This window comes from Mesocricetus auratus, unplaced genomic scaffold, assembly GCF_017639785.1.
Source record: "Mesocricetus auratus isolate SY011 unplaced genomic scaffold, BCM_Maur_2.0 Super-Scaffold_6730, whole genome shotgun sequence".
Classification (NCBI taxonomy): Eukaryota; Metazoa; Chordata; class Mammalia; order Rodentia; family Cricetidae; genus Mesocricetus; species Mesocricetus auratus.
Window position 1 is genome coordinate 75,988,345 of NW_024429184.1, and position 144,179 is coordinate 76,132,523.

The 144,179-nt window shown below is 40.9% G+C and overlaps 2 protein-coding genes across 5 annotated transcripts in view; both read left to right on the forward strand.

Annotated features, from left to right (window-relative positions):
• The first annotated feature begins 8,679 nt into the window (after positions 1–8,679).
• Pcmtd1 (protein-L-isoaspartate (D-aspartate) O-methyltransferase domain containing 1) lies at positions 8,680–83,945 on the forward strand. 4 transcript variants are annotated; one of them, XM_040741553.1, is made up of 6 exons: positions 8,680–8,791; positions 34,698–35,119; positions 59,613–59,715; positions 71,075–71,246; positions 73,695–73,818; positions 80,846–83,945. In XM_040741553.1, the coding sequence occupies exons 2-6, from the start codon at positions 34,813–34,815 to the stop codon at positions 81,208–81,210; spliced, it is 1,071 nt and encodes a 356-aa protein (XP_040597487.1). In that variant the 5' UTR covers positions 8,680–8,791; positions 34,698–34,812; the 3' UTR covers positions 81,211–83,945. The 4 variants fall into 4 exon arrangements, with proteins under 4 accessions (XP_040597487.1, XP_040597486.1, XP_040597489.1 ...); XM_040741552.1 differs by lacking the exon at positions 8,680–8,791 and adding an exon at positions 9,129–9,344; XM_040741554.1 differs by lacking the exons at positions 8,680–8,791; positions 34,698–35,119 and adding an exon at positions 65,551–65,741.
• A 57,498-nt stretch (positions 83,946–141,443) lies between these two features.
• Positions 141,444–144,179, forward strand: part of LOC121139019 (granulocyte-macrophage colony-stimulating factor receptor subunit alpha-like) — a 7,102-nt gene continuing 4,366 nt past the window's right edge. Inside the window, 4 exon segments of the mRNA XM_040742000.1 lie at positions 141,444–141,530; positions 142,012–142,163; positions 142,536–142,653; positions 142,816–142,945. Of these exon segments, the coding sequence (XP_040597934.1) occupies positions 142,158–142,163; positions 142,536–142,653; positions 142,816–142,945 (254 nt within the window). The 5' untranslated portion in view covers positions 141,444–141,530; positions 142,012–142,157.

Sequence of the window (144,179 nt, forward strand, 5' to 3'; positions counted from 1 at the left end):
CATTGGTATGGATTTTTGTATATTAATACATATTATGTAAGGTTATTTTTATTATACTGTACTCTTATTTAAGGTGTTGTACCTATGCAGTCCATTTAAAATTAAAAATGTAATATAAAATTTTAGTCCTCAAAAGCTATTTGGGATAATAAAGGAATACAGGTTAATAGTCATCTATAACAATCAAACTTATACTCATGTTAGGTATGTGCTCAATGTCATGCAGGGATATATTTTACATAGGTAGGTGAATTTCAAACACTTCAAAGACCTAGAGAACGTAGAATTTAAAATGTTATAATAATATAAGGATTTTCATTACATTGACACATATCTGCTCCTGGCCACACGAATTTACTTCAAAAAAGGATGATGGTCATCAAAGAACCTCCATAAGGAATTTGCTTTCTTTGTGGCAAAAGCTAAGCATTTGAATAATTAACTGCCCTTTGCTTGACTGCTGACAGTATGCTGTCCAAACAGAACACAAACGAAAGTAACAGCTAAACTTTTCCAAGAGAGTATGACAGTCCTTCTAATATTTCTCCTTCACAGAAAAGTCTGTCAGATATCCTAAGCCTGCAGGCTGAAGTTAGATGTCTCAGTGTTACAGAGGAACTTTGGGTGACTGGCTAGGCAGTCAGATGTCTCCATCATTTCTTAGTTTTGGAAGTTGCTTGCTCTGCACTTCCTCTTCACTCAGGTCCTGGGTCCATGAGCCTTCACTTCAGACCTTCTGTGATTCATTTTAACTTGGGGTGTGAACAAAAGTGGTAAGCTAGAAATGCAAATCTAAAAATCCTGTCTCACCGCACCCACCATGCTTTCAAACTCCCACCTCCCTAGACCAGTTATGCCCTCAGACTCCTGCCTAGCCATCCCACCACTTCAGAGGCCTTATCATCTGCGTGGGAGCAGTGCTTGGTGACAGGTTTTGCTGTTTGTTCTGAGATCCTTTACTCCAGTCTTTGAATATGTTAGGGGGAAGTAGAGTTATTATACAAAGTTTCCCTTCTTCCTTGATTAAAGTTTCATCACTTTATTAAGGCAAGGGAAATGACACCAAAAATATAGCTAAAATAGATTAAGGGAACAGTATGGAATGAAAATATAGACCAATGTTTCAGTTATAACCCATTATTCAGCCTTTAATTAGGTATCAAAGGAAACCAAGAAAAACAAACAAACAACAACAACAACAAAAAACCCTCATGCCTTAGTGTCTTAGTTAGGGTTTCTATTGCTGAGGCAAATCACCATGACTAAAAAGTAAGTTGGGGAGGAGAGGGTTTATTTGGCTTACACTTCAACATTGCTGTTCATCAATGAAGAAAGTCAGGACAAGAAGTCAAACAGGGCAGGATCCTGGAGGCAGGAGCTAAGACAGAGATCATGGAGGCATGCTGCCTACTGGCTTGCTCCCCCTGCCTTTCTCAGCTTGCTTCCTTATAGAACCCAGGACCACTAACTAGGTCAGGGGTGGCACCACTCACGATGGGCTCTCCCTCATCAGTCACTAATTAAGAAAATATTTTACAGGTTGACCCACAGCTTGATGCTATGGAGGCAGTTTCTCAGCTGAGGCTCTCTACCTTTAGATAACTCTAGTTTGTATGTCAATTTGACATAAGACTAGCCTGCCTACTAGGACAATTATGAGACTTTAAAGCCCAGACAGTCAGTTATATTACCTCTCAACATCATTATTGAAGACTTTTACATTTGTGGTTTAGAATTATAGATTTAAAAACTGAAACAAAACAAAGTAAGTGTATATATGTATTCACAGTCACATGTATGTGCGTGTTATAGTCATTTATTAAACATTGTGGTGGTGATGCTTGTTTTTTTTTTTTGTTTGGTTTTTGGTTTTGGTTTTGGTTTTTTTGAGACAGGGTTTCTCCATGTAGGCAAATGGATGGAACTAGAAGAAACCATCCCAGTGAAGTAACCCAGTTACAAAAAGGCAAACATGGTATGTACTCACTCATATATGGATTTTAGACATACAGCAAAGGATTATAATCCTACAATCCACACCATCAGAGAAGCAAGAAGCAAGGAGGACCCTAAGAGAGATATGCATGGTCCCCCAGAGAAGGAGAAAGGGACAAGATCTGAGCAAATGAAGAGTATGAGGGGAGGGAGAGGGAGCTTGGAGAAAGAGAAGGGGAGAAAAGGACATGAGGGAGCAGGAAGGTTGAGTCGGGGGAAGAATAGAGGAGAGCAAGAAAAGAGATACCATAATAGAGGGAGCCATTATAGGTTTAAAGATAAATCTGGCACTAGGAAAATGTCCAGAGATCTACAATGATATCACCAACTAACAATCTAAGCAATAGTGGAGAGGCTACCTTAAATGCCTTTCCCTGATAATGAGATTGATGACAACCTTATATGCTGTCCTAGAGCCTTCATCCAGTAATTGATGGAAGCAGAGGCAGAGGCAGATACCCACAGCTAAACACTGAACTGAACTCCTGGAATCTAGTTGCAGAGAGGGAAGAGTGATGAGCAAAGGGGTCAAGACCAGGTTGGTGAAAACCACAGAAACAGCTGTCCTGAGCAAGGGGGATCTCATGGACCCCAGACTGATAGCTGGGAAACCAGCATAGGCCTGTTCCAGACCCCCTGAAAGTGGGTGTCAGTGAGGAGGCCTGGGCAATCTATGATGCCTCTGATAGTAGATCAGTATTTATCCCTAGAATACAAATGGACTTTGGGAGCCCATTCCACATAGACGGATACTATCTCAGCCTAGACACATGGGGGTGGGTCTAGGTCTGGCTCCAAATGATATGACAGACTTTGAAGATCTCCCATGGAAGGCCTCACCCTCCCTGGGGAACAGAAAGGGGATGGAATAGGGAGTAGTGTGGGGCAGGAGAGGAGGGGAGGAAGAGGGAACTGGGATTAACAGGTAAAACAAGCTTGTTTCTAATGTAAATTAAAAATAAAAAATAGATGATGAGAGATAATCAAAATGAATGCTGAAATTAATGAAGAAGGAAAATTAAACACAGAAAATCAATGAAAAAAAAGAAAAGAAATTGCTCAACATCTTTAGTCACCAGGGAAATGAATCAAAACTCTGAGATACCATCTTACACTGGCCAGAGTGGCTAAAATAAAAAATACCAATGACAGTCTATGCTGCAGAGGATGTGGAGAAAGGGGAACACTCCTCCATTGCTGGTGGGAGTACAAACAATTAATTCTTGAAATTTTCAGGGAAATGGATGTAACTGGAAGAAACCATCCTGAGTGAGGTAACCCAGTCACAGAAAGACAAGCATGGTAAGTACTCACTCATATATGGATATTAGATAGAGCAAAGGGTTACCAAACTACAATCCACACCTCCAAAGAAGCTAGGAAACAAGGAGGACCCTAAGAGAGACATACGTGGTCCCCTGGAGAAGGGGAAAGGGATAGGAGCTCCTGAGCAAATTGGGAGCATGGTGGGGGGTGTAGGTAGAAAACAGAGAAGAGAGAAGAGAAGGGGGGAAGAGAACATGAGGGATCAGGAAGACTGAGTCAGGGGAAGAATAGAGGAGAGCAAGAAAAGAGATACCTTAATAGAGGGAGCCAGTATAGTTTTAAAGAGAAATCTGGCACCAGGAAAATTTCCAGAGATCCACAAGGATGACCCCAACTAAGAATATAAGCAATAGTGGAGAAGCTTCCTTAAATGCTCATCCCCATAATGAGATTGATGCCATCCTTGACCCTTCATCCAGTAGTAATTGATGGCAGCAGAAACAGAGATCCACAGCTAAGCACTGAGCTAAACTCCTGGAATCCAGTTGTAGAGGGGGAAGAGTGATGAGCAAAGGGGTCAAGATCATACTGGAGAGCCCACAGAGACGGCTGACCTGACCAAGTGAGAGCACATGGACACCAGTCATAAAGGTGGGGAACTACCTTTGGACCGACCCAAGCCCTCTGGATGCAGGTGCCAGCAGGAGGCCTTGGCAGTCTATGGGAAACCAGTGTTTATGCCTAGTGCACAAATGGACTCTGGGAGCCTGAATCCCAAGGAGAGATACTCTTTCCACCCAGATACACAGAGAAGGGCCTAGGCCCTCCCACAAATGATGTGGTAGACTTTGATGATTCCCCCATGGAAGGCCTCACCCTCTTTGGGGATTGAATGTGGGGTGGGATGGGGGGTTGATGAGGAAAGGGAGGATGGGAGTCAAAGGGAACTGAGATTGATATGTAAAATATGATTGCTTCTAAACTAAATTTTAAAAAGTTAAAAACCAAGGGTTATGGAGGTGCATGTCTTTAATCCCAGCCCATAGAGGGCAGATCTCTATGTATTTGAAGCCAGCCTGGTCTACACTGCAAGTTCCATGACAGCCAGGGCTACATAAATCCCAGTCACAATCAAAACCAAACCAAAACCATTACAAGTTAAATTTCTTGTATTTTTGGTAACAAAAATTGGTAGTTCCCAGAGAAACATGCATATTTATATTGCTGTGTGGTGTCTTTCTTTCCTTAAATTTTTTCAAGATACTGACTCATTCATGCCTGAAATCTCAGCATTTGAGAGGTGGAGACTTTTGTATCCTCGCTGTTCTAGAATTCACTCTGTTGATGAGACTGGCCTCTAACTCAGATCTCTCTGCCTCTGCCTCCTGAGTGCTAGAATTAAAGGCATGAGCCACCACCTGTCTCCCAGGTCTACTTCTACTGTAGAAAATGTTCTGGGTTCAAAGTGTGAGCTCCCCAGAACTCACATGAAACTTAATATCCAGTGTCAAGTTGTGTATGTGAAGGTGGATCCATGGAAGCTAGATCAAGAAAAAGTTGGTATGCCCTGTGTAAGGGCACAGTAAGTAACCGCCCATGTGAACCAGAAGATGAGCCCTCAGCAGACTCTGAAGCTCCTCATGTTATGATCTTGGACTCCCAACTTTAGCATGGTCAAAAGTGAGTTTCACATTTATAGGGTATAGTAGTAGCATCTTTTCCGATGTTCTCTGGAACCCAAGTGAGCTTGAGCCAGGCTCTCCTCTACTTTAACAGGTCACATCTGCACCTGAAATCATGCCCAAAGGGTGTGGCTATTACTACAAGTTCACTGCAAAGGCAAGATGCCATTACAGGGTATGTTTATGGTACTTTATTATAGTAGCCCTACTGGACTAAGACAACTATTATCTTCCCAACACACTAAACTTACACTTTTTAAAATCAGTAAGAAAATGCTTTTTATCAAACACTGAAAAATAAAACAGATCAAAGATAGTTCTTCAAAAGGGAAGTGTTTTTCATTGGTTTGGAGTTGGTTTGAAAGGGAAGGCCTAAAATAGTTCAAGGAAATAAAATTACAGAGCAAAGTCATTCTGTATTTAGTAGGATTGTAGTTTGGGGTTTTCCCCAGATATTGGCTGTGAAATGATATATATGAGCTGTTGGAGCCTGCTCCAACAAGTCAGCTAGACTCCAAATGGAAATAGAGTCAAACATGGGCTGTCACATCAAGCCAATTTGCCAGACCTCAGACTAGATTGGGCTCCATAAATCATTGCCTATGGCTATTGTGTGACAGTGGTGTTGGGATAAACTGGGCAACACAAGGGAGCCTCCAAATCTGAGTGTTAGTGTTCAGGCATCTGTACTGGTCTGTCCTTGGGGTTCTGACAGGATACACCCTCAGCTGCAGCCACTAAGAACACCACCTGTACACATTCACTATGTTCTCTTCTAAAAAGGCCCTGCCCACCTCCTATCTTCCTCTTTCTCTGCTTCTCTGCCTGTTTCTCCTCTCTTCCTCTCTCTTCTCTTCTGCTCCTATCCCAAAAGGGTGGTTCCCCCTCTCCCCTCCCCTCTTTTCCCATTCACTTTCCTCCAATAGAAAACAAACAAACAAACAAAAACCCCAAAAACAAAAGCCCTCCACCCAAGCTCTGCCGAATGACATCTTTCTCTTGAGCTCTGCTTTTGTTTAATTACATCACTGAGGCTGGAGAAAATACATGGTAATGTCAAGGTCATGCCTGTGTCAAATATGAGCCACCAGGAATGTGAGAATAGGTTGTGCTTTGGATGTAATAAATTTTGTTGAATGCCTTATCAATTAAATGACAACACTTCCTCTTTTTTGTTTTCTTTTTTGGGGGGGATAGGATGGAGTGCTTTAGGCTGAGTCTCAAGGAGCCCATGCTGGTTTTGAATTCACTATATACGGATGGCCTTGCACTCTTTCCAAAGGTTTTATTGCATTTTTGAGTGTTTACCTGAATGCATGTCTGTGAACCACATCCATTCTGTGCCTGTGGAGGTCAGAAGAGGCCGTGGAACTTCCCTGGGGCTGGGGTGACAGATGGTTGTGATTGGTCATGCGGGTGCTGGGAATTGAACCCAGGTCACACGGAAGAGCAGCCAGTGCTCTAAACCACCAAGTTGAGTCATCTCTCCATCTCCTGGCCTTGAGACAGGGTTTCTCTGTGTAGCGCTGGCCGTCCTGGAACTCGCTGTGTAGAGAAGGCTGCTCTTGAACTCTTAGAGGGCCACTTACCAATGCTTTCACACTGGTCCTGTGGCTTTCTCCTCTGTAGTGCTAGAATTAGAGGCCTTCAGCACCATGCCAAGCTGTACATTTGTGAAATGACAAGTTTCTGCCTACATGCTTTTGTGAACAGAGTGCAATGCCATATACTAGATTGTGGTGTTTTCTGCTTAGTAATAAAGTTGAAGCCAGCTGGTATGAAAAATGAAGTTATTACAGCAAGTGTTATTATTTCCAGACTAGGCTTACTCCAAGAATTGATCAAGAATGTGAAGAACAAATTGTCTGTAGGCTATGTAAAGTCTAAAATCTTTAAATAAATCTAGATGATGAAATCAAAGTTTGACCAATATCACAAATAATCAAGATTTGAAAGCAACTTGGCACCCACGGGACCCAACCTTCCTGGATTATAAATGGGAAGACACTTGCACACTTAAGAACTTATGGGCAAAAACGCAAGACATGGGCAGGTGGTGGGTATCATGAGGTGTAGACACAGAAAGTTACTGCATGATTACCTGCAGCTCAACACAGCCCCCCCACCCCGTCCTGTTATTATCAAAGCACTTATTAATCCTCCTATTAAACATGACCACTGGTGCACACCTGTAATCTCAGCACTTGGAAGGCAGAGAGAAGAAAAATAAAATAGGTGTGTCCAACTAAAATTCATTAGAAAAGGCCTACTTAAAAAAATGCCCACAGGGACTGAGATGAATAGAGAAAAAAGGAAGCCAAATGTGTTCTAGCTAGGGAAAAGGGGCCAGTCAAAGAAACACACCCTGAGCAGAGCCAAAGAAACACACTTTGGCCCTGCAACTAGAACTAAAGAAACGTACCCTGACCCTGAAACCAGTGCCAAAAGAACACACTTTGTCCCTGGAATCAGAGTCAGTGAAAGAAATGCACCCTGACCCTAAAATTGGAGCCAAAAGGCTAAAAAGGACCAGAGAAAGAAACACACTTTGGCTCTGAAACCAGAGCCAAATCTGACCCTAATCTGAGTTTAGCACTAAAATCTGACCAATCTCCACCCTAGAAGCCCTAAATAAACCCTGTGTCTGTCCAGCTTGAGTCTGTTCGTGCTACCCGGCTGTCCTCTGCCACTCTGGTAGTCACTCTCTTGGATCCTTCCCTCCCAATAAACCCGTGGATGAGCTTTGGGTGAAGATTTTCTTTTGCGGTGGCGACAGAGCAGAGGCGGCCCTGGGCAGAGCAGAGCAAACATAACACTTGCCCGGGAAACCTTACCTTGGCAGAGCAGAGTTGTTACACTCCACTCCCGCTCTCCCGGAGGAGCAGAGTTGAACTGTATCAACTTTGCCCGAGAAACCTCCTGCTGAGCAAAACTGCTATATTAGGCGAACATCCCCAGCTGGAAGACCCTTTCCTGCCTGAGCTGAGCCCATACACCGGGGAAGCCTTTCTCTGAGGCAAGGCTGTAAGCTGCTAAGCTTACTGCAACCTGTGGTGGTCCTTGGCTCCTGAGCTCCAAGGATACCTTTCCATCTGAGCTGTGTAACACTCAGTATCCTGTGGCTCCCTAGTGCCAGAATACCTGACCCACTCCTGTCCCATCCCGGTCCGCCCGAAATGCCTACAGCTATTGTTATTTTAAAACAGGTGGAGTGGAACACATTTGTAATTTCTCCCAAGGCTGAGGCTTGAGAAGCAGATTTCAAATTTGAGGTCAACCTGGGGTCTCTATTAAAAGAACCCTTTCCTAATTTGTAGTATCCTGACTTCGGATTCCTGACCTGCTAAAATTCCTGCCTGGAGGAGTATCAGAAGACTGTGAGCCCATCAGGACATGGAGTGCTTTAATGTCAGGCAAGAGATGCAATAATTGGACTAGAATATGTTCCAGGCAAGAGATGCAAAGATGGGACTGGAATGTGCCAGCCTCAGACAGAGTTCGGGGCCATAGCCCAGAGAACACAGCGCTCAGCCGCAGCTTCACTAATCCGCTCCTTCTAAAGACTGCACAAGATTCCACGTGAGGACAGTGACCGCGGCGACAGGACTGCAGTTTTCGGTAGGGACCTGAAGTCTGCATGTCGTGCGGACACCGGGCTCCCAGGGGCGTCCTCACTTTCCCTAGGAAACGTAAGAGCTCTGAATCCTCGCGACGGTTCGGAGGGAAACACGTGATGGAAAAGAACCACCGAGTCTCAAAGCACGAAGAGCCCGGTCCACGGCGGAGTTCCCTCCTCAGCCCGCCAAGCGTGCCCCACCGCCACCGAGCACCCCCGTTCCATCCAGACGGTAGGTCACCCGACGCGGCGGGGGACGCCAGGCCCTTGGCCATCCAGACCGCACGGCCGGCGGGGACGCAAACGCCAGGTCGCCAGACCCACCGGTCGGCATCTACACCGCAGGCGGAACGCCAACACAGTCAACCGAGCCAGAGCTCTCGCGGGATTTGCGAGGGCGGCCGGCAGGCTGCCTGCTCGTCAAGTCTCGCGTTGTTTGGTCAAGGGGGCGGGGAGGGGCGGGGAGGGGCGGGGGAGCTATCCGCGAGGGGGCGGGGTCCGGCGGGCGGAGGGTGGGGGGCGTGTCCGGGAGTGTTGACTCTGGCGTCTGTCTTCCGGGGTCGCCCGGCGCATGCGCGGCTCCCCGGCGGTGGTGGAAGCCGGGGCGGTGCAACCACCCGGGTCGGTGGGTGGCGGGGTCGGCCCGCCCTCCCGCGGGCGCTGGCGGTTGTGGTTGCTCGCCCTGCCGGCTGTCTGTGCGGCGGCCGCTTCGGGCTGCAGGGCTCCCCCTTCCGCAGTTGGTGACGCTGGCTGGCCCCGCGAACCGAGCGTCCGCTGCTTCTGCGGTAAGTGCGGTGCGCTGCCCGGCGGTGTGGACACGGCAGGGAGGATCCGGGAGAAGCAGGGCGAGCTGCTCTGCAGAGCCGAGGTGTTTGTTCTGCGTGTCTTTCTTCTTTTTAATCGTGAAAACACAGCTGTGCTTGTACAATCCTAAAACATTTGGGCACGGACCTGCTGGAATACCCTCGGCCTGCTCAGTAAGAAAAACAAGAGTTGTCAAACAATGAAAGCCCAATTCCCCCAGGCTTCTGGTCCCCAACCCCAATGTTTACTCCACCATTAAGGATTTTGCCCTTAGGTGTATGTGAGTGTGTTTATTGACAAAAATTGGAATCGTATATAGAATATCGATGTTTTTTTGGTCAACAGTATACGGATCCCTCTACTTTTTTATTCAGACTTTATTTTTTAAATGTCACCATTGAACATGGGCTTTATGCTTTCAATAGCAACTCACTTAAAAGCTGATTGTGTATTTTATAATTTGAGACATTGTCCTGTAGCTCAGGCTGACCTAGAACCTCCTGTGTAGGGGAAGCTGACCTTGAACTTCTGGCTTCTCCTACCTCCTAGGTGCTGGGGTCAAACATGAGCTTGCCGTGCCTGGCCTACAAGCCAGTATTTTGCAATTTAATATGTTGACACTTTCACAACATCTACGGCTTTCATAAGAAGCAGGTCGAATAGCGTTTACATAGAGCCCAGTCAGAGTGGACATGAGAGGGAATGACTTTCTAAAGAATATGGCACAGGTTATACTTTCTCTTTATTGCATGTATTAAAGCTGTAATACCATATGGAAGTATTTAATTCTTAAAAATCCAGGAGGTTACTTTTGATGAAGACATATGGTAGAAAGTCAGTGCCTGGGAATTTGTACTCCAATAAGAAAAAAAAAATCAGGAGTTAAATATTTTGCTAGGTGAACCCTAAGGAGAAGTGAGAAAGTGGAAGGATATTGGTACTCTAAAACTTGCTAGAGAATAAGACTGAAAGGTAGCAGTTACCTACAGCAACTAACTTTATTTATTAAAGATTTACTACTGCACTGGTGTTGATGGCAACCATCTTTTTCCAAACAGATCCCTCCCTAAGTCACAGATTTAATTGTGAGCATTTTATGAAGGAAATGGGCTTAAAAGACATGAAGAGAGCTGTGGTGTCTTAGTTGGTTCTGGCAACAGTATGCTGGTACTGTTTTCATAAGGCCTCAGTATTGTCTTCCTGCTTCTGTGGTTGGTCAGTGGAAGCCCCAAGCTCCTGTCTGGCCTCTCTGGATTGAGTGCGCTGAGTATTTTAACTGCATTTTTGTCACTGCCTTGTGCTCCTGCATGAAAACCACCTTATCAAAAAAGATGTAAGAAGCTATCATGGTGTTGTTCTAGATAAGGGTTCTGGTGGTTTGATATTAAAATAGAGGAACCTCTGTACGTTGAAAAGAATACAGAGTAGAAGTTAAGATTAAAATTTGCTTCTTTCATGAATGTTAAAAATCTGTAAGTGGAGTTTGTGTCTTATGGTACATTAACCTTTTCATTTATGTCAGGTGCGACAACTGTAATTTAAGGAAATATGAGCAATTGTAATATGTAAATAAAGTATGGCCATTATGTATTTAGGAGAAACCCTTGTGTAGTCAAAGATTAGAGCTGTTCTCGTCTGTTAAGGCTAACAAGTTAGTGAAGTAGTTGCCATCCATTATCTCTTTAGTCGAATAAGGTATGTCTCCTACTTGTGGAGCACAACATTATTTCAACCTAGGAAAGCATTTTAAGTAGAATATAATATTCATTCACTTTCAGTTATTGAAGCAGGGAGGGTCAGGGAATGTACTGAGTGTGTATGTTCAGAAATTAAGAGCAATGTCGGGAGTTGGAGCTGAGTAGTTTGCCTGAGACCCTCCATAATTCCTAGTACCAAAAACACAGCCATCCTATGATTGGTGGGAAAGCTTGCTTTCTAGTTTAACCTGAAAATTCTTTTGGGGATATTCAAACAAGTAGTCTGAAATAAATCAACTCTGGTTTGGTTCTTGTGTTTTTCTTTCTTTTTCTTGTTTTTGTTTTGTTGTTTTCCAGACAGGGTTTCTCTGGAACTTTGGCGGCTGTCCTGGGACTTGCTCTGTATACCAGGCTGGCCTCGAACTCACAAGAGATCTGCCTACTTCTGCCTCCTGAATGCCAGCATTTCCCAGCATCTTTTTTTTTTTTTTAATAAAAAGTACAAGGGTTTATATCGCCAATTTAAATTATTATTAATCTTCTTCTTTGTGTGTTTTGTTTGTTTCGTTTTGGTCAGGGTAAAGAACACAAAATTTGTTATATACGAAAAGCATGAGAGTGCTAAGATCCCACTTAGGGAGTTTAAGAACAGTCATTTCAGATTTCATCAGGAACTCTTCCAGAGTTGGGATTTAAGGAAGAAGTCAGGGTGGGGGGAGGGGGTGTGAAATTGAGAATTGACTATCAGTAAACAAAGGGAGAAAAAACGATTTTTTAGAAGACTCCTTAGAATCAGATGTGTGGATGCAGAAGGATAAGAAGTTACAATTCTTTTAGTTTTGAGATAGTGAATAATAGCTAATTATAATCATTCTTTATTGTGTTCTGCTGGGAACTGAATTAGAATAATTAGTAACTTTCAGCACTTTGCAAGTTTTGTTATACTTCGTATAGCAGTCCCATGTCTGTTAGTTCCTAATTGGAGGTTACACTGCATTTGAAGAGCTGTCCCATGAGAAGTGCTATAAAGGACTGTAACCTGCACCAGCTCTGGCCAGCACCCCAAATGCTCCTGCTTGCCTGCATCAGCACCCCAAATGCTCCTGCCTGCCTTGAGTTTCCTTGATTTTGGTTCTCACTTTTCCAGCTGTGCCTGCCCCCCTCCCCATCTCGGATCTTTCATGGACAGCTCATTTTCCTTAACTTTGGCATTGCTGCTGCTCTTCTCTGATCAGTTCTTACCGGCTGCCATTCTATTACTTTGGATTGCTATACCTCTCTCATTTCTTTATTTTAATAACTGTAATATTGTCTCAGTCCTGTGGTCTCCAAATCAACCCTAGACTTTTTGCTGTTATTCTCAGTAGTATTTTCTGTCACCATGCCTTTTTATTTTGTTCTAGCAGCCATGCACACAGTAAAATACCTCTAATCTAGGTTTTGCTTTTCATCCTGCTTACTGATACTCATTGACCTAAAAAGCCCTACTTGTGTTCTTTGCCAGGTGACAAATAAAAACCCAAAACATTGTGTGTGTGTGTGTGTGTGTGTGTGTGTCTGCCACCAGTGAGTGCTTTATTCTCATTTGGTCCTTACAATGCATGTTAGGAGTGGCTATTACGTGGAGGGGCTGGGATTCATGCTGCAGGCATCATTCTTCTGCATTGTCTCTATTAAAGGACCCCAGTGCTTTTGAAAAACTTAGTTTGTATAGTAACAGACGTTAGCATTTGCCCCCAAAACAGTGTAAACTTAAGTTTTACCACCCTTTTCCTTTTTTTCTTCTCATTCATTGCACATTTCTTGGAGTCTTTTTTAACTTTATGTTTAAAAATAAGTCCTGTGTAAAGATGGGCTCTGACCCTCTTCTGGGTATGGTGGTGGGTTCTGCCTGTTCAGATCTGGATGATGTGATGTGGTTTCCTCCCCACCCGCTAGCCACTGGGATTGGATTGTGAAGGTCTTGGAGGGAGCAGCAGTGGGAAAAGCCCTGCTTCACGGATAAGAGGTATTTCCTTTTAGCTGCCACGTTTCTGTTTCTGTTTCAGTTCTGTTACTTTATTTCCCGGACACATACACACCACACACATTACAGCATTACTAGAGTTTTATGTGTTAGACAACTCAATTTTCTTGTTCTAGCTATGTAGATTGTGTGAATTCTTTATTCAGATTATTAGGAAAAGTTAAATGGCTTATATACAAATCAGCTTATTTATGTAATTGGTTTCTTGGTGTATCTAAGTATCCTAATGAGCTTCAGTATTCTCACAACAGCTTCTTAGACTCTGTTTCTGGTCTGTCAGGTAATGCCAAGAATTTAAGGTTTCCCAAGCTATGTGTTTGTATATATTTATTCATGCATAATTTTATACATAGTAGTTTGATTTCTTGAATAGGGATTATGGGATAGTTTCTATTTTTTTATAAGTAGGAATTTTAAAGTTTTTCTGGTAGTTATTAAAGGTTAGCTTTTTAACTTTTTTGTTAAGATTTTTTGTTTTAGAGATTTAATTATCATGTATACTGTTTTGTCTACATGTATGCCTACAGGCCATAAGGGGGCACCAGATCTCATTATGGGTAGTTGTGAGCCATCATGTGGCTTCTGGGAATTGAACTCAGGACCTCTGGAAGAACAGCCAGTGCTCTTAACCTTTGATCCATTTCTCCAGCCCTAACTCTTTCTTTCTTTCTTTTTCTCTTTCTTTCTTTTTCTGTCTGTCTTTCTTTCTTCCTTTCTTCCTTCCTTCCCTCCCTCCTTCCTTCCTTCCTTCCTTCCTTCCTTCCTTCCTTCCTTCCTTCCTCTTCCTCTCTCTCTCTCTTTCTTTCTTTCTTTTTTGAGACAAGGTAGCTGATATCTCAGGCTGGCCTCAAACTCCCCGTGTAGTAGAGAATGACCTTGAACTGGTGATCTTCCCTCTCCCGCCTGCTTCCTGGTGTGTTGGGTTGCAGGTATGCCCCTCCAGCACTTATGTAGTTTTAGTGTTGGGGACTGGACTCAGGGCGTCATTCATGGTACTTCAGTACTTTACCAGCTGATCTGTCTCCCAGCTCATAACACTTAGTTTGTAAAAGTTTGCTAATTATGCCATTTGTTTTAGAGTGCTGTGTATCTTGTCTAGATTTTGTCCGTATGGTTTATGGCTTAGTTTGTTTAAGATGTTTTCATTTGTGCGGATGCCCTGTGAGCTCCCATTGTTTCACTTCCTTTTTTGATACGCACTGAAGTTCTTGCTGGTCTGGAACTCCCTGTGTAGATCACGTTGGCTTCAGCTTCACAGACATCACCTGCCAAGGTCTCTCTTGTTGGGGTCAAAGGCAGGTGCCACTCGGCCTGGCGTCTTCGATTTTCTTATAACCACTTATTCCGTGTTAGAGTGACTAGCACAGCAAGTCCAAGGGCGTTTGTTTGGCTTTGCTTCAGCATAGTGTGTTGGTTGATAGTCTTTGAAGGATCATTAGAAAGTGTAAAGAAGGCACCATGACTGGAGCAGGGTCACTGGTGCAGCAAGCATATCAGGTCACTGTGAGGGACCTCAGCTTGACATTCAGCTACCATCTGAGGCAGACGGATGTGGATAGAACTATGGAAAGCGAGCACCCGGGTTTTCTTTGACGTGGAACTCTATGCATGAAGAAATGGTACTCTCAGAGGCCAGGCTGTGCTGAGGCCCTCAACTGGTATCGGGAATTTCTGCACATGCATCGCCAGCCACTTGGTGGCTTCGGTGTCACTAATGGAGCCACAGGTAGATGGATCACTCAGTGCTCTGCTGTCATTGCCAGTAGGTACCTGCACCATAAGTTTAGTAGAAGGAAATATTTAGCAATTCCTTAGCTCCAACAACTGGTTTATGATATTTGGGAGGACAGCTAATTTTATTCCTGTGACTCCTGGTACTTTTGGTTTTCATTAGTATATTCTGTATCTGAGAGAGTGTGTGTGTGCTTGCACACACAGAGACTTGTTCTGTAGTCTAGGCTTGCAACCCAACACTCAAACTGACTGTTCTTACGGTCTGAGTGCTGAGACTGCAGGTGTGCCACCATACTCATCATTGTCTCTTGGTGACTAGATTGCATGTGTGTCTGCACGCATGCACGCTTTGGGTTTTTGAGGCAGTCTCATGTAGCCCGGGCTGGCTTTGACAGACTGTGAAGCTGAGCATAATTTCACCTTCTTACCTCATGGCTTCCTCTTTAGTGCTGTGGTTGCTAGCATGTTTTATGTGACAAAAGGATTTCCCTACGCTTTCAGGCCAGCTAGGAGAGCGATCCCATCAGCTGACTGCATCCCCAACCCCTAGAGTCAATTTAAAAATCTTTGTTAGTTTTTGTATTCGGACATAAGAGCAAACTTTAGAAGACAAAAATAGTCAGTAGGATTTTAGTATGAAAAGCATGCAGTATATTCCGAAGGTTTAACATCCTTTGTAAATCCTATCCTAAAAGAGCTAACTTTAAGTACTTCTAAACCATTTTAATGGGATTGGTTTTTCTCTTTTGTAAATAGTGATTCGATGTCATTCTTTTGTGAGCCAGAGAAATTAAAAGTGTAGAAACATTTCCATAGTGGTTTACATGTCTATCTGTGTATCATAACTTGTTATGAAATTGTCTTGGCTCTTAAAAAGGGACAGTGAAGTCGCTGTGCTTCTGTAGCTGAAATGCCTCATTACTTAAAATGAGAAAGAAGCTTGCTTTTTTTTTCTGTTAATAACTTGTGTTACCGGTATTTAGTAATCATTGGTTTTATTATATCACAGAAGCACCCAACAAAGTAAATGTAGTTGGCACTAATTAAATGTGTGTGCGCACGCACACACACACACACACACACACACACACACACACTGCACACTGCACACAGATTACAACGGAAATAGCCTCACTGCTGTGCTTCAGGAAAAAAAAATGACAGTTTCTATGTGAGTGGCAGTTCTCGGAGTTAAGGCCCTGATTCTTTTGGTATTGTTTCCCTGGTGACACTCTGATCTTACTCTAGGGAGACTAGTGCCAAGATTTGTGACTGCAACAACTACAACATGGTGTTTAAGCCATTAAGTTCTTGGTAGTTAATTAAGGCAGTGATAGAAAACTATTGTTAATAAGTATATTAAAAACATTTCATTCCTTAGGAAATTGAATGGTCCCGGATGCTTTAAAATGGGAGAACTATAAGATTATCTTTAAAATTGTTTCAGTCATAACCTAGCAAGAATTGTTATGGGTAGTGATGGAGACTTTTATCAAAGCCAGTGGGAATAATTGCAGAGAATAGATGAGATCCACCTTCCCCGTGAATTAATCTAGAAATTTACTATCTGCATTGTAATATTTGTCCAAGTAGCAAGCCAGAAGTAGTTACTCTGCCCTGAGACCTTCCAGACTAGCAGTTCTCACCCTCCCTAACTCTGAGACCCTTTAACACAGTGGTCCTCACTCTTCCTATCTCTGAGACTCTTTAACACAGTGGTTCTCAGCCTCCTTAACTCTGAAACCTTTATCACAGTGGTCCTCACTCTTCCTATCTCTGAGACTCTTTAACACAGTGGTTCTCAGCCTCCTTAACTCTGAAACCTTTATCACAGTGGTCCTCACTCTTCCTATCTCTGAGACTCTTTAACACAGTGGTTCTCAGCCTCCCTAACTCTGAAACCTTTATTACAGTGGTTCTCAGCCTTCCTAATGCTGCCACTCTACAATAAAGCTTCTTGTGTTGTTGTGAGTCCCAACCATAAAATTATTTTGTTGCTACTTCATAACTATAACTTTGGTACTGTTCTGAATCATAATGTAAATGTTTTTGGAGATAGAGGTTTGCCAAAGGGGTGGAGCCTCACAGGCCTTGAGAATCATTATCCCAGACTGTGTTGGAGGTTGAAAACAACAACAACAAACCCCAACCAAACAAAAAAACAACAACAAAAAACCTACAGCTGCTTAAATTGCCTTTCTTGCAGATAGAAGTCACAGTTCTTGTGAATTTCCTTTAAGGTGTCGTCCGAATTTGGAGGAAAAAGTTTGTCCTGGAAGAAATTGCACATATTCACTGTTCTTAGAGAAAAAAAAATCTATCTTGTGAGCTGTAGGCATGTACCAGTACATTTCTACCCTGGACCACTGAGCTGTTAAGATAACTAGTTTGTAGCAATGATGTTGAGTATCACAAGTTACTAAAAGGTATCCTTTTCTTTTTAAGTTGCTGTCTTTAAGCATGTTGTTTAGTCAGGGCTGGTGGTTTCTGCCTGTAAACTCGGCAATTGGAGAGCAAAGAAGAAGTTTGAAAGTTGGAGGTTAGCCTGCTCTACACAGTACTTTTAGGGAGCTAGGACTCTAAAGCAAGAGCTTGCTTCAGAAAGAAAAACAAAAAGAACACCTCCAACTATGTATTTTTGGTTCCTCTAAAGCACATAGTGCTTTCTCACTGAGAGCACTGTGTGATCTAGACTTTCTGGCACTTAGCACACCTCGGTTGAGTTGTTTGTTTTTGTCTGTCAGCTTGGAATGTCACAAAAAACTTCTCATGTAGATGTTACTGTTGTTTGTGATTGGCATTGTGTCAGGAATTTAAGATTGCTAAAATCCCTGTTCCTTTGCTCCTTTGAGATTTCTATCTTGGTTCTGCCTGTTGTTAATTGTTCTATTTGCCATAATGCATTTGTGTTCATGTTTATGGAGATCTGTAGAGGAGACAAAGGCTGCAGAAAAATCGTGTACTTCAGTCGGCACTGTTGAAGCAGACTGCCACTTGATGAGAGCCCTAAGGTATCTTTTCTGGAATCTGTCAGAGTGCTTTCTGAATTAGAGCTTCCTGACCCAGTGGCTGGCTGCTGCTGTAGCAGTGCCCTTAGTAGCTCTGGGTGTCTACCAAGATCAGAATGGACAGACAGGTCTTTTAAGACGAAAGCTGGCAACAGGTGTTTAGAACTCTGCCAGCATTTAGGACAAACCCTAAGTACTTACCTTTAACAAGACAAAGGGAGTGTTAGTGTGTAAAGCCCAAATACTGTCCCTATAATTATCATTCTAGTTTTCAGATTCTGTTTCACTGGCTCCAGAGAAAGAGGAGAAATCATAGTTTGATCAAAGACTATTTGGAGAATTTCCTGTTTTAAGGGATTGTCTAATATGGAGTGCCTAGGGGTGGGGGCACCCACTTGAGGTGGAGACAGGAGCATAAGGCAATCCTTGTCAGTGTAGAGTTGGAGCTGTCCTAGATAATGTGGAACTCAGTCCAGGTGGGGGGAAAGAAAGGAGTATAACCACTCCTTGCCTTTCCTTTTTTTTTTTGACATATGCTATGTAGCCCAGGCAGGCCTCATATGCCTGTTGATCCTCTGAATAACACGCAGGCACAAATCTACCACAAGTTGAGGACTGTGGTACAGCTCCAAGCTAGAAGTTAATGAAGGACTGAGCTCCAGTCCTTGGAGACTTTGATTTTGGCTGTTTGGGTGAGCTGTGGGTAGAATTTGTCAGGAATTTACCGGTGGTAGTAGCAGAAACAGTTGTTCGCAGCGATATTTTGCTGAGTACTTCCTCTACATACTTCACAGGGGAGGGTGCAGGGGGAGTTTGTGGGCTCTGGTGCATTGTGGGAGCCTGGTGTTTGAAACACCTGCCAAGTCTGCTGCCCTAACCAGGAAGCAAAGCCTTTTGCCTCCCACAGTGTTTTCAGTGCTGTCTGCTAAACAGTAACTACTAGTTACCTTTAATGTGGGCAATAGTGTATTTTTCCTTTGTCTCATCCTTTAATAGAGTTCCTCAGGTCTTGGTGACCCTCAACTGTAAAATTATTTCATTACTTTGTAACTGAGATTTTGGTACTGTTACGAATTGTAATGTGAATATTTTTGGAGATAGAGTTTTGTCAAAGAGGTCAAGACCACAGGTTGAGAACCATGACTCTAACCTCCAATTACCTAGATTGAGGTAGCATGCTCCTGCTCTGGGCTCTTCTTGAGACATAGCTTTTGTACCTTTTGCTTCTTGGTAGAATTATGCTAGACTCCTTTTGATTTAAAGGCCATCTTCTCCTTTGCATTAGGTTGTTCCCTTTCTTATCTCCTGTTTGCCTTCTGTATACCCACACACACATCTGTAAAAATAGTCATAGTGTTAGGATATGACTTGTTTTAAAGATTTATTATGTGTACAGTGTTCTGCCTGCATATATCCCCGCAGGCCAGAAGAGGGCACCAGGTCTCATTACAGATGGTTGTGAGCCACCATGTGGTTGCTGGGAATTGAACTCAGGACCTCAGGAAGAGCAACCAGTGCTCTTAACCTCTGAGCTATCGATATCTTCCACTACATCAAGATACTACACCCATCACTGAGTTATTTTTAACAAAAAACAAAAATACCTCTCCATACCACTTTTTGTGGCTTTTGTTTGACAGTGAATTGAAAAGAAAACCAAGATACTGTAGCCATTTGGTGCTGTCAGTATGACCTTGAAAGGGTAGTTTTACCCAAAGAGAGAGAAAACTATTACAGTTGAAACTTTTTTTTAAAATTGTGTTTGGGTGTTTGCCTGTCTGTGCACCATGAGTGTGCTTGGCGCCTGCAGAGGCCAGAATAGGCTGTCAGATCTCCTAGAACTGGAGTTAGAGATGGTCGTGAGCCATCATGTAGGTGCTGGGAATCAAACCTGGGTCCTTTGGAAGACCTGCTTTTCAGAAGTGTCACAGTGCTCTATTTTGGCTCATACACACAGAGAAGTAAATGGGTCATGGCTTTTCCTTTGTGCTGCAGCTGATTTCAGAGCTCAGGAGAGCAGTTTCAAAATGTCAATAATAACTTTTTGACAGTCTCATTTTATTGCTGTTGTCACCATACTTCAACAACAAAGAATTCATGTGCCATGAAAAGCTCTTGTGACTTAAGACAGGTAGGTAGAAGGACACATTCAGGAAGTAGAGACTGCAAGGACTCAGGCATTATGCTGGCCTGCCCCTGTCACCTGGCAGAATGCAGTCAGGCAGTGCCCTGGTCAGCCCAGGGTTCCACGATTGCTGAAGTCTTCAAGCAGGTGCAAAGGACCCCTTTAAAAGAAAGACCCCGCCCACTTACGCTCTCTTTTCCAGCTCTTTCCCTGCTCTTCTCTCATTCTCTTTCCCGCTGTTCCCCTGGGGCAGACAGGACTTTTCCTGTCTCCCTCTTCTCTTCTGTCCTCCCTATCTCTGTGTCTCTTTACCTCTCTTCTCTTTCCTTCCCTCTCTTCCCTTTCTAATAAAAATTCTCACTAAGCTCTGTCTGCCTGGCATGTTTGTCCCCCGCCTCTGTCACCCTCGCCTGCCATAGAATTTGCCAAGGTTCCTCTTGTGCTTTACCATAACAGAGACCACACCTGTCTTTATTGTTTTCTTAACATGTTCTAAATCTGTGCACTTTCCCGTAAGTTTTGTGTATTCTTTATGCTTAGAGTAATTTACGGAACTCCAGTATTGTTGTTCTGTGAAATCTTCTGACATTCTTTTCTCTGTATTTATATGTATCTCTGTGTGTACCTTTTGCTGCAAATAATGATCAACATGTGAGCTAGAGGACACAGAACTGCTAACTCTTCTGCCTGTATTGGGCTTCTTGCATCTCCACAGCAGTCTTTCATTGCTCACATATAAACCCTGGAAATTGCTTGCAACTTTAATTGTGTTGACATAAACACTGCTTTTGCCTCCAAGGAACAATAGGGAGTTTATTCTGAGACAAATAATGAGTGACGTTATCCCATAAATGTGGATTTGAACATTGTACTCCACTGTAGTAGAATGGCTTTATAATTTTGTGTTAACTACATGTATTGGTGAGGGGAATTGGGCTTAGTAGGTTGGAAGAATCTTACAACATCCTTAGACTTTTGGTGGAAGCTGGTAGACTGGTAAGTTTAACAGTTCATTCAAAGTTTTCCATAGTGTAGAAGAATGTTAAGTCAGACACAGAGCTTAGAGTTTCTTCTGCTGTGATGAAACACCATAGCCAAAAACAACTTGGGGGCGGGAGGGTTTATTTTACTTTATCTTTCATGTAACAGTTTATCATCAAACGCAGGAACTCAAGTAGGATAAGAACTGGGAGGCTGAGTCTGATGCAGAGACCATGGAGGGAGGGGAGCTGCTTACTGGCTTGTCCTTGTGGCTTAGCCTACTTTCTGAGCCCAGGACCACCAGCCCAAGGATGGCACCACCCATAATGGCCTGGGTCCTCCCCTAACAATCACCAATTAAGAAAATGCCCCAGAGCCTTGCTTGCAGATAGTCTGAGAGGGGCATCTATCTTCTCAGTTAAGGTTTCCTCTTCCCAGGGCCTCTAGTTTGTATCATCTTAGCCAGCATGTGCTTTGTATGTATACTGCTGTAGTTTGTTCAATGGGGATAACTACTGTTATTAATACAATGCTTTTCTTTCCTTTCTTCTGTTTTTCACATACCAGTGAAGACCTATGTGATATAAATTTTGTTTCCTAAACTCGGGCATCTGACAAGTTGTGGAATCACGCTCTAAGCTAGCAACACATTTTGTAATTATTATTTGAAGTGTGTGTTTTTTTTATTTATGTAGAAGTAAGAGCTTTCTGTTAGAACATAATGCGTAATGAACAGAAAATTCAATAGGAAGGTATAATCCGATACATTTATAGTCATTTATGACAGTAGTTCTTTGGGGGTTGAATGACCCTTTCACACAAGTCACTTAAGATCATCAGAAAACAGATATTTATGCTGTGATTAGTAACAATAGCAAAATTACAGTTATGAAGTAACAAAAATAATTTTATGATTGGGGTTACCACAACATGAGGAACTAACTCAATTAAAGGGTCACAGCATTAGGGAGGCTGAGAACTGTAACGTGTAGTCTTCCCTCCAGCCGCTTGGGTCCAGCCGCTGTCTCAGCCCCCAAATAACACACGAGACACTATATTAATTATGAAGCTGTTGGCTATTTGCTATTGTTTCTTGATGGCTAGCTCTGACTTAATTATTAAACCATAATTAGTAATACATATTTCTATAAGGACTTATCTTTCCGAGGACACACTCCTGATGCATCCTTACCTCCTGGGAGATCACATGGTGACCCTCTTGACTACATTTCCCAGAATCCTCCTCAACTCCTAGTCTCACCTATCTTGCTTCTTTGTTGGCCAGCAGTGCTTTATTTACATATACACATAAGGACTTCTGACTGGCTTTAGCTCATTGGTTACTTCAACAGTACATTCTGCTTGGTACCTGCCATTTGTGGTTGTGTTCGAGCTCTGCTACCAAGTCCTTACAAAACCTGTGAGTGGTTGGTTCGAGACCTGCAGGCACTCTCCAGGTCGAAGCTGAAACCTAAAAGAGAAAGAGTCTCCTCCCCCTAGCTCTATATATTCCCATACCTTCTATGTACCCGTGAACACACACACACACACACACACACACACACACACACACACACACACACACGGGAGTGGTCAACACTACAATACATAAAATCTCTCTCTGTTAAAGGGTCTCAGAGTTAGGGAGGCTGAGAACCACTATGTTAAAGGGTCTGAGTGTTAGGAAGGCTGAGGACCACTGTGTTAAAGGGTCTCAGTGTTAGGAAGGCTGAGGACCACTGGTCTAATAGGTCTAGCAAATTAGTAAAGTTATGTTTGTATTGACATAAATCTTACCAAATTCTTGCCAAACTTTTACATTTGCTGAGTATTGTTGCCCTACCATAGACTGTATAGATACAGTTGAGATATACTTAATAAATTGAGGTCTGTCTGTCTGTCTTTCTTTTTTTTTGGAGCTTGATAATCCAGAAACTTTCTGTATAATAATTTTAACAATTAAAAAAAAAGAGGTAGAAAAAAAGTGGCTTCCTGTTACCATTTAGGTGACAAGACACATGCTTATATACACATAGATATACATACATACATACAGTTTTAAGAAATTAACAGAGTGATAAGAGTAATTGGAACTTGCTGCCTTACATTCCTGTGTTCTACTATTTGACTAGGTATTATCTTATATTAGGATACCTTCTAATGACTTTCAAAGATTGGATTTTCTGTTTTGTACCCAATAAACTTCCTGTGATCTTGGACAAGGAAACTTCTAATTAGTTCTGACCTTCAAGGACTCTCCAAATTGAGCTTAGCGTTGGTTGTGTGCTCTCTGAGTCATTTTAGGGCATGCTCCTGAAGCACAAATAGGAAGTCACTTTGTCAGATAAGAAAACTGGCAAAATTTTTCTATGCAAAACACTTTAGATATCCAAATAAAAGGCAAGATTTAATATCTTTATCTTTGTTGTTTATTTTAAAAATTGCTTTTATTTTTATTTTTAAAATTATATCTTTTAGAAACTGTTTTAGATAACTTTCATTGAAGGCACATTGAAAATTTTAAAGTGCACCATTAAGAATAGTTTTTGTCACACAATTTACTGTTGGTTTGAAGACCAGTCAAATTAATTCTTTTTACAGTGACACTAATTTTCTAGAACAAAGACCTGAAATCATCAGAAATTCTTTTCTTCATTAGCCTGTGTTTTACTCAACTTACTGTACCCATCTTGTGGAAGATACTAAACACAGTAGATAGCTTTGACAATGTGGGTGTGGTGTCACATGCCCTTAATGATCCCAGCACTCTAGAGGCAGAGGCAGGGCCTGAGGGGCAGGGGGAAGGGGACAGAGGGACAGGGACAGAGGCAGATAGATCTCTGTGAGTCTTGAGGTCAGCCTGGTCTATATGTGGAGTTGTAGGACAGCCAGGGCTACATAGTGAGACCCTGCCCCCCAAACAAGAAAATAAGTGAATGAATAAATAGCTCTGACAAACATTTTGATTGTTTCTAAATGAATATCATTTGACATTAATTCTTTAAGATGACCTTAGCAGTTAGCTTTAAAGCCTGAAGCACTAATATAGTCTGACGTCTTGTTGTGCTCCTAACTGTCTGTAATTCCAGCTCCATGAAATCCAGTGTCCTCTTCTGGTCTCTAGCTAATTGTACTCATGGCAGAGCATACTTATATACATATATACATAAATAAAGATAAATCTTTAAAAACATAGCTGTGTTTATCATTGAATATCAGGTTAGTTTGACGCTTTTGGTAAGCCAGTAGTGAGACAGCCTGGTCTTTGCTTTCCTTGACAGTTCTTTATAATTTGCCTATCTCAGTTAAAAAAACGTTTTTTTCTGGTGCAGTTGCCACCAAATTCAAAGCTGCCTTTGGCCCATGATATCAAGGACAGTAGCTCTCTGGGTTTTAGAGTGTTCTTTGTTTATCTCTTCAGACATCGTGTTCTCTTGGATGGCACTCTTGTTTGCACTAAGGCCTGCTGAGCCTTGTCTCCTTTTTTGCAGAAAAGGAGCAGCTAGGAGCAGTGACTGGCTCCTCCTTCCAGGGTGCTCAAGGGAAGGAAAGGGAGCCAGTGTTCACTGTGTTCTCCTGCCCGTGGCATCTCTCTGCTGCCATCTGTCTGGTTTCCACCTTCGCTGACTTGCCAGCCCTTCACCCTCCACAGGGCATCCCAAGCAGCCCCAGGATACTAATGTACAGCAGTTCTCCTGCGGATCAAATGGGCTTAACCCACAGGTCTACATTTGGGAAGAATAGCAAGATTTCCCAAATGCTTGCAGGTGAGAATGTGTGAACAGGAGCTTTGTTCCATCCTTTCCAGTGCTAGAGAGAAAATGCTGAGGAGAAGAGCAGCATCGTGACTTGTAAATGACTTTCTTACCAGACATAACTGCTAAGTGCTTCAACTGTTGAGTCTTTTGTTCGGTCACATCTCTCTTTGCATTTTCTTTTCTTTTTTCTTTAACAGGATTTAAACACTTTTAAAACTTTTTCTTCTCCACAGAAGAGAAAAAATGTCATGAGGGGACAGTGCAAGTTGTGACCAAAGTAGTAGATCTACAGGGTGTGGGTCCCTGTGCAGAGGAGACTCAACCGTGATAGCTGGTGAGACAGCAGGGAAATTAGAGCCAGGAGGGTCCTGGGAAACTGTGCCCCACTGGGGTGTGGAAGAGACTTGGGGAGTTACCACTTCCCACAGACAAGTGCCACTCTTGAGGTATATTTGACATGTTTCCTTTGAGATGATTCATACAGAATTAACAAATGATGCATAGGACTGACTTTAATACTGTTCACGTTAGAGGATTCTTAGTGAAACATCAGCATCGGCTTTTTAATATATGCAAACAAGCTTTGGTCAGTTCACAGTCCCTCCCGCTATCTAGCATTGGATTGTTGTGTCCTGCTGTGTACTTGTGATGCAGCGTGATGCCTTTGGACTTTGATGGTATGGAGAAACATGTTCAGTTAAGTGAAAACCTATTGCTAGTGAGGTGACCTGGGTTCCCTTTTCTTAATAAGATAACTTAGAAATGGACTTGGAAGCTTGAGGACCATTTTATCAGTGTTTGAGGAAAAACAGCAGTACAGATGAGCCGCCAATTTTGCAGCTGTAGGGAGGAGGGAGGTGGAGGAAAGAGAGAGAGAGTCATGACTTTTGAGTTAGAGTCCAAGAAAGCAAGCAGGCATGTTCTCTAAGGAGGTGGGGAAAGTGAGTGAAAGAAAAAGTCACAGAAAGAAAGAAGAGGAACGGTTACACTTTCTGGATTTAGAACTCAAAATGTGGGCAAACGTATCAATAGGATGGCAGCAGAGAGGCTTTTGGGAAGTTCATTTCATTATATGGATAGTCACCCCTTTCCCCCATTTTTCCCATCTCCATAGCACATAATATTTTTTATTTTGCTTTGTTTTTTGTTTTTCTCAGACAGGATGTCTCTTTAGTCCTTGCTGTCCTGGAACTCAATTTAAAGATCAGGCTGTCCTCAGGTTTGCCTCAGGTGATCTTTCCTGGGGGTGGGTGGTAGACTCCAGGCCAGGTGATCGACAGGCTCAATCAAGATTAATTTTTAAAGTTTTTATTTTGTTTTTCGAGACACGATTTCTCTGTAGCCCTGGCTGTTCTGTAACTCCATCTATAGACCAGGCTGGTCTGCCTCTGCCCCTCTGCGCCTCTGCCTCTGCCTCTGCACCTCTGCCTCTGCCTGCTGGGATTAAAGGAGTTCACCAACACCAATTCAAGACAGTTCAAGAGTAATTCCTTTTCTTTCCTTTTTTTTCTTCTTTTGCTTTGTGTTTTGTTTTTCCCAGACAGGATTTCTCTTTAGTTCTTGCTGTCCTGGAACTCAATTTAAAGATTCTCAGACTTGCCTCTGCCTCTGGAGTGCTGGGATTAAAGGCCTTCACCACAATACCTGGTTTACCGGATTAATTCTTAAAAGAGGACACAATACAATATAATGCTCAAAGCCTACCATACGAGGGGCATCATCAGTAACCTCCAAGACTCCTAATCCCTGTCCAGCCACCTGGCAGTGAAAGCAGTATACCACCAGTGCTGCGTCTGAAAAGCGTACAGGACCAGCAGGATGGTGCAGCAGGGAATGTATCCCAAGTGTTCCATAGGTGGACTAGGTGGAGAAAATCAGCTCCCAAGGTTGTCCTGTGATCTCCCAAGTATGCACTGTGGTACCCTCGCAGTTCCCCCCCAATAATAACGGTAAAGTGATTTCACTGAAGCATGTAGGTGTTTAGAAAGTTAATAGAAGTGGCTCTGGAACACTGGTGTTCACGTTTATGTAGAAGTGCTCTCCGATTCAGGTTAGTCAATATTATGAAGTTGTTTACAGTGACTGTTTCAGGGAATTTATAATTATACACACTTATATAACAGTGTAGAAAGAACATTTTTGAGGTCTTAATATTATTTTTCATATGATCTCTTGGTTTTTTCTGCACTAGACTCTTGTTAAATATACATTTATGCTAACGTTATTCTCCACATAACTTTATTATGTCCCTTGTAGTTTTTCTATGTGATCTCTTCGACTTGCCAGTTTTGTTTGAACACTTCATGTAAGTCCTTTAGGACCTGAGACAGAAGCCTGGAGCTCTGACTCCTCCTGTTTGTACCTTTGACTCACCCACTAGAGGGAGCTTGGCTTTATCTGTTTTACAAGTATTTACTTCAGCGTCGACGAACATGCTTCTGGCTTTCCTCCAGCTGCTATTTTTGGATAGCATTTTGCATCTGTGGTCACTGATGAGGTTTCCGTTTCCAGTGGCCCTCCTTGCCTCTGTTCTCTCCTAAGGTGGTGCTGAGAAGGAGTCCACGTTAAATCAGCTGCAGTTTCCACTGCTTATACTCCATAAGCGGTGAGACTGCCCCCTCCTGCAAGGAACTCCTTGAGATGGTTCTGCTTTTTCTCAACATTTTTTCTTAACTACTTTTGTATTTTTAATAGGCATTATGTATGTCTATGGGTTGTTCTGTTTGGAGTGTGAAATGTCCTCTACAGGTTCAGGTACTCAGACATTTGGTCTGAAGTTGGTGATGCTGTTTTGAGGCTTTGGGGCCCGAATGGAAGAAGTGAGTTGCTGGAAATGGGGTATATCTTAGAGATTTTAGCTTGACCTGCTTATCTTCTCCAGGTCCCACTTCCTCTGAGCCCAGTGCAGTGGCTTCTCATGCCCTGCAGCCGTGGCCTCCAGCACCTCAGGTGCCAGCACTCCCTGGCCAGGTGACCTGTGCTTCCTCAGACCGTGTGGTTGTTTGGTCACAGCACTAGAAAAAGAAATTATTATTAGTTACAATATGTCATTTTGTATTTGTAATATGGGGTGATAAAACCAGGCTACTCAATAAATTTGTCATTTCATATACTTAATATAAGTGCATGTTCATTATATTATGATTCTGTGTGTGTGTGTGGTCAAAGGATAATTTCTAGGAGTCAGTTCTTTTCCTTCCACACCGTCTTGGGGAAAGAGTCTTGTTTCTACGTGCTGGTACAGTGGTTGGCTGACCAGTGATTTTCTGGGCAGTTCTCCAGTGTCTGTCTCCTGTCATGTTGTAGAAATGGTGGGGCACAGATAGGCATCACTACTCCGGACTTCTTTCCCATGGGCTCTGGAGATTGAACTCAAGTTATTAAGTTTGCATGGCAAGTTCTTTTACCTGCTGAGCCATCATACTGGCCCACATTTTTTTTTTTTTTTTTTTTTTGGTTTTTCAAGACAGGGTTTCTCTGTATTGTTTTGGAGGTTGTCCTGGAACTCGCTCTGTAGACCAGGCTGGCCTCGAACTCACAGAGATCCACCTGCCTCTGCCTCCTGAGTGCTGGGATTAAAGGCGTGCACCACCAACGCCTGGCTTTTTAAAAAAGATTTATTTATTTATGTATATGAGTGCTCTATCTGTATGTAATGCTAGAAGAGGGCATCAGATGACGATGTTGTGAGCCGCCATGAAGTTGCTGGGAATTGGACTCAGGACCTTTGGAAGAGCAGCCAGTGCTCTTAACCGCTGAGCCATCTCTCCAGCCCCCACATTGTTTTTAGTAATACATATCATTTTATGTGATGGGGCATTACCATCCTGTCAAATACTTTGATCAACATTTTCTTGTTTCCCATGGACTTCCTCCTTTGCTTCTAGTAATATTCATTTAGCTGATTTCTAGAATGCCACATTTGTGGATACCATATAATGTAAGACCTTGCAGGATCATCTAGACTTCACCAAGGCTTGTGGTAATGGAAGTCTGCTATAAGCTGTTTGAAACCGTGCTGGCTGAGGCTACATATTCAGGAACTATAATAGTATGCTGTATGGTATGGTGGTTTGAGTGAGAACCCCCCCCCAGACTGATAGGTTAGATTGATTGGTCCTCAGTGGATGGAATTGTTTGGGAAGGATTAGGAGGCGTGGCATTTTGGAGGAGGTGTGGCACTAGGAGTTCAGCCTGTCTCTGCCTGTCTCTGTCTCTGTCTCTGTCTCTGTCTCTGTCTCTCTCCACATGGTTAGCACTTCAGGGCCATGACTGATATTCATGGACTCACTTTCTGAAACTAAACACGCCCCCTTATTAAACACTGTATTTTAAAGACATACACATCTTCACAACAGCCTGTATTGACGTAAAGGTAGTGTGGTCTGGCAGACTGGTTAATAGCCCTTTGGCTCAGACAGCTAGGACGATTCCAATAGCTGCTAATTAGGCAGTTAGATTATCCCTTGCCCCAGGGTTTCTGCTTATTTCTAGAAAAAGTAAGTACCAGAAGGAGCACTATTAGTAAGAATTTAGGTAATTTAATATTGACATGAATAGTATTTTTACAGTGTTCCAGGGAGAGGTGGTTGCTCCTCACCTATCGACCTCTTACAGTGGTAAATTTACTCCTAATGTAGTAATTGGAGTTAAGCTTAGTGCTTGTGTCCTCACAGCCCTAAGAGTCTAGGGTTGGCTAATCATCCACAATAAGACACGTGAATTCAAGTTAATAGAAGCAGGGAAAGAGGATTTGTTCAGTATGTCCACATTAGGGAGAAGGACATTGATTTAAGATCCAGTGATTTCCCCTAGTATGTCTTCCTGTCCTAACGTGAGGGTAAGTTTTAAACATCATAGTTAAGCTGTCCAGGCTAGCACAATCTAATCCAATTTGTGATCCCTGTGCTTCTTGAGTAGCTTGGTTTATGGGTCTTTACCATAAGACGTGATTATAATTTGATGCATACCATAGGTTTTGGTATGTTGATTTTTCAGTTGCATTTTTGAAATTATTTAAAAAATTCTTCTAGAGTTTTTGATTGTGGGTTGTTAGGGAACATTTAATGTTTCATTTTTAAGTACTTGTGACTTGTATAGAATTTGATTTCTGAGTTTGCTTTTAATTCATTATGCTACAAAACATACTTGATATGACTCCTGGTCCTCCTGAGTGCTGGCATTACAGGCAAGAATCAATATGCCGGGCTATTTGCTCTCTTTTGGTTGTCATCTGCTTGGGAGTGTTTTTCCAGCCTTTCATTCCCAGTTATGTGTGTCCTTAAGGCTAAAATGAGTGATGGATTTACATGAGATGAAGGAAAATGAATGTTGGCATACTATCTACTAATACATTAGGGTCACTCTAATACAGATGATTTGGGGCCACAACAGGGATGCCAGATGCAGGTACAGTGTTGATAGCTGGGCAGAGACATGGCTTATATCTTGAATGGCTTGGACCATAGCAGTATTGGATTTTATTAGACTGTTTGACAATTGCTTCTTTCTGGAGTTCTCCACTTACTGTTTCAGACTGTGCTTGACATGGGTAACAGCTAATCATGGGGAAAGAAAATGCCCACAACAGATGAAGGAAGATCACTGCACAACCATTTCCTGGCTTCCTTGTTGCCTTTTGTTCACATTTGATCTCTTAGTAGAATGTGAAGAAAGGATCCTCTAGTTTCCCATTCATACACCGCCTTTGTTTCTGTACTGCTTTTTCCATGCCCTGAAGTGCTTGGGGTCAGCTGTTTTTGTAGATCTGTAAGCAGATTGACCCACTGTAGTTAGGACTTTTTACTCTTTGGGGGCCCTCCACCCAGCTCCCAAATAAATACATGGAGACTTATTTATGAATGCTTGCCCTTAGCTTAACTTATTTCTACCCAGTTTTCTTAAATTACCTCATCTACCTTTTGCCTTTGGGCTTTTACCTTTCTCTATTCTATATACTTTGCTTTACTTCTTACTGCATGGCTGGCTGTATGACTGGGGAGCTGGTCCCTGGTGTCCTCCTCTCCTTTTCTCACTCCTCCTTCTTCTCCTGTTTATTGTCTCTACATAGTAGCCCCACCTATCCTCTCTTTCCTGCCTAGCTATTGGCCATTCAGCTCTTTATTAGACAACGATGTGTTTTAGACAGGCAAAGTAAGTGATACAGCTTCTCAGAGTTAAACAAATGCAGCATAAAAGAATGCAACACATGTTTGTGTCATTAGACAGATGTTCCACAGCAACCCACCCCTGAAGCTTTTGCTAAATGAAGATGATGAAATTGCCTCTTGTTAAAACTCTCTTAACTAGTTCAATCTTGCCTGTATAGTAGAGTTTTCAAATTATAAGAAGGTTTCCTGGGTTTTGAGGTTGTTGAGAGTTTTAAGTTGTATGTAAAAATTTGTTTGGTTTTTCAGTAGGAGAAGGTCCATAAATTTGGTGAGACCATGGAAAAGGGTCTATGCTAAAATAAAGGGGTGGGGAGAAATCTCTGGTCTACAGGGGAAGATTGTTAAGGCTCTAGAAAGTGCCAGCTGTAGGTGATTTCTCAAAAATCTTAGTCTTGTAGTCAAGTACCTCAACCCACAGTTCCTCTCATCATGTATGCCTTTAAGGAAGCCGTCTTCAGTTCCACTTTGGGTCCAGGTCTCATTTGGTGTCCATCCAGACTCCTTTGAAGTTCAACACCCCTTTAATGTATGATTTATCTCTTAAAGGTGAGTATAGTGATAGCCTTCTTTCCTCATTGACTTATTGTGGTGGTTAGTGATAAAACAGTATGAAAGGTATCTGCCAGTTGATAGTGGTGGTTTATTTATTAATATTCACCTCTGTCTCAGCAAGAGATGGGCTGGAGATGGTGCAGCAGATCCAGCAGATAACAGTACTGGCTGCTGTGGCTGAGAAGTGGTGTGTGCTGGAGGAGTGTGGGTGGGTTGGGATGTGGGAGAATGGACACGATTTGAGGGTGAATGAAGATGGCTGCCAGCAGCATTTAATTGAAAAAAGACTACACATTTTATGCTTTATACACATTTTAGGGTTTATAGTTGTACATAGGATTAAACAGGAAACAGGGGGCTTCTGAGTTTGACTGTGACATGAGGAAGTTAGCATTGACCTTCACAATGGGCACCAGTCGTATGTTAATGAAGGACCACAGGTTCCTCTTGTTAGAGATAAGAATGATTGCTTTATCAAGCAAGAACTTTCCTCAAGCCTCCCGGGGAATGGAGAGCCTTACCCAAATGCCTGAAGTAGGGAAAAGGACTTCTGGGGAGTAGACACTCCACTATAGTTTCTTAGTCTTTACTATATTGGCCTGTTCCCCTCACAAGGTGCCCAAAAGGGAAGGGCCTGATGTCTTACTCTTCTCCCATTATATTTTACCTTTCTGATTTCTCTCCATTTATTAACTGAACTCGTGCCCTTAATGGCCTCAGGCTTTGAATCTGAATTGGGATCTGAATTGTAGGCATTTCATCCTTGGGATCAGGTGTATCTAGTAAATCACTAACATTCCTGTTCTTGCTGTAACTGGGGGGCATGATGGAATTCCGGGTTCCATGTGGCTGTGTCCCCCCCCCCAAAGAATTATTTTGTTTAGAGAGGCTACTGTTGTACACATTTTATCCTTTATCAAAGCACACACAAAATTTCACAAAGACGAAGGCATTAATATGAAGAATCATTAAAACTGAAGGTAAAAAGGTGCTGAAGAAGTGTGGTCTGCAATGTTGAAATATTAGAACGTTGTCAAGCTGTAGTGGTCACCATGCAGTCCATGAAAAAACACATCTTATTTATAAGTGTGAGCTGTGTAGTAAAGACAACTTTTGTTTGGTTAAGATCATTTTGAACAGGGTAGATTTCATGATAAGAAGGTTCAGTTTCCTCTTGGAAGCCTTGGAGCTAATATTTAGGAAATCATTTTTTCTAGTAACAAATTGTGGCCTTTATGTCAAGCCACTTGTTAAATGTATATTTGTAATCCAAACTACTCTTGTAAAATTATTTGCTAAGTGCAACATTAGATACCAATAGAGACTGCTTCCCTGTCCAATGTAGTCATTTAAATTCCTGTTTTGAGAAGTGATTCATTTGAGTACAAGATGAAAAAGCTACCAGGTGTACTTACAGATTATGTCACTTACAATGTTAAACAAACTTGGGGACTGGAGATATGGTTCAGTGGTTAGTAGCACGTTCTACTCTTCTGCTCTTTGTTCCCAGCACTCATGCAGGTGACTCACAACTGCCTGTAACTCCAGCTGCAGGGTACCCGATGTCCTCTTTGGCCTCCCCAGAGAGTTAAGTATCTTAGGTAGGGTTTCTATTGCGATGAAGAGACACCATGACTACGACAACTTTTATAAAGGAAAACACTTTATTGGGACTGGCTTACAGTTCAGAAGTTTACTCCATGGTGGCATGCAGGCAGACGTGGTGCTAGAGAAGGAGCTGAGAGTTCTACACCTGGATGGGCAGGTAGTAGGGAGAGACATATGCCAGGCTTGAGCATCTGGAACCATAAGCGAACTCCCAGTGACACACTTCCTCCAACTAGGCCACACCTATTCCAACAAGATCTACTCCCCAATAGTTCCAGTCCCTGTGAGCCTATGGGGCCATTTTCATTCAATCACTACAGCATCTTTGAGTGGAAATCTGAGTGGGTCTTGATAGAGAATTTTAATATATCATACTGAGTATACTATGCAAGTCGTGTACAGTCATGAGTATATTCAGTTCAGAGAAACTTGTGGCTCAGTGCCTGAATTGTGAATGCCAGGAAAGAAAGAAAGTGAAAAATGAAAAACTTATGTCCACAAAGAAGTGATAGCTGCTAATCCTGGTAATATTGACTCCTGATCTTGTTAAAGTAGAAAAGACACTGACTTCTGTGTCAGTGGGCAGGTTATCTTAAATGGTGTCCTCATTGCTCTCTCGTGTGATATAGAAGTATGTCATTCAGCTGTCACTTATTCAAACTCATTTATATAGCAATGTATGATCCATGTCCCACCTCCTGCCTAACCAAAAAAGTACTGTGAGTTTACACCATCCTTTCCCATAGAAATTATGCTTTGTAGTGTGCTATTGCAATGAAGAGATGTAATCTGCTGTTAACCTCCAGAAATCTCATTCTGGAAACCCTTATATCTCCAGTGTCTAGACACACCAGATGCAAATGAGCATCCCAAGAGTTAGCTTGTAGTCTCAATACTTACTATTATAAAATGTATTAAAGCAGTGATTGTGTTTGTGCATGTGTCAAAACAGTGAATCTGTTTTTTTGTTTGTTTGTTTTTGTTTTTTATTTTAGAGACCAGGATGGCCTAGAGCCTATGAACCTCCGGCCTTTGTTCTTTTAGTGCGGGAATTACAGAAATGCTTTGTCATACTATACCTATCTCCTTTTTGTTTCTGTGTTTTATATTTAGTGTTTAGGATATGCATATATGTATATATATTGTAAAATATTGTATTAATTATATAAAATGAATATCATGTAAAATTACTCGCTTCTAAGGTTAGGAGTTTTAAGTCACTAAACCAGGATTACTCTTATTATAAATGTGGCTAAGTGATTTAGAGCCATGCTTTGAATCAGAAAGTCTGGTACTAAGATGCAGCAGTCTTTCTCCAGGGCAGCAGTGTTGGGTGTTGCAGCAACTTGGCAGCTGCCTGGAACAGCTACAGCAGGTAGCTAGCTGTTAACACATGAAATCTGACTAAAAATTGACTAATTGAATTTTACATTGTATGTAATTATATGATGAGTTAATCTCTGGATAGAGAATCATGGTCACCATATAGGACCAGTACTAGTTAATTTAAATTCCTAGCCCCAGTTTTCTACCTTCTATGGTTGTTACAAGAATTAATTAAAAGTCTATTTAAGTCTTTTAACACGGTGGCTGAAACAGAATGTATTCATGGAAAATGGTAGTTAATATTGTGGCACATATTAATTTAAACTTATTTATTTTTGCTCTTTTTCAGGTTTAATTATTTTTGGAAATCAAGTTCAATATTAAAAAGAAAAAGCACACATTATCGGAAGCCATTTCTGCTAATTCCGATGCATTTTAACGTGTGATTTGACTTGAATACTGTCATGGGAGGAGCTGTGAGTGCTGGGGAAGATAATGATGACTTAATTGATAACCTTAAGGAAGCACAGTACATCCGCACTGAGAGAGTAGAGCAAGCCTTCAGAGCCATCGACCGCGGGGACTACTACCTGGAAGGCTACAGAGACAATGCGTACAAAGACTTAGCCTGGAAGCACGGGAACATACACTTGTCAGCACCTTGCATTTATTCCGAAGTCATGGAAGCTTTGAAACTTCAACCGGGATTGTCTTTTCTTAACCTGGGAAGTGGAACCGGATATTTAAGTACAATGGTGGGCTTAATTTTAGGTAATTTTATTTTTGTACATTTCTATTTATAAAGTGAGCTGAGTTTGTGTGGCTTGTCATGACCTACAATGTTTGTAACTGTATCTAGTATGTCTGAATGTGTCTGTTTAAAGCGGTATAGTTTTTATTTAGGTGAAGAAACACACAGTTGTAATTTTCTTTTCCTAGCCCTGAACCTAATGGTTGATCAGCTCTTGCATTGTTCTGTTTCGCTAAAATAGATACAGCAGTGTATCATTACTTGAAATCAGGCAACTGAAGTTGGGCCTGTAGCTCAGTTGGTAGGATACTTCACCTAGCAGTGACTCAATACTTCACATATCAGCATAGTAGTAGGACAATCAGAAATCAAAGTTATCCTTAGTAACATCCTACACAGTGAGTTTGAGGCCAGCCTGGGAAACATGAGACTCCCCCACCCCCTCCCCAAGAAAACAACTGGTATATTAGGACTATGTAAAGTGTTCTGTCTACTGATACACACTTTTTGACCATTTTGTCAGTGTCCCATTTTAAATGAAAGGTAATTGTGTCAGTCTTGGAGACAGGAGTGTGGAACTTAAATCAGATGGACTTGTGCGTCAAAACAAGAGATTGGGGAAAAATACAAAGGCACATTACAGCATATTTTGGGTCTGTTGTACCAGGCATTGATTCTGGTGTAGGCATAGAGCAGGGACCAAAAGGGACCAAAATTTTTGCCTTTGAAGAGCTTAGTGGACACTCAAAATGAGTGCTATCATTGTACAAGGCTCTGTAACTCAATCAGTGTTCCCAAGAGTCACTGGAAAAATATGTTGTTATTAATCTTGGTATGTAGGTGGGCGAACTGAAGTACGGAGAGGTTAAATCTGAAATCACTAGCTAGAAAGTTGGGAATTCAGTTACTAGTGGGACATTTATGGATAGAGGAACTTTGGCACACTGACCTATTGATTCATTCCATCATACTGACTGGGCTGTGTGGGAACAGTGAAGGTGCAACATTAAGATGATAATGGCATAAACCTTTCCTCCATGGCTGGGGACCGGTTTACAAGAATTAACAGTTCTCATCTACTGTGATGGGTGCAGCAGTTGAGGTATATGCCAGTTAGAGAGCTAAGACTTGTGTTAGAGTCATCCTGCAGTAGTGGGGAGTAGTTGAAGCCTGTAGAGTATTGAATGACACCCAATCACCTGGTGACTCTGCCCACTGTGCTCAGGTAAATACAGTCACAGTTTGTCACTGTCAGGCATTTTCAGGCTTGAAGTCTCTTTTCTTAGGCAGTGGCTTGTTTCATGCTTTTGTACTCATGTGGTTTAGTCATGGAACCTGTGATTTGTTTCATTAAAACAAATGTGGTCTTTTCTACAACTGAATTAGTTTCTGAAACTAAGCTGGTAATGGTATCAAGTCATTTTCTTTTTTTAACCACAAAAGAGAAACTTAGACCCTTACATGGTTTAATGTTCTTTTCTGTACTTTCTTGGGATCAGTTTGTGTCTATTACTTCTGCTTAGTAGAGGCTCATTAAAAAGAGGATCTCTATGTTTTGAGAGAGTTGATCTTTTTTTTTTCTGCATCTTTCTGACACCTGCTAAAGCAATTAGTCCAACCAAAGGTAGTATGAGGCGTGTCTCATTATTATCACGCTGACTAGCCCCAGCCACCTGCAATAATTCTGTTCTATGGCCATTTGTACTTTTAAGCAGACTTTAACTATGCTATCTTGTTTTTTAATTCATGGCCAGGCCATTGTGGAGGAGGAAAGAGGGCCTTACCGTGTATTAGGTAATTTCCTCTTGGTGTCCAGCAAGCCATGAACCTGTAGTTTAACTACATGACCACAGCTACTGGATACTGTCTCAAGATGTGTTTGTCATCCTGCATAATTAAAACCAAAGTACAATTGGTGAAAAAGGTAATAATACTTAAAAGGAAGACAGAGCATGTGTGAGGCAGTGGCTGTAGCTAAGTGTTAATTCACACAACACCTCCATACTTTGATTTGTTTTCCATGTATTAAGTCAGAGGGAGGGCAAGCGCAAGAGTCACTTGGGCCTGGAGTGGTGCTTATACATAGCCTGTAATTCTCTGAGGCTGTGGGTTGTGTTTGGTCCTTCTTTGCACAGTGGTCACATTTACAGAAGCCCTCTCCTCAGCTTGTGCTTGCCATAGTTCTGTTCTAGGGATCCAGGAAGAAGCTGGGAGAGCAGGGCATCTTTCATTTGGTAATATGCAGTCAAGGGAAAAGATGCCCCTTGAGGAATTCTTGTCTCACTTCAGAAACTGGAGTATACAGCATTCTTGTTTAGCAAGGGGAAAGTTATAGGGTTTTTTGGGGGGGGCTTTGTTTTGTTTTTCAGAATGGCTTTTACAGTTGAAGTATACTTGAAGCAGTTATCCATAAATTTAATTTTGTCCCAGACTTGTAGAGTAGATAACACCATTTTCAATTTCAAATTCAAAATAAATATTGTTATGCTCACTTCTTAATTGTCTTCCCAGAGCTCAGGATTTGTACAAAGAGCTTCTCAACATTGTCTTTGTTCCTATATAATTATGTTGAAGATGGAGAGACGAGAAAAAGAAGCCTTTCCAAACTTTTACCTTTTAAAATTGTATTAGGTACCAAAGCATCACCATTACTGTTACTCTTGTAACTGCTGATTCAGATAGGGGTTGTTCCTCCCTATGCTGTTCCTTTTTGACCTGAGGATTTATCCCTGTTTTCCTGATAGAACCTATAACATAAATATTGCAGTTCCTAGTAGAACCTGCAGTGTATACAAATTATTTATCCAACTTGAAGATTTTTCTTTCTTAGTCTCTTGACTAATTGTCTAGTAAGCAGAACTGACTGAGGAAATTCCCAGGATCATCCCACAGCTGTGGATGCTGACACTGTGGTGTTTGCTACAGCATGTACTCCTAAAGAGGAAGCAGGCCACAAGCAGGGACCCCACCAGCAACTTGTTGGGAGGGACTGGCTAGTTCACGTATGTGCTTCCATCCTGTTTGATCTACACGCCTCTTACCACAGGATTCTAAATGATCCTTAATAAGAATGCTTATACTGCCTTTGCCCCTAGATGCTCACACATGTTTTCTCTCTGAATGTATAAATGTTTCAGGATGGTGCTTGTCAGGTGGAGTCAATGATATGGGGCAGTTCAGATGCATCCAGTCAAATCAGGTGGAATCAAGGAAATGGATCCTCATTCTCTTTCTGAAGCAGTTGAAGATTGTTGTCAGGAAATCCCTTGTTCTCTGGAAAACTCAAACATTAATGTTAACAAAGAAATATTTTTAACTTTTATATGTATGCATACCAGAAGAGGTAACAATAGGGAAGATGGTAAACATGAAGAAAATTAGACTTTTCAGAAAATGAAATCCACAGATAACAGTCCCTAATTTTATTTTCTTCTGTCTTATATCAATGGCTCTTTGATATAATACAGAAATTCTGAATTTTATTTAAATAATGTGCTTGAATTTAGAGTAGGAGAGCCAATCCAACTCCAAAGCCAGCTTCAGTTAAGTGAATGGGGACTGAAGTATATGAAGAAACAAAGATAAAAGGGTACTATAAAAAACAATATAGAGAGATTTAGATTTTGATACCACACAGTGAGTTATTGTTTGTTTGATGGTCATCAGGGTAGCTATTCATTCTTCTTCAGGAATCTTTTTTTTTTGTTGAGTTTACCTGTGAAGACAAAAAACAAAACACTCCTCTTTCTTTTTAGGAGGTCACTTTACCCATGGTAGAATATGATTTTGTAGATGAGCTGTTACCTTTCCTCCTCCTGAGATGTCTTCTGTTCTGATCGAATCTTAATTAATTTTGATGGAACCCAAAGTTTTTCTTCTCCTGTGGAAACAAAAGCAAAACCCCTTCCCCAACGTAACACATATCCTGGTTTCCAGACTGAGGTCATAACATCCTTAAAATATACCGGTTGGTTCAGTTCAGAAGTCTTCTCCTTAGTCCAGTGTCTTTCTGCTGCAGTTTGTCCTTTTTCATCAGCATTAAGAAAATTCAACATTAGTAAAGCATTATGTAACCTGTGTTTGGGGGTCTTTGTTCCCCTTGGCTGTTTATGAAGCATCTCTTTTAAGGTTCGGTTAGATCTTTCAACCACTGCTTGTCCTGTGGGATTGTAAGGTATACCAGTTACATTGTCAGTTTTTATTGTTTTAGGTATACCCATAACAGCCATCACCTCTAAGAGGTATGTAATAACAGAATCAGCTTTTTCAGAGCTGAGGGCAGTAGCCCATTGGAAGCCTGAGAGCATGTCTATGGTATGGTGTACATATTTCAAACTGCCAAATTCTGGGAAGTGAGATACATCCATTTGCAAAAGTTCATTTCTGTGAATACCTTTAGGATTACAACCTGCTGGTAACGGAGTTTGATTGTAGAATGAGCAACTGGGCCAATTTCTTACTATTTCTTTGGCTTGTTGCCAGATGATAGAAAAATCCTTCTTTATACCTTTGCTGTTAACATGGAGAAAAATCCTTCTTTATACCTTTGCTGTTAACATGGTGTTTCTTATGAAATTCTGAAACTTCCAACACATTAGCTATTATTAAACGATCAATTCCATCATTGCCTTGTGCCAGAGGACCTGGCAGACCTATATGGGATCTGATGTGTGAGATATATATATATATGATGAGTCCTGTTTCTGATGGTTTCCTGTAATTGTAAAAACAATGAGGTTAATTCTGTGCCATCAGGAACAAATTCTGCAGTCTCAATGTGCAAGACAACTCTCTCTGCATACTGAGAATCCGTGACTATATTGAGAGGCCCTGTAAAGACTTTAAGTACCATGAGAATGGCATATAACTCTGCTTTTTGTATGGAGTTGTAAGGACTTTGAACTACTTTATATTTCCTGATTTATACCCTGCCTTACCTGATTTGTTTGCATCCGTGTAGAAGGTAAGAACTCCAGAAATAGGTGTTTGCCTCACGATACGCAGAAGAATCCAAATTGTTTAAATGAATTTGATTCTCTCTGATTTGGGATAGTTGTTACTAATAGTTCTCAAAAAGTCACTGCAATACTCATTATCCTTCCATAAGGAGGAAATTTCCTCATTAGTTAAAGGTACAATAATTTCAGCTGGGTCTTTCCCAGTCAGTTGACGAAGCGTTAACTTACCTTTTAATATCAAGTCAGAGATCTTTTCTATATATGTTTTCAATTTTTTATTCTGTTTATGTGGCAGAAATACCCATTCTAGTATGATGTCTTCCCTCTGCATTAAAATTCCTGAGGGGTATTCTCTAGATGGTAAAATAACAAGAATACAGTCCAGTTTTGGAGCCACATGGTCCACATGTGCTTCTAATATTCTCTTCCCATTCTAGTTATTTTTCAGCCACAGCTGATAGTACTCGTGGCTATTTAGGTCTTTATCTCCTTTTAAAGCCATTTCCAGGTGTTTTAAGTCATGCCCTTCTACACCGATATTTGTCTGTAATTGAGAGATTTCTCCTAATAGTTTTTGAAGATCATTAAGAGTCCAGTAATGATCTCTTCTGATCTGTACTTTCTGCGGTCTAATTTTCTGAGAGTCTATTTTATAACCTAAATAATTATTAGAATCTCCTCTTTGTATTTTTTCTGGGGCAATTTGTAATCCCCAGCAAGGCAAAGTTTCCTTTACTGCTTCAAACATCTTTTCCAAAGTATCCTCATTTGAATCAGACAGCAATATGTCATCCATATAATGATATATTAACAAATGTGGAAATTTTTTAAGAATTATTTCCAGAGGTTTATGCACAAAATATTGACACAAAGTTGGGCTATTTAACATACCTTGAGGCAGCATTTTCCACTGGAATCTTTGTACCAGTCAGGAATTATTATAGGTAGGTACTGTGAAGGCGAACTTTGTCGTTTTCTTGTAACGGTATGGTGAAGAAGCAATCCTTTAAGTCTACAACTATAAATGGCCAATCCTTAGGTATTATAAAAGGGAGTGGCATCCCAGGTTGTAGAGACCCCATAGGGTGTATTACCCTGTTGATGTCTCTAAGATCAGTAACCATTCTCCACTTATCAGACTTCTTGACAACAAAAACAGGTGAATTCCATGCATTTGTTGATTCCTCAATATGTCCATCATCTAGCTGTTCCTGAACTAGCTTCTCCAAAGCCTCTAACTTCTCAGATGTCATAGGCCATTGACCCACCTAGACAGGTTCATCTGTCAGCCATTTTAAGGGTAAAGCTTTTGGTTGCTCTGTAGGTTTGGCACTAGCATCCTGCTTCTGTACAGCCTGTACATTTGGCATCTGTTTTCTGTACTGCCTTACTATATTCTTTCTACCACCAAGAGCTTGTCTATAATTCCTAGCTGATACAGGAGGAATGGTAATCTGCGTATTCCATTGCTGTAGTAGATCACTACCCCAGAGGTTTATAGCAATATCTGCAACATATGGCTTTAACCTTCCTCTCTGTCCTTCTGGCCCAATAAAGTCAGTCCATCTAACACTCTGTTTAACTTGAGATAGGGTTCCAATCCCTAAGAATTGAACATTACCCTCTTTTAAAGGCCAAATTGGGGGCCAAGACTTCTGATTAATGGTGGTGACATCATATCCGGTGTCCAAAATGCCGTTAATCACCACATTATTTACTTTAACTGGTAATTTAGGTCTATGATATTGTATAGAAGTTTGCCTAAATATACGTTTTGTATTTCCTCCTGATATAAGTGATTCATCCTCTGGAGCTAATGTATTATCCAGTACCATATTATTTACAATGGGCAGTGGATCTTCTAATTGTCCTGGGAGAGGCTGTTCTTCACTGTCACTGGGAATGACTGGATTATCTTGGTTTTCGGGCCATCCTGAGGCCCCTGTTTAAGTTTCCTGGCTGTAAAGGTCTACCTTGTCTGTCTGTAGTCGACCAGCATTCCTTGGTCCAATGACTTCCCTTTCCACACCTCCTGCAGAGACCGGAAGGCTGAGGCCTTCTGTCCAAAGCATTCCTGGTATAAGCATTATTTCCAAGAATGCTTTGTCTACAGTTCCTACTCAGATGTCCTATTTTACCACAGTTAAAGCACGTGGCATCTTTATGTCTGTTAATATTTTTGGAGATTGTCTCCCCTACCGAGGCCTCTATATCGTCACTGGTAGGGTACTTGGCATCCTGGTTCCTCCTCAAGCCTGTAGAAATAGCTTCACCTACCCAAGGTCCTGTATCCTGACTTTCACATTCAAGGTTAGCTGTATATAGGAACCATTCTTCCAATGGTGCTGATCTTTAATGGCCAAAGTACCTGCTTGCATTGTGGATTTGCATTCTCATATGCCAAAGATTCTATAAGGAGTCGCCTAGATTCTGGATTTGTTACCTGTACTTCCATTGCTCTGGACAATCTGTCTAAAAATTCAGTGAATCTTTCCTTTGGACCCTGTACTATGTTGGTATAGGGTTGCATTATCTCTCCTGTTTCACAAACCTTATCCAAAGCATTCAAAGCAGCTGTACGGCATAAAGACAACATGTACTCGTCATATGTAGACTGGATCTGCGGGTCAGCGTTAGCATCCTCCCCAAGAATCTTGTCTTGAGGCGCTTCATGACCTTTCTTTATCCCTGAATCTCTAGGGCTTTCGCCTCTTGCCTCCATAAAGCTCTCCATTGAATTTGACATGAATTTTCGAGCACTGCCGAGGCTAATTGGGCCCAGTCTCTTGGGGTTACTCTATTTGCAGTGACCCATGAGGTTAGGAGCTCTCTGACACAGGGAGAATGAAGACCATATGAAACAATGGCCTACTTGATTCTCTTTAGGTCCTTCATCTGTATAGGTTCCCATTAATAAGCAATGGGACCATTTGAGTGCTTTTTCATTGCTGGTTTTTCAGTTACGATACTGGGAAACCATAGGTGAGGGCATAGCAACCTTAGGGAGATCTTTTTGACATTTGAGAGGTGTGTGGAAACCCCTGTCCTGACCTGTTGCCTGTATGTCTGATTCTGAAGTATCAGATTGGACTTCTTCTAAGACCTGCAATCCATTCATCATTGATGCTCTGAGCTCTTGAAGTTCTTGGGTCAAATAGTTTTCTAAGGATGTCATGGAATCATTCATTTTTTTGCATTCATCATTTACACATGATTCCAAATATTTAATAGTCTCATCCTTAGAAAGTATCTTAATGGCATGTAAACTGCCTTCCAGAAATAACGTTCTATCAGCTAGTTTGTCATTGCTCTTAGACATGAAACAAATCTTTTCTGTTAGCTTTTCAATCTTGTGTTCTAGTCTTTGTAGTTTGCTAGTGAAATCATCAAACATGGAACAGTTTTGTTGGTTAAACACTTCAACATTATGTTCCACTTTTTCTATTTTGTCTGTTGAATCGATAGATATGGAACACCTTTTTCCTGAACGTAATTCAATTTTATGTTCCGTCTTTTTAAACCTGTTTGTCAGACCTACATTATCATTTTTAATATCCTGAAATTTTTTACCAAATCTTCCTTACTATCCTGCAAGGAATTTTCCATTTCCTGAATGCTTTGTACTAGGATTTCATAACCATCCTGCGATGACCGTATGACCTGTATAAGTTTGTCATATTTTGCCCTATTTTTGAACCATTTCTTTAGCAAAATAATATGGATTATGAAACTAATAGTCACCATTGTGGGTAGAAAGTATCCTCCAGGTAGGTCCTCAACCTTTTCTAATATCCCATCCATACAAAAAACAAGAAAATTCTTATCATCCTGCATTGTAATGTTAGTTGACACTGTATAAAGCAGTTAAATTTGTTACCAGTGGAGTTTTATTCAGGCCGAAGTCAGCAGGCCACCAGTGAAAGAGCATGTGGCCTCGAGAAAAATCTCGGAATACCACTTAACCTTACTGGCAGGTAGAAGGTGCTGGTTCCTGGCATCGGGTCGTGCCTTGCCGAGCAAAGTGGCGGGGAGCTTAGCGAAAGGAGAGTCCAGGTGTGCCTGGGGCCAGCGGTGGTCGGGCCGAGGAGCAGCCTCTTTCTTCGCATCTGGATCCGGGTTCCGGAACTTCTGACACCAAATTGATGCTGCAACGTTAAACAGCACACTTACTGAAAGTATAAGTAAGTATTTATTGTAGAAATTACTCACAGGAGACAAACAAGTAACCCAGATGAGCAGAGTAGTTTTCCACTACCGAACTGGAAGCCGGAAAGCCGGAAAAGAGAGCAAGACTTCTGCTGTTCAATCTTTTATACCTTCCTCTGTAACACCCCTAGCCATGGCCAAAAGTGGGCCTGGCTAGTGACGTAGTTCACTGCCTACATCCGTATACGTCTTTAGTCATGCCTAAAGTGAGTGTGGTTAGCGGTGTGGTTTATTTACGTCATCTGTATGCGCCTCTAATAAGTCACATGGCTAATGGCAGAGTTCTGTTTTCCTCCTACACTACATAATTGCTTTTCTGGGCCTTTATTAGCAGTGGGATCACACAGTGTTCTTTTGAGTCTTGTTTCTGTCACTGAGCTATAGTTTCACAATTCACATGCTGGAGTCTGTGACTGAGTAATCAGTGTCACTGCATTTTTTCTTTTTATCACAATCGACTGGTGTTTGATCTACTGTTTTTGATTGTTTTGTAGTACTGCTGTGGGAATCCTGTAGAAACTCTTGTATAGACAAATTCTTGCATGTAGATCTTAGAACTGGAATTGTTGGGCTGAAGGTAAAATTATATTTGCCTTTTTAAGATACTGCCAGACTTAAAATGTGGCCTCAGTATTTTACATTTCTGCCAACATGGTATGAGTTTTGGTTTTTCAGCATTCTCACTGACACTCAGTGTTATCCTGTGTATTTTCATGTCTGCTGGGTATGGATCAGACTTGTGGCCTTGTGTATACTATGCATGAGTTTACTCTACCACTGAGCTATTGCCTCTCTTCTAAGACTCTGAGTCTGTTTATCTTTTAGTAACCATATAAGTGGATGTGAGTTGTCATCTCATTGGCGTCTCGGTTTGGCACTTCCATAATTAATGAAGTAAACATCTCTTCAGTACTAGTTGGTTATTTGCATAGCTTTGATGTAATGTCTGTGCAGAGTTTTTCCCTATTTGTTGCATGTTATTGTAATTGTTTGTATTCTGTTACTTTGAATGTAAGCATTTATTAGCATAGGATTTTGTTTCTTCAGGTTTTCGTAAGGACCTCTTAAAGTGGTCTGTTCCATTTTTCTAGTGAGATAGAGCAAATTCTGCAGATGTTATGTTTCATGCTAGAGGAAATTCTATTTTCTACATTAAGCATTGTTTTTAAGTCTTGATCCTCTATCCCATGTTTTAAAAGATTTCTGGGGAGCTGGAGAGATAACCCAGGTAGGATCCAGGTTCAATTCCCAGAACCCATGTGGCAGCTTACAACTGTCTGTAACTCCAAGATCAGACACCCTCACAGACATAATACATGCAGGCAAAACACCAATACACATAAAATAAAAGCAAACTATTTTTGTGAAAGAACAGATTTCTGTCTTTTTAGTCATTATAAAGACTGTTCTTAATAAGTGACTTGTTTTTGTTTGTGGACAAATTTCTTGAGAATGTTTTTTTTTCTTCTCTTAGTAGCTTCTTCACTGTTTTGCCCTGTGTCAGCGTCTGTGCCTCTTGTTTTCCGTCGTAATACTCTGCATTGAATTATTAACATGGTTCTTTCTTTAAAAATTTAGTTTCTTTATTCTAGCATTTTCTTTTTTTGTTTTAAAGACTGATTTATTTATTATGTGTACAGTGTTCTGTATATGTGCCAGAAGAGGGCACCAGATCTCCTCTTAGATGGTTGTGGTTGCTTAGAATTGAACTCAGGATTTCTGGAAGAGCAGCCAGTGCTCTTAACCTCTGAGCCTTATCTCCAGCCCTCTTTCTGGCACTTCCATATCTACTTCCTTTTAGTTGACTTCCAGCCTATGCTCTTGTCTTTTCTTTTCTCACTGTGCATTTTTGCCATCAGCATTTCTATTCACTTTATAATCTATGTGTTCTAGTAGCTTGTACTCCCCCTTTGAAGCCTCAATTTTCCTGTCTCATGGACAGGATTTTGGAGCCTATATTCTCCTACCTCAATGCATAGATGTAACAATTATAAACTAAGAGCCACCTATACAAGAGGACACAGCATTTCTTTCTGATCCTGGGTTACCTTGCTCTATACTTTTTCTGGTTTTATCCATTTCCTGTAAATTTCATTTTTCTTTGCAGTTGAATAATATTCCATTTGTATATACTACATGTTTATCATCTGTTGGTAAGTTGATGGAGGTCCAGGCTGGTTCCGTTTGCCTGCTTTTGTGACTAGAGCATCGATGAATGTAGATGTGTAAGTGTTTCTAATAGCATCTGGAATCATTTGGGTTTGTTATTGCTGCTACCTCTAAAGTTGGTATGCTGGTGATGTTCTTTATAGTTATTGCTGTTGTCCTTTATAGTAATAGTGCAGCAAAGAATATGCAGATAACATGCCATGGAATAATTCATTTTCAGAGTAATTGCTTCTTCAGTTTTATTATATTAAATATTGGTACAAAATGTGAGGAAATATCCTTAGTGATGTGGTTGCTGGGGATTGAACCCAGGTACTCTGGAAGAGTAGTTAGTGCTCTTAACCTCTGTGGCAATGTTTCCAGTGGAAAGTTTTCTAAATGGTTCACCTGACTGTCTTTGGGATTAGCATCTCCCCAACCTGGATCATTTGCATAGCAAATGGACCTTTTTTGCTTTTTGCCAATTCTTCGGAGATTTGCTTATTTGATTAAATTTAATCGTAAATCCCATGGGTGCAATGCTTTTGTGACCCCTCCAATGGGTGCAATGCTTTTGTGACCCCTCCCATGAGTGCACTGCTTTTGTGATCCCTCCCATGAGTGCAGTGCTTTTGTAACTTCTAACCCCCTTGGCTTTTAGAGCCCAGTGAATGCAATGCTTTTTTCTTCTTTCTTTCTTCTTCATTTTTGTTGTTGTTGTTTTTATTTTTTTGAGAGTTTCTCTGTGTAACAGCTCTGCTTATCTTAACACTTGTTTTGTAGACCAGGCTGGCCTTGAATGCACAGAGATCCAGCCACCTGCTTCTGCCTCTGAGTGCTGCCACCATGGCCTGGCAAAGGCATTGCTTTTATAACTCTCATGAGTTCAGCGCTTGTTTGGCCCCTATAAGAGTAGCATTTTTGTGAATCCCTCCCCTGCCCTCGAGTGCAGTGCTTTTCATGTTATTTGCAGATCTTGTGCAGAGTAGCAGAAATACTGAGTCCCTGTTGTGTGTTCTAACAGAAGTGTGTAGCAAGGTGACCTCTCTTTTCTTACTTGTGTTGGGAAAGAAATTGCATTGTAGGCTGGAGAGATGATGCAGAGGTTAAGAGCACTGGCCGCTCTTCCAGAGGTTCTGAGTTCAATTCCCAGCAACCACATGGTGGCTTATAATCATCTTTAATGAAATTTGGTGCTCTCTGCTTTCATGCAAGTGTATATGCAGGCAGAACACTGCATATATAATAAATAAATAAATCTTAAAAAAAAAGGAAATTGCATTGTGCTGAGGCCAGTAAGCAGAGTTTCGATCTTAAATATGGTACCAGTCCCTGGGGCTCTTAGACAAGTCACATGCTGAGCTTATTTTATCTGTAAAATGAAGTGAATTCTACCAGGATGAGTTTTTAATATGTAAGATTATAGTTTATTACACACACACAGTGTCCCCTCGGGTCAGTGGTTCAGTGTTTATCAGTGCCTATTGGACTTTACAGAACATAACAGCCAGAAGAACAGAGTAGATACTTTAAAAAATTATTACTCATTTGCATTTGTTTCCTGCATATGAAAGAATTCATGAACCAGTTTAGTAGTATCTAAGCTCACAGCTGTAGTATTGTTTCTTCCCCTGTGTCCTTCGGCAGTGTTCACTGTTGGGCTGAATAGGTGAAGCAGAGGCAGGAGTTGAATGTAATCCACAGACATGCTTACTCTGCAGGGAGGTTTTTGTCTTCTCTGGAACTGGTCTTCACATTCTGTTTGAGTCTGCCTTCTGATAGAGTCAGCCTATTGTGTGTGTGTGTGTGTGTGTGTGTGTGTGTGTGTGTATGCACGCGTGTGTGGGAGAGAGAGAGAGAGACAGAGGAGAGAGAGAGAGAGAGAGAGAGTCATGCAATCTATTGTGATCATATTCACTCCTCTGTCCTTCATTTTGCTCCTGTTGAGCTCTGTCTGACTTTGTTTCTCATTGTGTTTCTTTTATCCACAGAGTTTAATTAGAGTTAAGTATGTGAGCACAATAGTATATATTTACTGGTGCATGGTTGACTTACTAGTGGCTACACCACTGAAGAAAATGATACCCATCCCCTGCTAATAGCTCATCAGAGAGGTTTGGGGCCAAAGGGGAACCTCCCTCTCTCTCATCCATAACATAATGGTGATGGGAAGAGTCATACATAGATCTTGTTTATGATTGCAGGGCCAGAACATGTCATGTCCTAAAGGCAGGGTTTCATAACACCTGTCCCCATCTCCTTGGATGTCTAACTCCCAGATCTCTTTCTGTTGTTTTTGTAAATACTTTGTCCTTTAAAAAAAGGTTTTGGCTTTATATTGAAGAATGGGTTTCTCTCTCTCTCTTTTTTTTTTTTTTTTTTGGTTTTACGAGACAGGGTTTCTCTGTATTGTTTTGGAGGCTGTCAGTCCAGCCTGGCCTCGAACTCACAGAGATCCACCTGCCTCTGCCTCCCGAGTGCTGGGATTAAAGGCGTGCGCCACCACCGCCCGGCTGGGTTTCTCTTTTGTTTTGAGTATCTTTGAATGTGAAGGATCCATGAGTTTCCACAACTTCAAGGTATACCTACTCAGGTCGGGATGTGGACTTTGGAGAATACTCCTAATCTTCGTCCTTACACTTGTAATCCACATTCTGTATCTTCTTCAGTGTACACAAGAAAATACCCTGTCCTCAGCTCCTTCCCTCAATTCTTTTCCACACAAAACAAAAGTTTCATTATATTCTTTTCATCCTGTTCCCTTCTTGGTGATAGGTGCAGTTTTCTTCTCAGCTACTCAAGGTAAAGACTTGAATATCAGTCTCTTTAATCTTAGGCAGTTGAAGAGACAACAGATTCATTTCCAGGGCTCAAAATTGCAAAGTGTCAAAAAGCATGCTTTGAAGTAGCTTCCTGTTTCTTCCATTTGCCTCAGTGACCTCCCCACTTCCACAATAACCTGACATCCCAAGGACACCTTGATTTTTTTAAATGGTATTTATGTGATGGATGTCTATAGGGTTGATAGTTGGCTTGAAGTAAGAAGAAAAATTGTCTTAGAGATAAAAAGAATCTATTTAATCTATTGTAAAGGTTTTCCTATTAGATTAGTTCTGAGTCTAATATATGCATTTGTAAGATACACTTACTCTGTCATTTATCATGCTTTCATGAAGTGTTTACATTAGATCCTATACCAGCTGTGGAGAGTGCCCTATAGAGAACCATAGCAGTGCTCATTAGCTGTTCTTCATTCTCCTCAGCAAATCCACATTGCTAGCCATAGTTGCCTTCATTACATTACATTAATGTGAGGTAGGCATTGTAGTGGTACCTGTGATCCCAGCACAGATCAGGAGGGTTAAAGTTCAAAGCTAGCCTGAGCTTCATTACAAGACCTTGTCTCACAAAAAATGGAAAATAACCAATGAAAATGAATTTTGGGGAAACAGGTTTTGCTAAAAAAAATAATTTGGATCAAGATCTGAAGTAGCATAAGTTGTGTATGTAAGGTGGAGAGGCAGGAGAAGATCTGAAGTGGCATAAATTGTGTATGTAAGGTACAGAGGCAGGAGAATCATGAATTTAAAAAAATCCTTAGTTACATGGCAAGTTTCAGAGTTCAGAGCCAGCCTGACTACAGTGCAACCCTTCCTCAAAAAGCCAATAATGACAACAACCAAAAAAAAAAAAAAACCCAAAAAACTAAAGTGAAGTTAAAAAAAATAGTAGTTATATCCCTAGACTTAGAAATGAGTCTGGTGCTTTTCAAGATATAGGACCTTTTTATGAGGCTGTTCCCAAACCTAGAGAGGAAAGAATTAAGTTTCTCATCTTCAGAATCACTAAACTTTTCATGGCAAGACCTAGGAAAAGCTGGCAGTAGTTGTCTTTAATCAGTGTTAGATAGAGTGTGAGGAACTTGGAGAAACACACACCCCCTATCTATATATCTGGTTTTGTTGGGTAGGACATAACCCATGTAGTTTAGGTTGACCTTGAGTGTAGCAAGCTCTCTCATTGGATTTTCTTTGGACCACCAACCTGCAAATAATGATCCAGAGACTTATTATGAAAGCTTGGCCTTTTGTTTAGGCTTGTTCCCATCTAAGCTCTTATAACTTAAATTAACCTGTTTCTATTAGTCTACATTCTGCCACATGGCTGCTTTCCTCTCCTCCATTCTGTATGTCCAATTCTCTCAGTGTCTCCTGGCATCTCCCTTGAATGCCTGAATTTATCCGAGTTCCTCTTTATGCCTAGAAGTCTTGCCTAACATCTCCTGCCTAGTTATCAGCCATTCAGCTCCTTATTAAACCAATCAGGTGCTTTAGGCAGGCAAGGTAAAAAGCAATACATCTTTACACAGCTTGTTCAGATATCCTGCAACATTTCCCCTTTTTTGTCTAAAGAGGAAAGTTTAACACAGTAGAATTATATACAATAAGAACAATTATCAAGTAAGGATTGCATTCACATTGTCCAGTCCATTTGTATTTGGCAAATTTGGAGAAACTATCATCTTTGATGAGTCCAGAGTTTTATACCTAACCCACTTTATATCATAACTTGTATTACCAGTCTAATAGTATCCTCTTAGACCTTAAACCATTTTCTTAAACAATTTAAGCTTTTGTTCATTAACCTTATAAACTTTACATCTCTTTTGTAAGTTTCTTCTCTAAATTTGGTAACAAAGAAGACAGTTTAACTATCTAGTCTTCAACATCATCAGAGATCCAAGAATGATAAAATATTACCTGCATAAGCAGGAAGTGCAGAGTATAAAACGTCCCAACCTATAGAAATGACTAGACATCTGGCTACTAGGTCACCCAACGTTCTTCTGCAGCATTGGGGCATTCGTCTTCAGCCTACAGGCCTAGAATATCTGGCATACATTTTTGTGAAGCAGGAATTTTGAAGGACTGTCCTTCCCTGTCTTGAGAAAGTGTGTCCTTTGTCCAGTTTAAGTCAAGGCAAGGGCAGTTTTTTTGCCCAATGGCAAGTTTTAGCACATAGAAAGTAAAGTCCATATGGAGGTTCTTTGATGCCCATCATCTCAGAAGTAGATTGGTGCTGCTAGGAGCAGACATACCTCATTGCCATGAAAACCCTTGTTATTAAAACATCTTAAATGCCATATTCTGTTGATCTCTGAAGTGTTTGAAGAACACCTGTCTAAAATATGTTTGACCTTGGAAACATACCATATATGACTACAGGTTTGATTGTTATAGATGACCAACTTCTAACCTGTATTTCTTAATTATCCTAAACAATTTGCTATAATAGCTTTTAAGGACTAGAACTTTACATTTTTTTAATGAGCTGCATAGGTATAATACCTTAAATAAGAGTAGAAACATATATATATATAGTGTATTCCAACAAAAATAATCTTAGAATTATATCAACATACAAACTTCATTAAAGAGTGTATGTTAAAAATAACTTTAAATTTGTGTCAATATATAGAGGTTCATACCAATGTAAAATATTTGAGGTTAATAGTTTAAAAGTAGATTCAGTGATCCATCTTTTTATCCTATCATTGCTATATCCCCTGTTTTTTATCTTTTTAGAAAGAGGACCCTGAACCTAGCCCCCTTTGCTTAGTTTTATTTCCCCCTGACCATGACTAGTAACAACTTTCAACCAATCTCCCAAATGATAATAAACATCCATAATCCACTTAATGATCAAAACCTACCCACCCCACCTCTTGGGAATGTGGGTGTCTTGTTCTTAAAATTACTTCCCGTTGCCTGGGAGTGACAGCATCTTTAGGGGACACCGAGAAAATAAAGATAATGCTAAAGTCCTGAGAGAGCCAGCTGTTTGTTGTCTAGTCTCAGTGCGAGGGGAAAATGCAGTGCTAATCTGAAATCCTGTGAGACTGGACCATCTCAGCTAGCCGCTTTGAAGTTATTCTGCATGTAGAACTTTGAGGAAACTGCAACAGACACATTCTGAGAGGCTGGATTACCTGGTCAACTTGTTTTTATTGGTGTCTATCCCTTTTTTCTAAAAGCACAAACTTTTAAAGGTAACACACATATCTGCATTAACAAGATTTATCATGTCTCTTCCAGTCTTAGAGCTATTCTCATGTAGAGGGATCAGCCTATTTGTCACCTGTCTTATAGTTTTTCTTGTTTTGTTCTTCCTTTATGTATGTAGTCAAGATTTTTATGAAGTCTGCCCTGTTAAATCTGATGCTCATTAATTTTGAAGGAATCCATAGCTTTTTGTTTTTGTTTCCTGTGTAAACCAAGGCATAGCCTCTGCCCCCAAAGCAACATATTTCCCAACTTCCATTCTGAAGTTATATCCATAAAATACATAGACTGCTTTAATTCAGCTTTTTTCTTTCTTTTTTTCTGCTATCCAATGTCTCATAAGTGTTTGCTCTTCACTCATCAGCATTCAAAAATTCAAAGTCAACAAAGCACCATTCAAGATCCAGGTGCTCAGTGTATTCCTCATCCTTACGTGGCTTATTCTTTTTATATTACTTTTTCTCTTTTTACTCTTTCTTTGAAGACTTAACTTTATCTATCTATCTATCTATCTGTCTGTCTGTCTGTCTGTCTGTCTGTCTGTCTATCTATCTATTTTCCTGTGATGGTCCATACTCATTTTCTTTTCTTCAGCATCTAAACACATTTTCAAGCATATGATACCTGTTTAGAGGTTTTCCTGGCCTAGACCTGTTTGTTTGTTTGTTTGTTTGTTTGTTTGTTTTCTTTGCTCATCAGCATTTCTCTGACTGTATGAGCCAAACCTTAAACTCCTAGCTTCCTGCTGTGTGGACCATTCCAGCTCTGGGAAGTTGTTGTGTTTTCACTGAGGCAGGTGTTTCTATCTAGTCTCTGGCCTGAATAGCATTCCAGCTGCTCAAGTGCTTAGCTGTACAACAGGACCCCTTAAAGGAACAATGCTTCTGTACCCCGCAAGCAGCAAGTCTACCCAAGAGACCAAGCCCACCCAGGAGACCACAGTCACCAGGAAAGTGTCAGGCTCTGTGTTTAGAACTTTTGTTTAGCTTTCTCAGGCCTGCCCTAGGCGGGGGAGGTCAGAAGCAACTTGTCTTTATAGTTTGCTCAAATATCCTGCTGTGTAGTCCTCCTTCCTTCCCAGGTTCTAGGATATGCTTATGCTACTAAACCTGGCTGTTTATGTTTTGACACATTATTATTATTTATAATTCACTTTTTGCCTCTTGTGATCTACAAGTTTTGTTGCTTACACATCCTAAAGTCTTATTTTATATAACTAGTTATTAATAATATGATTTATTAAGAGGTATTTTAAATATGTATTTTAATATCATTGACTTTATTGGTTGCATAGAAACCAATTCATCTATCCACCCTTGTGGTAAATATTAAGATTTAGCCAAAAATTCCTTTATATTAATAGTTGTTAACTCTTGGTATTACTTTATAAATGAGCACAAAGATTTGAATTGTCCAAATTATTTTTAAGAGTCACTAATACTGATCCAATATGTGCCTAAAATCCCATCCAAAAGCAAGACGATTACTGAGAATTCGAGGCTAGCCTGAATTGCAGTCAGTTTATTTAGAAAATTAAATTGGACTTTGTATAATAATTATGATGGTATAGTTATACATCAGAGCTCTAGTGCGTGTGTGTGTGTGTGTGTGTGTGTGTGTGTGTGTGTGTGTGTGTGATTACTTTAGCCTGGGCAGGCCACACCCCCAGAAGATGGCCTGTCTTCAGTAGGACCCAGGCCTGATGACTTTAAACAGGTAAAGTTTTGCCTGCCTTTAAGTTCCCAGGTTATTGCTGTGCCATCATGGCTGAAGACTACATTTTAAGTTATAGTATTACTGGTGTTACTTACTAGGTCTGTAAGTATGCAACACACCATAATCTTTGATGGTTTATTAACTGTCCTACACTTCACAGCAAATGAGGCTCTTTTAAGTAAGCAGTGGTGGACCCTCAGAACTCCTTTTAGAGTTAAAAAAAAAAAGAATCTTCAGGAAGTAATAGACTAAGTCTAGGTTGCTCTGGGGAGAAGAACAGCCATGCAGTGCTGTTGTTTGGCCTTCGTATTCTTAGCTGAACTTGTAGGTCTGATCATTTTCTCCCTTCAGTTCATCCAGGTATGTATTAGGAAGTTCTTTTTTCTGGGCTGTGTTCTATGAGTTAGCATTCTAGAAAATGTTAATAGCAGAGTGGGCTTCGCCTGTGTAGTATAAAGCTTTTGGGTTCCTTGATGGCTGTATGACAGGTATCTGTACACAACACCTCATTGTCCAGCTGTGGGATATCACATGAAGGTGACACAGGGACACATAGAAAATAGTTAATGTATTTTTTCTGTGTTAGTGACCTTTACATGTACAATGTAATTATTGACTAACTGATGTATAAATGAGCCACAGGCCTAGATACAGTTGTTATAAGAAGATAATTGACCTTTAGAGTTAATTGTATTAGAATTTTGTTATATTTGTTATTTATGGTAAATGAGCTTTAGGCAATCTTAAACATAATTTCTAATATATAGAATACCTAGATATTTCTTAGTAACTTGTTTTAATAAGCTGACTCTCTTCCTATTTTCTTTTTAAAAGTTAATTGTTAAAAGTTGCATCAACTGTTAGTATTTTCTCTTTAAAACTGTATATTAGAAATGGAAGCCTTATTTATTTCATACAAATCTTTCTTCCTTGACTTATGTAAATAAATAACATAAATATGTATTGAATACAAAATCACATTTACATTTCATCTGATGTTCTGTTTCTTTTTTCTCCATTGGCAACTTATACTGTTGTTTTTATATATGGTAATACTTTTAAAAAATCTACCTCCCCCATTTCTTTTCTCCTCACCTTCCTCTCGTCTGTGACAGGATCTTATGTAACCCTTGTTGGCCTTGGCTTATAGCTACAGATGACCTTGAACCAAGAATTACTTCTAACAATTTGGGTGAGGGTGACATGAGGGATGTGCATACCATGGCATGTTTGTAGTGATCAGACAGCCCCAGGTGTTGGTCTCCACCATTCCATACTGTTTGAGATAGTATCTCTCTTGTTCATTGATGCATAGCCAGAGAGTTGGCCTGTGAGCTCCTGGGGTTCTTGCTCTGCCCTGCATCTTCAGTAGGAACACTAGGATTGCAGAGAAGCTAAAGAGCCTGGACTTAACATGGGTTCTGGGGATTCAGAAGTGGTTCTCTACATTTGCACAACAAACACTTTACCTATTAATCATCTTCTCAGCCCTAGCCTGTTGCTTTTGTTGATGGGCTATGCATATGGGGCAAACACATTTTAACAGTGTATAGCGATGAGCTGGTCCTTCCTACCCTAGATCTTTCAGTTCTTTTTCAGAAGCAGCTGGCAGTGCCTTCATGGTTTCCTGTGTCTTACTTTCCTGTGGTTCTCTTTCTGAAGACATGACAGAGAAGTCGTGACTATCAGCACCACCCCGTGTTTCTGACAGCTTTATGTGTTTAGTCAGGAGTACATTCTGTGAATATAGTATCATTGCTATTTCAGCTCTGTCTTTTAGTTTTTGTCATTATTCTTGTGTGTGTGTGTGTGTGTGTGTGTGTGTGTGTGTCTGTGTGTGTGTCAGCCTCTGAGTATGTATGTGAGAGTACAGGTTCCTGTGGAGACCAGAGGTATCAGTTCTCCTTGGAGCTTGAATTACAGGGGTTGAGAATTGCTCATCATGGGTGCTGGGAACTGAACCCAGGTCCTCTGAAAGAGCCACATATGCGCTTGGCTGTTCTGGAACTCATTCTGTAGACCAGGCTGGCCTATCTCTGCCTCCTGAGTGCTGGGATTAAAGGGGTGCCTGGCTTTATTAATGTATTTTATCATTTACATTTGCTTCAGTTTTAATGATTTCTTGATTATTAGTTGATAAAGATACACTTTCATGTTAGTTTAAAATTAAACAATTCCATTTTAAAACATGTTTGAACTATTAATAGTGTATTCTCTGTATATTTATGTTGTTTGTGAAAATAATCCTTATTATGTTACTATAAATCAAACAAAATACCTTTTGTGTATGGTTTACTCTATGTAGTTGAGGCTTCAAACATCATCTTGTAACCCCAATCTGTTGAGTGCTGGAGTTACAACTGAACCACACCACCCTCTACTCCTGAAATTATTAACTGTGTTTTATTAAGGTGATATGAAAAACAAGTTGGGTGAAGAAACATTAAGAAATGTCCTTAAGATGGGGTTGGAGAGATGGCTCAGTGGCCAAGACACTGGCTGCTCTTCAGAGGACCTGGGTTCATTTCCATTTCCCACATGGCAGCTCACTACTCTCCAGCTGCAGGGGATCGACATCCTCACACAGATGTATACAGACAAAAGAGCAATGCGCATAAAATAAAAATAGTTTTTGTTAAGAATGCTGAAAGTAGGAAACAGCACACCAAATGGATATTCAGTACCAAATGCTCAGCCCTGAAAACATACGTACGAGTAAGATTATGTAAACTGAGGTTGTGTTCTGTGTCTAAGAAGACACATAACTTTATCTGAGGAGCAGCCTGTCTTTGTCCTTTTGACCTAGTCTCAAATCCAGACTCCTGTGTAAATTAGGAAGCTTGAAATCAGAATGGGAACCCTCATTTTCAGATTCTTTGCCTTTGCGTTTGATCTTACATGAACCATATAGAATGCCAGCAATATTTTCGTTCGTGTCTTATGTATGCAGCCATAATTTTTAACATAAAAATTGTGTGAAAAGTATAATAAAAATCTTAATGGTAGTTCGGTTCTTTTAGATTTTACCTTAGTGGATCATGAAAGTTAGGAGCAAAATGAGATTAACTTGGTGGAACAATGGTTTCCTACTATGTATTATTAAGTGAGTATAGTTTGATATTAATCTTTTAATTTTTAATAATTATTTCAAGTTAAAAATGAAAATGGTGCCGGGCGTTGGTGGTGCACGCCTATAATCCCAGCACTTGGGAGGCAGAGGCAGGCGGATCTCTGTGAGTTCGAGGCCAGTCTAGTCTACAAAGTGAGTTCTAGGATAGCCTCCAAAGCTACAGAGAAACCCTGCCTCAAACAAAACAAAAAAATGAAAATGGTACTTGGAAGAAACAAGTGGCTGGTGTAAGTTCTCCCATATCTGCAGGCAGTTCAGGAGGGCAAAGTGAAGACTACTTTCAAACAACTGCAGTTTTGAAAGTCCTGTTTTCTGATAGGCAGAGGAAAACACCAGCCAACACTTTTCTTCTCACCAGGTTCAATTATAGGCGACTGTCTACAAGGCAGCTTTAACTTGACCTAGCTTTAAAGCAAATGCTCATGTTATTATTATTTCATTTTATAGATTGCACAAGGCCATTTTCATGCATTACAATAAGCGTATTTCCTTCTTTATGTACTTGACTTCCTTCTGAGCTTTTAGACTGAACTTTCTCCCACGTGTAGTCATTCCTTTGGGAGCTGAACTTCTCAAGATGCTCAGATCCAGTATGTGATCAAGAGTGACATTATCATGTAGGGGATTCTGTGAATAATTTTGGGAGGAGGTTCTGGGTTTTTAAATGAATCTTCAATTTACTGTCTGCAGTATTAGGGAGTATTAAATGATGTTGAACTGATGTTTCAATTTTCAGACGAAAGCTGGCCAGTTTATGAGAAGCAGAAAAGAAATGCTTAAGATTGCTTCGCTTTGTTCACTTTTAAAAACGTAGTATTTCAGGTTAGTTGACATGGTGATGTACTCCCATTACCTGAGAGGCAGTGACAGTATCAGCTCATGGGGTCATTCTTCATTGCATCCTTGTGGCAGCAACCCCTCCCATCCCCCAAAACAAAACAAAACTCCCCCAAACTAGAAAAAAGGGAAGTCAATCAATGTTATGTTTGCTGAGCCAAATTCTCTTTTGATTAAAGTTTCGTGCCTAAATACATTCTGTAGGTAGAAATCAATCTTTTTTTTCTAGTACGAGGAAGTATTAAATGAATTTGATATTTGGGTTGAAGACTGAGTGTTTTGTTTCTTTTGTACTTTTAGAACATATAAATTTTATCATTTGCAGTTGACTGTCTTGTAACTTTAAAGTTTTTAATGGTCAATAGAGACAAGTCTGATGTGGATTGTATTGTGACAGACCATAGAGGACACCTCCAGTGACAGATTCCATAAGGAAAATTAATAATCTGGGTACAGTAGCACACCTTTAATACCAGCATGGCAGAGGCAGGATAAACTCTTAAGTGCAAAGATAAATGGAGCTACATAGAGAGACTCTGTCTCCAAAACAACAACAAGAAGAAAACACAACCTCCACAGGAAACCTCTCAGATTACAATAAGAGATTGTACAGTGTAAAACCTGTCTGGCTCCATTTCAGACACTAAAGAGAACTTGCATCATCAGCTACAACCAAGGTTTCCTTTGTGAGCATAGTGGGCACACAGGATGAGTAGTAGTAGTAACTTAAGAAAATGCCAAGTGCTAGATCTCATTGAATAAGTATCATTGGGACCACTGAGAAAGCCTTCCCCTCCAGCCCTTTTCTTGGGAGGTTTCTCCAGCCATCATGATGTGTAAAGAGAACTGTGTTTGTGAAAAGCATGAAGATTGCTGGAACTCCTACCTGCTCACCTGAGAACCACTGGATTTTGAATACAGGATAAGTGAAGACTTGGGTCTTCAAACTTCAGCTGCATGTATATTTCCCCTTGCTACTCAGGATGTAGAGAGAGGAGAATCAAAAGTTAGAGACTAGCCTGGGCTACATAATGACTCGAATAAGCTTTAGCAAAGCAGTGGGCTGGAGGTACAGAGAGCTGACTGGTGCAAAGTCTGATTCCAGTTTCAGAACTGCAAAGCGACACCACCACCCCTTAAACATGGGGATATGGGATTATTTGACCATAGTGTCGTGCCAAAAACAGTCTTTGGGGACCTGTAGGTTTCTACCTTATATCTCTCTCTCACTTCAGTGCTTGCTCCCCCTTCCTCTTCACAGAAAAGGTAAATTCCACTCCTCTCCATTGCTACATCGAAGCAAAGTAAACAGGTTTGCATTCTACACAATCCAGTTAGTACATGTTTGCATATTTCTTGCACTCTTTTAATGCTACTTGATAGATAAGTGCACAGAAATTAGAACTCTGGGGACACATCATTAATACTTTTGTAAAAAATGCTGCTACAATTACAGGTCCTTTTGGAATAAATCATGGGATTGAACTTCATTCAGATGTGGTGGAATATGCCAAGGAAAAACTGGAGAGCTTCATCAAAAATAGCGATAGCTTTGATAAGTAAGTACTTCTGCCTGTAGTTGTGGTGAGAGAGCAGCTAATGAATATGTGCAGTGTGCCTGTTCTTGAACAGTGTCAGCTTATTGATCCTGGCTAAATGATTACAGCAGAAATCGGTGTGCTATGCAATGAGGGAAAAATGTAGGAAAATTACCATGCAATGTCTTACTAAATTACAGATAGGTAGTCTATGGTTGCTAATCTCTCATTTATTAAATGTCATATGGGTATCCTTTGGAGAGAAAACACAATGTTTGTGCCCACAGTACTTTTCTGTAACTGGTTTTAAAACTTTGGGTAGTAGTTTAACGGTCTGTCCTCTGAGTGTACCTTAATTTGTATGTCAGCATATAAGGGTCCCTCTTTACAGTATCTAGTTACTTCATAGTAGTAATTACTGCAGAAATACATCTGTGTGTATCACTATGGAATTGTGTTTGAGATGGCCATTTTATTGAATTGTTTACACTGAACCCAGACTCCCCTTCTCAAGACATACTACATAGGTGTTGATACTTGGCCAGAAGTGAAAGTAAAGATTTGAATTGTAATCACATTGAAATTCTCCCTTTACAGTTTTATGGAATAAAGGCTCTTATTCTTGAGTTAGAGTAAAGCCCTTGAATTGAAATATCTTACTACATGTTGGGCTTTGGCATGTCATTTTTCTGAATAACGTGCTATAGAGAAAGCCTAAAAAGGATAGGAAGCACACGTTTAGAACACAGTCCCTACACAACAAGGTTTCAATGTAAAACTGACCCATGTCAGCTCCAACTGTAGCTGCCAGTGTGGGAAACAGAGCGTGTGTGTGTGTGTGTTGTGTGTCAGGGTGGGGTGCTTCTGGGCTACCACATGGGCTGTCAGCTCAGAGAGCATACCTAGAAGAGAGTTCCAGAAGCCAAGAACACCCTAAAAGTCTTCTGGGGAGTATATTTTCCTTTTCTGCCCTTTTACACTTCTCCTTACCCTTTAATTTTTGTTTCCTTCATTGTTGTGGGTTTGTGTCTGTGCTGGTATGAATGATGCTTGAAGTGGTTAAAGAACACAAAGCTGAGACTCCTGGAGTTCAGGCAGCATAGGTGTGACTGCAGGCGGATTATTCAGCACTGCGCACCAGAGGTGTGACTGTAGTGGATTATTCAGCACCTGTGCAACACAGGTGTGACTGCAGGCGGATTATTCAGCACTGCGCACCAGAGGTGTGACTGTAGTGGATTATTCAGCACCTGTGCAACACAGGTGTGACTGCAGCTGGATTATTCAGCATTTCATGCAGTATTGAGGGTGTACAGATGCTCAGGTTTTTTTTTCTGTAATAAACACAACAAATATAAGTCAGCCAGTTACAGTATCAGTTTGCAGAACAGCTTGTCCCTTGTTTAGGTTTATTATGTGTATGAGTATTTTTCCTACATATTTTTGCGTGCACCACATGCATGCCTGGCACACAAAGGAGAGGCCATGGAGGAGGACTGCTTACTACCTTGTTCTCTGTGACTTGCTCAGTCTGCTTTCTTGTACGACCAGCCTTGGAGTGCCATTTCCCACAGCAGCAGACTGGGCCCTCACATGTCAATCATGAATCGTGAAAATGCCCCACACACTTGCCTACAGGCCAGTCTGCTAGAGATTTTTCAGTTGAAGTTCCTTCTTCTCATATGACCCTAGGTTATGTCAACTTGACAAATTAATCAGAACAGGTATGAAATATTATTTAGTGTTCAATTTCACATTACAAATGGGTCTTGTATTCAAAGAGTGACTAGTACTAGAAATTTGTTTCATTTCGCATAAAGTAACAACTGGTAGGAAATTAAGTAATCAAAGTTGATTTGTTATTCATTGGGCTAGTGCTTTATTCTTTTACATAATTTCATTTTGGTAACTAGTTAGAGGATATGATATTTTTCTTCCTGTCATTTGTATTTTAATGATCTTTTACTTTATTTTTTTACTGTCTGGGATATTATTCCTACTTTCAATTAAGTATTACAATATTTACAAAACACACATTTCCTCTTCTAAACAGTTTCATATTTAATAGTGGACAGGGGTATGAAGACATATATTAATCATTAACAAAATAGGTACCAAGGAAAATGGATCATTAATTTTGTATGGTTATCTCATCATCTCTAAAATTTAGCGTGGGGAGAACAAGTGTTTAAAATTCAGTTCTGTTCTTTAGGGAGTCCAGAGCTTTGCCATCATCTCATTCATTCAAAAATGTTGCTGTGTTACTTTAAAGGTTTTCTAATGTATATCTGCTGGAGTTCAGGGTGAACACTTCACCAAGAGAGCTATTAACTAACCAGTGTTAGGAAATGTAATACATGATGTAGAAATGCAAGTGTGTGCGATGTGTACAAACTTGGTCCTTATGTCTTAAATCATATTTGATAGAAGAGTTCTTAGTGTATGTCTGTTGAATTGTGTCAACACTGCATGAACAGGTGAATGACTTAGAGCAGCTCCTCAGAGTTTATTGTATTAGGACATAGGAAACTGGAAGAAAGAACTTACTCCTTAGTGATGGTGTTCACTGAACTTCCTTATGAACTGGCCTGATTTCAAAGGTCTACCTAAACACAAATGACCAGATGATTTTTTTTTTAGGATTCCTGGGCTAAGTGGTCTCTGGCAGCAGACAGTGATTTTTTTTACCCCTGCAGGAAAAGGTGGCTCTACTCTCAAGAAAACAGATGGACTTGGCATGTTCTAGCATTGCCCTGCTGATGCTAGCAACCTATAATAGTCTTTGCATACCGCAAAATGTCATTTTTATTTTATTGAATATTTTTATTACATCTACTTACAGGAGTTAATCCTTGCCTCCCTCTATGTGGTCCTGGGATCAAAGCCCAAGCTCTCAGATTTTTCAGAGAGCAACTTGACTCACCAAGTCAAGAGTTCATTTTGTAAAAGTTCACTCCCATCTAGACTGGTTTTGGGACATTCTTTGCTGGGGATTTTGGGAAGATTGGGTGCTTAGTTGTGGGTTCTCTGCAGACACCAGGGCCGGCAGAGTAGGGAAATGGGGTTCAGCACAATTCGGTAGCTGGTGCTGAGGCAAACTTTAGAGTCTGACACAGGCAATTTATTTCAGGCACATTTAAGCACAGCACAATTGTAGAAGAAGTTTCCTGATGATAATTAAATTGGTCTCATGTGTACAACAAAGTTTAAGGCATGTTTACATGGAAACTCTTTACAAAGTACATGTGACCTTTTCCATAAAGATGGGTCCTGTTGACTGAGAAGCAATGCTCAAGATTAGCATCTAGGGACAGTGAGATAAATGTAAAAGTTTGGGGGATCCAGGTGAAGCCCTAAGGATAGCACAGACCACCATGTTATTAACAACATTGACTCCCAGTTTTCTGGGCTGAAAACTGATGTGCATTCCTGGTTTCCCTAGTGCTTATCTGTGAGCACAAGGATCTTGTGCTCTTTACATTTAGTCACCAAGAGGAGGAGGAAGTTGAGGGAGTCAGATTACCTTAATTCAGTATTTATGCAGTAAACAAAATACATATCTTCAGCTGTGAGTACTTGGATGAGTATCTAAAGAAGCTTGAACTATAAACTTTGACCACATGGAAGAGTTTGTCATTAGTAACACATTTGCTTATAGCTGTGCATATGAGTTTATTTAGTATATGTGTGCATGCACAGTTGATTAGACTCTTTGGAACCATACTTCCTAGAGTTTCTGTAAAGTCAGTAGGTTGTATTTCCCTCAGAATGACTAGAGAGAGGATTTTGGAAATGTTCTTTTCTCTTTAGCCAAATGAGCATAGTCTGCATAGTCTTCCTGCAGAGAGTGGATCCTTATTTCTGTGTAATTGGGAACATAAGTCAATCATACGTGATGAAAACAGTAGTGGGTGGTCAGACCGGTAAGTCTTCTGTCTTAGACCAGTGCTTCTCAACTCCTGGGCCGTTACCCCTGGGCATTGAACAACCCTTTCAACACAGGGGTCATCATATCAGATATCCTGCACATCACATATTTACATTACTTTTCTTAACAGCAGCAAAAACAGTTATGAAGTAGCAATGAAAATAATTAATGATGGTTAATTTCACGTGGAACTGTATGAAAGGGTTGCAGCATTAGGGAGGTTGAGAATTGCTGTCTTAGACTCTGGCCAGTTAAAACTGATTGCTTTTTTTCCCCATTGTTTCTTCTTACAAATAAGCTGCTACCAATAAACTATACAGCTTAGCTACTTAGCCCTGGTTACAAAATGTAAAGCAGCATTGTTATACGTATAACATATATCCCTCAGATAAGAATCAGGCAACACCACTGATGTGTTTGCACACACTGCACAGAATAAGGCAACTCCTGCTTTTACTTATAGTTAGAGGGTTATTTTCCACAGGTGACTTACATTTGAAAATTAGTGCTTCTCTATTCAGCTTAGTTTTATCACTGGTGTAGTCTCTTGTGTCATTCTTGAGAGAATTGAAGTCATTTTGCTTTTGTAATTCATTATACTTAGTATTTCTCAATACTCCTTAGACGTTTATATATCCTACTAAGTGTTCAGAAATAGTCTTATACAAATTATTGCAAGTTGTAAGCAGTTTTTTTTCCTCTTTGTGGTACTGAGGATTGAACCCAGAGCATTATATATACTAAATGGTTCTTCCACTAGACTGCATCCTCAGCCCCTTTAAAATATGCTTTTGAGCTGGCCATGATGAACTGTGCCTGTAATCCCAGCACTTGGGAGACTAAGGCAGAAGAGTTACTGAGTGTTCCACGCTAGCTAGCCTAGGGTAGACTACAGAGTCAAACCTTGTCTCAGAAACATTTCTTCCTTAATTCCTTCCTTCCTTCCTTCCTTCCTTCCTTCCTTCCTTCCTTCCTTCCTTCCTTCCTTCCTTCCTTCCTTCCTCTCCTCCCTCCCTCCCTCCCTCTCCCTGCCTTCCTTCCTCCCTTCTTCCCTCCTCCTTCCCCTCTCTCCTTCCTTCTTCCTTCCAGTGCATGCAAATGTACTTGCATGCATGCATAGGTGTGTGTCAGTGTCAGGAACTTGTTAAATCGCTCAGATAGGCTTCAAATTTGTGATCCTCCTGTCTCTGGTTCTAGAGTGCTGAGGCTGTAGGCATGAACCACCACACTTTGCTAGTCAAATTTTAATCTCGGAAGTTAAGAGATGGTACTTGAAAACATAAAAGTTTGTCGATTATATGTGCTAACATCTATGTGGAAAAATTTGATGACTTTACATGACTTAGCTGTCAGGTTTTCTAGAAAACATTTAGCAACCGTTTCAGTACTGTGGGTTTCTACAGTGCTTTTATGCAGTGCAAACAAACAAGCCACTGTATTTACTTCCAACGCTTTGCTTTTCAACCTGAGTTGTCCTAAGATGAGTATGATGCAGTTGGAAGGGAAACATTTGAAAAGGTAAAGCTTTTTTTTCTAATTTTCATTTACCAGTTTAGTTACTGATTATAAGGTATTTGAATGGTTTAATTTGGAGACCATAAGTTTAATACTTCCCTTGCTTTTACACCAGTAGAAGTGTTTAAAGTTTTATGTTACTTTTAACAAAATGATCGTAACTATTAAGACTCAAAACTGTATTTTAATGAAATGTTTTAAGAAAAAGATTTTGTGATTTGTCAGGTTATTTTGGATGAGGTACGAGAACAAGGTAGGACTCTTTCCCAGGTCCTTGAAATTTCTTTATTCCATTGGAATAATTGTCTACAATTTCAATGACAGTGTCCTCTGGCACCTAATAAACTAGGTGTGCAATTGCCGGCCCCACTTGACAGTGTATTGAAGGGGAATGTTGTTTTTTCTGCTCTCAGTCAGCTCCTAGACCTAGACTATCCGTCTAAGAGGGAAGCTACAGGGCAAGGCTAGGTCACCCTGCTCTCCTAGCTGCTTTTCAAAAGAATTATATGGGCAAGTTGGCAAGGCCCGGGCTGTGAACGAAGCCATCTGTCCGTCTGAGATGAAGATAGTCCAGCATGCACGCATAAAGAAAGCCACTGCTGAGGTAAGTGACTGGAATCCTGGCCTTAGCCAAAATGTCTGTATGTTCTGCATTCTTCCATAAATGGTTTTCAATGCATAACTTACTAAGAGCAAGTAAAGTGTGATCCTATGTGGGGGTCTCCCAACAGTCATCGTATTTTCAGGTGCATTGCTAATAAGTGGGTATTTTACAGGCTTCAAGACTTTCCCTCCCTGTATACAGATATATGACTTACTTGGTAGTATGACTCCAGAAAGTGAGTTTCAGAGATTCTGGTTTGGATTTTTCTAAAATTAGAAATGTCTGCTAATTTCAACATAGGTACAACATTTTAAGAAACATCTGATTTTACTATAAGAACCAGGGAAAGAACACCTAAGCCATTCTTAAATATAGCCACATACATTTATTATTTTGGTAGATTAGTTATATTTCTCAGGTTTCATTTGATGTGTGATTTGTATGAAAATGGGATTTGGATTTCCTTTTCCATTATATTCTAACCTGAATTACATGTGTATTTTATCAGTATCCATAGTGCTGTTTTATACACAGAAGTTTTGGACAGTTTATTGCTGCAGTCTTCTAGATTATGTGGAATTTATTATTTAAAGTGTGCTTTTTTTCTGTGTCTTTAAAGAAATGTGTGGCACAGCTTTTGGAATAGTTAAGATCTAAGAATTTTTTTCTTGTTTTTTATTCTCCTTGGAAGAATCAATAGGAATTATAATTTACTGTTCAGTAACACTGTTAACAGCCCCCATCTATGTCTTGATTCAGTGATTTAAGTATTTCATTGTACATATCTATAAACATGTTCCACCAATTGGGGCATTTTAAAATGATAAGATTTTTGGAAAAAATGTCAGTTGTGGAATCTTAGTCATTCTCCAGTAGACTGGTGTGAATTTATTTCATTGATGCTGTTGTAAAGGTATTGTAACATTACTAAAGCATTTCTAGTTCTCCACTGCATGCTACTCAGAAGCATCTAGAAGTGCTTTGTTTGAAAATTAATCTCTATCCATATGTAAGGCTCTACAATTTTAACAATAAGCAATTTTAATTTTTTTCCTTAACCAAGTGTGGAAAGTTCATGTGTTACAGGTAGCAAAGATTAAGCCATAATTATAGTTATAATAAATAATGGTTGAATAAGAAATACTTTTGGGAGAAATTTATATTTCTTTTCTGGTTTTCTTTTTTATTGTATTTACTTAACACTCTTTAAGTTGGTGGTGACTATTTGTTGTATATTTGACTTACAAATTCTTTATATGTTTTTATTGCCAACATTATTTCACAGTTTTAAATATGTCTCTGTTTTAAATTTTTTTTACTAGAAATAGTACAGTACTTTTGGGATTTAAATTTAATTTTCTTTGTATGTATTTTGTTGTGGGTGGGGCATAGACTTGGAGGTTAGAGAATAGCTTGTGGGAGTCAGTTCTGTTCTTATACCATGTGACTCTGAAGACTGAACCTAGGTCATCCGACTACCTTATCCTCTGAGCCATCTCACCAGCCCTGGAATATTTTCTAGTTCCACTAGGATTTCAAATTTAAGTGTTCTATTTAAGGAAGTTAGTATGTTAAAGTGTAGTAAGGTAAGTGAATTAGGAGTGTATATTTCATTTGTATTAGTAAATATCAGAGATTGAGTCTTTCTTCCAAACTAATGCTTCTATCCACACACTGAGGTAAATAGACTTCATCATATCTCCATGAGAAGAGAAAACAATTTAGATTATTACTAGAATAGTGAGCATTATAGATACTCAGCTATGTGACATTGAAGCCAAGAGTCACTTGGATTTTTCCTGTGTTGGGGAAATATACTTGATGCTGCAGGTACCAGTGAGTCTCAGGCCTGTGAACCATCTCATCACTGTGGATGCAGTGGGTATATACTTTTCCTATAGCTGTTTCTAGGCAAATTCCTGTTCAGATCTTGAGATTTTTGTGATCATCATATTTTGTTTGTAATTTGAGATCTTATTTGATATTGGTTGTTAGAAAAGGTTTATAAAGCATATGTATTTCTTACATATTTTCCTTAGTTGAATAAATGCATTGGGAGGGGGTCGTAATAGGTGATACAGATGCAGTTAAATTTAGACATATTCAGAGATGACAAAAACACAAGACAAAGCAACACACAAAAGACAACCAAAAACCAGGAAAGTATTCCAAAGGGAAAACAGTATGTTAAGGAGAAAGTTCTTATACCACCTGTCTGCCTGAGACACGCAAGTGACCATTTGTGTGGTATTTTGTCCTTTGATGTAACTATGTAAACATTGTCTTATTGGTATGCATTGTAAAAGAATTATTTGAATAGTTTATTTTTCATACAAAATCTTTGAAAGTTTATGTGAATTTTATACATTGAGTGCAACTCATTGGGCTAGCCACATTTTATAGTCCCAGGGTCTGTGTGGTTAGTGTTTGCCTTCCTGGATAGTGTGGCTCTAGACAATCCTGTCTGACCTTTCAGATCACAGCTTCGAATTTCACAGGAAGCCCCTGATCTCCAGGTCTGTGTCATGCATTTCACCTTCATACTTAAAGAATCACATTCCTCTCCCCTAAGTGCTAACGCACTTACCATAACGTAAATTTTACTGCAACGAGTGAAGTGTTTACTGTTTGTCTTGTCCGTTCACTTGTGTTTGCAGTGAGCACCCAGAGCTAAAGTTAGACTTCTCTTGACTAGAGGGACAGGAACTACTTTTGGGGAACTTGTGCATCGGCACACATTTAGTTTGAATATCAGGCACAAAATTCTTGAATAATTATCTGTGGTTCTAATTTTAAGTTGCTTGCTTCTAATGGTGTTTTGTTAGGTATTAGTTCTGTAAGCTGCCCTGTATTTTAGGTAGTAGGAAGTTTTCAAAAACGGTAAAGTATGTTTTTAGTTGACTTAATAGACTTGTAAAAGAAGTTTAATAATTCTAAATCTTCTGAGTTTTTGAAGATTTTGTGTTCTATAAGTTATATGACTAATATAAATTACTATTTAAAATGAGTTTTTATAAGAATGATGATTTTCCAGATAGAATTTACTGGGAATAACCTTTTTAAGAGAGCACTTATTGTAAATTTAATAAAAATAATTAAACTGATTCACAACATGCTTATTTAAAATTAAAAAATCTTGTTTTGGAACTGGAGTGATGGCTCACTGGTTAAGAATTTGTTGCTCTTGCAGAGGACCCAGGTTTGATTCCCAGCACCCACATGGCTTCTCATAGCCATCTGTAACTCCACTTCCAGGGAATCCAAATGCCCTCTCTGGCCTCCATAGGCACCAGGCATGCATGTGATACATGATACATACATGCAGGCAAAACTCCTATATACATAGAATAATAAAATAAACATAAAAAGAAAATACCTTTTGACCTATCTTAAAGAGAAGTTGGGTTATATAGTCTTGTCTGTGAGAGAAACTAAAATATCCCCAGTGTAGGTAAGCTAAAACCATTGCAGATTAAGATTTCATTGTAAAGCTAATATTTTAAGTGTAACTTGAAAGTATAGGAGACATCCATTAATAGCAGGTGGCCGGTGAGGGGAATTTAGGGCAGAGGACCAGCACACACAGGCACAGGAATACTTTGTGATGGTTCTCACATGCAATTAGAGGCAAGTAATTCAGTCTCCCTTCAGCAAAGTATGTACAGGTTGCAGCTGAACTGGAAGTCTGTTGTGTTGTAACAACACAAGCTCCCTTGGTGGGGCCCTGGGATGCATCAGGCCATGGCAGACAGCATCTCGTGTGGAACATGTGTTTGGGGATATTGTACAACATTTTGGGGGTGATCTTGCTTTGTAACAACCCATTAGTGCTATGAGTCCTAACCTACCCCTGTGACATGACAATTAATCCCTTTGAGATGGTTTCCTCATGATCTAGTTACTTCCTACTAGGGCTCCCTTCTTAGATTTAATTGCCTGTCGACATTGCCATACTTGGGACCAGCTTACAGCACATAGGTTCTTTAAAGGAAACTAGTAAATCCAGAACATAGCAGCCTCTTATTCTCTGCAGGGAGTTCTGAAAAATGTAAACAGTGAGATGGTATTTACAGTAAAAGAAATACTGGACATGCCTGCCTCAGTTTGAAGGTGTAGAGATGAGAGTACAGTGTGCACTGTTTTTAACTCCTACCATCCAACTCCTAACCCTTCCCACTCCTAACCCTTCCCCACTTTCAGGGCACAAGACTGGTGGACTGCTTTAAATGTGTGTCCATTGATGTATCCGTGTGCTAGTAAGTTTTAATGAGAATTTAAAATGAAGGAAGTTCACTGTTATTATCAAGGGCAGGATATGCTTGATAAAGTAAAATTAGCTCTGATCGAAGTCATTTGGCCATCTTTCAGTGTATGCCATGCTCCTGTAAATTTATTTCATTTGGAAATAATGGCTTAATCTTATGGTATGATTTTATTACTATCAACTTAAAAGATTAAGAATTAGTTTGAAAAGATTGGCTGTGGTTGTGAGTGGTGATTCACACCTATAATTCAAGCATTTAAGAAGCATGAACTTAGGAAGGACTTGAAGGAGTTTGAGATGACCGTGAGCTATAAAGTGAATTCAAGGTCTAAGGGGAAAAAGGATTGTGTTTGCATTCAGGTTTTAATTTTATGTTGTATGATAGTCTATTTTTTACTTTTTGACAGAATTTAAGGAGTAAAGTCAGAGTCTATATAGGGTGGTTTACTGATGTATAAAATCACCAGGAGCCAGCATTGTAACCAGGAGTATTTGGTTGGATGAACCCAGAAGCCTCATCTCCCCTTGCATTGCTGAAGAAAGTCATAGGAACCAAAGCCACAGTTAAGAAGGCACCACCCGTTTGCTTTGGTTCCAGTCTTGTCAGTTGCTTGGCCACCTTTTTATTAAAGCTAACCTAACCTTAGTAGTCAAGAGGGTGGTGGCCGTGCTGCTGCCTCTGCCAGCAACAGTCAATCGGAGAGGAGTCCTGGAAGAGCTCTCTTTGCTGAGAAGAGAGCAGAGAGTGAAGCCTTTCTCTACTGTTAGCTTTCATCTCTGAAGATTGTCATTTGATGGGCTTTTCCTTATATTCATTTATACGTTCTATGTAAGGTTTCGGTATGGCCAGAATAGGTTAAATCTTGTGGTTTGTATCATGGATAACAAAACAATATACTTGATCAGTGTTAAATTCCACATATATGTTATATCAAATTTTCTACTTGTATTTTGTCCTTAAAATTAACTTTGGTAGCCTTGCTGTTTCAAGGACAGGGCTATGGTGAATTGTCAGAGAGCTAATATTTTGTTTAAACAAATGAAAAAAAATGTTTGTTTTCTCAAACAGATTTGAATTCTGTGAACCCGCATTTGTGGTGGGTAATTGCCTTCAGATAGCCTCTGATAGTCATCAATATGATCGAATTTACTGTGGAGCTGGAGTCCAGAAAGACCATGAAAACTACATGAAGATCTTGCTCAAAGTTGGGGGAATACTGGTCATGCCTATAGAGGATCAGGTACCTTCTCTGTCCTGCGTTTGTCACAAGAGAGACCACACAAATGTGAGGTTGGGAATTACTGTTCTGGGATGGGGAAAGATACATTGTAACTTTTGAAGCAGATACCTCTATATACCTGCATATAAAGACTCTTGAAAGAGATCCTAAAGTGCTTCAAATTGAAGCAGCTGTAGAGAGAAAGTGTAATTGGGAGACTAGAGCAATCAGCTCATTCAGGCAATCCTCTAGCTATCCCTGGTTCTTCATCTGGAACATATTCAGCTGAATACAGGGACTGGCTTGTGATTGGCTTCAAGTGCTTAGCTTCATAAACAAGAGATTAAAAAGAATATGCCTTGAGGGGCTGGAAAAGATGGCTCATTAGATAAGAATGCTAAAAATTATTAGAAAGGTTTCTGGAAGGACCAGGGATGTGACTGGGTGGTAGAGGGCTTGCCTCTCAGGAGAGACTATGAGTTCCATCTCTAGCAACACGCAGGCAGGCAGGCAGGCAGGCACGCACATATGCATGCACGCGCACACACACGCGCATGTGCACACACACACACACGTGCACATGGCATTTATAGTAAAAGAAAAAGTGGACTTGCCTGGCCCAGTGTGAAGGTGTGGTAATGAGAATACAGTGTGCACTGTTTTTAATACATATGCACACATACATACACTTTCCTTGATTTACTTGAACACTTCCGAGGTTTATGCTTAAAATAACTCACTTTTGATTTCCTTTAATAATGCGTTTGAAGATCTGTTTTTCCTGACTCACAATCTTCCTCCATATCTCAAGCTAACCTTAATTCAAGACTTTGCTGTCTAGCACACGTGCTGGAATCACAGGCATGCTAAGACTATGGATGTTTGTTGAACTGATACAACTCCTTTTTATGTGATTACTTAAAAACATTAAATTACACTTATTTATTATGTACATGTGGGTCTGTGGGGGCATACCACAGAACATGTTTGGAGGTCAAAGGACAGCTTGTCGGAGTTGGTTTCTCTTTCTGCCTTGTGGGTTTCAGGGATGAAATCCAGGTGTCAGATTTGGCAGCAAGCACTTAGATCAGCTGAACCATCTCTCCAGCTGTGACTGTATTTATTTGTGGTGTCAAATTAGGTTAGAATCTGTTTTATCACTGTTAGAGAAGAATGTAAAGTGAATTCACTGGTATTCTTTTTAATGATGCTTTGACCAAATAACTGAACCCATTTCAGATGTTTATTTTGGGAGGCAGTGTAGTGTCCAGATCACTAGTGATACCTGTAGAAGCTGCCAGATGTTCAGTGTAACATACAGACTGGAATTCGCTGTATTTGCACCTTCCTTTTGCTTTCAGGGTTCCACCTTGAGACTAGACACATAGTTCGCTTGTTAAGAATAGTTATGCAGCTGGGCGGTGGTAGCTCACACCTTTAATACCAGCACTTGGGAGGCAGAGGCAGTTGGATTTCTGTGAGGTTGAGGCCGCAATCATGGGGATCAAAGTTAGTATCCTAGCACTCAAGTGAAAGGTGGTTGTCCTCCAAATGTCTGAAACTCCAGCTTTCTCTGGTTCCCACGTGTGTACCTGTGCACGCTCCCTTCCTTCCCAGGCCACAAATGTGTAAGTCCTTTTTAAGAAAGGAAGGTTCCGGCATATATACATGAACCTATTCTTTGTGCATTTCATACACACAAACTATATTTTGATCATATTCACCATCTACTACCCTCTCTACAACTTCTAGATTCTCCTCTCATGTCTAGCTCCTAACTTTGTGTCCTTTAAAAAAATAATTAAAGAATCCAGTTAGTGTTGCTCATATACACATGGGTGTAGGGCCACCCATTGGAGCCAACCTAACAGGGACTCCATCCATAAAAAAACCCTGACTTATCCCTTCTTTAGTTACCTCAGTTCTGGGTGGGACTTCATGGGTTCCTCCCCCCAGTGCTGGAATGTTGACCTGCAGGTGCTGGAACCAGGGGTGCCATGGCTCTGTCATGTCCAGAAAACACTCTTGTGTAGCAAGCCTCTGGGTATTCTGTGATGATCCCTGAGCCTTGGGAGTGTGGGAAGGTATGCTATAGACATTGCATTTATGTCCAAGTACTCTACAGATATCCATTCTCTGTCTCTGGAGTTTGACAAATTGTTAATCTCTGATAAGGACTAAAAGCTTTACTCATGATGGACAGTTTAATACAGTGCCTATTTAGTTAAATAATAGTAGTAGGTTCTCCCCTGGGTTCTGAGAATGCCCCAACTGCAGATCTTGGTCAGACGAAAAGTACTAGATATACACTCCCTGTGGAGTGGGTGGTAGATTCTTTGTATTATGATATATACTTAAATGAAAATAACTTGGTTGCATTTAAATGTTATCTTCTCATTGGCAATTATTCCTGTAAAAGTTTAATGTTAAGGTAATCACATTGCTTCTTTCTTGTTTTACTCCAAATAGTTAACACAGATTATGCGGACTGGACAAAACACTTGGGAAAGTAAAAATATTCTTGCTGTTTCCTTTGCACCACTAGTACAGCCTAGTAAGAATGATAATGGCACACCAGATTCTGTGGGACTCCGTAAGTAGATCCTTGAACTCAAAGAATGAATTGTCTCTGATGGTATTTCACTCACATTTTGGATTTAGTGAATCATGTAACTATAATGAGTTAAAAACAATGGTAATGCAACGAGTGGATTGATTCTTCCATTTGAAAAAAAAAGAAAGTCTATATTGTATTAGACACTGTGGCATCCTTTCTGGAAACAAGAATTGGGGAATACCAACTGTGAACTTGCTAGTTTGTGATGTGGTAGACAGTAACTGGTTGTGGAACAGTGTCTGGTCTAAGGGTGGTAGGAAGGAAGGCTTGTCTGCTGAGGCACATTTGAATTATGATTAGAATTCAGTCAAAGCACCTATGTGGGCAAGATTTTGTGACAGCATCTTTTATTTGTTTTGCTTGTTTTCTTTTGTTTTTGTTTTTGTGGTTTTTGTGGGCTTTTTTGTTTTGTTTGTTTTATTTGAGTCAGGGTTTCCTATTCACTGTAAAAACCAATGATAACCTTGAACTCCTGCTCCATAGGCCTCTACTTTGAGTACTGGGACTATATATAGGCAAGTCCACTACACTGAGTGGCAGCATCTTTCAGAGATAGTGACTATAAAAGTATGAGAGGTTCAAATCAGGAGCATGTTTGGGGGTTGGAGAGGATGAATTATCACCAGGAAAGGGAGCAGTAGACTAGTTAATGTGAAGGTTGCTGAAGTGGCTATGGATAGAATTATTTGAAAGCAGAAAAATACCACATTGTGGGGAGTGTGGGTGGAGGAAAAGAATTGCTTTTCCCTCTAAAGACTAGCTGAATGTGTCTGTTACATTGTTAGGAAGGAAGTACAGAGATAGCAGACATTTTCTTTAGGTTGATTTTGAGTTTCCTATATATCTACAAGTGTCAGGAAACCATTTGGGTGCAAACTTTTACAACTGAAGTATCTGTTGAGAATCTCCAATATAAAGATGATGTCTTCAACTGTGCTTGGATACCAAATAGATTAAAGCACCTCAGGAGAGTAGAGATAGAGAAGAGCGTTTTAAGTTGGACCTGTGACCCACAAATTCAGCCATAAAACAGGAAGACTCAATGGTTAACAAGGAATCTAGGTGTATGGATGTGGGATTCCAAGAAAATAGTCTCAAGGAGAGGGCATCTTACCTGAACACAGAAGGCCTTGAGAGAGAAAGAGGAAGACTATTGGTAACAAGCTTTGAATAAGTCATGGCTTTGTTAACCTTTAAATAGAATTCTTCATTACAAATGGACCCTGATTTAATTTGCTTTTATTTCATGGGAATGCGACTTTATACAGAAAGTTCATTTTATTAACAATATTCTTTTGATTTTCTTATCAGCCATCTGATGTTGGAACTTTTCAAATGGCTTCAAAAACTTAATGGAGTATATTTCTAAAGTTCTTGGCTTAGTGTGTGGCCTAAAATAATGGTTAGTAAAAAACAGTGTTGGGAGGAGTCTTGGGAAATTCATTATGTCATACCATTTCCCCTGTTCTTACCATCTGAGGGATGGACTCCTAAGGTCAGATAGCTTAATGGTTTCTGTGTCAGCTTGATTACCAAGCAGGGTCAATGACAGGGACAGTTCTGTTAGACTTATCCACCTAGTTAGAGGAGCCATGCACATGGATGAGCAGAGCCCAGCTGTTGTGTATGAATTTTGTGGCAGCATCATAGACATTGGTGGTCAGCAGTTTGTTTTTAACACTCAAACTTCAAACTATTCTCTACCTGGGAAAATTAAAAGAGAAGATGCAGAGACCTATGGAACCTGTGGCATTACTCTCTGGGGGTGTCAGTGACTTGAAGGTTTCTTCACCTGGACCCTGGAGAGTGCTTGGGAGATGTGGTTACTACTTTTAAGAATTGATAACATTTATAAAATTCATCCATTTTCACTCCTGTGTTTTTATATTCATCTTATTTAAAAAGAGATTAAGCTGAACATTTTTGAAAATTTCATAATTTAGAAAGTATTCTTAACCAGCTTTTTAAAAAAGTATTTAGTGACTGTATACTTTTGGTAATTACAAAGTATAAGAAACAAAGCATATTCAAAACATCCACATACAACAGAAAAACTAAAAATGATGGTTAAGGAAAAAAGGAAGCTCATTCTGTTAGAAATTTGAAGTTACTGGGCTGCAACATTAATACCCTTCCTGACTACTTAAAGCAGGAGTATGTGCTGGGTGTCCGCACCACAATCAAATGAGTGTCCTTGTACCTGTTTTAGGGTTGTTTGATGAAGTCTGCATATCTATGCCATTCTGTGCTAACTGAACTTACTTAAATTATTAACTAACAAAAAATAACAAATAGCTATTTCCCTCCCATTTTCAAAAAAACAGAATTGTGGTTATTTTTGACACTGTCGTTTATTTGCCCAATGGAAAGTACTAAAAGCCTCCATGGCCTATGCTGTCTGTGGTAGTGTCCTTACGCATGCACAGCAGTATGTTTTGTTTGGCTCTGCGATTTGGACAGTAGCCACGGAAGCGCTTTACTCATGAAAGCTTCCCTGTTGTAGCAACAGCTTTGTCTTCTGTATCTGACACTTCCTTTAGGTTAATGTTTGTGAGTTTTAGCTGTAAGTATGATTGCATGCTAATTAACTGATGATTGGCCTGGACAGTGTGCTGCAGCCTTTTCCATTCCCCTACACAAAAATAGAAATGGCAAATAAGTCTGTCAGCTATTGGATATTTGGCTAAGTATGTATGACTACAAAATGGAAATAAATTCAGCAAGGGCCAACAAGAGTGCTCAGTGACTACAGGTATTTGCGAAACAAGCCTAATGACCTGAATTTGACCCCAGGAACCCACAGAGGAGTAAAACAGCTGTCATCTGACCTCCATACATGTGTATATCCGCAAACACACATCATCACCATATACAAAACAAGAAGAAGGACAGACACTTAGTGAAGTAGGATCAGTTGGAATGTAAAGGCCCAAATTCAAACAGTTCAGTTTCTGCCTGAAATACATTTTCAATAGAAATAGTTTTGGTGGGGGTGGAAAAGAGGGAAGGTTGATGAAATTGGATTGGCATGAAGAGATGTTAATCTCAGGGCCAGGGCACATTTTCATTATTAAATCTTTCTGTGTATAAACACAGTCTCCAAAAACAGGCTGAGAATTCTGAGAGTTGCTATCCCCAGCTCAACCTTTGTATAATAATCACAAAATGAAAACGTTTTAAAAATTGCTATTTGCTAAAATTCCATAAAAGAATGGGGTATACAAACAAGTTTCTGTTTCTGCTAAAATAAGTCACAGTATCTTTTTATTCATAGAACATTGTCCTGATAATGACAGGGAATTAGAATGGACTAGAACACTGGTCCCCCAAATCCTTAAAAACAATACATGTGTAAACTCTGTGCCAAATGACTGTGAAGAATAAAACTGCTTGTATTCAATAGCTTATTAAAATGAAATTACGGTTTTTCCTTTGATTTATCACAATTTTTATTTTATTTAAAATCATATTTTTCCATGGCTTTATGTATATGTGGTTTATATGCATATAAAACCATAGAAATATGATTTAAAATTTCAAAAAGAAGGGTATATTGTTTAAATCCAGATAGGGGCCGAGAATCCATAATAAATTATACAATTTTGCAGCATTGGTTTCTATGGATTTTATTTAATACTTGAAGTTAGGTGTTTTGGGGGGTTGGGGGAAACCAAAATGATTTTTTTTTTATGGCTCGACCTAAATAAATGACTTTTCATTCATTCCCTTTTTGTTGTTGTAATTGTTTATTTTCATGAAAACAGGGTGTCACTCAATAGCTCTGGCTGGAAAGACATAGTTTTACTTTTTTTAGAAATGTTTGTTTTTTTGTGTGTGTGTTATGTGCATACCCATGTGTGAGATGCACATGCCTGTGCATACACGTGCCGAGGCTGGAGGAAGTCCCAGCAACCTCCCTGTCTCCAGTACTTTGTGACACAGCTCCTGTAATGACCTTTGATAGCAGTGACTATCTCAGATTCAGTGCAAGCAAACACACTCGTGTTTCCTCTTGTCCTGTTCTCCTTTGTGTCTACCCTGTTTGTCTATGACCCTGGCACCTGTCCAGAACTCAGGGTGGACACGGTATGCTGCAGTTGATACTATTGCTTTTACTCCCATAGCCAGTTTGTTTCTGTGCTCCTCTCATCTTCTCTCCTGCCCCTTCCTGTCAGTGTGGCCACAGCTCATGTTTTCACTCAAGTGTACTGACCTGCTGTTCCAAACTCCACAACCCAGAGCCCGCTCACCTGCCAGGGCTTTGCTTGTCTCTGCCCCAGACCATTTCATGGCTAGAAGTGACTCAGCTCCTTTAGACTCTGGCAGAGCTGTCTCCTCAGGGAGGCCTTTGCCTGTCGCTAGAGGAAGCTGCTGTCTATCCATGATTGCTTTCTGTTTTCTTCGTGTCCTCTGCTTTTGCTTTCTTCTTTTCCTTTTCATCCTTTCTCCATCTTTTTAACCTGTCTCTACCATAAATGTGAGCTACCTGTGTTCAGGGAGTTTTCTAGTTTAAACTAGTCATGTATCTAAATGGGTTCTTATGTGACTGGCCTATTGTTTACCAAGTAGTTTGTTAAGTAATTTGTTGAACAATTTGGATCAAAGGCACACTTGGTATTTTGTACAATTGGTTTATGGTCCTTCTTCCTTCATTTTGTGATGCATTTGATAAAAGTAAACGTTAGCATCTTAAAACAGTGCCTCTTGTATTGGGGGTCTGTTTATCCACAGCTCGTACCTGATGGTCCTTTACCATGAACCAGTGTGTGTGCTTGCTTACGCCTTCTGCCTCCCTCTTTCTTTGTCTCTCTCCCACTATACGCACATACACGCACATGCCCATATGTGAGCACATACACACACACATACGCACACGCACGCACATGCCCATATGTGAGCACATACACACACACATACACACACGCACGCACATGCCCATATGTGAGCACATACACACACACATACGCACACGCACGCACATGCCCATATGTGAGCACATACACACACACATACACACACGCACGCACATGCCCATATGTGAGCACATACACACATACACACATACACACACGCACGCACATGCCCATATGTGAGCACATACACACACACATACACACACGCACGCACATGCCCATATGTGAGCACATACACACACACATACACACACGCACGCACATGCCCATATGTGAGCACATACACACATACACACATACACACACGCACGCACATGCCCATATGTGAGCACATACACACATACACACATACACACACGCACGCACATGCCCATATGTGAGCACATACACACACACATACGCACACGCACGCACATGCCCATATGTGAGCACATACACACACACATACACACACGCATGCACATGCCCATATGTGAGCACATATACACACACATTCACATACACACACACACATACATGCCCATATGTGAGCACATACACACATACACACACGCACGCACATGCCCATATGTGAGCACATACACACACACATGTACACACACATGCCCATATGTGAGCACATACACACACACATGTACACACACATGCCCATATGTGAGCACACACACACACATGCACATACACACACATGTCCATATGTGAGCACATACACACACACACATATACACACGCATGCACATGCCCATATGTGAGCACATACACACACATACACACACGCACGCACATGCCCATATGTGAGCACATATACACACACATTCACATACACACACACATGCCCATATGTGAGCACATGCACGCATACACACATACACACACGCATGCACATGCCCATATGTGAGCACATACACACACACATGTACACACACATGCCCATATGTGAGCACATACACACATACACACACATGCCCATATATGAGCACATACACACACATACACACGCACATACACACACATGCCCATATGTTAGCACATACACACATACACACACATGCCCATATGTGAGCACATACACACACATACACACACGCATGCACATGCCCATATGTGAGCACATATACACACACATTCACATACACACACACATACATGCCCATATGTGAGCACATACACACATACACACACGCACGCACATGCCCATATGTGAGCACATACACACACACATGTACACACACATGCCCATATGTTAGCACATACACACATACACACACATGCCCATATGTGAGCACACACACACACATGCACATACACACACATGTCCATATGTGAGCACATACACACACACGCACACATGTCCATATGTGAGCACATACACACACATACACACACGCACATACACACACTGCCCATATGTGAGCACATACGTACACATACATGCCCATATATGAGCAGATACACACACACATGCCCATATGTGAGCACATACATGCACATGCACACACACACATACACACACACACGCACACACATACACACACACACGCACACACACACACACCCATATGTGTGCACTCCTACAGCTTCAGAGTTCAGGCAGCCATTGAAATACTGCATTGAGTTTTTCCAGTAAGTATTTGTCTCCATATGGTTTATTTGTTTTCTTAACAAAAAATTATATTTCTGTTGAATTTATTTGTGTGAGTGTTTTGCCTGCATGTACACATGTACAACTTGTGCATACCTGGTCCCTCACAGACCAGAAAAAGGTATCTGTTCCTTTGAGATTTGAATTATGAATGGAGTTGTGATCAACACCTTCCATATAACAAAAAAACCAGTATAAAGTAATATATAGGGTATAATCTCTTATATGCTTACATTTTGTCCATACCCTGTTCCTGAGACTCTGCATGCAAAGAGATAGCAGCAGGGATGTTGAGCTCACTTTTCAGTATTGACTGTCCTGCTTAGTGTGCATTAAAGCCATTGTGTATTAAGCGCTGTCAATATAGTTTTTTTAATAGTTTGCCATTTTCTAAAGTTTGTAAAGAAACAAGCAGTTTATAATGTTTTCATTTTTACATTTGTTTTAGCCCCGTGTGCTGTCAGGAATCTCCAAGACTTGGCTCGTATTTACATTCGACGCACACTTAGAAACTTCATCAATGATGAGATGCAAGCCAAGGGAATTCCGCAAAGGGCTCCACCCAAGAGGAAAAGAAAGAGAGTCAAGCAGAGAATTAACACTTATGTATTTGTGGGTAATCAGCTTATTCCTCAGCCTCTAGACAGTGAGGAGGATGAGAAAATGGAAGAAGACAGCAGAGAGGAGGAGAAAGATCCTGGTGAAGCCATGAAGCCTGAGGAGCCACCTCAGAACTTACTGAGGGAAAAGATCATGAAGCTGCCGCTCCCCGAGTCTTTAAAAGCTTACTTGACATATTTTAGAGACAAATAACCTAAAACAAGGAAGAATGCCTACTGATAATTCCCTTACTCTTGTAAATGTACTGTTTATTAGGAGTTAGAGAGTTACTTCATTAGAATGAATTATTGCAGAGAAAAGCTTAAGTTATTTCTCTTAATGGCAGAAATGATGTATTCAGTGATTTAAAAGAGTCTTTCCTAAAATCTATTTTTCTTAAGTCTTGAGAAACTGCTGTTTTAGCTCAGTGATCTCAAAGTGAAATGCATCTGTAGTCAGGACTTTGTGGACAGTAATCCCCTTCTGGTTCTGCACACATTTGTAGTATTGAGGGTTGGATTTCATTATGTAAGGGGTTGATAATTTGTCGTACACATATAGGCTTATTTAAATTGCAGTTTGCATTTCCTTTGTGAGAGCACGCTTATCTAATAAGGAAAGCAAATGCTTGTGGACATGCTTACCTTAATTTTGTTGTAGACATATTCCGGGCAGCATATGAGTGCAATAATAATTCAAGAATATGAAATAGTTTAGCTTTAAAAACTGCAGACTTCATGAAATTCTGCAGGCCTGAAACTTTTGCTTTTCAATCTATTGCCAAAAGATAACAGAGAATTCCCATTTCTCTCATAGCGATTTTAAGAGAACAGCAAGTGAATATGAACGTAGGAAATGGCTATTTAACACAGCTAGTTCATGTGGGCCCTTTTGTGTTTCAGTATTCAAAATAATGAGGTTATCTTAACTCTAGAATTTTAAAAGGTAGTGTGCTTAGGATTGCTTGTCTGTAATCATAAAGTATTAGATTTGAAAAGACGTCCATTGTCCTGTTTGCTGCTGAGTGCAGACAGTAAGTAAGCCACAGTAGGTGACCCTCATCTATTAGGTACCTTCAGCAGCAGGGGAGATGATGTAGCCAGCTGAGGCACTTCATGGGACTTTTAATTACGTGGATTTGTCTTTGACAACATAGGCCACTCACGCCTCATTTAGTTTGAACCTTTCTAGTAGAAACAGCCATGGAAGCTGTATGTAAATGCCTTTGTATTAAAATTTGGTTCAGAATCATAGTGGGATCTCTGGGACCCACACCAAGCTCATTTCCTCTGTTCTGTGTTTTGCTACTTTTGTAATATAACAATGGTTTTCATTTTTTGCTTAATGTTACATTCTTAACCTGTGTAGGGAATCAGTGTTAAAATAGACAGTGCGTGCTGTTACTAGATCTCTCCTCATAAGGCTTGCTCAGAGTTCTTCCTTGTTAAGCACATGTGAGATATGACCTACTTTTACTACTTAGTAGCACATAGGTTTTGTGTTTTTAAAAGGATGATTTCAAATGTCTCGTGTATTCTCATCATATCACTGTCAGAGCAGCTGCTCAGATTTGCCTAATCATGATGATTCAAATAATTTTAAATGACCCAGCTCCAATAATTCTACATACATGAATCATTTGAAATTGTTTAAACATGAAATTGACCCAAATAACTGATAATGTTTTAGTAATGTGAAAGACAGCATTATGGGAAGAACTCATTTGGCTCTTGGTGGAATGGGTGAGTCCAGTTTTTCTTAACATAATTAGCAAACGATTACTAAGAAATGCCCTATCCTGTTTCTATCCAAAAAGGGGAAAGGATTCTCCCCTTGCCCTTTGAATTGGTAGTGGGGATTAAAGCTCAGGACTAGGACTTCATGCATGCTAGACAAGCACTCTGACATTTATCCCCAAACCAACAAACTTATGTTTAAAATTTTGTTTTAGAAGTTTAATCTTGAATTCTTTATATCCATGTGGTTTTATCTGGGGAAAGTTTTCATCTTATCTTCCCATCCTGTCCCCCACGTCTGTTTTGTTTTGCTTAATTTTTCTTGGAGAGTGTTGTTAATAATGTATTTGAAGATGGCTATTTAGTACTATCTTCTGTTGACTTTGATAAATTATACAGTAGATTGTCTTGATCATTGCATTTTTGTCTTTGAAAGGTATATTTTGTCCTTTTAAATTCATTTATATTTCAGGTGTGACTTTATGGTTGTCTTTTAAGGTAGGAATGAATGAAAATTTAAGAAAAGCAGTCTTATCTATTAATTTAGATGAATTACATTAAGAATATTTGGGTTTGTGCTTATTTTCAATAAAATCATGTTTGAGTGTGGAAAGTATACTTTATAGGTAAAGAAAAGTGAATACAGATGAAATAAAAGTAAATGAAAGAAAATGAAGAAAAGAAACTAAAAAGAAAGAAAGAAAAATGTAAGTGAAACTAAGCCATAATCTCACACCTGCAATAGCACTTGAAGCCATCAGGGTTACAGAAGAAGGATAGGTTTTGTTTTTCAAAGAACAGAAACAAAAGACAGTATATGGGATTGATGGGGAATAGTCCCATGGGCTTACATACAGACAAAGATACATTTATGTTTATCTTTTGAAGACAACAAAGAAGCCTTGAGTGGAGGTGTGTGCTGCTTAAAAGTCTTGCAACAGGTTGGAGACAAGGGCCTGAGGGAGCAGCCACCATCACCAAAATGCCAAAAATCCAGCCATGACACCATAGCTACCAAGGATCTATTTGAAATCTGCACTACTCACCAGTCAGTAATTGGTCTCTGGTATTAATAAAATGTTAAAATAGCATACATGGTTATACAAAATAAAATACAAATGTGTGTTGATTGTTGACGTGAAAGTAAAAGAAAGCCTGCTAAATCATTGGACAAATTGGGAAATGATTTTAAATAAATCACATTACACAGCATTATCCAGTGGTCTGCCTCTTCTTTTTCTCTTATTTTTGAGTTCAAACAATTTCTGTGCCTATAGTTACTTAGCCACAGTTTTCAGGGCAGAAGTCCTGAATATTGACCTCAGTGGCAACACTCAGTTCCTATCTAAACATGCCAGTTAAGGAAGTAGGCATTGAGGAAAACAGAAAGAGATTTATTCAATCTTACCACATAGGTATTTTTTATAATAATTTTTTTATTTAACTTTTTACACATGTTACTACCAGTTCCCTCTCCTTCCACTCCTTCCCCAGCCCCCCAGTCCCCCATATCCACCAACCCACTCCATTCCTCCTCTGCTCCCCAGGGAGGGTAAGGTCTTCTATGCTGGATTTTCAGACTCTCATATCATCCCGCGTAGGGTCTAGGCCCTCCCCCATGTGTCCAGGATGAGAGAGCATCCCTCCATGTGGAATGGGCTCCCAGAGTCTATTTGTATGCTAGGAATAAATACTGATCTATTCTCCAAGGTCCCATAGATTGCTGAGGCCTCTCCTCTGACACCGAGATTTGGGGGGGAGGAGGGACGTGGATCAGTCCTGTGCTGGCCTCTCAGTCATCAGTCTGGGGTCCATGCGCTCCTCGCTTGCTTAGGTCAGCTGCCTCTGTGGGATTCGCCACCAGGGTCTTGATTCCTTTGCTCATCACTCCTCTTTGCCACTGAGTTCCAGGAGTTCAGTTCGGTTTTTAGCTGTGAGTGTCTGCCTCTGCTTCCGTCAGCCATTGGATGAGGGTTCTAGGATGGCATATGACTTAGTCATCGATCTCATTATCAGGGGAGGGCATTTAAGGTAGCCTTAATGCCCGTTGGTGTCATTCTTGTAGATCTCTGAAAATCTCACTAGTGCCAGATCTCTCCTCAACCTATAATGGCTCCCTCTATTATGGTATCTCTCATCATTCTTTTCTCTATTCTTAACCTGACTCAACCTTTTCTGCTCCCCTGTGTCCTCCTCTCCCATCCTCTTCTCCCCCTCTCTCCCATCTCCCTCTCTTCTCCCCACCCCTCCCCCATGCTCCCATTCCAATTAGGAGATCTCCCATAACACTGATCCTGGTTACCACACAATCTCTCTTAAGGTCCTCCCTGTTTCCCAGACTCTCTGGCAGTGGGATTGTATGCTGGCAATCCCCTGCTCCATGTCTAAAATCCATATATGAGTGAGTACATACCATGTTTGTTTTTTTGTGACTGGGTTACCTCACTCAGGATGTTTTCTTCTAGTGCCATCCATTTGCTTGCAAATTTCAAGATTCCATTGTTTTTTTTTTCCTCTAAATAGTGCTCCATTGTGTAAATGTACCACACATTTTCTCTATTCACTCTTCAGTTGAGGGTATTCTAGGTTGCTTCCAGGTTCTGGCTATTACAAATAGTGCTGCTATGAACATAGTTGAGCAGATGTCCTTATTGTTTGAGTGTATATTTTTTGGGTATATGCCTAAGAGTGGAATTGCTGGATCTTGTGGTGGGCTGATTTTCATTTTCCTGAGGAATCTCCATACTGATATCCACAGTGGCTGCACAAGTTGGCATTCCCACCAGCAGTGGAGGAGTGTTCCCCTGTCTCCACATCCTCTCCAGCATAAATGGTCATTAGTGCTTTTGATTTTAGCCATTCTGACAGGAGTGAGATGGTATCTCAGAGTTGTTTTGATTTGCATTTCCCTGATGGCTAAGGATGTTGAGCATTTTAAGTGTCTCTCAGCCATTTTAGACTTCTCTATTGAGAATTCGCTATTTAATTCTGTACCCCACTTTTCAATTGAATCCTATGGTGTTTTGGAGGCTTGCTTCTTGAATTCTTTGTAAATTTTGGAGATCAACCCTCTGTCAGATGTGGGGTTTGTGAATATCTTTTCTCATTCTGTGGGCTGTCATTTTGTCTTGTTGACTGTGTCCTTTGCCTTGCAGAAGCTTCTCAGTTTCAGGAGGTCCCATTTATTAATTGTTGATCTCAGTGTCTGTGCTACTGGTGTTATGTTCAGGAAGTGGTCTCCTGTACCAATTCATTAAGGAGTACGTCCCACTCTTCTAAGAGGATCAGTGTGGCTGGATTGATGTTGAGGTCTTTGATCCATTTGGAACTTGTGCATGGTGATAGATATGGATCTATCTGCAGTCTTTTACATGCCAGCATCCAGTTATGCCAGCACCATTTGTTGAAGATGCTTTATTTTTTCCATTGTATAGTTTTAGCTTCTTTGTCAAAGATCAGGTGTTCAAAGGTGTGTGGGTTAATAGCAGGATCTTCAATTCTATTCCATTGGTCTACCTGTCTGCTTTTGTGCTAATACCAAGCTGATTTCAGCACTATAGCTCTATAGTAGAGCTTGAAGTCAGGTATGGTGATGCCTCCTGAAGTTCCTTTATTGTACAGGGTTGTTTTGGGTATCCTGGGTCATTTGTTTTTCCATATAAAGTTTATTCATATAAAGATTATCCTTTCCAGGTCTGTGAAAAATTGTGCTGGTATTTTGATAGGGATTGCATTGAATCTGTAGATTGCTTTTGGTAAGATTGCCATTTTTGCTATGTTGATCTTACCTATCCAAGGGCCTGGGCGATTTTTCCATTTTCTGGTATCTTCTTTAATTTCTTTTTTTAAAGACTCAAAGTTCTTTTTATACAGGTCTTTCACCTGTGTGGTTAGTGTCACCCTGAGATATTTTGTGTTGTTTGTAGCGATTGTAAAGGGTGATGTTTCTCTGATTTCTTTCTCATTGGCTTTATTGTCTATATATAGTAGAGCTACTGATTTTTTTTAGTTAATTTTGTGTCCTGCCACTTTGTTGAAGGTGTTTATCAGCTGTAGGAGTTCCCTGGTAGATTCTTTGGGTCGCTTATGTAGACTATCATATCATCTACAAATAGTGAAAGTTTGACTTCTTCCTTTCTAGTTTGTATCCCCTTGATCTCCTTTTGTTGTCTTATTGCTCTAGCTAGAACTTCAAGTACAATATTGAAGAGGTATGGAGAGAGTGGGCATCCTTGTCTTGTTCCTGATTTTAGAGGAATCACCTTGAGTTTCTGTCCATTTAGTTTGGTGTTGGCTGTTGGTTTGCTGTATATAGCTTTTATTATGTTTATGTATGTTCCTGTTATCCCTGATCTCTCCAAGACGTTTATCATGAAGGGGTATTGAATTTTGTCAAAGGCTTTTTCAGCATCTAGTGAGATGATCATGTGGTTTTTCTTTTTCATATTTTTTTACATTGATGGATTTTCTTATGTTGAATACAGTAATCTAGTGACCCCATACCTGTCTTGTCTTTAATATATCAACATGAGCTTTGGGTTAAGAAGAATATGGGCAAGGAACATGGGTAGGCATAACTGAGCAGTCCTGGGTAAAGTGTGGTCCTAGAAGGTAGCCCAAAGAAGCCATTCAAAGGTGATTACTTCTCCAGTCATAGCCTTCTCAGCAGTAGTTGCTCCCTTCTGAGGATGGAGTGATGTAGATGGCTCTCTCTGACTTTTGATTGTTCTGCTATTCCATGGGACTTCTGTGGCCAAGGAAGGAGGCAATACTTTTTAGCAAAAGCAGACATTCAAAAATGTGTGTGTGTGTGTGTGTGTGTGTGTGTGTGTGTGTATGAGTGGACCTGCTTATGTTACAGCATATGTGTGGAAATCAAGACCATTTTAGGTATTTACTTCTTTTATCTTGCTGTGGGATCTGAACTTGAGCTCAAGTTGTCAGGCTTCTGCAGGGAGTGTCTACCCAGTAAGCCATGTAGCTTGCTGCAAAGTAACTTCTAAGTAAGTATTTGAGATGTGTTGGAAAATGTAGGTGGGTGTCTGTCTTTGGACATCTAACTACCTTTGACTGTTGCCATCCTTGAAGGTACAGAGTTTTGTTAAGTGCAAAATACTGGAATATGAAGTGTAAGCAAAATAGGAGAAATGGAACTCAGTGTACATGTAGGTACATGTGTATAGGATTGCTTCTGTCTTGCCGTAAGTCTTACCAGTCTTTTGAGTGTCTTCCTTCTCTGGGGTGGCTCTTTGTGCCCTTCCCTTCTGGTATTCTTTTACCATGTATTGTTTTGTATACTCCTGTAATTTGTCTTCACATGTTGGAATCATACCCTACACGTGACCTTTCAGAGATACATTGTATACGATTAAGTTCAGTATTCATCATTTTATGATGATAGATCTTTTGTATGAAATTCTGTTTTTCATATATCATGGTATTTTCTTTCACTCAGAATTTTGTGAGGGATATAACTAAAAGCAGAATTCCTAAGTTTTTGAGTCACAGTATCTCCAGATGACCTGGAGCTTGCTATGTTGACTGGGCTGGTCTAGAACACTTTAAGCAATATCTGATGAACTTGACATGATTATAACCATCCTAAAGCAGAGCTTTTGGGGTAGGAGGACTATAGAAGACCTTGTAGTCATGGTGATGATACAAACAGGACAGTACAGCCAAGCAGCAAGCCTACATGGTAGAAAATGGGAAGAGGACCCCCGTTACTACTCCTTTCTCCAGTCTTGTGATTTGGAGGCTGATAGAATATATAACTTTGAGTGAGATTACTACTCAAAAAGAGTTTTTTCTTAGTGTGTTTATTATCCAGAATATGGAAGGCTACTGATTTTTGCATGTTAATTTTAATGCTAATCACTGTTGGTAGTGCTTGGCTCAGAGTTAAGGACACTAGTTGCTCTTCCAGAGGTCCTGAGTTCAATTCTCAGTAGCCACATATTGGCTGACAGCCATCTATAATGAGATCTGGGGCCCTCTTCTGATGTGCAGGCATACATGGAGGCAGAGCATTGTACACATAATTGTTTTTTTTAAGTGCTTATCATGTCTGTGAGTTTTCTGGTGGAGGCTTTAGGAAATCCTCTGTATACTCAGAAATATATGTGTACTCATATTATCTGCAGATAGAGATATTTAGTTTTTACTTTGCTATTTATATCTTTTTCACTTCTTTTTTCTTACTTCTCTAGCTAGTACTTTCAGTGCTGTATTGACTAAGCGTTCAGAGAGTAGACATCCTTCTTGAATTTATGATCTTATTGGCAATGCTTACTTCTCATGAAAGTTATGTAGCTGTAGGTTTGCCATATATAGTCTTTATTATGCCTAGATATAATCCTTCTATTCTGAATTTCCTCAGGACTTTTAATGTAAAGGGATGTTGAATTTTGTCAAATGCTTTTTTCCATTCATCAAGATGATCATATAATTTCTGTTTGAGCCCATTTATGTAATTTCTAACATTGATTTATGTTTATTGATACATTCCTGTCCTTGGGAATAAAGCCAACTTAATTGTGGTGACTTATTTCCTTTATGTGTTCTTGGATTTGTTTTGTTAAGTACTGTGTTGATAATTTTTGTGTCAATAAGGGAGATTGGTCTTTTGTTGTTGTATCTTTAATCTGGTTTTGTTATAAGAACATTTAAAAAGCTTAGTAATATTCCTCCCTTTTTTATGGAACAGTTTGAGAACCATTGGTGGGTTAGTTTTTCTTTAGTGGTCTGATAAACTTCATCACTAAATTCATCAGAGCCTGTACTTTCTTTTTTTTTCCAGTTTGGAGATTTTAAATTATTTTGGTCTCACAGCCTCCTGTAGATCTATATAAGTTGATTATCTCACCTTGATTTAGTTTCTGTAGATCATATACATCTTAGAAATACACCCATTTCTTTTAGCTATTCCAGTTTGGCGAAGTAAATATAATGATTTTCTGAATGTCATTGATGTCTATTGTAACAGCATGTCATGTCCAGAAAATAACTTTTTATAGCACTTTTTTAATAACTTTCCAATTACTATGACAAGACCCCATGAAAAAGGCAACTTACGGAAGTTTTTTGGAGTTCCATAGTTCCAGAAGGGTAAGTCTACAGCCTTCATGGTATGAAGTGAGGCGGCAGGCAGGCAGGCAGGCATGGCACAGGAGCAGTAGGTGTCAGCTTGCATCTGATCATAATCATGAGAGCTAACTGGGAATAATGTAGGCTATTGAAACCTCGCATCCTACCCCCAGTGACAATGCTCCAGCAAGCCCACACCTAATCTTTCCTGAACACTTCTGCCAAACTGAGAAAGCCATTCTCATTCAAACCACTGTAATACTTGTCACACATCAGGTCTTAATTATTTCTGCCCTGTTTTTGTTGATGTTTCTTGAACCTTGGAGGAAATGATATAGATAACCATTTAGGGCTAAGTAACCAACAGTCTCTTATTGCCAGCACTTTCTACGCTAATAGGAGTTCTAATTGATATTAATAATAAAAAGCCAGATTCAGATATATGGTTAATTACTAGAAGATCAGAGAGAAAAAGAAGCAAGCCTCTTACCTTGCCAACGTCTCCCCCCTGCCTTTATCACTTCTCTCTGCCCAGCCATATCATGTCCTGTTTCTTCTTCCCACCTGTTAGGACTAAGGTGTGTTCCACAAAAGCCTGGCCTCTAGGGTTAAGTAGTGGCTAGCTCCACAATTTTATCTCCAAACAAGTTTTATTTGTTAGAGCACAAACAAAATATCACACTTCTCCCTTTTTGTCTTGAATAAAGATTATAACTAATATAAGAAACTACTTACAATAAATACAATAACTATGTAGAGTATATACAGGCAGTTAATGTGTTAACAATATCCAGTCCATTTGCATTTGACAATTTCAGAGAAAATATCACATTATCCTATCTGGTTGAGTCCAAGGGATTGTACCTAATTCATCTTCTATCCTTATTTGCATTCCAAAACCTATCTTTTATTGTCTCTCAAACTTATAAAATTTTACTTCTTTAGTGAATTTCTTTTCTGAATACAATAGCAAGGAAAACTATTCTTCAACTCCATCAGAGATCCACAAAGGAAATATTACTTGAGCAGGAAGTACAAGCAAGCAACTTCTGAAAAATATGAGAAATGACAGAAACATCTGGCTGCCTGGATAATCACCCAAGGCTCCTCTGCAAAAATGAGACACCTGTCTTTGACCTATGGGCCTTGAGTATCTGACACACTTTTCTGTGAAGCCAGATACTCTGAAGGACTGTTGTACCTTGTCTTGGTAAAGTTCAGCAGTTCTTTTGTGTCCTACTTGTCCAATTTGAACAGCATACTGTCAGCAGGTGAGGCAAGAGCACTTTCTTGCCCAAGGGCCAATTTTTGCCACAAATAAAGTAAATTCCCTGTAAAGTTTCTTTGATGCACATCATCTCTGAAGTAGATTGGTGCTACCATGACCAGACATGTCTCATTGTCATAGAAAAAGCAACAACAAAAACCCTATGTTATTAAAACATCTGTAGATTTCTGAAGTGTTTGAAGATGACCTGTCTATCTACAATATATGTTTGACCTTGAAAACATACCTAATGTAACTAGAATTTCAATTGTAATAGATAATTGCTAAGCTGAATTTCTTTATATCCTAATTAGTTGATAATAACAACTTTCAAGGTCTAAAAACTTGCGTTACATTGTTAAATGAGTTGCATACATACAATACCTTGAATAAGATTAGAAATATATATGCAATATATTCTAACAAAAGTGATCTTAAATTTGTATCAATATACAAAAATCCGTACCAATGTAAATATTTAAAACTAGTAGTTGCTTTTTTGGTTTAAAAGTAGATTCAATAATCTACTTTTTTATCCTATTTCTATATCCCCCTTTTTCTTTTCAAAACAGGATCCTTAATCTAATGCCTTTTGTTCAGCCTTTTTTCTGACCATGACCAATAACAACTTCTAACGGACTACCCTAAATGATGACAAACATCCATAATCCATTGAATGACCAAAAACCACTTTCCTATCTATCGGGAATGTGAGCATCATGTTCTTAAATTTACTTAATGCTGTTACCATAAAATTGTGGTTGCTGGGTCCCACCATCCTTTTGGGGACTTCAAGGCATGGTCATATTTCACTGCAGAAAACTTTAACATTTTAAGTTGTCATATTCAGTAGATCTCAAAGGGTTTAAAGGGTCAATATTTGTTATGTAAATACAGATTACAAAACCTTAATTCCTAGTTAACAATAAAGACTCAAACCTGAAATCATGTACAGGCAGCTAGATGAAGCCTTTTTCTATAATCAACTAGTATATGACCATTAATATCATGACCAAAAAGTTTAAAAAAACATTCTTATGAAATTTGAAGGCTGAAGAGATGGCTCAGCTGTTAAAGGCTAGGCTTACAACCAAAAATTTGAGGTAATATTTATACCTTAAGGAAAGCTGTTAAAGAGTCATTAAGACCAAAGGACTATGAGATTTGTGACAATAAATTTTGGATTTTCTTCTGTCCCATATCAGGTGGCTCTTCTGATATGAGACAGAGATTTTGGATTTTACTTTAACAAGCATGCTTGGATTTAAAGAAGGAGAGAGCCACAGTCTAAGTCTAAATCCAGCTTTAATTTTAATTGAACTGGGACTACAAAAAGAACATTTCCAGTTTATGTCTGTATAGAACAATAGAAACAAACATTTAGAAAGACACACGGAGATGTGATATGCTAAGAGTCCAGGCTGCTCCTTGGTATATTTTCCTGGATGATTTGTCCTTTTCTTCACATCTTATTTATCCACTGGTCTTCAGATTCTTTAGCTGGTTGCCTTCATTCTCCTGAAAAGACAAAAATAAAAGCCTTCCCCAGCCCTAACTTTGGGGAGGTTCCCTTTTGGCAAGTTTTGGTTTTTTTTTAAAGATTTATTTATTATGTATACAGTGTTCTACCTACATGCCAGAAGAGGACACCAGATCAAATTATAGATGATTGTGAGCCACTATGTGGTTGTTGGGAATTGAACTCAGGACCTCTGGAAGAGCAGCCAGTGCTCTTAACCTCTGAGCCATCCCTCCAGCCCTCATTTGTTAGTTTTATAGGTTAGTTTAGATTGAACAGCCATGCTGTTTGATGAATTATCATCTCTTCTAGTTAAGAGGTGTCTTGTTCATATAAAATCTTTATCAATTTTGATGGTATCCATAGCTTTTATTCTCCTGTGGAAACAAAGTCAAAACTCCTTCCCCAACATAACACATATCCTGGTTTCCTTTCTGAGGTCAACACATCTTTAAAATATTTTACCTGATTTAATTCCATAGTTTTTTCTATTATCCAATGCCTTTTTGCAGCTGTTATTCCTTTCTCATTAGCATTAGAAGAGTCAAAGTCAATAAAGCATTATAAAATCCATTTCTGGAGGTCTTTAGTACCCCTTTCTGTTTATTTAGCATTTCCTTTAGAGTTTGATTTGATCTTTTTATAATTGCCCAGTAGGATTGTGTGGTGTACATGTAATATGCTTTATATTATAATAAGCAAAAATCTTTGATTTTCTTAGAAACATGCTGGCCATAGCCTCTAGCAAATGTGTGATTATGGAATCAGCCTTTTCAGAACTCAAAGCAGTTGCCCATTGAATAGGTATACCTACTGAATATATATCTGTAGGGAGAGATCACATACATGCAGCACTGACCACACCTGTTGGGTGTGGTTACAGGTGCATGGAAGAAGTCAGGGATAAAAGAGGGTACAGGAGGGGACCACTCTCTCTTAAGGCATGATCCTAATCAGAGATCAGAGTGTGCTGACCCCAGTTCTCGGTTTCTCATGTAAGTGGCTTCTCCCTCTCAAATAAAGATAGTACTACCCTCATTCCCAGTATCCTTGACATGGCTAGTTTCTCATCTTCAAGTATCAATAGTATAGTGTATATGTTTTAGTTTTCCAAATTACACAAAATGAAATACATCCCATCTGCCAGATTTGATTCCTTTGAGTACCCTTTGGGTTACTTCCTGAAGTAGTGGAGTTTGGTTGTATAAAGAACAAGTAGGACATTTCCTTGTAATTTCCTTGGCGTGTTGCCAAGTGATAGAAAAATCTTTATTCAAACCTTTACTGTTGACATGATGTTTTTTAAATGAAATTCTGAGGCCTCTGGCACATTTGTTATCAATAGTTGTTCAATTGCTTCATTACCTTATGCTATAGGGCCTGGCAGACCCATAGGGGTAGATGTGTTTTATTTCCTATTCCTGATTATTTCTTGTAACTGAGTAAATAACAATCATTAAATAATAGTTATTTCTGACTCATCAAGAATAAATTTAGTAGTTTCATTGTGTAAAACAATTCTGCATCCTGAGAGTAAGCAACTGTGTTAAGATGTTCTGTAAAATCCATTGGTATCATCAGAATAGCATATAATTCTGACTTTTGGACTGAATCATAAGGGCTTTCAGCTGCTACTTAAATTTCTGTTTTGTAACCTGTCTTTCCTGACTTATTTGTTTAACTGTAGAATGTAGGGACTCCAGATATTGATGTTCCCCATACAATGTGAGGAAGGATCCAGTTCTCTTTATAAATATTCTCATGCTATCGGGATATTTGTTGTTACACTTTCCCAAAACATTACTGCAAGCTCTTTGCAAAAGTTCACTTTCTGCCTGTAATTTGTCAATTTCATCATTAGTTAAAGGTACAACAATTATGCTTGGTCTATTCCTGCTAATTTGCAAAAATCTCAATTTTTCTTTTAGAATCTACTCAGAGATCTTTTCCACATTTTTAATTTTTTTAGTCCCATTTTAGACCCATTTGGAGATAATATATTCTGTATGCATTAATATTCATATAGGAGAATGCTTAGAAGGTTAAATAACCAAAATGTAATTAAGTTTTGGATCCAAATGATCCACATGAAAATCCTGTAATTTCTTTTCCAGTAAAGCCAATTCTTTCTCAGCTTCAGCCGATAATTTTCTTGGACTATTTAAGTCCTTGTCACCATTTAAGGTTTTGAACAAATTACTCAGTTCACTTTTTACTCCAATATTGGACTGTAGATTGGAAATGTCTCCTAGCAATCTTTGAAAGTCATTTAGAGTATCTCCCAATTTGTACCTTTTGGGGTCTAATTTTTGTATATGTATTTTATATTCTAATAATTAATAGAATTGCCTATGTATTTTTGGGAGCAATTTATAATCCCCAAAAGACAAATTTCCCTTTACTTATTCAAACATTTTTCTCTAAGGTATCTACATTTCATTCAGCTAGTAAAATATTGTCATATATTGGTAAACTATATATTGAGGAAATTGCTTATGCGCCATTTCCAATGGCTGACTTACAAAATATTGGCACAGGGTGGGGGTATTTAACATTCCCTGTGTGAGAACCTTCTGTAGATAATCTCTTAGCAGGCTGAGATTTATTATAAGTATATACTCTGAAGGTAAATTTTTCTTTGTCTTTTTGTTGTAAAGGTATAGTGAAGAAGTAATCTTTTAAACCAATAGCTATAAGAAGTCATCATTTAGGTAAGAGAGAAGGAAAAGAAGTTACAGACTATAGAGTGCTCATTGGTGGAATCATCATTTTCCAGATTTCTTTTTAATAACAAATACAGGAGAATTCCAAGGGCTGGTTGATTCTTTATTATTCTGACCAATTAGCTGCTCTTCTATCAGCTGTTCTGAGGCCTGCAATTTCTCTGTTGTTAAAGGCCGTTGATTAAATCATACAGGTTTATCAACCATTTTAAAGTTGTGGCTGTTGCTACGTTGGAAAGATCAGTAGCCATTCTACCCTGTTCTTGTATAGTCTGAGCGGCTGGCGACTCTTCTTTAAAATACCTTCTAATATTTTTCGCAGAAACATACATTAATTTATGGCTTGTTTCTATGACTGGAGAAATGAGTATTATTCCATTAATGTAACAAATCACATCCCCATAAATGCATTGCTAGGTTAGCCACAAATGGTTTTAATTTTCCTCTCTATCCTTCTGGCCTTACACATTCGATCCATCTCATGCTTTGTTTTACCTGAGATAATGTTTCAATTCCTTAAAGCTGAATATTTACACCCAAAACAGGCTAATTTGGACGCCAAGATTCTGGTGCATTTATTGTTATATCTGCACCTGTGTCTAGAATATCTTCCATAACAATGTCATTTATTTATATTTTCAATTTTGGTCTTTGTTCATTTATAGAAGTTTGCCAAAATAATTGCTTTACAGTGTCTCCCCGAATTTTTTGTTCTCTTTTAGTTTGTTCTCTGCTTTTATTCCACTGAAAGCAGAAGACCCTCTGACTGAGGCTTAGAATAGTACATATAGTTTTACGAGGCAGTTTGACAACGTCTCTATAACGACAACAGTCAGTTGCCACCTAAGGCCTCAGACATCCCCAGCTTTTGGTTTTTGACTGTGTTTACAGTAGCAGATTTATTATCTCCTGTATAGCATGTCTCAACTACAACTAGTACACTTTATCCCTCCCATAACAGCCATGTTGTCAGAACAGAAACACTCACATGGGAGGATGAAATTGTAGCTTGTAGAGATCATAGCTGGTAAGAATTATTGATGATTATTTTCTCCTTATTCTCTGGTATATAACAACTTCTTGCTCTAGCCTACAGGAAGGAAGTTTCCTAATTAGTTCCACCTTGATTTATCTATGTCCTACAATCAAAGTGTGGAGATGTCTTCAGCAATTGAATCTTATCTAGTTCTAGGGACTAACCAAGAGCAGTGTTGACAGATTGTATTTTTTTGAGATTTCTGTGACCAACAGTTTTGTGGAGGTAGCAACACTTGGCACTGGGATTTTCATTTAATCACATGTAGATTTGCATATGGCTTTTACATGAAAATTTGGTTTTGGTTAATGTACCCCCTCATCTTCCTTTAAAGCACTTGTAATCCCAGTAACTTCAGTCCATCCTGTTACCTATCTAATGTGTTCTACCATTTTCCCTCCCTTGAAAGCATGCCTCCATCATCCACTTCTACCCACCCTGGCCTCTACAGGTACCCCAAATTAAACATCCAAATGTTAAAACGTGAAGTTAGGACCAGCATTTGAGAGAGAACATGTGGTTTCTGAGGCCCAAGTTACCTCACTAATTATATTTTGCAGTTCTACTCATTTTCCTGAAAATTGCATAATTTATCTTTTTTCCCTCCCTGCCTCCATCATCCCTCTCTCCCTCCCTTCCTTTCTGATAATATCTTACTATGCTTTATCTCAGTATGTAACTAACTGGCTTGGAACTTGCTATGTAGATTAGAATAGTTTTGGACTCAGTAATATCCACCAGCCTCTGTCTCCTGAGTTCTGGGATTAAAATCATGTTTCACCACATCCAGTTCATACTTTATAAATTTTTAAAATCTTACATGTGTATAATTCATTCCATCTCTTTAGAATATATTCAGGTGAATCTGCTCCCCTAATGCGTGGTGTCCTGTCTAGGTGACTAATGATCCAGTTGAATTAATTTTTTTACTTTATTATTTAAAAATAAAACCTTGGAAATAAATAAAAACAGCATACACCAAAATTCACCAGACTCAAAGACTATACAACTGAATAAATGTATAAGCAACTATAATTCTCATTCAAAATGGAATCTGTGAAGCTTCACATCCCATGTATGCACTTATCTCTTGTAAGGTCCAAAGGAAACTCCAATTTCCCAAACTCCAAAAGGCAGTCTGAATATCCAAAAATGAGCTCCACCTGGACTGTAGGAGCATTTCTAACGGTTAGGTAAAAAACCACCATTCCTCAGGAGCTTGTGAAGCCAGCTTCCCACTACCAAAAGGAGGCATTTTCCCAGCTATACTAAACTGCTGTGTGTTTAAGGCCATGTGGATGGCCCCAAATTAACTATTTACTTTGTTACTGTACAGGACAGTTGCAGGTCTGGTTGACCACTCCTGGTCCATCCACCAGCTCATGACACCCCCCCGCCCCCCGCACATCGTCTCTTGTCAGCAGGAAGAAGCCAGACATGAACTGGCATCCATACACCCAAAGAGTCCGGGATACTATGGTGGACGTTCCACCCAAGTCCTGTCTCCCTCCAAACCCTGCTGCATCTCAGAAAGCCTAACAAATGATGGCTCCTCCTCCAGCCCCCCCCAGAACAGACTCATGGGTTCTCTGGATTCCCTTTCCTGTCTCCTCTGGGGGTCTGGAAGGCCATTCAAGAGTGTTATATCTATTAAATGTGGACTTTTTCTAATTTGGTTTGATTAGGTCTGATTTGGATTGCTGTGTCAGCAGGCAAGCTTATTGAGGTATAGAAACTTTTCAATAGGTTCCACTTACCAAAGCTAAACCAAGGTCAGATGATCATTTTAAACAGACCTATAACCCCTACTAAAATAGAAGCAGTCATTAAAATCCTATCAGCCTATAAAAGCCCAAGGCCAGATGGTTTTAGAGTGCAGAATTATGCCTTACTTTCAAAGAAGAACTAATGCCAATACTCAATTTAGAAAATACAAACAGAAAGAACATTGCCCATTTTTTAATGAGGCTACAATTTCTCTGATATCTAAAGCAAATAAAGACACAACAAAGAGTTACAAACCAATATTCTTTATGAACATAGATTTTCAACAAAAATTTTCAATAAAGTACTTTCAAACTGGATCTAAAAACACATTAAAAAAAGATCATCCACCATGATCAAATAGGGATGGTTCCGTTGTGCCCAAATTCTGAATCCCCAAATCACCAAGTTAGCCAGAGAGGTTGTGTTTTACAACTCTGGGTGGTAAAGCACTTCCTCCCTGCACTCCCTTCTGCTTGCCTTTGTATTTCAATTGGTATGCCATTAACATTTGTCTGCCCTGGGTCTGAATATGCAGATTAGGAGCATTCCTTTGTTCCCTTGTCCTTATCACCACCACCCCCAAGACACACACACACACACACACACACACACACACACACACACACACACACACACACACACACACACACACACACACACAATGAGCTATCCTCCAACACAGTCTCCTGTCTTCTCCTCCACCAAATTCTCCAGGTCAATTCCAGTGAAAGGTTCAGGCATTACTCTGGCCTGCCCTGTTACCTGGAAGGATTCATAATCAGGCAGTTCTCTGGCCAGCTCACACTTCCATGAGAACCAGACTGCACGCAGGTGCAAAGGATCCCTTTAAAGGACAGACCTCTGCCCACATACATTCTCATCTATCTCATCTTCTCTTACTCCTCTCTACCATCTCCTCTTCTTTTTTTTTTTTTTTTGGGGGGTTTTACAAGACAGGGTTTCTCTGTATTGTTTTGGAGGCTGTCGGTCCAGCTTGGCCTCGAACTCACAGAGATCCACCTGCCTCTGCCTCCCGAGTGCTGGGATTAAAGGCGTGCGCCACCACCGCCCGGCTCCATCTCCTCTTCTTATCACTTACTCTCTCTCTCTCTCTGTCATATCTGTCTCCCCCCATTCAGTCTGGCTATAATAAACTATGATTAGCATGCTCTATATGGCTTTTGCTGTATCACACCAGTTCCTGTCCCCAGTTCCCATCTCCTGCAACACTTTCTAATTTCTAATCTTAAGCGAAATAACAGCATCCACTGTGCTTAACTCTGCCCAAAGGGAGACAATGTGTTCCCAGTTCCTCTGCATCCTGAGACAACCTGTGTACAAAGGCACATACAGTCGAAGGATGTGGAATAAGGGAGGTACTTATCCATTGCTAGTAGGAGTGCAGATTTGAACAGCCACTAATGAAATCATTGTGACAATTCCTCAGGAAACAGGGAATTGATCTACCTCAAGGTGCAGCTATATCACTGGAGCATATACCCAAAGGACTCAACCGTATTCAATGTCGCTCTATTCATAATATCCAGAGACTGGAAATAGCCTAAATGTCTGTTGATGTAAGAATAGATAAAGAAAATATAAGTTTATTCAATGGAATTATGACTCAGTTGTGTTTTTTTATTTAAATAATGACATTCTCAAGTAAATGGACAGAACTTGAAAAAATTATCCTGAATGAGATAACCCAGACCCAGCAAGACAAATATGGTATATATTTACTTACATGTAAATGTTAGCTGTTATGTCTTTAATAAGTAGGCTACAATCTCTATAACCTCAGAGATTATATATAGAGTAAGGGATAGATCATTTCTGTAATGGGTAATAAAATAGTTATAGATGGACAGTTGGGGGTGGGAGGGATAGAACCAGAGGTTCAAATGAGGATGGGGAGGGAAGAGAGAGTAAGGGAGGGAATAAGTGGAGGGGCAGCTAAAACCAAAGGCCATAAATATCACACACACACACACACACACACACACACACACACACACACACACGAGGAATCACCAGACAATAGGCAAGACAGAGTCACACCTAGACATCTCACATCACTTCTTGTTCTGCAAATGTTATAGCTACTTGAGTTGTTAGTCAAAGGAGTCCCATTGACACTCCCAAGCAACCTAGACTATTGCCAAGGCTATTTATTGCTCTCCCCCACTGATGGTAAGGTCATATTTCTGAAGACAGCCACCTACACAATTCATTGAACATGTAGAACGTGAGCTGCTGCCTAGCTAGAGGGTTTACTTGTATTGACTAATGTTTATGGCACTGTTTATGCTACTAGATCAGAAGGGTAAAACCTAACCTGCTAAAAACCCTTCAGTTTACAACAGTGAGCAGCTGACAGGGTACACTGATACAATAATTGTGCAAAGCTTGTGGGAGTAACCAACCATTATCAATTGCATTTAAGGTCCACTTCATGAGATACTTGATGGTGATTAGGTAGCCAAGGATCTAAGACTAGATAGTCAAGGGACCTAAGCGAAATCCAAATACTACTGTCCTGCTAAAGGAATGTAGCAATAAGATGACTCCTAATGGCGTTTTGTTACGCTTGTAGATTGGTGTCTTTATAATCAGACTCTTCCTCCTGCATCAGATGGTAACAAATACAAAGACCTACATCTGGTCAAGGTACAGAGAGTGAGAAACCCAGTCCCAAACCGGTTGTCTCCATCAAGGTTGTCTCCCCTTGGGGCTCCAGGAGCTCTGTAGAAGTGGAGGCAGGGATGGAAGACACAAGGAAACAGGGCCTTCTAAGCCAGGTGGTGCCAGTGCACACTTTTAGTCACAGGATGCAGAGGCACGCGGATTTCTGTGAGTTCGAGGCCAACCTGGTTTACAGAGCTACACAGAGAAACCCTGTCTCAGAAAAAAAAGGAACAATGACTTTTTTTGTTGTTGTTTTTCTTGCTCTGTAGACCAGGCTGGCCTCGAACTCACAGAGATCTGCCTGCCTCTGCCTCCCGAGTGCTGGGATTAAAGGCATGTGCCACCAACGCCCGGCTGGAACAATGACTTTTAAACACAGCAGGACAGAGGCACATATGAACTCAAAGACTTTGTGTTAGCATGCAGAGTTCCTGTATGAGTCTAAGCTCGATGGGATCCCAGAATTGAGAGGGTAAATAAACACAAGGCTCTGTCTCTTACCCAGAATCTATCTTTAATTTTAAATAATTTGCAAAGAAATATTAGTTTCAAATGGAATCTCTTTGGATTTGCAAAACACTCTTAAGGACAGTAAATGGCCAATACAAAATGAACTCAATGACAGTTTTTGAAGCTTCTGATCTCATAATGCTTTATATGGACGCTTCCTTCCTTCCTTCCTTCCTTCCTTCCTTCCTTCCTTCCTTCCGTCCTTCCTTCCTTTGCTTACAAGTGTTTTGCATATATATATTAAGGTTTTCCTGTGCTATGTTCTTATGAGATTTTTTTATGTGTGAATGTCTGTATGTCTCTACATGTTCCTTGTGCTTTCTCTTTGCTCTATTTCTCCTAGTAGTTTGTTTGCTTCATCCCATTCCAGTTGGTTTCTTTTTGTTTTACCTTATTTTGTTATTATGTTTTAGATGCCAATTTGTATTCTAGTAAGAGAGAGAAAGAAAGGGTGTGGATTTTTGCGAGTAGTGAATTGAGGAGTGTAGTGGGATAATCCTTCTATATGGTATGAATATATATTACTCTCATTGGTTGATAATAAAGCTGATTTGTCCTATAGAAGGGCGGAATAAGGCTAGGCAGGAAAGACAAACTGAAAATACAGAAAGGAAAAAAGGCTGAAATAGAGAGAGAGAGTGTGTGAAAGAGAGAGAGAGAGATGCAAGCAGTCACCAGCAGAGCAAGATACTGCAGGACAGATAAAGCCATGAGTCATGTGGCAAAATACAGATTAGTATAAATGGGTTAATTTAAGTTGTAAGAGCTAGTTAGTAATAAGCCTGAGCTGTAGGCTGAGCATTCTACAATTAATATAAGCTTTTTTATTTGAGACTGAGTGGTCATGGCAGAAAAAAAAAAACAACTCTGCTTTCATTTACAGAGGAGGATTTGGGAAGAGTTGGAGGAGGGGAAACCATACCAGACAATATTGTCTCAAAAAATCTGTTTAAAAATATTTTTTCCATATAACATATTTTGATCATATTCCTTCTAATCCTCTAACTCCTTCCAAACTTCCCTACCTCCCTATCCATGAACTTAATGCTGTCTCCGAAAAACAAAAAAAACAAACAACTAAAACCTTTACAATTCGAAACAATCAGAAAAGTCCAAATGAGACCTCCCCCCCCAAAAATAAAATAAAAAAATCAAAAGAGATAAAAATGAAACAGAAAGGCACTCCAAAAAACAAGGAGTTTGTTTTGTGTTGGTACGGGCCCTGCTCTGGAGTGGGGTTGATATAACCAGTGAAGTGTCCATTGGAGAAAACTGATTTTCTCTTTGGCAGTGAGTAATAATTGCAAATAGCTTCTTGGTTAGGTTGGGAATTTTTGTCTACCTTTCCTTCTCCTTACTGGGACTTTGCCTGGCTTGAACACATGTAGGCATTCTGCTCACTTTCACAGTCACTGTGAGTTTGTATGTACATTTCCTATTGTGTCCAGAAGACACTATTTCCTTGGAATCTTCCATCAACTCTGGCTCAGATAATCTTTCTACTTCCTCTTCTATCTAGATCCCAGTGTCTCGAGGGGGAATGGTTTGATAAAGCTATCTCATTTAGGGTTGTATGCTCCAAAGTCTTACACTCTCTGTGCAGTTGTGGGTTTCTATGTTAATTCCTATCAATTGCAAGAAGAAGCTTCTCTGATGGGCGAGGTACTGATCTATGTCATTTTATTGCTACATCCCTTTCCAGAATAATATTAATATGTTTTTCTGTATGCCCATGGTCTATATAGTCTCAGGCTCTTGCCCACATTAGCAGGGATGGGTTTCATCTGCTGGAGTGGTCCTTATATTGAATCTGAAAGTGGTTGGATCCTCCTGTAACATTTGTGCCAGTATTTATCAGTATGTCTTGCAGTCCTTTAGTCCAAGTCATGAGAAGGGAAGACACATCTTCAATATAGATGATGTCAGCTGGAAAATCTCGCCTCTTGCTCTCACCTTGCTAGCAGATCCATTCCTTTAATAGCATTAGAGACAACTTCTTCAGGATTCCAGAAAATACTGAAGACCTCTTCAGGATTCCAGAAAATACTGAAGACCAACTGATTCACCCAGTCTCATTAACTAAGCAACTCCTGGATTCTTTCACTTTTCGTTAACATCCAGCTATCATTGGGTTAGCTAGATTGCAACCTGTAAGTCATTCTAATAAATTCACATATATATGTATATATATTCCTGTGAATCATATACATATATTCATTCTATAAGTTCTTTTACTGTAAAGAACCTAGCTAATGCAGATTTTGGTATGAAAAGTGATTCTAGAGAAAGAGAAGTATAAGGATAAATCTTTTAAGAATCTGGAATAGGCTTTCCAATTTGCCAACACCTACAGTTGCCAAAGTCTCTTCAGTTACTGAAGCCTCTTCTAGGAGCTCAGAAATATTAAAAGTCCATGGTGTGAACTATTTTACAAATTTAAGGAGATAAATGAACTGATTTACCAGTTCTGGGTAGCAACAGATTTGTTGACCTTTTATATGAAGCTTTTGACAATTTGGGTATAATAAGGACAATGATGATGCTGGTCACTTACTCTTTGCATTTCTGAATGAACTGAAAAAGGATAGGGCTGAACTCAGTGATAAATGGCCTAGATGCACTTAAACAGTGTAAATGTTTCTAAATGTGCCCTGGAGGAGGATATCCTTCAAAATTGTTTTATCTACTCATCTCTCACACATTGCATCATGAACACATTTCCCTTTTCTCTACTCCTTTCCAATCCCCTCCATCTCCTCTCTCCTCAAGATCCACTCTTCCTCCATTTCACTTCAGAAAATAACAGGCCTCTTGGGGATATCCACTGAACAGGGCCTAAGAAGTTATACGAAGATTAGGCACAAACACTCATATCAAGACTGGGCAAGGCAACCCAGTATGAGGAAGAATGTTCCAAGAGCAGGCAAAAGAGCCAAGACACACCCTACTCCCACTGTGAGGAGTCCCACAAAAATAGGAAGCTACATGACCATAATATATGTGCAAAGGACCTAGCTCAGACCCAAAGGCTTCATGACTGTCGCTTTAATCTCTATGAGCCCTGCTTATTTGACTCTGTGGGCAGTGTTCTCATGGTGTCTTCAACACATCTGGCTCCATAATCATCCTCCCCTTCTGTGGGGTCCCACCTAGTGTTTGGTTGTGGGTGTCTGTATCTGTTCCCATCAGTTGCTGGATGAAGCCTCTCTCTTGAGTGGGCTAGGCACCATGGATCTATGAGTATTGCTGAATATTATCAGGAATCATTTCATTAAATTTGGGGCAGGTGAGACAGGGTTCCTCTGTGGCTTTGGAGGTTGTCCTGGGACTAGCTCTTTCAGACCAGGCTGGTCTCAAACTCACAGAAATCCTCCTGACTCTGCCTCCTGAGTGTTGGAATTAAAGGTGTACACCACCACAACCTGGCTCATTTCATCTATTTTTTTTTCTAGCCATTTTGGTTCTATCCTGGGTCTCTGAACTGTCCATCCTCTGATTCCTGGCTATCTAGGCACTGCCAGGTGTAGGCTCCCTCTCATGGTGTGGGCCTCAAGTTGGACCAGTAATTGGTTGGCAGTTCCTAAAAGTTCTAAAGCACCATTACCTAAGCACATCCTGCCAGCAGGACAAATTGTAGGTCAAAGGTTTTGTGGCTTGATTGATGTCCAAGTCCCACCACTGGAAGCTTTGCCTGGTTTCAGAAGATGGCCAGTTCAGGATTCATATCCTCCATTAGCATGAGTTTTCATTAGGGTTACCTTTGTAGATTCCATAAAGTTTCCATTGCACTAGATTTCCACATTGCCTGCACCCCATTTCCTGCAATTCCAATCATCTCTCCCAATATGCTTTCCCTCTACCTCTATCCTTCCCACTTTATCCCTCATGTTCTCATCCCTATCCACTCTGGACACCCTCAAAATTTATTCTGTTTTTCCTCCCAGGGAGATGCACGCATCTCACTTGAGCTTTCTTTGTTGCTTAGCCTCTCTAGGTCTATGTTTGTAGCATGGTGACCCTTTATTTAACAGCTAATGTCCACTTACAAGTGAGTACATACCATGTTTGTCTTTCTGGGTCTGGGTTACCTTACACAGGATGATTTTTTTCTAGTTGCATCCATTTTCCTGCAAATTTCATGATGCCATTTTTTTAACAGCTGAGCTATACTTTATTGTGTAAATGTGCTACATTTTCCTTGTCCATTCTTCGGTGTAGGGACATCTGGGTTGTTTTCAGTTTCTGACTATAATGAACAAAGTTTCTATGAACATAGTTATTTTGACGGTCCTTGAGAAAGGATAGAATGTCCTTTGGTTATATTCCCAGTGGTGGTACAGCTGGGTCTTGAGGTAAACTAATTCTTAATTTTCTAAGGTACCAACATACTGATTTCCATAGTGACTGTACAAGTTTGCACTCCCACCAGCAATTCAAGAGTGTTCCGCTTGCTCACAACCTTACCAGCATGAGCTGTCATTTGTGGCTTTCATCTTAGCCATTCTGACAGGTATACGATGGAATCTCTTAGTTGTTTTAATTTCCATTTCCCTGATGGCTAAAGATGTTGAACATTTCTTTAAGTGCTTCTCCTCCATTTGAGATTTATATGTTGAGAATTCTTTGTTTATATATATATATCCCATTTTTAAATAGGATTATTTGGTTTGTTGATGTCTAGTTTCTTGATATACATACATATATATACACACATATAAACACATATGTAGATATAGATATAGATATATGATATTAGCCCCCTGGTGGATGTGGAGTTGTGAAAATCTATTCCATTTCTCTGTTTTGCCTTATTGATGATGTCTTTTACCTTACAGAGGCTTTTCATTTTCAATGCTTCCCATTTATTAGTTCTCAATCTTAGTGCCTGCACTATGATGTTCTGTTCAGAAAGTCACCTCCTGTGCCAACGAGTTCAAGTCTATTTCCCACTTTCTCTCCTATCAAATTTGATGTACCTGGTTTTATGTTGTTGCCTTTGACCCAATTGGGCTTGAGTTTTTTGCAGAGCGATGAATATGGATCTATTTACAATCTTCTACATGCAAACATCCAGCTAAATCAGCACCATTTATTGAAGATTCTTTCTTTTTTCCATTGTGTATTTTTGGTGTCCACAGGTATGTGGATTTATGTCTGGGTCTTCGATTTGATTTGTTTTCATGCCAATATCATGCAGTGTTTGTTAATATAGCTCTGTAGTGCCTGAATAGTGATCCTCCAGTATTTTTTTACTGTAAAGGATTGTTTTAGCTATTTTTTTTGTTTTCCATATAAAGCTGAGTATTGTCCTTTCAAGGTCTGTAAAGAATTGTGCTAGAATTTTGATGGAGATTACGTTCCATTTGTAGATTGATTTTGGTAAGATGGCCATTTTTTACTATGTTAATCATACCAATGTAGGAGTAAAGAAAATCTTTTCATCTTCTGATATCATCTTCATTTTCTTTCTTCAATGATTTAAAGTTTTGTCCTGGCAGTCTTTCACTTTTTTTTGTTAGATTATAACAACATATTTTGTATTATTTGTGCCTATTGTGAAAGGGGTTTCCCTGATTTCTTTCTCAGCCCATTTGTCATTTGCATATAGGAAGGTTGCTATTTATTTTAATGTTTATCAGCTGCAGGAGTTCTTTGGTAGAACTTTTGGAATTGCTTATGTATTCTATCATATCATCTGCAAATAATGATACTTTGACTTCCCCCTTTCCAATTTGTATCCCCTTGATCTCCTTCAGTTTTCTGGTTGTGCTATCTAGGATTTCAAGTACTATATTTGATAGATATGGAGAGAATGGACAGACTTATTTTGTTCCTGGTTTTATGGCGTTGCCTTGAGTTCCTCTCCATTTAATTTGATTTTAGTTCTTGTTGTAAATTTCCCTTATTATGTTCAGGTATGTCCCGCTTGTCCTAATATCTCCAAGACTTTCATCGTGAAGGGGTATTGTATTTTGTCAAAAACTTTTTCAACATCTAGTGAGATGATCATGGTTTTTTTCTTTAAGTTTGGTTATATTTCCTTGATTGATTTTCATATCTTGAACTATGCCTGCATCACTAGAATAACGTCTACTTGACTATAGTGGATGATCTTTTTTGATATGTTCTTGGATTTGGTGTATTTCATTGAGTATTTTTGCATTTATGTTCATGAGGGAAATTGGTTAATAATTCTTTTTCTTTGTTGAATCTTTTTTGTGATTTGGATGGCAGGGTGACTTGGCTTTATAAAATGAATTTGACAATTTTTCTACTTTGTGGAATAATTTGAGGACTACTGGTATTAGTTCTTCTTTGAACGTTCGGTAGAATTTTGTGCTAAAACTGGTCCTGAGCTTTTGCTTGGAAGACTTTTAAAAACTGGTGCTATTCAGCATCAAAAAATTGGAATAACTCCATGCATCTTATCAGACCACCATGCTTTAAAATTAGAATTCAACAACAACACAAATTGCAGAAAACCTACATTCCTGGGTCAAAGAAGAAATAAAAAAAGAAATTAAAGACTTCCTAGAATTCAATGAGAATGAAGACACAACATACCCAAAACTATGGGACACTTTGAAAGCAGTGCTACTGGGGAAGTTCATCACACTAAGTTCCCACATGAAGAAACATGAGAATAGTTACACTAGAGAATTAACAGCACAGCTGAAAGCTCTAGAACACGAAGAAGCAAACTGCCCCAGGAGGAGTAGATGCCAGGAAATAATCAAATTGAGGGCTGAAATAAATGAAGTGGAAACTAGGAAAACAATACAAAGAATCAATGCAACGAAGAGTTGTTTCTTTGAGAAAATCAACAAGATAGACAAACCTTTGTCCAAACTTACCAAACAGCAGAGAGTGAACATGCAAATTAACAAAATCAGAAACAAAAAGAGGGACATAACAATGGACTCTGAGGAAATTCACAGAATCATCAGGTCATACTTTGAAAACCTGTACTCCACAAAATTTGAAAATGTAAAGGAAATGGATGACTTCCTGGATAGCTATCACTTGCCAAAACTAAATCAAGACCAGATAAGCAATTTAAATAGAACTATAACCCCTATGGAAATAGAAGCAGTCATCAAAAGTCTCCCAACCAAAAAAGGCCCAGGTCCAGATGGCCTCAGTGCAGAATTCTACCAGAAATTCAAAGAACAGCTTATACCAATTCTTCTCAAAGTATTCCATGCAATAGAAGCAGAAGGGTCTTTGCCAAACACTTTCTACGAGGCTTCAATAACCTTGATTCCCAAGCCACACAAAGACACAACTAAGAAAGAAAAGGCCTTTGACAGAATCCAACACCCCTTCATGATAAAGGTCTTGGAGATATCTGGGATAACAGGAACATACTTAAACATAATAAAAGCTATATACAGTAAACCAACAGCTAACATCAAACTAAATGGACAGAAACTCAACGCAATTCCTCTAAAATCAGGAACAAAACAAGGCTGTCCACTCTCTCCATACCTTTTCAACATTGTACTTGAAGTTCTAGCCATTGCCATATGACAACAAAGGGGGATCAAGGGGATACAAATTGGGAAGGAAGAGGTCAAACTTTCACTGTTTGCAGATGACATGATAGTTTACATCAATGACCCAAAGAACTCTACCAGGGAACTCTTACAGCTGATTAACACCTTCAGCAAAGTGGTAGGCTACAAGATCAACTCAAGAAAATCAGTAGCCCTACTATATACGGATGATAAAAGGGATGAGAAAGAAATCAGAGAAACATCACCCTTTACAATTGCCACAAACAACATTAAATACCTTGGGGTAACCTAACCAAACAAGTGAAAGGCTTGTATCGCAAGAACTTTGAATCTTTAAAGAAAGAAATTAAAGAAGCCCTCAGAAAATGGAAAGATCTCCCATGATCTTGGATAGGTAGGATCAATGTAGTAAAAATGGCAATTCTGCCAAAAGCAACCTACAGATTCAATGCAATCCCCATTAAAATCCCAGCACAATTCTTCACAGACCTTGAAAGAACAATAATCAATTTTGTATGGAAAAACAAAAGACCCAGGATAGCCAAATCAACCCTGTTCATCAAGGCAACGTCCGGAGGCATCACCATCCCTGACTTCAAGCTCTATTATAGTGCTATAGTCCTGAAAACAGCTTGGTATTGGCACAAAAATAGACAGGTAGACCAACGGAATCGAATTGAAAACCTGGATATTAACCCACACACGTACGAACATCTGATCTTTGACAAAGAAGCTAAAAATATACAATGGAATAAAGAAAGCATGTTCAACACATGGTGCTGGCATAACCGGAGGCTGGCATGTAGAAGAATGCGGATCGATCCATGTTTATCGCCATGCACAAAACTTAAATCCAAATGGATCAAAGACCTCAATATAAATCCAGCCACACTGAACCTCTTAGAAGAGAAAGTGGGTGGTACCCTTGAACGAATTGGTACAGGAGACAGCTTCCTGAACATACACCAGTAGCACAGACAGTGAGATCAACAATTAATAAATGGGACCTCCTGAAACTGAGAATCTTCTGTAAGGCAAAGGACACTGTCAACAAGACAAAAAGGCAGCCCACAGAATGGGAAACAATATTCACTAACCCCACATCTGACAGAGGGTTGATCTCCAAAATTTACAAAGAACTCAAGAAGCAAGTCTCCAAAACAGCAAAGAATCCAATTAAAAAGTGGGCTGCAGAACTAAATAGAGAATTTTCAATAGAGGTGTCTAAAATGGGTGAGAGACATTTGAGAAAGTGCTCAACATCCTTAACCATCCGGGAAATGCAAATCAAAACAACTCTGAGATACCATCTCACTCCTATCAGAATGGCTAAAATCAAAACACCAATGACAATTAATGCTGTAGAGTATGTGATGAAAGAGGAACACTCCTCCATTGCTGGTGGGAGTGCCAACTGGTTCAGCTACTTTGGAAATCAGTATGGAGATTCCTCAGAAAAATGGGAATAAACCTACCACAAGACCCAGCAACTCCACTCTTAGGCATATATCCAAAAGATGCCCATTCATACAACAAGGATGTCTGTTCCACTATGTTCATAGCAGCATTATTTGTAATAGCCAGAACTTGGAAGCAACCTAGATGCCCCTCAACTGAAGAGTGGATAGAGAAAATGTGGTACATTTACACAATGGAGTACTATTCAGCAGAAAAATACAATGGAATCCTGAGATTTGCAGGCAAATGGATGACACTAGAAGAAACCATCCTGAGTGAGGTAATGCAGTCACAAAAAGAGAAACATGGTATGTACTCTCTCATATATCGGTTTTAGACATAGATCTGGGGAGTGCCAGCCTACAATCCCATGGCCAGAGAGTCTGGGAAACAGAAACTTCATTTAGTGGCTGATCGAAGAAGAGGCAGACTCCCATAGCTAAGTACTGAGCTGAACTCAAGAAAGCCAGTAACAGAGAGGGAGCACTGATGACCAAAGGTATTAAGACTGGGCTGGTTTAACCCCAGAAACAGCTGACCTGACAAGGGTTAACTCTTGAATCCTAGGCTAATGCCTGGGATTCCAACATGGGACTGATCAAGACCCTCTGAATGGGGGTGTCAGTGAGGAGGCCTAGGTAATCTATTGAGTCTTGGGCAGTAGATCAGTATACATCCTGAGTATACACATGGACTTTGGACTCCCATCCAACAATGTGAGATGAACTCTCACCCTGAACTCTTGTGGGGAGGGTCTAGGCCCTGCCCTGGATGAAATGACAGACTATGGACACCCCCATGGAGGGCCTCACCTTCCCTGGGGAAACGATTGGATAATGGGAGAGTTGGGGGGAGGGCACGGTAGGAGGGGCGGGAAATGGAGAGGGACCTGGAACTGACTTGTGAACCAACCATGTTTCTAATCTAAATTTAAACATAAAAATAAAAAAAAATTAAAAAATAAAAAAAGAAACTTCACAACAATACACACACACACACACACACACACACACACACACAAACTGCTGCTATTTCCTAAGGGATTAGAGGTGAAATTTTGGCAGAATTTTGTGCTAAAACTCTCTGGTCCTGGGCTTCTTTTTTGGTTGGGAGACATTTAGTGACTGCTTCTATTTCCTTTGGGGCTAGATGTCCATTTAAATTATTTATCTGATCTTTATTTAACTTTGGCAAGTGGTATCTATCTAGTGAATTATCCATTTCTTTTAGATTTTCCAATTTTGTGGAGTACAGGTTAAGTAGGGCCTAATGATTCTTTGGTTTTCCTCAATGTCAGTGCCTGTTGTTATAGCCCCCCTTTCACTTCTGGTTTTCTATACTCTTTTTCCATCTCTTCTTTAATTTGAATAAAGTTTTGTCTATATTGCTGACTCTAAAAGAACCAACTCTTTGTCTCATTAATTCTTTGTATTACTGTCTCTGTTTCCATTTTATTGAAGTCAGCCTTCAGTTTGATTGTTTCCTGCCATTTACTTCTCTTGAATGTCTTTGCATCTTTTTGTTCTAGAGCACTTAGTTGTATGAACTTTTTTTTATCACTGTTGTCATTGTGTCCCATACACTTGGGTATGCTGTGCATTCATAGTCATTGAATTCTAGGAAGTCACTGATTTCTTTCTCTATTCCTATCTTGAAAAGAGTTGTTCAATTTCCATGAGATTGCAAGACTTTCTGTTGTTTTGTTGTTGAAATACAGCTTTAATCTATGGTGATCTGTTAGCCCTTGTCTTTTTATTAGGAAACTGAGACCATTTATGTTGAGAGATATCAGTGACCAATGATTGTTAATTCTGGTAATTTTATTGTTGTTCTTGGTGTTGTGTGTGTGTGTGTATGTGTGTGTGTGTGTGTGTGTGTGTGTCCTTCCCTTCTTTTGTTTTTTTGTGGTATGACATTATTTATTTTGGGGGAGTTTAGGCAGTGTTTCTCTGTGGCTTTGGATGCTGTTCTGTCTTGAAATTCGCTCTGTAGACTAGGGTGGCCTTGAACTCACAGAGATCAACCTGCCTCTGCCTCCCGAGTGCTGGAATTAAAGGTGTGCACTACCACTGCTGGGCTGACATTATTTATTTCCCTTGGTTTCATGGGTGTAATTACACTTCTTCATCTGGGATTGAGTATCCCACTTTTCCTTTTGCATACATATTTATGGTGTGTTTAATTATAAATATATATGAAGTTGTATATTAATCTCTATATATGTAATTTACGGTGTGTTCAATTATATATTATCTTTATAATTACATATATAGTATATAATTAAACACACCATAAGCAGAGAGCTTTAGTCTTTTAATATGTTTTAAAAATTTTTAAATAAATTACAATAAACAGTATTTAGCTATAAGGCATATTTTTTCAGGGTCAGCTATCATCTTATTCTTCTGCAGAGAGACCACTTTTCTGGTATTTCCATATAGCCTGCTCATCACTGCTTGAGGCTTACACACGTGCTATCAGGTGGCTCTTCTACAAGCAAGGATGGAGCTCATGCTTTTAAGCAGACAACTATTGATCATAAACAATGAAATAGGCAAACAGATATGGTAAGTTTGACTCAGATGTGAGTGAGTGAAATTCATGACTTCCTGGAGTACAGTAGAAGAGGAAATGAAACACTTTTTTGCAACATGGTTTAGAGTAAGGAGGAAACACATGCAACAAGACCAACTAATCATAACTGCCTGCCCTTTAGGATTTGGTAATGTTACCATATAAAAAGGAGAAAAGCTCTTCTTTCGGGTTCAATAAAAAATCGGTTGAGCTTCAAAAGGAAGGGATATGAGGCTTGGTCTTGTATCAGCAGTGTAGCAGACGCAACTTTGTAAAATGTTTGATTTTCATTTCTCTTTCTGAAGAGGGCTGAGCTGCTGTGTTCATAGCCCTCTACTCTACCTTCCCTTCTAGTCCCCAGGACTCCTTTTCCCTGGGAGTGGCTTCCCTGTTCCCCAACTTATCTCAGCCCAGTCCCAGCCAACACAAGAACTTCTCTTGGTAGGGTAACTGCTCCTTATCGACCCATGATTGGGGCTTTCTTGCCTAGCATCTGATGTAAGGAATGGAATTCAAACTGCTGGGCTGGACCACTTGCTTTCTGTTGTTCCCCTGGTGTTTGCCAGTGCTGTCCTGTTCCTGATGGTGCCTTTGCATTTAAGAGCACCACTACAGTAAGCATTAGACTAGTGATTCTCAACCCTCCTCATGCTGTGACCCTTTAATGCAATTCTTCATGTTGTGGTCACCCCCAACCTTGAAATTAGTTTTGTTACTATTTTTGTTTTGTTTTTCAAGACAAGGTTTCTCTATGGCTTTGGAGGCTGTCCTGGAACTAGCTCTTGTAGACCAGGCTGGCCTAGAACTCACAGAGATCTGCCTGCTTCTGTCTCTGAGTGCTGGGATTAAAGGTGCATGCCACTACTTCCCGACTTTTGTTACTACTTTATAAATATAAGTTTGCTATTGTTATGAATCCTAATGCAAATATCTGATATGCAGGATATCTGATATGAGACCCCTGTGAAAGGGTTGTGTCCACTCCCCCAAAATGTCAGAACCCACAGGTTGAAAGCCACCATACTAGACACTGGACCACATTCATCATGGACCCCAACAGGACATTTTTGTGAAACATTTTAGTTTTTTTATGCATGTAAATATTAAGTATGCCTTACTATCAAAATGGATAGAATTGATTCCTCATACTGGCAGCATTACTAATGCAAACAGAGCTCTGTAGCTACAGTCCCTCTTGGTTTTGTAATGATAGTTTTATTGAAGAGGACAACAATATCTTAGAGAAACTTGTGTCAAACACCATGAAGTTCAATAAAATACCACCTAATGTTCAGTTGCTACCCAAACTTGCCTTGTGTGTTGTGTGAGTTACTTCCATTCCACACACATTTCTGAGAATACATGTGGGTATTACAGGGAGGATTCTTCATCTGTGTGTAAAATTACAGCTTTGAGCCAGATGCCTGTCTGTGAATCAGGTTCCATTGCACACCATGTGAGTATTGCCTTGAGAAAATCCCCAGCATCTTGGTTTCTCAGTTTCCTAATCTATAAAATATGTGCTCTCTTAACAGTCACCCTACTGGCCATTTTGAAAGCAAAATGAATTATAGCATTTTAATAGATGTGAACATGTCTAACCATGCCAACAGCACAAGAGTTGCACACTTAATGTCCGAGAACCAGGCTGGTATTTAAAGGATGTGGGTGTGAGTTGGTAGTGTAGAAGCCCTGACCTCCACTGTAAAGTATGGGACGTGGTTGGAAGCATGGAGAATAGTGATTCATTGGACACACATCTTACTAAGATTAGTCAGTACCAACTGACTGATGTCCTGTGACATCTAGGCTCAGTGGGAATAATCTTACTATGCTGATGTCAAAATATAGATATCAAACATGTTTTAAAATACTGAAAGGGAACTGGGGCTGTAGCTCAGCAGTAGAGTGCTTGCTTAGCAAGCATGAAGACCTGAGTTCGATTCCAAGTACTTCCAGTGAAAGAAATTTTGCCGGGTGATGGTGGTGTACGCCTTTAATTCCAGAACTTGGGAGGCAGAGGCAGGCAGATCTTTGTGAGTTCGAGACCAGCCTGGTCTATAAAAACTAGTTCCAGGATGTTGGGGGGAAGTCCTGTGCATTTGTCAATAAAGCACTGCTGGCCAATAGGAATCTAGATAGGTGGGACTAGGAGTCCAGGAGGACTCTGGGAAGGAGAAACAAGGGAGTCAAGATGTAACGCCATGGGGTAGGAAATCCAGAATTATTCTCCGGTAAGAGAAATACTTAGATTAACAATTATGGAGTAATTACTTAAGTCAGAGCTAGCCAGTAAGAAACAAGCAAGGCCAACAGCTTCATAATTAATATAGCCTCCTGTGTATTTATTTGGGACTGATGCGGCTCTAGAACCAGGCTGGCGGGAAGGCTTCTCTCAAGGAAAAAGCCTCCCTTTACACCAGGACAGTCTCTAAAAGTCACAGAGAAACCCTGTCTCGAAAAAACAAATACTGAAAAAATCCAAGTCCAATTACATCTCTCTGTAGGTTGCTTATTAGCTCCAAACCTTAGCTTAGCAAAGCCTGGTACACAAATGGAAATCTAGCCAAAACTGCTTCCCTGTTCCTGGGCCACTAGATGTTGTTGACATAGGATTATATTCTGGTCTGAGCAGAATTATTATATATTGAAGCTGGGGTGGAAATTGGAGAGATGAATTAGTGAGTAAAAACACTTGTTACTCTTTTTTTTGTAGGGGTGGCAGGTTCACCTATGGGGGCCTGTGAGCTCCCTAACCATGTGCTCCTGGCCATATATGCAGTACCAGACATGTGCTTCTGCATATGGAACAGGCTTTAAATCCAATCAGAAAGTGGATGGTTACTCCCATAACATACGTGTCACTAGTACATCCATGGCGGACAGTTTTCAGGGTGATCATTATTGTAGTTCACTAAAAAACACTAACACTAAATGAGCATGTGAAAAGATGGCTAATATTATTAACCTCTAAAGAAATCACTTGCTACTCTTTAGAGGACTAGAATTCAGTCCTGTCCTAGTTAGGGTTTCTATTACTGTGAAGAGACATCATGACCACAGCAACTCTTATAAAGGAAAATATTTAGTTGGGGTGGCTAGCTTATAGTTTAGAGGTTTAGTCCATTATCATATTGATGGGACATGGTGGCATGCAGGCAGACATGGTGCTGGAGAAGGAACTGAGAGTTCTTACATCTCGGCCCACAGGCAACAAGGAAGTGATTCCACAAAGTGGGCATGGCTTGAGCATATATGAGACCTCAAAGCCTGCTTGCACAGTGACATACTCCCTCCAACATGGCCACACCTATGCCAACAAAGCACACCTCCCAATCGAGCCATCCCCTATAAACATCTGCGGGCCAATTACATTCAAACTACCACATTCCATCCCTTGGTCCCCATAAGCTTGTAACAATACCATAGTGAAAAATACATTCAGTCCAACTTCAAAAGACCCCATATTCTATCACAATGTCAACATTGTTTTAATGTCCAAAGTTCAAAGTCTTCTCTGAGACTCATGAAATCTCTTTACTGTAATCCCCTATAAAATTAAAAAAAAGGAGACCACATACTTCCAACATGTAATGGCACAGAGCATGCATGACCATTCCAAAACTTAGGGAAGGGAACATAATGAAGAAATACTGAACCAAAGCAAGACTGAAAACGTGCTGGGTAAATTCCAAATCCTCATCTCCATGTCTTATGTCAAAATGCTCTTCAGATCTCCATTTCTTTTCTTCTTTGTTGATTGTAACATGCTTCTTTCTTTTGGGCTTGTTCCACTCCATGTTAGCAGCTCCCATGGCTCTGGCATCTTCAACATCTTGAGGTCTCCAAGGCAATCTACACATTATCTTCACAGATTTAACAATGACCTTTGTAGGCCTCCATTCAGGGACACCCCTGATACATTCCTGATCTCGGTGGCTTTCTTTAACTAAAGAGGCAAATTATATAACCCCTTTCTTCTATACTTGTTTCTAAAGACAGAACCAAATGGCCAAAGCTGCCAAGTTCAGCTGCTTGCTAGGGCTGCAACATGGTCCCCTTGTTAAATAACATCTTCACCGACTGTCTGCTTTTGATGGTTATATTCGCTGCCTAAGCTTGGCTGTCCTCAAGCTTGCTCTGTAGATCAGGCTGGCCTCAAATTTAGAGATCCACCTGCTCTGTCTTCTGGGTGTTGGGAATAAAGGCAACTCTAAGCTTTTATCTAATTACTTTCCACATGTTGGAAACTTGTGGGATCTTGCCCTGAGGTCATCACTCCCTGTACTCTATTTCTTTTTTTTTTCTTTCCTTTTTTTATTTGGTTTTACGAGACAGGGTTTCTCTGTATTGTTTCGGAGGCTGTTGGTCCAGCCCGGCCTCGAACTCACAGAGATCTGCCTGCCTCTGCCTCCCGAGTGCTGGGATTAAAGGCGTGTGCCACCACTGCCCGGCTGTACTCTATTTCTTAATCTGTTTATCTCTTTGAATATTGGATTTAGCTCAATTCACGTCCTGGTGCTCCTTTTTCCCTCAGATTGTACATTTTGTATTTTTCCTTGCCCAGCTTGTCCCTTTTCATTATAAATCATCATAAGCATGAATACTAGTAACCACACAACACAGTCCAAACTAGATTGTTTTGAGATTTCCTCTGACAAAGGAATTAATACAAATATCATCAAATTAGCCTCAGGCAGAGTCTTCAGACAAGAGCAGAAAGCAGCTACATTCTCCAACCAAACTATCGCAGGAAAAGATATCTAGGCAATATATTCAACTTTTTCTCTGAAACCCCTTGAGTCAGGTGCTCACAATTCAAATCATTCTCAGCACCACTGTCTTCCATGCTCCTACTAGCATGGCCCATTAAGTGGTGCTTAAAACGTTCCACTAAACAGGAAATGGCCAGGCCTACCACAGTAATACCCCAGTCCCCGGTACCAACTTCTGTCATAGTTATGGTTTTTTTCTTATAAAGGAAAACATTTAATCTGGATGGCTTACATTTTCAGAGGTTTAGTCCATTATCATCATGGTGTGGCACGGTAGTGTGCAGGCAGACATGGTGCTGGAGAAGGAGCTGAGATTCCTACATCTTGACCCACAGGCAACAGGAAGTGAGACCTTAAAGCTGATGCCCACAGTGACATACTTCTTCCAACAAGGCCCTACCCACTCCAACAAGGCCAGCTCTCATAATAGTGCTGCTCCCTATGAGCTTATGGGGACCAATTACATTCTAACCACCATAAGTTCCCATCATTCACATTAGGCAGTTTACAACTCCTGTAACTCTAGCTCCAGAGTTCCTGACTCTTCTTTTCTGGCCTTGGTGGGCATCTGAACAACATGTGCACATAAACACACACATGTATTCATAAAAATAAACTTTTAAAGAAGAACTAAAGATGAGGAAAACAATCTTCAACAGTTTCCGTTAAGTCACATTAAAATACACATGTATTTTATCATAACATGGGAACAATATAAAGAACATTTTAATTCTGGAAACTACCAAAAACTTAGTAAATACATTTAATAACATTTTATAATTTCTTTGAATTTTTAATCATTTTTCAAATTTTGTCATAAATACAGAAAGTATTTTATCAACCATTAATAAGAAACAGCCTTAAATTTAGTGATTTTGATTGATCAGAGTATTCAACACAAAACTATATCCCCACATTTTAGTTTGATCCCACCTGTAAAGGTATCATTATATATGCAAAGCTAATAACTCTAGAACAGGATGCTAGCATTTAGAAAACCCCACCTCCTACATGTCAAAGCTGGGCAGGGTGAATCACACCCTTACTACTGTTTCTTGAGATGCCAATGCTGGAGGGATGTTACAATTTTGAGGATAGTGTGGTTAACATAGGAGTTCTCAGCAAGCCTAGACTACAGAGTAAGGCCCTGTCTGAAAAAACAATAAGAGCTAAAACACACATGTTCTAAATAAAGACTTACGATCAGCTAGAGGTATGGTACCAAGGCAGGAAGCTAGCCCACCATACATGAGAACTTGAGTTCTGTCTTCAGCACTGGAAAAAAATTCACTATGTAATCCTAAATATTTGATCTTTTCTTCTGTTTTCTCTCTTTTAAAATAACATACATTGATTATACATAATAATGGGTTTCTTATGAGATTTTCATCCATGTCTATAATATGGTTTGGGAATATGTATTCTCTGTGATATTTTGAATAAGGTGTTCCCCCATATTCTAGAATATTTGAGTACTTGATCCCCAGCCAGAATTGCCATTCCAAGAAGTTGGGGAGTGTGCTCTTGATGAAGGAAGTGCATTGCCAGGTTTTGAGGTTCAAAAACCCTCACTATCCCCAGTTCATTTTCTCTGCTTCTTATTTGTGGTTTGAAGATGGAAGTTTCTGTCACACCTGGTTTCACAGGCGCTTCAACCCCAAATAAGCACAGACTAGTTATAAGACTGTTGGCCAATAGCTAGGGCTTCTTATAGGCTAGCTCCATCTTAATTATTAAACCATTTCTATTAATCTAAGTATTTCTATATGGCCTTATCTTACTGAAAAAGGGTCTGGATCTGTTACTCCTTCCTTGGCTACATGGCATCTCTGTGTGGCCTCCCTCTCTGTCCGCATTCCTTCCTCTCATAGTCTTGCCTATCCTTCCTTCCTGGCTATTGACCAAACAGTGTCTTATTCATCAGCCAATAAGAGAAACATATACACAGAAGGACATCCCCCACCATCTTCTCTTTTCTGTCTAAATAAAAAGAAAGGTTTTAAACTTTAACATAATAAAATTATATATAACAAAACAGTTATCAAGTAAGAACTATAGTTAACAATGTACCTTTATCATATCTTTGTGAGTCTAACATTTTATTTCTAGCTTATCTTTTATTATAACTAAGGAAAACCATAACTGTAAGTATCTGTCTTCAACTCCATCAAATACCTCAGAAGGATAATATATAATCTGTAGAATTGACAGAGACATCTTGTTGCCTGCATAGTCACCCAAAGAAAAGATTAAACAATGGAAAGTTCTGTGTCCACTATTGAATCTATTTGCCACTGTCTAGTGGAGCATGGTTAGTATTAAGCTGAGCTGCACTGAGACAGTTGTAAGGCAGAAGCTAAGTTGTAAAGGGGAGTCTACTCAAGCCATCTTGACTTGTCTAAACTTGCAGGAGTGAATAAGATAGGCAAAACTTACTGTGTTCCCTCCCATTCTGTTCTTCTTCTGATAGACTGAAAAATCGGAATCTGACCAGAGCAGCAGAAAGTCTCAAAGTGACAATTGTCATAGATCATTTTGCTGAAGTGTTCTTTGGCTCTCTCTCACCAGCTGAGGTTTGAAAACGTCCCATTCTCAGGAGGCACATATTCTCTCAGGGAGGTCTGGATGATGCTCTCCTGGCTGCCTTGGCCAGTCTGGACCACACAGTTGTAAATATGATCCTGGTGTCTTTGGATGAATCAGTGAAAGTGCACACCCACATGTGTTATATGGCAGTTTCCTCTGATATTGAAAACTTCCACCCTGCCTGGAAGCTCCTAAGCACAGAAGGTAAACAACTCAAAATTGAAATTAGTGAAAGTGCATTTACTAGGCACCTTCCTCCTTAAGAATATATAAACAGTAAAGACTGCTGAGAGTCACTCTTAGACTGGCCAAGTTGCAAGGAAAACTCAGAGCCAGTCCAGCTGCCTGGAAGAAGCAGAGACCAGCCGAGCTATCTGGAAGACATTTAGACCAGGCTGGTCACTTGGAAAGGAAATTCTCAAGCCTGTTGAGCTGCCTGTAGGTTGTGCATTGTGTTCTAGATTCCCATCTTTTGTTTGCTATCAACCGTGCTAGGATAGGCTTTGATGATGCAACTGTCTTTGAGTTATTTGTACTCCTGTAAGTAACCCCTATGTATATTTCCCTAAAGAATCCCAACAAAACCCATGGGCTCATCAAGCTGTACTTTGGTTTGTCATGGACTCCCTATCTGTGGTGAGTAGACCTGTGTGTGTGTCTCTGTAGTATTGTGTCACACAATAACATGAAATGCTTGTGACTCATTGTGGCAGAGGAAGACTCTTGGCAGATATGAAATGTGTTTCAGACTCAGGAATCTGAGTGGAGGTCAGTAGGTAGCATCCTGGAGCCCAAAGCCACACTGCTGTGTTGGTTTTCTTGCACAACTTAAAAAAAGATTACTCTTTTCTAATTGTGTGTGTATGTGTGTTCTTGTATGAGTGAGAGTCATTTGCTGATGCCCTCAGAGACTGGAAAAGAATAGAAGATGTCTTGGAGCAGAAATTGGCATTGGTTATCATGGACTTGACATTAGTATTGGGAATTGAACTCAGATTCTTCCTAAGAGCAGCAAGTGTTCTTAACTCCTGAACCATCTCTCCAGACCCACTTTCACTGCATTTTAGTTGTGCCTTTGGCCAAGACACCATACGACTTCAGTGCTTTCATGTTACTGTCTTTAAAATAGTGCTTGCCCTTTGCCATTGACTATCTAAATGTTAGCTTCTGGCATTCCTACCAATCTTACAGTAACTAAACAGTAGACAGTAGGTGAAAATGCTTGGCCATGGAAAGTTCAAACATACAGCAAGGTGTAAATAAGTGGAAGTGAAGAAGGTTGCAAAATGTTTGACATCTCCCAAACCTAAATGGCAACTTTTGTTAGAAAGCACCAGAATAGCAGTGTTTATAGTATGACTCTCCTAAGGTAGTTTTCTTAATGTAAGTTCACATGAGGCAGGTTTGGAACACACATGAGGTGTTCTCAGATGGGTACCCAGAGCACTACAAACATTCTGTCGCCATGGTTTCCTGCTCAGCTTCTGCTTTGGCTATCTTCACACTGTGTTTCAGGGAGTATCTGTGCTATAGACAACAGGAAGTACTTCTGACTTCTTGGGGAAATGATACATGAACACTGTTGGTTTACTTTGTCTCAGACATAATTTTCCCCGTGTCTGGATTGTACCCTTTAGGATCTCAAGGAATATACTTACCCACTTGGGGCTTTGTTTTTCTGTCTTTCGAATGAGGGATAGGTGTGGGGTGAATGAGAAACCCCAAAATGTCTCTGGCTTCTCTACACACAGTTGTAGGAGCTTAGAGCTCTACAGTTTTCAAAAGCAACAGGATTCCTGGGAGATACTGGATCATGTAGCACCTGGGAAAAGATCAGGTATCACTGGAGATGCAGAAAGAATCTAGAAGCTAGGATGAGGGCCATGCTGGTGGGAGGAAGCCATTCATGTAGCCTCTTTGGGACAGAGGGAGGAACAGAGCAGAGCTGGGGTACATCCCTGATACTTTGTCCTTCAGCAGGCACCAGAAGGATGAGTCTCTTTCCTGGTTCCAAGCCCTGCCTTGCCAGAAACTCTGTACCTGAGTGCCCAGGAGAGGGTCTCATAGGAAGAGTCTTTAACATGCATTATTTTGTGTATACAGACAGGAAGAGAAAAATTCTAGAACTTTGCTTCAGAAAACAAAAGTGGTGCCATCCTGAGGCAAGAATGGTGTTCAGAACCCAGCCTTGGGGAAAAAAGGCTTTCTATTTTATATCAAAACATAGTAGAACCTTCCACTCAAGTAGTAGCAAAGGAGGCAATTTAAGGACTAATATCAAAAAACAGTGCGTGAGCTGGGTGTTGGTGACACACACCTTTAATCCCAGCACTCGGGAGATAGAGGTAGGCAGATCTCTGTGAGTTAGAGACCAGCCTGGTCTACAAAGCTACACAGAAACCCTGTCTCGAAAATCAAAACCAAAACCAATGTGTGTTTTTAATGTTGAATGTTCACACTTCAGTATCTGGGGGAGACTTTACTCTACAGGTCACAATGACTGAGAATTTATTGTTTTGCAAGCATAGTAGATAAGGATTCTTCTTGCTTTTCTTTTTTCCTCTAAGTTTTTCTGCATATACTATTTCCTTTTATTTTTCTCTTAAATTACAGGTTGCACAAAATCTGGTAATGAAAATGGTGAGCCCTTCCCTTCCCTAATTCAGTCATTTTCTTTTCTATGCCCATAAAGCTACACTGTGCTTCTTACACATATTACATTTGGTTGTCCACAAGTGATCTCACGGAATTCAGTACATTAGAAATAACTTGAACAAGCAAGTTGTTTATTTGAAATTTGTTGAATTTTAGTTTGATATTTTAAACTTCCCAGAAGTGAAAAATAATAATAGCCAGGCATTGTGACAACTCCCTGTCTCAGGAGGCAGAAACACTACGATCATGAGACCAAGGCAAACCCGGGCTACATAAGTGAGATCCTGTCTCAAAACAGTAACAGCAAACCTCATTAACAATTTGTTAGCAGAAATTTTGTACAAATATACTATGTTCTGGACAGCAGTAATGTTGCAGAACAACCTAATCCTACTATACAAATACATACCACAAACATTGGGAGACAGAGGTAAGGCAGATAGATTTAGTTTTGCAGAGTACAGTTTACTGGGAGATGATATTAGTTGCTTTTCAATTATGTGAAAAAATACCTGACAAATGAATGCAAGGAAGGGAGGGTTCATTTTGACTCACATTTTCAGAGTACAGTTTATCATCATGGTGGACATCATGACATGAAGCAGCTGATTGTATTTTGCAGCTGTAGTCAGGATGCAGAGAAAGATGAATGCTAGTGCTATTCAGCCCATGACTCCACCTCATGGGATGGTTTTACTCACATTGTGATTTTGGCTAGTCCTTCCTCAACTCAGTCTAGAAACTCTCACAGATGTGTTTTCATTCTGAGATCCAAAATCTCAAGGTGACAAGATTAACTAATAGAGAACCTTCCTGGTGGAGGCAAGGTCCTGGGGGCTTTCAAGAGCAGGTGGAAACTAGGTAAGAAAGAGGGGCACAGATATGTGTGCATAAAGGAAATTTCTTCCCAGTTTGCCAGTAATTGGTTTTATTAAGATGATATCAAAGAATCAGGCTGGCACATTCTCTGATCTAGAGTGGGTTGTAAAGTGTTATATTTGTCTGGTTATAGTTGACTGGGAAGATATGCAGAGACACCAGTAGAGTGACCACAGAGGTTACAATTGAAGATGGTGATGGTGATGGCCAACTGGATATATACAAATAATGTGGAGACACATTGTGGCTGCATGACTTAATCCTGGAAATCTGACTGAAGCAAGGAATGAAGAAGGGACAGACACACAGTAACACAGAAAAGTTGAGATAGGGTGGGCCATAGGTGTTCTGATACCACCAAGATCAGTCCTGAATCTTGTCCACTTTATTTTATATATCTCTATCAAGGAGGCAGGTTTATTGTATACAGCTGAATAAGGAGCCTGTTTTAGTTCATCTCTGTAGGAGGTCTCTGTAGGAGAGCAGTCCCATGTTAGGTTGTCCCTGAGGAGGAAGCTATAGTTGATAGTTTTTGCACACACTGGTCTAATCCTTCATTCTTAGATACCCAGACTTGTACCAGAGGAAGGCTTTGACATTTCTATGGGTCTTGAGACACTGGAGTCCTTAACATTGCTGTGCTCATGTCAACAACATACTTCTTCTCTCCCGATAAAGACAACAAATCGCTTTTAAAATGTGACGAACTAAAGCTAAGTAAAATTTGTTTAGTGTTCTAATGTTTGTTCTTCCAAACTCTAAACTCTGTGAATTTAGCTTGTGAAGATCAGTCCTTTGCCAGTCCAGTCTGATATCTATCTTATGGGGCTAGAGAACCAATCAGGAGACAGTTGTGCACATAGTTTCTTTTCACTTCCTCATGTTGTCTGTTCATTTTTCTGTGCTTGGGGTCAAACCCAGGGTGCTGCAAATGTGCCCTGCTACAGAGCCACCCAACACCATCTTACTTATTTTGATGTTTCACAGACATGCCATCATGGAAATCGAGGAAGGCAAGGCCTGTTGTTTTCTAGTGACACCAGATCATATGAACTTGAACTTGTCATTCAAGATCCTAGGAACCCTCTGGGTTTGCCTTGATTCCTAGTCTATAGACTAAATCTTATATTAATGGCTGTCCTGGTGCTTCTGAGTGCTGGTTAGTGGTCACTTTTGCCAGGTTTCACTTTCTCCAAGTCATCTCTGTTTACTGTTTGTGTGCTTATTGAACTCAATACTAACACTATCCTGCCCAGACAGGAGGAAAATGAATGATACTTTCCTGGCAGGACAGAGCATTCTGAGGAAAATGTCTCTAGAAATAACACACACACACACACACACACACACACACACACACACACACACCTTTGAGCTAAGACATTATCATATGAATGACATGAAGATAAGTACTGAGTCCAGTGCCAGGGAGAAAGCTTGGGTAATTCTCATAACATTGCTCTGTGACCACCAGGCCCCTGGAGTTTACTGTCGGGAATGAGAAGAAGGGTTTGTGTTAAATGTGGTCAACCTAAAAATGACAGGCACATGGCACTATTTCCAGATAAATAGGTAATAAAAAGAGAAGGGAAGAGGAAACATGATAGTGATGTGTGTTTCTCAGACAGAAGTAGTAGCCTGAGTTCTGGATCCAAAGGAAGAGGATCCTTGACTTAAGAGATGATGCACAGGACACAGAGACGTGCACCCTCAGGACCGTAGCCTGGGACACTCTCGGCTATGATCAACACTGAGAAGGAGATGCCCTTCCAGGGAAGCAAACTCATCCCTGAGTTGTGCATTTCTAGTTTCAGGGATAGCTATGAACAGCTATGAGGAACAACAGAAGGGACAAATGCTACAGAGTCAGATCTACTAACTCCTCATGGGGAGTGTTTCTGTCATTGTAGGGAGGGAGGGAGCACCAGGAAAGAAGCCCCACTCTGAGGTTATGTTTGTTTGTGTCTTGAGGCACAAACACATCTTTATCTGTGATGTCTTGTTCCTGCTTTCTTCGCTTATTGCCCGAGGTGGAATGACTGGTTCTGTCTTTTGAACTCTAAAGGCTGTTCCATAGACTGTAGGACCATGGGCTGGTGGCCTCTGAATCATTTCCACCAATATTCTGCAAGGAACTTAAGAGTCCTTTGGTTTCTAGCAATGGCTAGCATGATATTGCCAGTCAGTAGATACTGAATTTGAAGGGAGCATGAGTCATAGTACTCAAGTACATGCTAGAGGAAGCTGGCTCCATCTAAAATCATCAGCTCCACCAGTGCTCCAGATGGTTTTCATTTGGTGTAGTTTATTGACAGGAAGTGTTTTAGTTAGGGTTTCCATTGCTGTGAAGAGACACCATGACCACAGCAACTCTTACAAAGAAAAATATTTAATATGGTGGCCCACTTACAGTTCAGAGGTTCAGTCCATTATCATCATGGTGGGACATGGTGACATGCAGGCAGACATGGTGCTGCAGAAGGGGCTGAGGGTGCCATATCTTGATCCACAGGCAGTAGAAATCTGTGTCCACACAGGGTATAAATTGAACATAGGAGACCTCAAAGCCCGACCCCACAGTGACATACTTCCTCCAGCAATCCACAACTACGACAATGACACACCTCCTAATAGTACAACTCCCTACGAGCGTATGAGTAGGCATTTGCATTTGAAATACCATAGGAAGGTATAGCAATTGATGTTTGAAATGTATATTGGTTGATCATTTATGGTTTTGTGATCATAGCAACACTGCACCGTATGAGCACTTATATTATTTCATAAAGAAATGATAAATGCTATTCAAATCTTCATAGTAATATAAGACTTCCTGCTATAAGTTATTTTGTCTTTTCTGTTGTTTTAGATACGTGAGCATATTAGTTTTTCTATTTGTTTCTGCCTCTGCTCTGAAATTACAGCAGCATTATTAAGGGGGGCGGGCAATGCAGAATGGTGGCTTGTACCTGCTTAGAAGAATTTATTTGCTTTCTAAAAGGTGCATCTCTATCAGATACTGCTTATTGTATGTGCCTTTATCTTTTGTTATTAGATGTAAATTTCATTTGTTCTCACATAATATTGAAGCAATTAGGAGGGACTCCAATGTATAAAAAGATGAAGGGTACTGATAAGATGGACACTTCAAAAATACTGCCGGCCTGTCTTGTTTTCTATTTAATGCTTTCCACAGTCAGAAGGCCCTGGGCTATTTTACTACTGTAATGGTTTTTATAAGGTCTTTAGAACAACTATGAATCAAGCATACACAATCTACAAATAAGATTATATCACATTCTGGCTATGAATTTATAGAAACAACAAAAACCATGATTTGTCATGAAGACGACATTCTGGTAAAGTGGAGTTTGGTTCTTGGTAGTTTTACATGAAATTTTGACACATGCATAAATAATGAAGTGATGTCTCATTGAAATGCCTTCTCAGGAGCTGGTAGAATTTGCAGAATTGTTTATAACAGTGGCTACTTCTTACTTAAAAATAAAACACAAAGGAACTTCTTAAAGATTTAGTCTTATGGTGGTTGCACACGCCTTTAATTCCAGCACTTGGGAGGCAGAGGCCGAAAATTTGAGGCCAGCCTTGTCTACACAGAAAGTTCTAGGACATCCAGGGCTACACAGACAAACCCTACCTTGGAGAAAGAGAAAATAGAAAAAAGGTTTGGTCTCACAGGGCCTCACAGTTCATTAATCAAAGACCTGTTGAACACAGGGTTCCTTGTACCTGTATTATATCATTATCAATAGCATTAACAAGTGACTGCTAATTTGTATGTTTTCTAAACTAATGTACTAAGTGAAAGAAAATATTTAATCACAATCCATGTATCTTCAGGAAAGATAGCATGCCATTTCACTAGTTTGAGATCTCAAGCATGTAGCCTCAGCTGGAGATGGGCAGAGTTAAGAGCTCTTGCTGCTCTTGCATAGAACTGTGGTTTGTTTCCCAGCACCAGTGTTGCACAACCCACAAACTGCCCATGACTCCAGTTCCAGGAGATCTTCTGCCTTCTTTTGGCTTCCACAGACCAAAAGTTGCACACAGAGACGCACAGACGCGCTCAGACTCATGCACACACAGATACACACACACACACACACACACAGATACACACACAGTTAACTAAATAAAAAAGTAAAATAAAAAGAATATAATGTCTAAGTTACTTAAGGCTCGTAATGTTCACACTGTTCATTTACAGTGTTTCTGTTCCATGTCACCACTGCCCTCCCAAGGACCTGTTTCTAGCTTCCCTAAGATAGCTACTTCACAGACAGGATTCTACTCCTAGAGAAATGTTAGTTTTTCTGGTACTTTTCTGGGATACTAGGGCTATTTCTGTGGGTTTCAGTTAGTGTAATGCATGGGAGTTCAGAAGACCCTGTGCTGTGTTTTTGGTTATGGATTCGTATAGTTTTAATAGTTTGGTTGGAACACTCTGGCAGGCTAAGAAAAGCACACATCTAGGGTAAGTTATTCAGTTTCCATTCTCTGTCCATTGCCTCAGGACAACTATTCCAAAACACTTCACTTTCTGTTACAGAAGCCATCATGTCTGATTGGATTCAGCAACCTAAAAAGATTCTCAGAAATTTCCCAGGAGTTACTGGCAGTGCATCCTTCACAGGGTATATAAAAAAAGCACTTTATGCCTTAGTGTTGGGGATGTGCAGAGCTACCTGGGACCAGCCAGTTCTGAGCACGAATTCCTTACCTAGGAACTTTTCTATTAGCAAAAGAAGTTGGAGTCAAAGCCCAGGTCATCAGCTAAACTCTACTTGTGGGGACCAGTATTGGCTCAGGGCCCTCAAGATCAAGTTCTCAGCACAAAACAGATTCATTGGCCTTAGTGGGACAAGGTCAGTGACTAAGAGCTAAAGACAGGAGATAGAGGACAAGGGAGGAAGGTGAAGGAAAAAAGGGAGGGGGAGAGGTACTTGGCAGTTGCCTCTGGCTAGAGAAGAGATAGATGTGGCCCATAGGCAAATGACAGTTTATAAAAAGAAAAAGGGAAACCTTGTGTTCGTTTTAACTGGGCATGTTAATTAGGTGAGCCAAAATGGGCTTCTGATTTATGAATGTCAATACTTTGATACCCGGACCTTGGTAGTCAGCCTCGGGTGCAGGAAGTGGCCAAATAGAGACTAGACTTTAGGAATGTAATCTAATGGCTTACAGCAAGGCAGAGGGAATGAGGGAGAAGGGCAGGCCTGCCATGCTTGGGCTAGCTAGAGTCCCTTCAATATTGATGTCAGAAACTCCCCTGACACTTTTACCCAAGAAGCTTTATATATATATATATATATTTGTTATAGTTTGGATATTGAGCGTCCCTCCAGGCTCACATGTTGAAGGGTGATCACCACTGATGAAGCTGTCAATAGAGACTTTAGGGGTGGGACTTAGTAGGAAGAGGCAGGTGTCTGAAACCACAAACTTCAGTGGGCTGCCCTCTTCTGCCATATGTCCAAAGCCATGATGTACTATGCCACCGTAGGCCAATAGCAGGGACGATAAAACAACAGACTGAACATCTGAAACCAAAACTCAAAGTCAGCAGTGCCCTTCTTTGAACAAAAAATTTAAGCAAAATAATTTTTAAGACAATACATCTCTCTATGTAACTTTGGCTGGCATTGAACTCCCAGAGATCTGCTTGACAATGCCTCTAAAGTATTGTCTAAAGGCTTTTGCCACCACACCCTGCAATGTTACCTTTGTATATTTTGATTTTCTCAGGCATTTTGTTACAGGTTTGGAAATACAGCCATCACCCACATAATTATACAATACTGCTTGAAAAGTTTTCTTCTTTCCTGTGTGTGTGCATGTATGACAGAATCTTGATATATAGCACGGGGAAGGTTGGCCTTTAATTTGAGATCTTACTGCATCAGATTCCTGATTGCAAGGATTACAGGCATGTACTGTAAATAGAGTTCTCCTTCTCCTTCTCCCTCCCCCTCCTCCTCTTCATCTTCTTCTTCTAAACCCTTCCCTCCCCCTAGATTTTTATTTAAATTAGAAACAATCTTATTTTACATATCAATCCCAGTTCTCTCTCTCCCAACCTCCCATGCCCCCCTAACTCCCCATCCCATCCCCTTTCTGCTCCCCAGTAAGGGTGAGTCCTTCCATCGGGGATCATCAAAGTCTGTCACATCATTTGGGGCAGGACCTAGGCCCTCCTCTGTGTGTCTGTACCGAGAGAGTATCCCATTGTGGGGAATGGGCTCCCAAAGTCCATTTGTACATTGGGGATAAATACTGTTCCACTACCAGAGGCCCCATAGACTGGTGAGGCCTCCTAACCGACATTCATGTTTGGGGGCCTGGTTCAGTTCTATGCTAGTTTCCCAGCTATCAGTCTGGGGATCATGAGCTTCCCCTTGTTCAGGTCAACTATTTCTGTGGGTTTCCTCAGTCTTATCTTGACCCCTTGACCTCCCTCTCTACAACTGGATTCTAGGAGTTCAACTCAGTGTTTTAGCTGTGGGTCTCTGCTTCTGCTTCCATCAGCTACTGGATGAAGGCTCTAGGATGGCATAAAAGGTAGTCACCAGTCTCATTATAGGTGAAAGGCATTTAAGGTAGCCTCTCCACTATTGCTTAGATTCTTAGTTGGGGGTCAACCTTGTAGATCTCTGGACATTTTCCTAGTGCTAGATTTCTCTTTAAACCTATAATGGCTTCTCTATTAAAGTATCTCTTTTCTTGTTCTCCTCTATTCTTCCACCAAACCAATCTTTCTTCTCCCTCATGTTGTAAATAGAATTCTTAATTGGTCTAAGTAATAAAAATCCCAGGTCAGATATAGAGGAAAATGCTGAGAGATCAGTGAGAAGAAGTAAACCCCTGCCACACCTTACCTCCTTAGCATCTCAGCAAATAAGAAAGTGTTTTCCTGTTTCTCCCTGCTTATATCCTGTTTCGGCCCAGCTACCTCACTTCCTGTCTGTTGGTACAGGCCTCCAGACCTCTATGGTAAGCTAGTGGCAAGCTCCATTCTCTGACCCTCAGACAGACTTTATTTCTACAAGCAAGATATCACCACAACATACTATATCTTGTACTGTATTTTAAATCCATGTTTTAAAATAGCATATGTACTTGCATAAACCTCTCTAAATAACACACAAGACGCTATATTAATTATGAAGCTGTTGGCCTTGCTTGTTTCTTACTAGCTAGCTCTGACTTAAGTAATTACCCCATAATTGTTAATCTAAGTATGTCTCTTACCGGAGAGGTTTCTGGGCTTCCTACCCCAATGGCGTTACATCTCGAACTCTCTTGTGTTTCTCCTTCCCAGAATCCTCCTGTACTCCTAGCCCCACCTATCTAGATTCCTATAGGCTCAACAGTACTTTATTGACAAATAACAGGCAAATAACAGAACTTCCCCAACAAGTGGCAAGCTCCATTCTCTGACCCTCAGACAGACTTTATTTCTACAAGCAAGATATCACCACAACATACTATATCTTGTACTGTATTTTAAATCCATGTTTTAAAATAGCATATGTACTTGCATAAACCTCTATACATGAAAGAGTTCTCTAGTCTCTATAAAATCAACTCATTTCATTACTATTAAAATCTCATTTGTCCAGCTTCTTAAATTGAGTACAGGGAGAATGCAGTTGTCTGACATAGTCAGGACATTTGTAAATCACTAAAGTGAATTTTCTGCCTGGAAGGAAATGTTCTGGCATAAGGTTATATTACCTCTGAAGGTTGTTGTTAGGCAAAGCATAGCTAAGTGATAGGTGGCATATCTGCAAGACTTTGCCTGAAAGTTACGTGTAATGGACTGGAATTCTTTCTGCTATTTGTCATCCATGAGGGAGTGTTCCTACATCAGAGAGCTCATGCTGCATCAGGAAATGCACTACAGGGTGAAACAGAGCACCTGCAATATTGTGCTTGACAACTTGTTCAACAGTTATTTGAATAATGTTAAGATTCTAATGGAACACAATTACACGACACACATTTGAGCAAACATTTGACCACTATGAGCCCAGAACTGTAGTAAGAGTGAGGATATGGAACAGAATTAAGTTCTATGAGTTTCTGGTTTTCTAAAAAAGCAGAAAACAAGATGCTGCGAGGCTTATGAGCCTGTGAGATGCACAGGGATAGAGAACAGGTGTTTTGTGCACGCTTGTCAGTGCACATTTGTCAGGACTCTGCTGCCGTTTCTTTCCTGATGGCTCAGAGACATGCTGGTTGGTGTTTCTGGTCCTCTTGAGCACTGGAGTTAAGCTTTCTCCATGAGTGATGATACATCATGACTGCATCAACCATTCAGACAGCAGCCACAGGAGACACATCAGGCAGCCAACACAACTCCTTGCTGTGGTACTTCCTACAGTGTATCATAGGAATCCATACCCTGAGGGGCCATGAGTGGGTGGGTGGTGGTCTTGGGCTTTCCAGCGAACAGACTTGTCCTGCAGGCCACAGAGTGTTTTCTGGTATGTCTTCATTACACAGTAATGTGTGTCAGTAAGAATCTATGCACATAAATACAAATTATGCGTTTTTATCAGTAGTCTGACTACAGTATTTTTCTTAATCCCCCTTTTTATTTTTTCCTTTTTAATTTAAATTAGAAACAAGCTTGTTTTGTTTTATGTGTCAATACCAGTTCCCTCTCCCTCCCCTCCTCTCCTGCCCCTGACTAGCCCCCTATCCCATCCACTTTCAGCTTCCCAGGGAGGGTGGAACCTTCCATGGGGGATCTTCAAAATCTGTCATATCATTTAGAGCAGGGCCTAGACCCTCCCCTATGTGTATAGGCTGAGAGAGTATCTCTCTGTGTGGAGTGAGCTCCCAAAGTTCATTCATGTACCAGGGATAAATACTGATCCACTACCAGAGGCCCCATAGATTAACCAGACTTCCAAACTGACATCCTCGTTCAGGGGGTTTGGAATAGTCCTATGCTGATCTCCCAGAAATCAGTCTGAGGTCCAAGAACCCCCCCTTGTTCGGGTCAGCTGTTTCTGTGGGCTTCTCCAGCCTGGTCTTGACCCCTTTGCTCATCACTCCTCCCTCTATGCAACTGGATTCCAGTGTTTAGCTGTGGGTACCTGCTTATGTTTCATCAAGCTACTGGATGAAGGCTCTAGAATGCCATATAAGGCGGTCATCAATCTCATTATTGGAGTAGGAATTTAAGGTAGCCTCTCAACTATTGTTTAGATCTCTGGACATATCCCTAGTGCCAGATTTCTCTTTAAACTATAATGGTTCCTTCTATTATGGTATCTCTTTTCTTGATCTCTGCTATTCTTCCTGCTCCCTCATGTCTTCCTCTCCTCTATACTTCTCTTTCTCTTTATTATCTCTCCCCTCCCCCCATGCGCCTAATTTGCTCAGGAGAACCTGTCCCTTTCCCCTTCTCAGGGTGACCATGCCTCTCTTAGGGTTCTCCTTATTTCCTAGCTTCTCTGGTGGTGTGAATTGTAGGCTGGTACTCCTTTGATCTAAAATGTTTAAAATCCATACATGAGTGAGTACATACCATGTTTGTATTTTGTGACTGGGTTACCTCACTCAGGATGGTTTCTTCTAGTGCTGTCCATTTGCCTGCAAATTTCAAGATCCAATTTTTTCTTCCAATGAATAGTACTCCATTGGGTAAATGTACCACATTTTCTCTATCCATTCTTCAGTTGAGGTTATTCTAGGTTGCTTCCAGGTTCTGGCTATTACAAATAGTGCTGCTATGAACATGGTGGAACAGATGTCCTTCTTGTATGAATGTACATCTTTTGGATATATGTCTAAGAGTAGAATTGTTGGATCTTGTGGTAGATTGATTCCCATTTTCCTGAGGAACCTCCGTAGTGATTTCCAAAGTGATTGTATGGGTTTGCACTCCCACTAGCAGTGGAGGAGTGTTCCCCTCTCTCCACATCCTCTCCAGCATAAACTGTCATTGGTGTTTTTGATTTTAGTCATTCTGACAGGAGTAAGATGGTATCTCAGAGTTGTTTTGAGTAGCATTTCCCTGATGGTTAAAGATGTTGAGCAATTTCTTAAGTGTCTTTTGGCCGTTTTAGATTCCTCTATTGAGAATTCCCTATTTAGTTCTGTACCCCAATTTTTAATTGGAATATTTGGTGTTTTGGTGACTAGCTTCTTGTGTTCTTTGTATATTTTAGAAATCAGCCCTCTGTCAGATGTGGGGTTTGTGAATATCTTTTCCCATTCTGTGGACTGCCATTTTGTCTTGTTGACAGTATCTTTTGCCTTACAGAAGCTTCTCAGTTTCAGGAGGTCCCATTTATTAATTGTCAATCTCAGTGTCTGTGCTACTGGTGTTATTATGTTCAGGAAGCTGTCTCCTGTACCTATTCGTTCAAGGGTACCACCCACTTTCTCTTCTAAGAGGTTCAGTGTGGCTGGATATATATTGAGGTCTTTGATCCATTTGGACTTAAGTTTTGTGCATGGTGATAGATATGGATCTATCTGCAGTCTTCTACATGCCAGCATCCAGTTATGCCAGCACCATTTGTTGAAGATGCTTTCCATTGTATAGTTTTAGCTTCATTGTCAAAAATCAGGTGTTCACAGGTGTGTGGGTCCCTACCAGGATTTTCAATTCTATTCCATTGGTCCACCTGTCTGTTTTTGTGCCAATACCAAGTGGTTTTCAGGAGTATAGCTCGATAATAGAACTTGAAATCAGGGATGGTGATGCCTCCAGAAGTTCCTTTATTGTACAGGGTTGTTTTGGCTATTGCAGATCTTTTGCTTTTCCATATAAAGTTGAGAATTTTTCTTTCTAGGTCTGTGAAGAATTGTGTTGCAATTTTAATGGGGATTACATTCAATCTGTAGATTGCTTTTGGCAAGATTGCCATTTTTACTACATTGATCCTACCTATCCAAGAGCATGGGAGATCTTTTCATTTTCTGCTATCTTCTTTCTTTCTTGACTCAAAATTCTTGTGATACAGGTCTTTCACTTGTTTGATTAGCGTTACCCCAAGGCATTTTATGTGATTTGTGACAATTGTAAAGGGTGATGTTTCTCTGATTTCTTTTTCAGCCCATTAATCTTCTGTATATAGTAGGGTTACTGATTTTTTGAGTTAATCTTGTATCCTGCCACTTTGCTGAAGGTATTTATCAACTGTAGGAGTTCCCTGGTGGAGTCTTATATAAACTATCACATCATCTACAAATATTAAAAGTTTGACTTTTCCAATTTGTATCCCCTCGATCTCCTTTTGTTGTCTTATTGTTCTAGCTAGAACTACAAGTACAACATTGAAGAGGTATAGAGAGAGTGGACAGCCTTGTTTTGTTTCTGATTTTAGAAGAATCACATTGAGTTTCTCTCCATTTAGTTTGATATTGGCTGTTCATTTACTATATATTGCTTTTATTATGTTGGGTATGTTCCTGTTATCCCTAATCTCTCTAAGACCTGTATCATTAAGGGGTGTTGGATTTTGTCAAAGACTTTTTCAGCATCTAGTGATATGATCATTTGATTTTTCTTTCTCAGTTTGTTTATATGGTGGATTACATTGGTGGGTTTTCATATGCTGAACCATCTCTGCATCCCTGGATGAAACCTATTTGATCATGGTGGATGAGTTTTCTGATGTATTCTTGAATTTGTTTGCCAGTATTTTATTGAGTATTTTTGCATCAATGTTCATGAGGGATATTGGTCTGTAGTTCTGTTTCTTACTTGTGTCTTTATGTGGCTTGGGCACCAAGGTTATTGAAGCCTTGTAAAAAGATTTTGGTAATGATCCTTCTGCTTCTATTGTGTGGAACACTTTGAGGAGAATTGGTATTAGCTGCTCTTTGAATTTCTGGTAGAATTCTGTATTGAAACCATCTGTATCGCGGTAATCGAGGCTATATAGGGAAAAACAATATATTTATTTATCAGGGAGAGAGAGAGTCGCACATACCAGGAGTTAGAAGCGTGGCTGGCTTCCAGGAGAAAAAGAGGGAGGCCCCTTTTCCTTTCACTACCTTTTATCTCTACCTTGACCCCGCCCTGTTGGGCGGGTAGCTTTGTGGGGTTCACTCCTACACATCTGGACCTGGGCTTCTTTTTTGGTTGGGAGAACAGTGTGTGGTGGTTTGTGGTTTTTATTCACTTAGTTGTTGGTAGGCTAAGGAAAAGTGGAAACTGACTACTGAACAAGTCTCTCCCATCTTAAAAGATATCTTGGCACATGATTTCCTGTCACTTCTGGGAATGACATCCTTCCTCTACAGCAGAGAAATGCCTTGAGGGAACTATTGAAAGCCAAAATGGGTTCATTTGTTTCCTGCCATTGTGGATGACATAGCCTCCCAGAACACTTAAATAACCTAATGCCTACTGAAAGAACACCTATTGTTCTGGATGAAAGAAGAGCTTTAGAGGCGCAATTAAAAAATTGTAAAAAGTTGTAGATCAAAATTGATAAGGATTAGAGGAACCTAGTTCTCTACAAATTTAGGGTTGAGAAGTGTTTTGTTTTTGTTTTTTCAGGAAAATGAAAACAACCATCTTGAAGAATTTAAGACCTTTAGATGAATAAGCATCCAAAGAAGAATGCATAACTACCTGAAGAAAAAATTCCAAGAAAAAAATAATATGACTTAATGCAGTCTGAAGTCTCCAAAAAGAATACTGAATCCAAGGTGGGTGGAGGTCACTCACACCTTTAATGCTGCCATTTGGGAGGCACATTCAGGCAGATCTCAGTGATTTCAGGCAACATGATCTGCAAAGTGAGTTTCAAGACAGCTAGAACTGTTAAATCTACTCTAGCTCTGAAACCAGAATCAGTGACAGGAACTTTTTTTTTTTTAATCACTGAACTTAGACTCTAAGAAACACACCCTCACTCTGAGACCAGAGTCAAAGAAATATACTTTGTCTCTAGAATCACAGCCAGTGAAAGAAATATGCCCTGGTTCAAAAACTAGAGCAAAACAAGCTAAAAGGGCCAGTGAAAGAAACAGTTTGGCCCTGAAACCAGACCCAACTCTGCCATTAACACAAAATCAAACAATCCCTGAACAGGAAAAGTAACCAATCCTTCAGCAGAAAAACCTCTCCCTGGGAAAACTCCATCCCTAAGAAGCCTGATATAAACCCATCTGCTCATTCAGTTGTTCAGTTGCTGCCTGTCCTTCTCCACCCTGGCGGAGGTGGCCACTCTCCTGGGCTCCTTACCTAATAAATCTCTTTCTCAAAGGAGTCTGGGAAGATCTTCATTCCCAAGCACAGAATATAAGAACTTGCTGGGACAGTCCCTTATGGAGGGGAGAGCTGTCAATCACAGAGGGTAACTGACAGGTGAGACCACCAGAGTGGGAGGGGCACCAAGGTAGGGGCAGGGCATCACAGGAGGGGGCGGAGCCATCTGCTCATCACTCACCACAGGGCCCCTAGTGGTGGGCAAGTTCCCCCTTCACCTCCCTGCTCTCTAGGTCATGACAGAGGATACTGACAGGGATAAGGTCACCTGGGTGTGGAGACATGTGATCAGAGAAGCCAGAGGATGGGTAACTCATCATCTGACAGTACTGAGCACACAGCACTAACCACTGAGCACACAGCACTAACCACTGAGTACACAGCACTCTACCCACTGAGCACACAGCACTCTAACCACTGAGCACACAGCACTCTGCCCACTGAGAATCAAGTACCCTCTTGTCCTCAGGCAACCCACACCACCCTCCCTGTCACCCTGAGGCCCGGGGATGGGACTTCCCATGTCTGGAAACCTCTGACCTTTTCTGGGGAGTTTCCAGGAATCTACTATCGAGATCTGTGTAGTAGGACGGAGCCTCAGGAGTACTGACCCAGGGAGTACTGAGCCCAGAGCATACTAAGACCCTAGGGTACTGAGCCTGGAAGTACTGAGCCTCAGGGGTGCTGAACCCAGAGTACTGGGTCCAAGGAGGACTGAGCACAGAGTACTGAGACTGTGGTGTACTTAGCCCAGAGTGTACTGAGCTCTGGGAAGACTGATCCCAAAGAGTACTGAGTCCCAGGAGTACCTAGCCTAGAGAGTATTTAGTCCGGAGGGTACTGAGCCCCAAGAGTACCGAGTCTTTGGAGGACTGAGCCCTGAGAGTACTTTGCCCCAAGAGATTGAGTCCAGAGAGCATCGAGTCTTGGGAGTCCTGGGCATGGAGTGTACTGAGTCCTGGAGGTACTGAGCCAGGAGAGTACTGAGCCCCAGAGGTACTAAGGCCCCTGTAGGACTGAGCTCCGGGAGGACCCAGCACCCGCGCCCGTCACTCAAACCTCATTCGCGCACCCAGAGACGAGGAAGGAAGGAGTCCGCCCCGCCCACGGCGCCGTCCCCGCCCCGGCCCCGGCGTGGCGGGAACCGATTCCTCGGGGGTTTTTCCAAGAAGCTCCGCGAGGGGGCGGGGCCCAGAAATGACGTCAGCTACAAGTCTACCCGCTTCAGAACCGAGCTGCAAGCACCCTGCCAGCTCCTCCCTGGCGGCCCCCGGTGGCCCCGGCCCCGCTCACCTGACCCCGGGGCAGCTGCTCCTCCCCCTTGTCAGCCCTAGACCCCCAGACCCTGACTTCTACCCAGCCAGCACCCTAGGTTCTGAGCTTCAGTCACACCACGTTCTGAGCCGCAGGAGCCCTACGTGCTGAGCCCCAAGCACCCCATAGCCCCAGCGACCCCCAGAAAGCACCCCGTGACCCCCTCACTCGCCCCCATCCCTCGCTGTGCGCAGAGGAAAGGGGAAGAGGCCGAAGAGGAAGGTGTGGTTCCCAGAGAGGAACAGGAGGGGCGGGGGCGGAGGGCGCTGCTGCTGCTGCTGCTGCTGCTGGGCTTGGTGGTGGGTGCTGGGCACCCAGGAGTGAGCGGGGCTGGGGCCTCAGCGGGCGCGGAGACGGCTGATCCAGGAGTGACGGACGCACAGCAGGTGTGTCCTGTGCAGTGACTGACAGGCCTGTGCACGCGGCGAGGACGTCACTAAGGTGCGGACCCCACAGCGATGGGGCTCCAGGAGAGCGCCAGGTTCCTGCAGACCGTGCAGAGTGATGGGAGCCGCAAGCCGAGGACACGAGAGTCCGGGAAGAGGAAGCGACGCGCAGTGTCCCGCTCCCTGCCGCAGGAGCACGCTGACGTCACTGGATGTGTCCCGCCCACCGGGATGTCACTCGTCTCTGCAGCAGGGAGATGAAGCCCCGGGGGGAGCGGGGGAGGGCTTTGGGGCCGGAAATGGGGGACTCCTGGAAGCATCCCGTGGGTCCTTACCTGACAGTTGCCAGAGCGTCACTGTCGTTAGTGGCTCCTGGACCGGGTAACCTCAGTCAACTGCAGGTGGTTGACTGACAGGAGGCGGGTCCAGCATGGTCCGAGTGAAGGGACTGCTGCGGGGCACCTCTGGCAGGTGAGTGGGGCGTGGAGGTCGGGGTCAGCACCCCACTTCCGGTTCATGAGTAACACACCACTTTGTGTTCCTGCGCACCGCATGACCGCTTGTCCTGCCTCTGAGTCTCAGTGCCACGATGCTCTGCTGTGACGGAGGGAGGCAGACACCAGTGACGTCATGATGTCATCCTCGCACTCTGACCTCACGAGCAGGCGACACCCTTGATGTCATCGGGTCAGCAGCCGAGCTGCAGATAAAAACATCATGCTGTGCACCCTCGACGTAAACTCGGAGCGCTCCCCGACGTCACAGCCGCACCCCGGTGCCACACTGTGCAGCCCTGAGGTCACGCTGTTGTCACACCGCGGCCCTCCCCTCTTGCAATCCCCACGACTACCCCAGGAATCTGCACCCCGCTGTCAGCCCCTCCAAGGGCGGGTCCTGGCAGGGCCCCCAGCCGTCAATCACCCCCTGGAGGTGGGCCCTGGCCGGCGCCCCAGGAGACAGTGGATTTCAGGAAGCACCAACCCTGGCTCCAGCTGCTGTCAATCACCCGGGGGCTGTCAATCACCGCCTGCTCCTTCCCCTCTAGGTTTCCCAACCTGCAGATGAGGAAGCAGGAGTACAAGCAGGCCGGCGGCCAGGACAGACGGGCGGACCGACTCCCCTCCCCGCTCGTGCCCCCCTCCGCCCAGAGACCCCCTCCACACCGCACCGCGCGCCCTGGGGGCCGCAGCAGCAGCCTCGGGTCATCCTGGTCAGTCCCCTGCCATGGGTAAGTCACTTCCTCTCTGCTTCTGGGTGGGGTTGGCAGAGACTCCCTTCGGGAGGCCCTGGAGGACTGAGCCCGGAGGGTGCTGAGAGCCCCAGGAGGACTGAGCACAGAGGGTGCTGAGAGCCCCAGGAGGACTTAGCACAGAGGGTACTGAGAGCCCCTGGAGGACTGAGCACAGACGGTACTGAGAGCTAAGAGTACTGAGCACAGAGGGTACTGAGAGCTCCTGGAGGACTGAGCACAGAGGGTACTGAGAGCTAAGAGTACTGAGCACAGAGGGTACTGAGAGCTCCAGGAGGACTGAGCACAGAGGGTACTGAGAGCTAAGAGTACTGAGCACAGAGGGTACTGAGAGCTCCAGGAGGACTGAGTACAGAGGGTACTGAGAGCTAAGAGTACTGAGCACAGAGGGTGCTGAGAGCTCCAGGAGGACTGAGCATAGAGGGTGCTGAGAGCTCCAGGGGTACCAAGCTGGGAGGACTGGGTCTTGAGAGTACTGAGTCCTAGGGGTACTTACCTGGGAGGACTGAGCCCCAGGACACTCAGCACTGGGGGAAGGAATCAGCTTTCTCAGACCCCCGGGGGAGGGGCTGAGGCCGTCTGACGTCACCCTGGTGACACTGGATCCCAAGTCACACTGGAGGAAGACAGAGCCGCAGGGCATCATGGGCGATTTCTGAACTCCCCCGCCCCTGCGATGTCAAAGGCGCTATGCTGACAGGGACACCGGAAGTGATGCGGGGCGCCAGAGTGGGGTCACCAGAAACTGCAGGGACCCGTCCTCCCCCATGGGGGTCTGGGACCTAAGGAGAAGCAGAGACGTTGAGACTCAAGGGTCAAGGGTGTCACAGGGGTCCACAGGACCCCCACCAAGCCCGGGGCATTGTGGGGTGGTGATCTTCCCTGGGTAGGGGTACCCAGGGGGAAGGTAATCGCCTGGACCCTGATGATGGGAACCACTTCCGGTTGGAGGGGCAGCAGGGATGAGTGATGCACTTCTGTTGCCTCCAAGGACACCGAGTGAGTGCTGGTTTCTTTCGGTGTCTTAGTCACTCTGGGAATAAATGGGTGAGGAGTTGGGAGGGGCTGGGCTGGGGCACACAAGGTGGGGACCGAACCCTCAGTGCGCTCAGCACCACTGAGCACACAGAACTTAGTCCTCAGCACTCACTGAAGTCCGGAGGACTGGCCCCGCCCCCTTCTGGGTGACTGACAGCCCCAGACACGCCCACACACCACAGGTGACCAACAGCCGACATCTACACACACTCCTGTCCACAAGGGGATGATGTCACTGACACACCCACGCACCCAGTTGACTGAGTTTGCGGCAGACACGCCCACTAGGCCCGCGTGACTGACAGGGGGCGTGACTGACAGGGGACGTCACTGACACGCCAGGGCTGATCACATGATGACACGCACGTGACTGAAGGTCATGTGGGCTGTGTGAGTGATGCTGACCCCTGTCCCTCTGCCTGCAGCCACGCCCCGCTTCCTCCCCTTGGCCGTACTGTGTGCCACCTCCGCCCTGCTCTACATTTCCTGGACCGCGGCACAGGACCTTCCAGGTGAGTGTGCAAGCACGTGCGACCCACGTGTGTGTGCATGCGTGTGCGTGAGTGTGCTCCTCAGTCTCCCCAGGAGGCATGCAGAGAACCGTGACGGGTTTGACAGGTCTCTGAGCCCCGCCTCCATGGCCTACATAGTGATTGACAAGTCTGCACAGGAAGTAGAGGTCTCTGGCCCGCCCCAATGTTATGTGGTGACGTCACTGTGCTGGGGGCAGGCCCAGCAATGGTAGGATTGCCATGTCCGGACAGGAAATAGGGCTTCCTTAGGTTCCACCCCCACGATGTATGATACTGTTACTGTGCTGAGGGGTGGGCCCAACCAGAGAGACTGACAGGTCCAGACAGGAAGCAGGGGTCCGTGTGCCCCACCACATGGTATAAGATAAAGTCACTCCAGTGTTTCCTGAGACTAATCCCGGAAGTGACGTCACTTCCTGTCTGAGGTCAGAGGACAGGCTGACCCATTGCCACACTACAGCCTTGGTCCCCCAGGGAGCCTCGGAGCTGAATGTGACCTTTGACCCCGGGACCTGGACGCTGCAGTGGAGCTGCAGGGACAACGTGATCGTGGAGAGATGCACTGCGACAGACATCGGGAGGAACGGGAGACCCAGGCCCCGGAGGATGAAGGTGCCCGGGCGTGGGCGGGGTCAGCAGAGGGGCGGGGTCAGCAGACAGGGTGAGGACAGCAAGCAGAGGGCGGGGTCAGATTGCAGGGGGCGTGGCCGGCAGGAAGGGGTGGGGTCAGCAGGCAGAGGGTGGGGCCAGCAGAGAGAAGGGGCCAGCGGGCAGGGGCGGGGCCAGCAGGCAGAGGGCGGGGTCAGATTACATGGGCGTGGCCAGCAGGAAGGGGTGGGGTCAGAGTACAGGGGGTGGGGTCAGCTGGCAGGGGCAGGGACAACAGGCAGGGGTGGGTCAGTGAGGGGAAGGCTCAGTAGGCATGGGGTGGGTTTGGAGGCGAGGCTGGGGACTGCCAGTGACATCATTAATCTCCGCCCCCAGCCCCGTGACTGCCGCTGCAAATTCATGCCCCTGACCCTTCACCTTGGGGTCACGCTCGAGGTCAATGCAAATGTCAATCACAGGCCAGTGACTGAGAAGCTGTATTACCTCAACCCAGGTGCGGGGACTGGAAGTTGGGCAGGGTGGGGGCCCGTGGGTCATCGTGACCCTGTCAGACCTGGCCCCGTCAATGGCAGTGCCTGTCAGTCATGTGTCAATCTCGGCCTCTGTCACTCACTGCGTCTGGGTTGATGCTGCAGGGACTTTCTCTTTCCCGCAGGCGCAGAGGGGTCAGCGGCGCAGAACGTCACTTGTTTCATCCATGATGCAGGTGTGATGACATGCCTCTGGGGGGCGGGGCCTGCAGCCCCACGTGATGTCCAGTACTTCCTGCATATCCGGGATACCAAGTGAGCAGTGAAGTCAGGGTGTGGAGCAGTGGGGGAGCTATTATGGGGTGTTTCAGCAGGGGCTGACTATTATGGGATGTACATGCCTGGGCTATTATGGGGAGTTCTGGGGGTAACTATCATGGGATATCACAGAAGGGGCTGACTTTTATGTGATGTTCCTGCCCAGGCTGACTATTATGGGATGATTAGTGCGGGGTAGTGTCTATTGTGGGATGTTCTAGGGAGGCTGGAAATATGGGATGTTCTAACATATGAGGGGTATGTGAATATTATGGGATGTTCCAGCAAGGGCTGACCACTATGGGATGTTTGGTGGGGGGCAATTATGTGATGTTCTAGGGTGGGCTGAGGAATATGGTATGACGTGGCATCTTCCTGAGCTGTCTCAGCCCCCAAATAACACATGAAACTCTATATTTATTATGAAGCTGTTGGCCGTTTGCTTGGTTTCTTACTGGAGAGCTCTGACTTAATTATTAACCCATAGCAGCTAATCTGAGTATTTCCACGTGGTCTCCTCTTACCAGAGAAAGGGTACGGATCTCTCACTTCTCCTGCGTCCTACATCACAACTGACTGTGCCTCTGTTTTTCCAGAATTCTTCTCAACCCCTAGTCCCACGTATCTTGCTTCCCTATTGGCCAACAGTGCTTTATTAATTAACCAATAAAACAACATATACATAAGGACTCCCCCCATCATATCCTCTTTCCTGTCAAAATAAAAGAAAAGTTTTAGCTTTAACATAGTAAAGTATATAACAAGGCAGTTATTAAGCAATACTTAGTCCATTAACATTTAGTAAGATTTAAAGAAAATATCATTTATCCTATCTTTGTGAGTGTGAAGTCTTTTAAGTATCTTATCTTTTATTATAACTAAGGAAAACTATAATTATAACTATCTGTCTTCGACTCCATCAAAGACCACAGAAGGATAATATGTAAATACTAGAAATGACAGAGACATCTCGCTACCCGAAATTCCTCTGTAAGGTTGGGGCATCCATCTTCAGCCCATAGGCCATGGTGTGCCTACCAGACTTCTCAGCAAAACAGGAAATTTTAAACTGATCACCTGCATTGGCAGTCTGTCAGTCATTTTCTGTGTCCTGCAGAATAGTCTGGCAGACTCTTCCATGAAGCAGGAACCCTGTAGGACTGTACAAGTTCAGTAGTCACTTTCCTGTGGGTCCTGCATGCCCAATTTATACAGTAACAGTCAAGCAGTC

Bases quoted from the DNA above. Each gene is read 5' to 3' on its own strand.
- Pcmtd1 (XM_040741553.1), top strand. From the start codon at position 34,813: ATGGGAGGAGCTGTGAGTGCTGGGGAAGATAATGATGACTTAATTGAT. The intron at 35,120-59,612 runs GTAATTTTATTT...CTACAATTACAG, and splicing joins AATGGTGGGCTTAATTTTAG to GTCCTTTTGGAATAAATCAT. The intron at 73,819-80,845 runs GTAAGTAGATCC...CATTTGTTTTAG, and splicing joins ACCAGATTCTGTGGGACTCC to CCCCGTGTGCTGTCAGGAAT.